Source organism: Manduca sexta, chromosome 28, assembly GCF_014839805.1.
Source record: "Manduca sexta isolate Smith_Timp_Sample1 chromosome 28, JHU_Msex_v1.0, whole genome shotgun sequence".
Taxonomy (NCBI): domain Eukaryota; kingdom Metazoa; phylum Arthropoda; class Insecta; order Lepidoptera; family Sphingidae; genus Manduca; species Manduca sexta.
The window spans coordinates 9,400,051-9,521,946 of record NC_051142.1 but is presented as its reverse complement, the minus strand read 5'-3'; the positions used below and the strand labels follow the sequence as shown (position 1 = coordinate 9,521,946).

General features: G+C 36.4%; 10 protein-coding genes across 12 annotated transcripts in view; 5 read left to right on the top strand and 5 right to left on the bottom strand.

Annotated features, from left to right (window-relative positions):
* Nucleotides 1–626: 626 nt before the first annotated feature.
* On the bottom strand, nt 627–23,728 carry LOC115445093 (mediator of RNA polymerase II transcription subunit 14). The gene is made up of 23 exons (XM_037444538.1): nt 23,389–23,728; nt 23,083–23,310; nt 21,890–22,094; nt 20,783–20,915; nt 20,435–20,669; nt 19,862–20,293; nt 19,463–19,622; nt 18,942–19,082; nt 18,439–18,565; nt 18,094–18,236; nt 17,574–17,814; nt 17,095–17,232; nt 16,632–16,836; nt 16,184–16,343; nt 15,923–16,063; nt 15,760–15,853; nt 15,048–15,142; nt 14,617–14,860; nt 14,222–14,445; nt 13,956–14,117; nt 5,821–6,078; nt 5,299–5,429; nt 627–3,259 (listed from the first exon to the last, which is right to left on the bottom strand). The coding sequence occupies exons 1-23, from the start codon at nt 23,523–23,525 to the stop codon at nt 3,139–3,141; spliced, it is 4,155 nt and encodes a 1,384-aa protein (XP_037300435.1). The 5' UTR covers nt 23,526–23,728; the 3' UTR covers nt 627–3,138.
* Nucleotides 23,729–24,992: 1,264 nt separating this feature from the next.
* On the top strand, nt 24,993–36,018 carry LOC115445077 (glutamate--cysteine ligase catalytic subunit). Its single transcript, XM_037444254.1, has 11 exons — nt 24,993–25,654; nt 25,919–26,030; nt 26,652–26,835; nt 27,150–27,322; nt 28,533–28,732; nt 29,812–30,008; nt 30,253–30,424; nt 30,637–30,834; nt 32,070–32,231; nt 32,632–32,813; nt 33,020–36,018. The coding sequence occupies exons 1-11, from the start codon at nt 25,403–25,405 to the stop codon at nt 33,189–33,191; spliced, it is 2,004 nt and encodes a 667-aa protein (XP_037300151.1). The 5' UTR covers nt 24,993–25,402; the 3' UTR covers nt 33,192–36,018.
* A 399-nt stretch (nt 36,019–36,417) lies between these two features.
* LOC115445075 (beta-catenin-like protein 1) lies at nt 36,418–46,715 on the bottom strand. The gene is made up of 13 exons (XM_037444255.1): nt 46,468–46,715; nt 46,179–46,382; nt 45,778–45,924; nt 43,287–43,418; nt 42,577–42,736; nt 42,282–42,373; nt 42,061–42,192; nt 41,783–41,931; nt 41,483–41,658; nt 41,238–41,404; nt 37,056–37,151; nt 36,644–36,740; nt 36,418–36,533 (listed from the first exon to the last, which is right to left on the bottom strand). The coding sequence occupies exons 1-13, from the start codon at nt 46,495–46,497 to the stop codon at nt 36,445–36,447; spliced, it is 1,671 nt and encodes a 556-aa protein (XP_037300152.1). The 5' UTR covers nt 46,498–46,715; the 3' UTR covers nt 36,418–36,444.
* Nucleotides 38,379–40,524, top strand: LOC115454648 (protein ZBED8). Its single transcript, XM_037444256.1, has 2 exons — nt 38,379–39,604; nt 39,832–40,524. Exons 1-2 carry the CDS (start codon nt 39,074–39,076, stop codon nt 40,426–40,428), a joined length of 1,128 nt encoding a protein of 375 aa, XP_037300153.1. The 5' UTR covers nt 38,379–39,073; the 3' UTR covers nt 40,429–40,524.
* A 4,918-nt stretch (nt 46,716–51,633) lies between the features above and the next one.
* On the top strand, nt 51,634–54,529 carry LOC115445136 (peroxisomal (S)-2-hydroxy-acid oxidase GLO3). The gene is made up of 9 exons (XM_030171267.2): nt 51,634–51,823; nt 51,898–52,049; nt 52,129–52,249; nt 52,962–53,096; nt 53,183–53,311; nt 53,403–53,535; nt 53,616–53,735; nt 53,851–53,962; nt 54,397–54,529. The coding sequence occupies exons 1-9, from the start codon at nt 51,690–51,692 to the stop codon at nt 54,462–54,464; spliced, it is 1,104 nt and encodes a 367-aa protein (XP_030027127.1). The 5' UTR covers nt 51,634–51,689; the 3' UTR covers nt 54,465–54,529.
* A 5-nt stretch (nt 54,530–54,534) lies between these two features.
* Nucleotides 54,535–59,405, bottom strand: LOC115445137. The gene is made up of 8 exons (XM_037444836.1): nt 58,726–59,405; nt 57,787–58,029; nt 57,437–57,532; nt 57,199–57,320; nt 56,937–57,078; nt 56,803–56,854; nt 54,989–56,082; nt 54,535–54,621 (listed from the first exon to the last, which is right to left on the bottom strand). Exons 1-8 carry the CDS (start codon nt 58,882–58,884, stop codon nt 54,535–54,537), a joined length of 1,995 nt encoding a protein of 664 aa, XP_037300733.1. The 5' UTR covers nt 58,885–59,405.
* Nucleotides 59,406–62,180: 2,775 nt separating this feature from the next.
* On the bottom strand, nt 62,181–94,741 carry LOC115445126 (probable ubiquitin carboxyl-terminal hydrolase FAF-X). The gene is made up of 50 exons (XM_037444317.1): nt 94,616–94,741; nt 91,932–92,004; nt 91,287–91,416; nt 90,950–91,169; nt 90,273–90,422; nt 89,840–90,038; nt 89,536–89,694; nt 89,197–89,350; nt 86,644–86,795; nt 86,053–86,310; nt 85,592–85,690; nt 84,913–85,055; nt 84,621–84,841; nt 84,409–84,539; nt 84,135–84,331; nt 83,952–84,054; nt 83,510–83,678; nt 83,017–83,263; nt 82,781–82,931; nt 82,556–82,675; nt 82,187–82,318; nt 81,718–81,816; nt 80,914–81,062; nt 80,654–80,767; nt 80,468–80,576; nt 80,236–80,389; nt 79,992–80,122; nt 79,137–79,364; nt 78,898–79,059; nt 78,463–78,700; nt 77,960–78,127; nt 77,540–77,613; nt 77,352–77,464; nt 77,066–77,239; nt 76,176–76,317; nt 75,777–75,930; nt 75,362–75,509; nt 75,036–75,156; nt 74,700–74,836; nt 74,464–74,623; nt 72,609–72,718; nt 72,457–72,540; nt 72,277–72,377; nt 71,838–72,031; nt 70,509–70,604; nt 70,096–70,280; nt 69,447–69,678; nt 66,785–66,988; nt 66,496–66,614; nt 62,181–65,982 (listed from the first exon to the last, which is right to left on the bottom strand). Exons 2-50 carry the CDS (start codon nt 91,971–91,973, stop codon nt 65,712–65,714), a joined length of 7,548 nt encoding a protein of 2,515 aa, XP_037300214.1. The 5' UTR covers nt 91,974–92,004; nt 94,616–94,741; the 3' UTR covers nt 62,181–65,711.
* A 1,144-nt stretch (nt 94,742–95,885) lies between these two features.
* Nucleotides 95,886–104,367, top strand: LOC115445095 (F-box-like/WD repeat-containing protein TBL1X). Of its 2 annotated transcripts, none has more exons than XM_037444545.1 (8): nt 95,886–96,107; nt 98,421–98,570; nt 98,812–98,966; nt 99,858–100,060; nt 101,577–101,697; nt 102,206–102,358; nt 103,100–103,291; nt 103,378–104,367. In XM_037444545.1, exons 1-8 carry the CDS (start codon nt 96,050–96,052, stop codon nt 103,876–103,878), a joined length of 1,533 nt encoding a protein of 510 aa, XP_037300442.1. In that variant the 5' UTR covers nt 95,886–96,049; the 3' UTR covers nt 103,879–104,367. The 2 variants fall into 2 exon arrangements, with proteins under 2 accessions (XP_037300442.1, XP_037300443.1); XM_037444546.1 differs by having other exon boundaries at nt 95,887–96,107; nt 98,812–98,957.
* Nucleotides 104,368–107,554: 3,187 nt separating this feature from the next.
* Nucleotides 107,555–110,011, bottom strand: LOC115445131 (tRNA-uridine aminocarboxypropyltransferase 1). The gene is made up of 2 exons (XM_030171246.2): nt 109,460–110,011; nt 107,555–109,387 (listed from the first exon to the last, which is right to left on the bottom strand). The coding sequence occupies exons 1-2, from the start codon at nt 109,652–109,654 to the stop codon at nt 108,659–108,661; spliced, it is 924 nt and encodes a 307-aa protein (XP_030027106.2). The 5' UTR covers nt 109,655–110,011; the 3' UTR covers nt 107,555–108,658.
* A 6,317-nt stretch (nt 110,012–116,328) lies between these two features.
* The window catches only part of LOC115445108 (gamma-tubulin complex component 3), an 11,290-nt gene continuing 5,722 nt past the window's right edge, over nt 116,329–121,896 (top strand). Inside the window, exons 1-9 of one of the 2 annotated variants that reach the window (XM_030171207.2) lie at nt 116,329–116,690; nt 116,941–117,107; nt 117,878–117,991; nt 118,065–118,206; nt 119,014–119,196; nt 119,292–119,374; nt 119,454–119,571; nt 120,009–120,140; nt 120,327–120,417. In XM_030171207.2, coding sequence (XP_030027067.2) covers nt 116,618–116,690; nt 116,941–117,107; nt 117,878–117,991; nt 118,065–118,206; nt 119,014–119,196; nt 119,292–119,374; nt 119,454–119,571; nt 120,009–120,140; nt 120,327–120,417 — 1,103 coding nt within the window. In that variant the 5' untranslated portion in view covers nt 116,329–116,617. Of the gene's footprint in view, nt 116,691–116,718; nt 116,835–116,940; nt 117,108–117,877; nt 117,992–118,064; nt 118,207–119,013; nt 119,197–119,291; nt 119,375–119,453; nt 119,572–120,008; nt 120,141–120,326; nt 120,418–121,896 lie in introns of those variants that run through there. The other variant, XM_030171208.2, reaches the window with a different exon arrangement.

Sequence of the window (121,896 nt, the reverse complement as noted above, 5' to 3'; positions counted from 1 at the left end):
GCGATAGGCTCGCCCCCTGTCACATCATGGGACGGAACATACTTGGCGAAAAGTGGGTGCCCTAGTTGCGCCTCTGCATACCCCTTCGGGGATAAATGCGTGATGTTATGTATGTATGTATGTGTAAGTAAATTTTTCGAAATTCGTATTTGCCTCGTGAAACACTGTAACTGAGAGTGCTACATTCGAATGTACCTATATTATTCATTTACTATTTATGCTTTCGTCAATTTAACTAAAGATAATGCCATCCACGATGACGCGCCCGCCTATACTTTCTTTGATCGTCCCGCTAATTGACAAAATGTGCTGGTATGGCGTTCAAAACCAGCTCAAAAGAGCCAAACTCGTAAAATAAAATCTATCTATGCCAGCCACTTCGATAAACACAATAGACGCAGTTATGCAATCTCGAGCCGTGCAAACAAAAAATATGAATACTTTTGGTTTGCACGGCTATCAACTTGGATTTGGCATAATGAACAAACGAGCTGCACAAAACCCTAGTGATTAAAATATACTCTTTGGCTGCACTGATGCATCCCACCCGCCCCGTCTCAATGGAGACTAAGACCCATTTAAAAAAATATGAAAATAATAATTTGTGAAGGTGAAAAGAAATTCAGTTTTATAAAATATTTTTTATTATAGGTAATTACACATTTTTTACAGTTTTTTGAATGACATCAAGGGTCCTAATACCCATCAGGCTATATTGTTAACAAACATTTATTTATTAAGTTAATCTATTCTTGCATAAAAAATTATCTCAGTAAGAAAACTACCTAAAAATGGAGATGCATTAAAGCCAAATGGAAATTTCCAGCCCACAGATGGAAGAGCAAAAGTGCAGACGAAAAGTAGAGGATCAAGAATACACAATGCTTGATATTTTTGCCTGTGGTATGACAAGGTGGCAAAATTTAAAGCCGCATTCAAATTAACCGCCGCCACTCGGTTTCTTGCAACAAGAATGAATGGGTGTTTTTAATCTCTAATTGCGATTATTCATTTATTCTGTATAAGTTACTCGATTATTCAGTGGGCGAACTGTTTAAAAATATTAGGGTACTATATCGATAGTTATTTATAATACAAAAATAATCATAAATACTACATTGATGATGAATGATAATCCGCACCTAACCAGTATTGGGAAATTGGATTATTTACAAATAGTCGACACACCATATTAAACGATTGTTATCCAATATTTTTTGTTGGACCCAAAGTACATCATTTTTATAAAAAGAATATAATATACATATACTATAAACATTAAATTTACATTATGTTTGCTACACGATCATTACTTTATGTCCTTCTTGAGCTCTTTTACAATTAATGACACAAATTTATACTATTGCCGTTTTAACTATATATGTTTGGATTTGAATATACAAGGTGAGGCAACAAGTTGCTAAATATAAAAATACTACGTAAATCATTATTCAAAACCATTGCTTGAAAATTGTGCCGGAAGATACGTTTATCTTCCTGGAATTGACGTGTGAATGCTAACTACCTTTACAAATCGTTCCTTAACGTTTAAATCAACTGACCGAAACCTATTCAGACGATTTTAAAAAAGACTAGGGTTGTTATGCCATAATATAGCTTTTGGTAGAGATATCAAAATTATTGTTTTCTATCTTACTAGTAAACTACAAATTCTTTTTACGTAATTATAGCGTTTCCATGTAGGTTGCCTGTAAGATCGTGTAACGTGTCGTCTATTTTTATATTTTTACGCTTAACAACATCATAGATGCGAGCAATGTTTTCAAAATAACCAATAGTATGCGTTTAATGCGTTTTATACAAAACAAATGCCGTTAACTTTTTAGAGACAAATCATATTCTACAATAGAAATAAAACAAATATACAAATGTTTTCAAGATAAATTTGTTTAATTGTTACTTCCGACATTTCCAAGACTGCAGCCTTCATGGTCACGATGCAGGCTGAGGTGTTGGTAGTCCGAAAAATGTATGTTACAATATCTACCTTCATTTTTTAAAGATACGATTTTGTTAAATTATTTTTATTATATAATTAAATGTTATGATATTTTCGGACGACTTACACCTCTGCCCACCCCGTGACTGTGAAGGCTGCAGTCTTCGAAACGTCGGGAGCAACAATTAAACAAGTTTTATTTTAATGTCAAGCATTCGCATAAACATTTAAAATCACCAGCTCTTGGCCGCGGCTCCGCCCGCGTGATAAAGTTTTGCTGGGACAAAGTTTTGCGTTACAAAATTCATGCAATATATTTTTCCGGGATATAATGTAGCCTATGTTCTCCCCACGGTCTCAAACTATCTCCATAGTCCATACCCAATTTCATCTAAATCCGTTGGGTAGTTTATGAGTTTATCGCGTTCAGACCGGCAAAGAGATGTCGCGGTGGACTTTATTTTCTTATTTTTTTTAGAACTTTTTAAGAGGAACGGTTTCGTCATACATATTTGTTGCGTAACTTTGAGCAATAAACTTTCCCCGTCTTTGGAATATTTTTCATTACTACTCCGCTCCTATTTGTCCTAGCATGATAATATACAGCCTATGCCCTTCCTCAATAAGAGAGCTATCAAACATTAAAAGATTTTTCAGTTCGAATCAGTAGTTCTTGAGATTAGCGCGTTCAAAAAAAACAAATTATTCTGCTTTATATAACAGTATCGATTATAAATGGTATAATTCAATTTTCTTCAGTTAACACTTTACACTGTAGAATCTAAAATTCAAGCTGTTCGATGTATCGATTACGGAGATCCATACGTAACACTTAGTATCAAGCGTACAGCCTTGATAAACTTTCTAGCCAACCACCCTCGATTGGAACGTTATTCCATATTTACGATGCAAATTACACCGTATACAATAAAAAATAAAGTAGATATCGAATTAATACTTCGATAGTTCTCGACAATGCGCATCTGATTAGTGAGATCGGACTTGAAGTATCGTATGTCGATGTCCATACTATAGATACCAACTCAATTCGAAGAGTAATCGCGTTCCTAATTCGTTAATATAACTGATTATAATAATGAAAGTCCAGGACATAATCAGCACAAGAGTTGGTCGCCGCGGTATTAGACGAGCGCGTGGTGCTTGGAGAGGTACGGTGGCTATGGCGGCGGCGGCGCGGCGGCCGGCGGCGCCTCCTGCGGCAGCGTGAAGTTCGTCAGCAGGTCTCGCACCGCCGGCCACAGCGTGCACTCCGAGTGCGACTGGTTGAACTCGTTGAAACTGCAACACAAACAACTAGTTGAAGCCAAACCAACGTCTAATGATATTCTCATTTCGTTGATGTCTTTTAATTATAAGCTTAGTTATGCAGTGATATTTAATTACCTATGTAATACCTATGTATTACTACTATTAGTATGCTGCCCGTAGAGCGTTATGTGAAGTTACATACGCACTGATACATAAAATGTAACTTGATAATTAAAACTAGAAAATACGAGCTGAAAGTTAGTATATTTTGTACTAAATTAAATACTGTATTTTTATTTGATAGAGCATCGACGCTATAGTCAATAGATTTGATTTCCCGCTTGATCTCACTTTAGGTAACTGATAGATTTAATTTCAAGAGATACATTGGACTTTAGGTTCACATTAGGGCATGCAATTATCGGAGTATTCCGACAATTGATTAAAAAAATTATCGTTTTTATTTTCCGATAAAAACCGATAATTATCGGTTTTAAAATAAAATAAAGGACTTGATTCTTTTTGGCTTTACTATAGCCAAACATGTAATTTATGTTATATACTGCTCAAAGCAATCGGAAGAATAATACTTTAAAGTAGAATTTAACTTTTTTTTAAGGTTTTAATTATATCTGAGTGACCAATAAACAATGTAGAATAATTAAAAAAGAAAAGGAGGATGGCGTTTTTTATTAGTAGTTCCCAATAAAGAAGACAACAGAGTATGAACACTTTTTTATTTTTTATTTTTCTATTCTGGCACGGCAAAGTGACTGCACTGCAAATGATACTAAGCGCGATGCCGTCCAGATAAAGTATGAAATGGCTATCTCATACGATTTTACACAATCATGTTGGCTTACTAAAATGCTTCTTCACGCTACGGCAGAAGGACTCAGAATTATAGGAAGAATGGAACACGTGCCCACCCAAACTATTGCAAAGTCTGATTTTGCGGCAAAGAAAAGTTTTGGGGAACCTATGCGTTCGGGTCGTGATGTATCAAGCTGTAGCTCCGCATGCCAGTACGCGTGTTTCTGCAGGGGAAGTTCTAAAGGAGAGGATTTTCAAATTGAACAATTGGTCAGATGATTCGCCATGATATAGTTGGTAGAACGCGCTCATGAAGCGACATCTCTTCGCAACTGTAGCGACTCCTAGTTGCTCGTCACGTCTGTATCATTCATTATGCAGATGGTCTACCGCTGCAATCCATCTAAGGCATCGAGCGAGTATTGGACGTAAACGTCCCTAAGATGCGAGCAGTATTCGATAACCGCGAATTCACGATACAGTTGATCGAGCGTGAAAGATTGATGCACTTGGATTCAGATCACATCAGATATTCACACCGAGGATACGCAGGCCATTCCGCAATGAGAGTGAAATACCCTGAAGATTGGGGAAGAAGAAAACGGGAATCTTTTTCACGTGATCGCACACACCTGCGTTTTCTTGGCATTGAACTCAAGTAGGTCCTTGGAACTCCATATAGAAATGAGACCCACGTCTGGGGGACTCCAATGACAAGATCGTCGCGCTTCGTTACAACGAACCAATTCCCTAATTGTTTTGAGCAGTATATAGTATACTGAAAAAATTATAATAATAATATAACACTTTTATTAAATCAACGATTGTATTTCAAATAAAATCACCCTTTTGACTATTGACTATATTGACTGTGTAAAGTAATTCTACATTACGATTAACAACCTACATTGAAGTTGAGTATTAAGTACAGACGAATAATCACCATCATACAAGTGTATAAAAACTGCGTTTTCGAGTGTATTCATTTCTCATAATTCATAGTTATATTTACTGGCCAAGCTATTCGGCGCAATATTCAAAATTGGCATTACAGGTTTTTTTTCCGATATTTATCGTTCCTCTTAAATGGCCCGATAACCGATAAATTATCGATTATCGATTATCGGATTGCATGCCCTAGTTCACATCTATAGACATAGGTTATTGTTAATAGTGATTTTAGTGTTTGCTCCCATCTATCACCCTCGGTATGCGGTAGTCATGTCTTATACCACAGACTATGTAACGTCACTCACCGTTTGAGATGTAGACTGACGGCAATGAGATGCGGCTGTGCGTTCTGCTTGTCTGCAAGCTGCGTCACATTCAGCTGCATGTCGTACACTAGCGGGAGTACTAGCTGCGTGTCCACGCGCGTCAGGCAGACCTATTACACAATACGTTATATTATTTCAAGGACTTGTAAATTCCTGCGTTGGTTTATATATACTGGACATTTATAAAAGTAGGTGTATAAGGCAAATGTTTAAACCAGATAATTGTTTGATTAAATCATCAGTGCATATGCAAGATTTGCACAAGTCCATAAACAATATTCATAAAAAGAAGTACATAATAACTGAACAGAAAAAAACTTACTTCAGGTAATATGTATGATAATAAATTTTGTATGAGTAAGAATATAACATTTATTACAATGAATAAGGATTTTGTTGGGTAATTGGATTGGATAAATAAATTATAAACGTCTAAGAACGTCTGAACTAATAAATGTAAATAGAAATGCTTCGTATTAATTGGCCACATGGCAGACTCACGAAGAAAAGAATTTTGTGTTTGGCGAGCAGCACGGCGGGCTGTCCGGCGGGCACGATGGGCGGCGCGGCGGGCGGGATGCGCAGCGCCCACTGCAGCTGCCACAGCGCCGGCGCGGACGGCGCCAGGTCCGCGCGCATCAGCGCCACCAGCGACGGCAGCGCCGCCACCGGCGCGCCCCACCACCGGCCCCAGCCCTGCAGCGCCGTCGCGCGGTACGGCGCGATCGCCACGCGCTGCTCGAAGAACTTCTCCATCACCTGCACCACATCGAATTCATTAATGTAGGAATAATTATTGTGGTGCAGACTCCCCAAAGAGATAGATGCAGATCATTCTCTAACATATTTAAATACACGCATCGGCAAGTCGCCATATCAGAGTACTAGCTTTTGCCCGCGGCTCCGCCCGCGTTATTAAGTTTTTCAGGCAAAAGTTTTCCTTTATGAAAGCCACGCTATATATTTTCCCGGGAGCCTATGTTCTTCCCAGGGTCTCAAACTGTCTCCATACCAAATTTCATCTTAATACGTTGAGTAGTTTTTGAGTTTAACACTGAGGCAGACCGATGCAGCAGGGGGGACTTTGTATTATAATATATTTTTGTAGAATTTTTTAAGAAGAACAATCCCGTCGTACATCATTGTTGCATAACTTTGACCGTTTACGCAGCACACGCAACGGAAGCTCTCAAAACTTATAAATTTTCCTCGTTTTTGCAACATATTTCATTACTGCTCAGCTCCTATTTGTCATAGCGTGATTATATATATATAGCCTATAGCACTCCAGGAACAAAGGGCTATCCTACACAAAAATATTTTTTCAGTTCGAAGCGATAGTTCCTTAGATTAGCCATTACTGCTCCACTCCTATTGGTCATATAGTGATGATATGTAGCCTATAGCACTCCACGAACAAAGGGCTATCCAACACAAAAAGAATTTTTCACTTCAAACCGGTAGTTCCTGATATTAGCCATTACTGCTCCGCTCCTATTGGTCATAGCGTGATGATATATAGCCTATAGCACTTCACAAACAAAGGGTTATTCAACACAAAATGAATTTTTCAGTTCGAACCGGTAGTTCTTAAGACTAGCGCGTTCAAACCAGGGATGTTATGGAGCTCCGTAACCGTAACCGAAACTATCGGATATCCGAAATAAAAATATATCCGTAACCGTAACCGTATCCGTTACAAAAGATTCGGATAAGTTACGGATAATATGTTACGACAGGTTTTGTTTCACCGCTTGCGCGCCACGTGAATTTTGCTTAGTTTGTTTGTTATTTTTAATCAAAACATAAACTTATTCATAAATAGTATTTTTTTTATTTATGAGTACATAGGCACATCATTTAATAAAGTGAAGAATGTAAAAGTGTTGTGATACGTACTAGATTGATTCATAAGGTCGAAATACGTCTAAAGTCGAGGTTAATTTGACATTTTTTTAACAAGTTAATGGAAATTTTGCAAAATTTAAACAGTGTGATAAAAACTTTTTACGGAAAGGAAGTGGCACTACTTCACTGAATCTTGATCTCAAATCAAAACACAGTGGTTTTCAGAACACCCATGTCCCTAAATTTGTTCCTCGATAATTATTAATCGACTATGAGGACAAACGATAGTTAGTAATCGACGCTCTACTGTATTACAAACCATTTTAAAATTTTATTTTACTTTAATCTAATATCCGTAACCGGAACTATCCGAAACTTACGGATAATCCGAAATAATTACATATCCGTAACCGTATCCTAAACCGATATAATTTAATTCCTATATCCATATCGTATCCAGATCCGAAATTTCATATCCATAGCATCCCTGGTTCAAACGAACAAATAAACAAACTCTTCAGCTTTATATAATAGTATATATAGATTACTATGAGCCAGTGGCGGTTCTTCCATAGAAGCCCAAAAACCTGGCTTGCCCTAAAATTATTTGCACAAAACGGAATATGGAACAATAATCATAATTTTACAGTTAGTACAGTAAAGATATTAATTCCCGCGCTAAGTGTCGGTGCTCCGAGCCGATTCGCCTCGAGCGCACCTACACACACACACACTAATACACCCTAACACATACCACATCTAAACCGTATCAGTATGCACGCATTTCATTTTTAATACAAAACACGCGCACAAAACATATATTCCATCACTCTCTCTCGCGTGGGCTTCTATCAGGCTTTTTGCCTCAGTATTTTTTCTCTTTCACATTAATAGATTGAATACGGATAAAATCCTACCACACACGTATAACTATAGTAAGTTTCTATAGCAATCAGTACTAGGAATAAAGCCATGCTTTATAAACAGTGTTGCCAAGTCTTTGCACTTCTACTAATATTAAACATTTATTCTAAATAATATTCCTTATTTGGATGAATAATCTTTTATTTTTCATGTCTATTTAATGATTTTAGAATAAACATAATTCTATTTACATAATAATAATTATTTTTATGTATTATATGTATTTTAATTAAACTTTTCGTATAATTTTAGTCAAAATTTTGAGCATAATTTGCGATTAGTAACTGGCAGCACTAGTTGTATGTTTTGATTGAGCCGGCGATACATTTTTTAAAGTTTTTGTGTTTATTACGTGTTTTTAATTGTTTAACGCCCGAATACTGAAACGCTACTCAACCAACCAACTTGTCTGAGGCCTACTTAAATTTAACAGGCTACTTAATTTAAATGGCATTCTCAAACGTACATTAAAAGATTTTACGGAAAACTCAGTTGAGGAGCAGTTAATTTGCTATAGATTATAAAAAGTTTGTTTTCGTTTACATAATTTTAATAAAGTGATATTTATGTGTCGTTTCACGCAGCATAATTTATGAAACATAAAAAAAAAAACAAATAACGTAATACGCAGTTTAATGAAAAATGATTTTTAATTATTAAATTCTCAACATTGATGTAGTAAATACATTCCAACTTATTTATACTTGCCATTTGGCAGCATGATCAGTATTGACTTGACATTAGTCACTTTAGAAAAAAAAACTTCTGTATCTGTCAAATTTTCGTCAACAATTAAATCGTAGTGATTATATTCTCTTTGTTAACAATATTCATAATTCTTATTTCGTGTCTTACCATAGAAGTTTCTATAAATTATCAACGGCTTCAAATAACAAAACCCAATAAAGGGGTAGACATTATACGTAAATAGAAAAACAAGAACTGCTGGATATAGTGAAAAAGTAAGTATTGGATTTATTTGGAAGACCATCGACTTAATTAAGAAAAAAGGGCATTCCTCGATGCGGGCTGCTTCCGACATTCAATCTGGAAATTTTTGCGGGAGGCCTTTGTTCTGCAATGGATATCATGTGGCTGATAATGTTTTTTTTTTTTTTGTTAAATAAGTAATTTTTAAAAATATATTTGTTTTATTGGCAGCTCCCGCGAGGAACAGAGGCAGTGAGCTGTGGGCGAGTAGCCGGCTGTGAAGTGAGAGGCCGTGGGTTCTCTTGTGTGATATATATAATCAATCAACCAATCAATAATTTATTCAAGAAATAGACTTCTGCAGGCATCTATATATATGTACTATGTGTAGCAAAATGTCTGTAATGAAATTTTATATGTCTGATATATAAGAATTACAATTAAAAAATATAATAATTACAATAAAGTTTCTTCTTGCTTCTCTAATAATTATTTCTTCATTCAGACATGTTCAGACTTTCAATAAAATTAATTTCCCTTAAAATTGTTACATACACACATAATAAAGCTAATCATCCTAGAAGGGGTAGGCAGAGGCACAACTAGTTCCATGATATGAGTACAATATGATGTACCATATTGTACTCATATCTATATATATGTACTATGTGTAGCAAAATGTCTGTAATGTAATGTTTATATCTCTGATATATAAGAATTACAATTAAAAAATATAATAATTACAATAAAGTTTCTTCTTGCTTCTCTAATAATTATTTCCTCATTCAGACATGTTCAGACTTTCAATAAAATTTATTTCCCTTAAAACTGTTACATACACACATAATAAAGCTAATCATCCTAGAAGGGGTAGGCAGAGGCACAACTAGTTCCATGATATAAGCACAGGCATAACTAGTGCCATGATATGAGTATTGAGTACACCATGATGTACCGTAGGTTCCTACACATGAAAAATATCCCAGATGACCCTTTGATAGGTGCCTTTGGCAAAGAAATGAAGGGCAATAAATATCTGGTATTTCTTTTTATGACCGGCTAGGCTGGATCAATATCCAGTTTAAATCAATATGATGAATGAACATTGCTGAAATGACAATTCCTGAATTAAAAAGCATAATTTAGGACAATTCCTCAATTAATGAACATAAATACTCTTCGAAAGTGTCTAATTTCTTTCGATTTCTTCGATTGACACTATATTCTTCTTCAGACAGTGATGATAGTGAAGAAAAAGACATTTTATTAAATCAAAGAGAATATAATAACTACTAACACAACAATAAATATTTTAGCGTAAAGATTTGAGAGTAGTCGCAAGCACTCTCAAATTAATCTCAATAAACAGCCATATAAGGCGGCCTTAAATAGCTGTCAAACTTTAAGCAGGGTTTGTGAATACCGTTTGAATCAATAAGCGGACCTTAAACCTTCGGCGCCTTAAATTTAAGGTTAGAAAATAAGTGACGTTTCAGTATACCAATTTCAAAGATAACGAATGCTTAAATCCGTGAGGCCATCTTAAATATTTAAGTAGCGTTTGAGTATTCGGGCGTAAAACATTTAAATATAAAGAAGATGAGTGAAATGATACCTTGTAATAGTTTCAAGTGTGTGAAAGTTTGATAGCCGAGAAGAAAGTAAATTTGTTAGGTTATGATGAAAAACAACATTCAACAAGCTGGTGAGAGGCGCGAAATGTGCTCCTGAGTTGAAGAACCTTATAAGGTATTTAGTCTAGTATACAAAACTAATTGGCGTGATGGATACTTGCATACGAACAAACATTACCTAAGTTGTATCATTGGCTTTGCACATTTTTCTCGAACGAGACAAGTGTTTGGGATACTTCTGGTTAAGGATAATGATTTAATCCGCGCTGTATGTAATAGATATTCCAATTTACAAAAACATATAAACGTAATAATTTCGGTAAACAGCAAAATGTAACTTTATTATTTCAGCAATTAAGTAGGTACAGTAGGTAGATATGTGAAGAATTTCAAAACAAAACATTGCGCGTCGACACTCGACAGTCGTTGTATTGTTATTTTTTCTGAGATTGGTTGATAATTGATATAGGTAATTTAACTTGTTTTAGAGATCATGACGGGCCAAATTTTAACACTAGTTTTATTTGAAACGTAGACGAATTTTTTTTGTACTGCTTTGGCTTGCCCATACCCGACATGGTAGGCACGCCACTGCCATGAGCCTCTTGTCGGTGCGTACTAGCCAGTAAAGGATTACCTGTTCTGTCCTCAATGGCATTTTATGAACGTGATTTTCGTAAATATTGAATGCGGATTACGGTTCGCAAAGATTTTATCAATCTCTTATTTTTTGTGTTATATGTTGAGTAAAATATTTTTTTTTTGTGCTCAATAACTTGGTTATTAATTTGTTAAAGGTATATATTTTATCTTGTATAACAAGCAGCACATTTTTTTGAAATCAAGAAGCATCTCTCCCTACAACTTTGATTGAGGCGATACCTCAAGGTCCATTTTCATACATTTTGTTTCGGCTTTAATCTGGGTAACTAAACAAGTATTGGCAAGTAAAGAATTTAAATTCACGTCTAGTTAGTGATTAGTTTCGTCATATTAAATTTTAAAGGCCGAAATATCCATGATTATTAATTATTTTTACGTTTTTCTTTCAACTGCGAGAACTAATCACTAACTAGACGTGAATTTAAATTCTTTACTTGCCAATACTTGTTTAGTTACCCAGATTAAAGCCGAAACAAAATGTATGAAAATGGACCTTGAGGTATCGCCTTAAGGATAGATAACCTTAGGTCCAGAAATACGAATGAAATATTTCAACAGTATTGAATATCACGTCGAACACTAGATAAAACTAGTTCCAATTAATGCTAAGAAAACGAATTAAGTCAAAATAAAACAACTTCAACGTGACCATGAAGGCTGCAAAGTCTTCGAAACGTCGGGAAAAAAATAAAATATAAAAAACCCGCGATAGAATCCGAAAAGTAGTTTAATTTCAACAACTTCTAAGAATTTTTTTTTTTCATAAAAAGAAGTAGTTCATCGAAATAAAATAATTAATAATAACATAAAACTACATCATAATATGTGATAAAAAAAGGCTGTTTTAAACACCAAAGCACATGGGGCAACTATAATCTATTGTAGATGCCTCTATCCCATTTGTAACGCTTGATATATTCTTTGCTTATTTTCATGTGCTTGAGGAAAGTGCTTTTTATTTTATTTTCTGGTTAGATATTCAACGACGAGTCTATAAATAATAGTTAAATTGTTTTTCATAATATTATTAGTTTTTAAATCACAGCTCGATTTCATAATATGTGCCCCAATTAGCCTATTTTACTCCAAAATATATCACCTCAAGTTTAAAAATTACTCTTAATCACTTACTACATGTGCAAACATGTAGTTATTATAATATCATGTACATGACGTTAAATCTATACTTCTATACTATTATATAAAGCTGAAGAGTTTGTTTGTTTGTTTGAACGCGCTAATCTCAGGAACTACCGATCCAAACTGAAAAATTATTTTTGCGTTGGATAGCCCTTTGTTCGTGGAGTGCTATAGGCTATATATCATCACGCTATACCCAATAGGAGCAGAGCAGTAATGGCCAATCTCAGGAACTACCGATCCAAACTGAAAAATTCTTTTTGCGTTGGATAGCCCTTTGTTCGTGGAGTGCTATAGGCTATATATCATCACGCTATACCCAATAGGAGCGGAGCAGTAATGGCTAATCTCAGGATTTAGCGGTCCAAACTGAAAAATTATTTTTGCGTTGGATAGCCCTTTGTTCGTGGAGTGCTATAGGCTATATATCATCACGCTATACCCAATAGGAGCGGAGCAGTAATGGCTAATCTCAGGATTTAGCGGTCCAAACTGAAAAATTCTTTTTGTGCTGGATAGCCCTTTATTCGTGGAGTGCTATAGGCGATATATCATCACGCTATATCCAATAGGAGCGGAGCAGTAATGGCTAATCTCAGGAACTACCGGTCCAAACTGAAAATTTTTTTTTGCGTTGGATAGCCCTTTGTTCGTGGAGTGCTATAGGCTATATATCATCACGCTATACCCAATAGGAGCGGAGCAGTAATGGCTAATCTCAGGAACTACCGATTCGAACTGAAAAATATTTTTTGTGTTGAATAGTCCTTTGTAGAATGCTCAAAGTTATATATCATCACGCTATGGCCAATAGGAGCGGAGCAGTAATGGCTAATCTCAGAAACTACCGATTTGAACTGAAAAAATTGTTTTGTGTTGGATAGCCCTTTATTTGTGGAGCGCTATAGGCTATATATCATCACGCTATGACCAATACGAGCGGAGCAGTAATGAAACATATTGCAAAAACGGGGAAAAATTATTCGTTTTCAGAGATTCCGTTGCGTGCGCTGCGTAAACGGTTAAAGTTATGCAACAATGATGTATGACGGGATTGTTCCTCTTAAAAAGTTCTAAAAAATATATTATAAAACAAAGTCCCCCGCTGCATCTGTCTGCCTGAACGTGTTAAACTCAAAAACTACCCAACGTATTAAGATGAAATTTGGTATGGAGACAGTTTGAGACCCTGGGAAGAACATAGGCTCCCGGGAAACTACTACTTTTATAACGGAAAACTTTAGCCTGAAAAACTTTATAACGCGGGCGGAGCCGCGGGCAAAAGCTAGTGAGTTAATATAATTGAACAACTTATCATATATATCAATTCAACCTCGCTGTATATTCGTACGCCCGTACCATCTACTAAAAGTGTGTTTATGACATCGCTTTTAGTGTGCTCATCATTTAAAAAAAATTGTGAAAGTCAAAGTTTGAGTATAAATTGTTATGCAATGTAGTTAAAATAGTATTCTAGAAATTATAAAAGGTAAGTACTTGTAAGTCGTCAGCGGACCAGGACTCCTTGTGGTCGGGTAGCGGCGTGAGCTGCAAGTGCAGGGACTGCATGTGTTGCGGGTGCAGCGCCACGCGAGCCGCCAGCCCCGCGCTCTCGCATCGGAATGTCAAGCTCGTTGCCTCCACCGACACCAACGTCAACTAGGCACCACACCATCACATGTAAATTTATGGCATCGACAACACATCGAATGCGCGTTTCGCATATTTTATCATATTTGCTAATGGTAGTGGTGTGTACTCACGAACTCCTCCTGGTGCACGAAGCGCTGCAGCGTGCGCTTCATGTAGACGCAGGCGAGGAAGCGCTGCAGCGGCGCGAGAGGCGGGCCGGGCGGCGCGCCGGGCGGCGGCTCGCTGGGCGTGCACAGCGCCTCCAGCTTGCTCACCGGCAGCGGCGCCGCGCTCGCGCCCGCCCACGCGCGCCCCGCCCCGCGCGCGCCCGCCGTCGTCGAACTCGACATCGGACCTGAACAGATCACATATACCAACCACCTCAACAATCTTTATTATTGAACTTTCGAGTTCGGTTGTACCTGAACAGGAATGCAGGAGTCTGCCACCTTATATCGTGTACTATGCACCAAAACATACTATGACATTCAGAACCCACAAGACGTGTGAAGTACACAATATATACCTTTGTGATCGAGATGATGTCGAGGCGAGGGGTGGTGTCCGGGCGACGGCCTCGGTAATGATGGCGAGGCGGGCCACGCCGTAAACGGTGACGTAGGCGGCGGGTGCGGCGAGGCCGCGGGCGGGGCGTGCGGCGAGGGCGCCAGCGGGGACGCGGGCGAGGCGGACACGCCCGCGCCGCCCGCCGCGCCGCCGCCGCCCGTGCCGCTCGGCGGGGACGTCAGGTTGAACGACCCACCGCCCATCTGCAAATTCCATTACAAAATATTAATATATCAATAATATGTTACACTCTGGCTCGCGTCGTAACCAAAGAAAAAACGCAAGTTCTAAAAAATCGGCGAGGAATTCTAAAAATAGTTGGAAAATCCATCTTAATACTTAATTTGTTCTCCGCTTTCTTTTCGTTTATTATTCTTTAGTGTAATTTACCTGATGTGCGGGTGATGCGGGATGGGGGGTGACAGGCGCAGAGTGTGGCGTGTGTGGCTGCGGCGGCGTCAGCGGAGCCGGGAAACGGAGACCTCCTGATATGTAATAGAATATGAATCTTAACTTTATACTTCGGAATATAGGAATATAAACCAAGTCTTGAACGTCATATTTAAAAAAAAAAAGTTTCGTACTATTCCTAATACACTTATCTTCTTTTTCTTGTAAAATCGTTGTCAGCTGTTGCAGTTTTATATTAAACTAGCTTTTGGTCGCGGTTCGCCCGCGTGAAAGAGTTTTCCGGGATAAAAATCTCGCTATATATTTTTCAAAGATAGGAACTGCTCTATGTCCCCGAGTCTCAGCGTACGCCACGGAAGCTCTCCAAAGGAATACATTTCCCTGGTTTTTTGTAACATTTTTCATTGATGCTCCACTTCTATTGGTCATTGCATGATGTTATATAGCCAATAGCCTTCCTCGATAAATTAGCTATCCAACACTAAAATATTTTTATAAACTCGAACCAGTAAGTTGTAATTAAATGGTTTATTCTTGTGATTTTAATTCTCGTTTTGCTGTGTTTGTTTTTTTTATTTGTATTTTTGTAGAAATAAAGGCGTTTTGTTTTTTTTAAGGACAATCGGCATTGTCATTGTCTATCAAGAACCCTAGCACTAACAATATTATATATTATGTATGTACAATTTACCTGGGGGCATTGGAGACATAGGAGACGGAGGATTGTCGTCTTCTGCCAACAACCGCGCACTCATATTGTCTTCTACATATCGTGATAAAAACGTCTGTAAAATAACATTATCATTGCGGAAAATTCTAAGTCACGGAATAACGGAATATGCAAAAATATTTACCTTCAAGCCCTGGGCGGGTGCGAATTCATCGACAACTGGACTCCGGTCGAATTTTGAGTATGAACCATCGCGGATAGTGACCACGCCGCCGCCGCGAATGCCTACTTCTATGCAATACGCGCCGGCGTATATAATGCGGATCTGTTGCAGAGTTTAGTTTTTTATAAAGGTGCAGGATTAAATTAAAACATCATCGTGGAAATTTATAAGAAGAGCATACAAGTCGGTATTCTGATCCACACTTGACGAACGTGTGGTTACCTTTCTCCAAGAATGCGCTATGAGCGTGAAGGTGGGCGTGGGCATCTGCGTGCGCACGTGGTGCAGGCCCAGCTGCGGCAGCGCCGGCAGCCGCGACAGCGCCAGCAGCGGCGCGTACGTCTCGCGCACCACCACGCCCAGCGACATCAGATCCTTGTGCCTGCCCACACATACACATTACAAAATTTAATATCACTCGTTTCTACTTCAGCTAAGCGTACACACATGCCATTTATGTTTGAAAACAGTCATCTTAAACCATGATAATACATTAAGGCAACTAAGCCGCAGATGCACATTTTACATAAAAATTACCTGTCCCAGGAATGTTTAAAGAAAGCATTTTCTTTGATTTTGCTTTAAAAGAAAAAAAATATAATGTTTATTATTCTCGATGGATCATAATATGATACGGAGAATGTTTTTTTTTTTTCAGTAAAATACGTACGTGTTGAGGTAGTGGTCGAGGTGGTGGTGCAACAAATGATGAGCGTTGGCGGCGGGTTGGTGTGCCGGCGTGGCTACCGTGTAGCGCTGTGCCTGCGCCGACCACGTGACCACGCACGTGGCGCGCTGCGCCGGACCCGTGCCCACCACCAGTGCGCGGTACGTATATGAACGCACGCACACGCCCTGCCACACGTTCTCACGCTCTAAAACATTAATGCACACATTATTATTAGTGGTACAAAATAAACTCACGTACATAGTAGTTCTCGTATAATAAGAAGTATTTTCAGTAAAGATCTGCGAATCACACAAACACGAGATAACTGATGCTAAAATGGCCCTATGATTCTGTTTTATGACGGTTTTCTTACATACTATACTAAAATAAATATGACATAAACTGATAGTTTATAATAAAACGATCTTGATACACTTTACTATGTGTTACATAATGTCCGTACCCTGGGCGGGGCGCTGCATGAAGTCGTGTATGAGCGCGTGCAGATGCACGATAGCGGCCCAGTCCGCGAGGAACGCCTCGGCCGTGCGCGCCGCCTCCGTGCCCAGCTCGTACTGCAGGTACACGCACCGGCGCTCCCCTGCTCGTCAAAAACCATGTCATAAATTCAATTTATGGTTGTATAGAGCGGATTCCATTGGAGGAGATTTATTCTACTCACCTATAGTTTAAGATTAAAAGTGTGTTAAGTATTTTTATTCTGCTGAAATTATGACACCCTTTTAAATATGGAGCTTAGAAATGTCAAGGTATTAAAAAATAATAAATCCTTATATTTACTAGGGAATTGTGAGGCGGACCAATATTCGATTTTGCCAGATGACGATGTTGATATGTAAGATTTTAAGTTAGCTGAAAAACCCCGTGATTCAAAATACACTACAAAAGTTCGTTTAGTAAACAAATAGCTGGCATAGACACCTTGTTCTTTGGGGTTGGGTGTGCGGACGGGAGAGCCGTGGAAGACGATCTCAGCGGTCCAGACGCGCGCCTGGTTCTTGGTGGTGAGGCGAATGGTGGCGGCGAGCAAGCGATGGCGCAGCGCGGCGGCGGCGGCGGCGCCTGCGCCCTCCGGCACCGGCAGCGATACGATGCGCATCGCCAGCGCCGACCCGCTCCACTCCGGCTGCACGCCGCCGTGGGTCACGCCACGAGACGCCAGCTGCATATCGACACATATTTTTGACTATCCTATTAATTATGATCCAGCTGGAGGGTATAATTGTTTTAGTTATCTATTTAAACATTAATATTTGAAATATTTTTACTAATAGATAGAATATCCGTGAGTATATAACCGAATCCGAGTAAATAACTTATGTAGGCCTTGTGCGAGGCCGAAACTAATGTAATAATCTGATGTTTTTATTTTAAATATCAGCTAATAGAATAACTTTACTTATTTTTATAGACAAGAAATTAGAGAAGTGGATATTTTTACTTCTTGTGCGAGATTGACGAAGGGAACACGTTCATCAGCGGCGGCCACTACGTGCGCCAGCTCGGGCAGGAAATATGCAGGCTGGCGCACGCGCACAGCCCGAATGTTTGCAGGCGACAACTTGCGCTTGCCTGCCTGCATGCCTGGATGAAAAAAGTACCATTAATTTATTATAATGCAACTATGATTAAAGGTTTCATTCATTTCCATTAAGTTCTTAAATAATTCCAAGGTGCTGAGCATAGTCTCACTTAAGCCATTGAAGTTTTTTTATTTTAGTTTTTTCATAGTTTTATAACACGGTAGAGGATAAAAAAAATAGAATTAGAAGTAAGTGAGGTGAACCTGGCGTGTCGAGCGGTGTGAATGGTCCGTGAGTGAGCGTGAAGGTGTCCAGCTCCACGAGCGAGTGCAGCTTGAGGAAGGCGCGCGCCACGCCCGCCGCGCCCGCCGCGCCCGCGCTCGCGCCCGTCTACGCACGAAACACTACAACTTATCATCTTACCCTAAATACAACATCGACATCCATCGACAGACGTACAATCATACATTAATTACCCTGTCATCTGTAAATACAGTTTTTAATACGATAGACGGTGGTCAAACGCCTTGTATTTCTAGCTGCGTCACAGTAGGTTTTTCGATTAATTATTGGGGTCGGCTAGAGGCCGATCCATAGATAAACGTGGGCTTATGATAGCTACTACGGATCTGCAACGCATTTTTTCACTTTCACCATTATACATAGACAATAAATATTATGCGCTAAAAAGCGAATTTTACATCGCATACGTGACTTTACATACAATATGGTATCTGCGTCAAGTTCAATAAGTTGAAGTGGTTACCTCGTCCTCGCACTCGTCGGGCGTGCAGCGGCGCGCGCCGGCGAGGTGGAACGACAGCGCGACTGAGCAGGCGCTGCCGCTGTTGGTGCTGTTGCTGGTGGTCGCCGTGCTCCCCGCCGCCACCTCTTTCATCTCCACTATCTGCAATAACAGTTGGGCGTAACAGCAGCTTACTATTACTGATAGACGTAAACAATAAAGACAACTGCGTACATGATACAATACATATTTCTAATTAACCTGAGCCAAATCGATTTTGAAAATGAACCAATCAATTACCCGTAAGTAATAATAGTTTTCAGACAAACGCAATAAATTCGAATCGTTAGTTAATTTCGCTCGTTAATCGCTGTAAGCGCTCTTCGTCAGATACATTGCATAAAATTATAACATTTTTTTGTGTCTAATCTGCCGCTATTTCGAGATTACTTCATAAATATTATTATAAATTCAAAATTAAAGCGATATATGAAGTAATTATAAATTATAAATAATAATTCTAATCGATTATAAATTATTACCAATATATGATCAGTATGTCGATGTAAGGTGACATAGAGTCGGTCGGGTGAGAGCTTGTTGAGGGGGTGGTCGGGCCCGTGTAGGAACGGCAGATGCTCGCACACACTCGCCGGCAGGTGCTGCAGCGTCTTTTCGCATCGCCGTGCCACTAGCCAGAACCTGGTCCACATTACATTACATTAAGAAATAAAAAAATGTGAAAGCATAAAACAAAGGACAAGTGTAAGTCGTGGATTTAAGCCCTAAGAAATACTTCATACGGAAGATGCGACGTACCTTGTTGCGGTGAATTAAACGAAAATGATATAAATTCTCCTATATAATATTCTTAACCATGTAGCACATATTGCCGCAGCGAAAAAATAGATGCAGTAGGTTAAGTGTTAAATGAAGACTACCTGAGGTGCGTGAGCAGCGTGCGTATCTGCGACACGTCAGTGGCGGCGAGCGCGTTGGCGAGGTCGGGCATGCGCGGCGTGTTGGGGTACGCGGGCACGCGCGCGCGCAGCCGGCCGCCGTGCGCGCCCACCGACACCAGCAGCTGCTCGGCGCGCAGGCACGGACTCACCACCGAGCACGCCAGCACGCACGGCCACCCGCCCACGCTGCACTCCACGCCCAGCTCGCTCAGCACGACGCGCAGGTCGGCGAGCCGCTGGCGCGAGCGCACGTGCACCGTGTGCGCTAGCAGCCGCTCCATGGAGGGCGCGTGCGGCGTCAGCGCGGCCGCCACGCGCTCGCCGCCCGTCAGCGCCGGCACGTGCCACACGCACAGCGACTCGCCCTCCGCGCCCACGATCAGACGGTACCCGAGCTCGCAGCCCAGTTCCCTTACATTGTAAATATATTTTCTCACCAATTACATATTGTTAATGTTTTAAATTAAAATTATTACTTTATTGATCAATTCTTAAATTTATCAGAATATTAATTTGACTTATATAATTTCTTATGAAGATATATGTACTTACTTCCAATATGAAACTTGCAACTTTTGTCCAGGTATGTACTTGTCGACCTGCAAATGACGCGAGAGACGATCTCGGCACAGTCTCAGAGTTTGCGTGTACAACAGCTCTAACGACAGAGAGCGACAAAAGAATCGAAGTGCTGCCAACGCACCGCTGAGCCCGGCTGCTGCTAGTCGAGCTTGTGCCACACCACGTAACCATGCCAATTGCGAACTATACACCAGCGGTTTACCTTCTGTAATTTTTTATGAATATTATAATAAAAATTAAAAATATTATGTTATATCTAAAGAATTCTATGCAATAAAAATTTATATAATTTTTTGACAATAATTTAAATATATTTACCTCCGGTTTCACTATCTTGTATAAGGATAGCAATATCCAACAGTCGCCATGGGAGATTAGGTGCATCTCCCATAACAGTCAAAGATACACTGAATTCTTGGCCAACTGTAAAAGTAGCACGCCCATTTTCCACCTAAATGCAAAGTGCATTCTTTATTATTTGTAACATGGCATAAAAATATGATTACTAGAGATAGGATTATATTCATTTGCATTGCAAAAGCATATAATGCCAAAATACATGGGGTGATGATATTATATATTATTATTTCTTTTCCTTAGAACCAAAGAAGCGAAATATTATATAATGTTGTCAACTGACTAAATTAATTAATGTGACTTAACTAAAGAAACTAAATAACTTTTTTATTAACCTTAATAACTAACTTCTTAAACTATTCTAATGTACACCTAATTAATTGTGAGTCGGCGCCAAACAAGCATATTAATGACGTTAAAGCGTGTTGCGCGGCGGCGATGCAGCGTGACGGTTTAAGGCGATACCTCAAGGTCCATTTTCATACATTTTGTTTCGGCTTTAATCTGGGTAACTAAACAAGTATTGGCAAGTAAAGAATTTAAATTCACGTCTAGTTAGTGATTAGTTCTCGCAGTTGAAAGAAAAATGTAAAAATAATTAATAATCATGGATATTTCGGCCTTTAAAATTTCGTCATATTAAATTTTAAAGGCCGAAATATCCATGATTATTAATTATTTTTACATTTTTCTTTCAACTGCGAGAACTAATCACTAACTAGACGTGAATTTAAATTCTTTACTTACCAATACTTGTTTAGTTACCCAGATTAAAGCCGAAACAAAATGTATGAAAATGGACCTTGAGGTATCGCCTTAAGAAATTATTTAAGGTAATATTAAAAAAAAATATATATTTTTTGCTTTTCAGTTTTTTCGTTAGTTAAATTTTTTGTTAAGAAATAGATGTTTTATATTTTCTCTTCTCTCAGAGTTAGAATTTTTGATCAAAATTTTAAAATAATGTGCCTTGTTTTTTAAAGATTAACATAAATTTAAAACTAAGTTAACTAGTTCATTTGAATACATAATATGTAAGACTCGTTAAAGAATTATAATATTCAATACCTTTAAATTCCTCACATCGCTAGGCAGTGAAGCAGTGGTTAATCTTTGACGAACTATGTGTGCAAGGGCACGCAGTGTAGAGCGGCGCTCAGTTGGCGTCAATGATGGCGGCGGCACCAAACGCTCTCGGATCACAGCCGGCAAGCGACTGTACGTGCCCAGGGTCAGCACCTCTACAGCTGCAGCCATGTGGAATGTGGGCAGCCTAACAATAAATAACCTTCTGTGAGAAAATTTGCTAGCAAAACCTAAATTGCAGTGGTAAAGATAGATATATTTCTACAAAACAACCACTATTTTATATTATACTGCATTTAATTTGGTGTTAGCAAAATATAAGTCTACAAATAAATTATATTTGACTTACAACAAGGGTATAAGAGTTATGTATCAACTATTTAAAAGGAACATTTGTACATATTATATTTTTTTTAAACTACATGTACTAAGTGGTTTAAGTGTGTACATTCATATTAATAAAATATATACGGGTTTAGGTTATATAACATTATGCTTGCAGCTCCACCTGCATGAAAACGGCTTTTCCAGGATAAAATTCCCGCTTAAATTTTTTCCAAGATTAAAAAGGAATGCTACTTTACTATATTATAATAGGAACATTACTCTTGATATGCATACAGAGTAATCTAGATTCCTCTTAAAGAAAAAATAATAATTTCACATATTTTTTTTTAATCCCATTAAGTGAGGATCAGACTGCCCTGACCACCTATACCACATAGGGGGTTGAATTGTGTATTCAGAATGATATTGCTTTGATCTATTGGGTTTAAATCCTAGATGAACAATGTGAAATTGGGGTTTTTAGCTCAATATCAGTCCCAGAGTCTGGAATTTGCGTCCAATATGGAGATAAGCTTACCTCATTTTATATCATGACACTAAATGCACATGACGAAAAGTGGATGCAATGGTTGCACTTCTGTCAACCCCTTTAGGGATAAAAGATGCATGTAATCCATTTAAATTATTTAGTATCCTTCAGATCTTGGTTATTACTATATTTTCTGGGTGTTTGGTTTGAGTAACATTTTTTAATTTTTCAGAAGAATAAAGGGTATATAAAAAGAGTCTGTTATAAAAAAAAACAATTCATCAACTGCTTTATGAGGGTTGCAGATACATACAGCAGATTTTTTATACATATAAAGGTATATCAGAGTTATACAAACCGAGCATGCACAAGGGTTTCTCTTGCTACTCTTGCTAATACATCAGCAGTTTCTACAAAGAGCAATGCTTGTTTGTCCAAGAAAGCCATGATGTGTGCCGAGCGATCCACTTTTGTTGCGCTGCTAGCCCACTTTACAAGAGCCAGCAAGCGTACGAACAGTTGTCGGGTACGTGCACTAAACTTATAGATCTCAATCTTGCGTTCCATGTCCGTTTTTCGAGGCAACCTAAAAACCATTATTGTCAATAGAATTCACTGATGTAAAATAATGGAATGTATTTACTTAAATACTTGTTCCACTTACAGTTCCGCCAACACGGTAAGTTCATCATAGGTTCTTTGAACGATGAAGTCTATTAACATTGCGAGAGAAATGGAACCACCACGGGCTCCACCACCCTCAGCACCTTGGGTGCATCCTTCTATAGCCACAGGCACCATGGCGAAAATCACGAGGAGTGCTCAGATTATTTATTATTAGTCTTTCAGCTTAAAGTTACATTTTCTCCTTCCCAATTTATTAAAATATATACACAATGATACACAATAAACAATAAAATGTATTCTTTTTTTTTTTTTTTTTGGTTTGATTTACTCCTTAAGGAGAAGGCAAAGGCTCTTAGCCATACAGCCTAGTAAAATGTATTCTTCAAAACAAATTCAGATATGAATGAAGTGAAGACTGAAGAATGAATGCAAAGAGATGAGTGAATGCTACGAGAATTATAACAGAGTGAATGAAATTGAAAAGGAACAAGCATAGCATAATAACACCTGGGCCCTTATTCTGTATGATAGTGTAAACGCGTAACGCGGCCGTGTCATGTTATCTTCGAGAAATGTGCGTGGAATGGTATTCTGTAAGCCAAATTTCTATAGTCCTAAACATGAGGCGTTGTGTTAAGTGCTTGTTACGCACTGTCAAAATAACGTGCGGGATAGAGAATAAGGCCCCAGTTTGTACCGTTTTTAACTATTGTCAAATTACGGTAGACCTCTCCATCTATCAAAAATAGAGACCTCTAGTGATATTATTTTGCTGTTGAAATCCTGCACGTAGCATAACAATCTCTTGATGAGTACTTTAGTTTAGTAAATTTAAACTCCGAAATAAGAGCGTTACATGACAACTAGACAAAGAAAATTATAGATGTTTATTGGCAGCGACACTGTAATCAAATCTTTTAGATCCTTTATTTACAATGTACCTCTATCACTAAGAATAAATGTAATAGTGATAGTAACATAGTGGTTTATTAGACACGGTTTACACAAAATGTATTTTTTTTTGCATGCTATTATGCAGTAATAACAGTTCATAAACAAACGATCAATAACATAATAGTTTTAATGTGTTTAGCTAACACAGTATCTATTACACAGTACTTGTTATTACACAGTAAGTATTTATGTAATTATTTTGGTTAAACCTTTTATCTGGTGTCAACATATAATTACACTTACGTGCAATCATAAGACATAATACAATCCTCTCTACACCACCCCAAGGTTGACTGGGAGAGAATGCCCATGGCATTAAGTCCGCCTGTATACCATGTGTACAAAGTGTTAATAAATAAATAAATAAATAAATAATAGTGGATTTATTTTAATCCTTTAGATGGAAAATATTTCGTCAATATTATGTTATATAAATTGCCCTGTTAGGCAAATTATATTAATTCCTGTATAGTCTTAAGATTACTTCAAAGTGATTGTAAGATAACTCATATCCATATTATATTGAGATGGTGGTTTTCTGAAAATTTAGTTCTTATTGAGTGAATTTAGCTTTACTAAGGTGGTCGAGCCTTCTTTAAAAGTTCAGTCGGAAAGTGATACATTTTTCAATCTGTTATTTTATAATCTGAATTCAGAATGCTATTCCGGATGTATAAGTGTAGAAGTAGCTTGTCTTTAATGAATGAAAATATTGAATGGAGTGGTCGATCGCTAGAGTATAAGTATTTTGGGAAATTTTGTAAAACTCTGTGTAAAACTGACAGAGTCTCTGGTTAGAGTGTTTTTTAGCTTTACAGGTATTTTATTTCTTTTAGATAATTTATGTATTTTAATTTGTTATCCTGTTGTCAAATTATCACATGCGGTGGTGCTTTTAATATCAGTGTTGAAGCGTGATTAAAATTATCATTATAAACTTTCAATTAGATTTCATTGAAAAAAAAATTGCGGCGACTTAAATCCTGTAGTGAAACAGATATGGATTTTTTAATTTCTCATATAAATAATTGAATCATTTTGATCAAAAACTTTGAAACTCTTAAAAGCAAATGTAGACTTGTAACTTCATGCATTAAATGAACATTTTATTAAAAGTGAGAAGTGTGTACTTGAGCGTTGGAACTGTAAAAAATTTGTGTGGAACACGTTTTGACTTGCGACGATCACCGGTAGCTAGAATGGGTTTATTAACAGAGGGAAGTCCACTCTCATGGGAGGAGACGAAGGCGTTGGCGGAGCATGTTCGACAGCACGGCGTCGAGCAGTTTATCAACTTGTACAGCAAACTGCAAGAAAGAACAGGGGACGTGCTCAAGTGGGGCGACGAGGTATGTTTTCCTAGATTATGCTACTTGTTACGGCCCTATAATGTTTGGCCAATAGTTGTCACTTCTTCATGGCTTCCAACATTGAATAATGTTGTGAAATACCTATTCATGCATTGTCGTTAACACATCTTGTAATGATTTACTATTGTTTGTATTTGTGTTCATGCTGTGAAGGTTGGATTATTGTTTGATTATACTTGGCATGTCAATAATTACATATGATTCTTGAGGGACAAAATCTGTAAATATTTTTTTATATTTCAGGTAGAATATATAATAGTAAAATTTGATGATGAAAATCAGAAAGCCACAGTGAGTCTCAGGGCTGACGAACTCTTGCCCAAACTACAAGAAAAAGAACTAGCTGATCCACAAAGTGAGTTATTAATATTTTCTACTATTTGTAGAAAGAAATTAATTTAACTTAAAAAAATATTTTCAACTGCCTCAGTGACTTGTTATATTATGGTCCAACTGTAATGCCTTGAGTGCAATTCTTAGATTGGGCAAAGTGATACTAACACACACATCACATCACACCTTTTATCCCAAGGGATAATAGGATGATAAAATTGTAAATCAATTTATGCATCATATGAGATTCCACAAATACTAATAGATTTTGTATAGAGTTATAATAATAGATAGTAAATCAGCAAGTGGATATCACTCAACCTTGGCAGCTTGTGATGACTACTCATTGTGCTCACTCAATGGGTATTAATGACTTGCACTTTTTCCATGTTTTGTAGATTAAATTCAATTTCCTCATCATAGACATATCTAATTATTTATAAGGATAAACTTCAAAATATGCTTAAAATCTAATAAAAAATTAACTGAATACAGAATTGTACAGGTACAAATTTGAAACACACAAACACTTCAATTTACCTCTTTAACAAAATGATATATTTTTATAGGATAATGATAGATTAAATGCTAGTGGAGTTCTGTGTGCATTAGATCTATGTACCTGGCAATTATTCTATTGCAGATGTGAAATCATTATGGCGCCCCGAGTATGGTGCCTACATGGTGGAAGGTACACCTGGCAAGCCATATGGTGGGCTTCTGGCACATTTCAATATTGTAGAAGCGAATATGCAGTACCGCCGGGCTGAGGCTAGCGCTCTTCTCAAGGATGGCGAAGTTATCATGAGCTTAACAAACTTTCCTAGGTAATTATTCTTTGAATTAACTTTGTGATAATGAGTTGCTGTTCTAATTAACGAAAATAAATATGTCCATGTACAATTCATATAAATAATTGCTTTGTTGTAATATAAAAATACAACAAAAAAATATCAACTGTAAATATAGCTTTACCAGAGGGCAAAGCTATATTTACAGTTGATATTTTTTTGTTGTATTTTTATATTGTAATACAGTAAGCGAAAATGTGATTAATCATGCTTCCTTGCAAAATATTAACATTGATGTATTTCTTTATTTGAGCAATTTATTTTGATGTTACTGTAAATTATATTTTTAGATTAGGGTGCCCGAACTTCACAAACCCGCCGTTTACACCAACACCAAAAGATGGAGTAACAAAATCGCTTTATTTTCCTGATGAAGGCATATTTCCGGGACATCCTAGGTTTAAAACATTGACTGCAAATATACGGCAGAGACGAGGAGAAAAAGTTGCTATCAATCTACCAAGTATGTGACTATCTTGTATTCTATGATATAATATTTTACAAATTATTAATTCAGTATTTATCTATAACAAATAACAATTGGTAGCATCATACCTCTTAAATATAACTGAAATATATATGTCTCTAAGCAGAATAGAGTGAGTGGTTCGGGATTTCGAAAATACGCAAGATATGCTGGTTAAGGTAAAACTATATGTGGGCGCATAAATTCTCACAATATAATCAGTCATGCACGAAGCAAACAATGAGACGTAAAATGAAAATTTTGTTGAGTCAGATAGATTCAATAAAGGACACACAATAACGTAAAATGTAAAAATATCATGGTTAACCTAGTAGTAGTTTCTCGAAGTGCACAAATAATTTATCGATCGAAACACATCGTATATCTTGTACTTATACAATATTCTGGTTCTATACTGTTTTTAATTTGATTTATATCAAAGAGCACTAGCTGTGCTTTAGGTCTCTCAGATTGCCTCAGTGGCGTATTGCGTGCGCGGTATGTCTTGCGCTCTGAGATTTCGGGTTCTCGCAGTGTCAGCCCGGAGTCTAGAATTTGTAGCCGACATGGCAGAATTTGTATCCTAATCACATCATGGGACGGAATACACACAGCGAAATAAACACTTCTGGGATAAAAGGCATGCGTATATACATATATACGCATGCCTTTTATCCCCGGCACTGGCTAAAACAGACATACATATGTCTGTTTTAGCCAGTGTCCTTACTTCGCATTATGGGACTTGATATGGTAAGTGATAAGTCCCATGGTGAGCGTAGTGATACTACATAGGATACTTTGTAATTCCAAATTTTGTATGGTGTTACTATTGTCTATAGGTGGTTTATCTCTTACAATCAAGCGAACAGCATGTTCGTCTTAGCATTCAATTTCAATAAAAATAACAATAATATGTAAGCAGTCAGTAAACATGCACGCATGTAGATCCCGATAAAGAACTCGCCCATAAACACGATTTATTTATTTATTTATTTATTTACACGATGATGTATACGTATTTAGTAAATATGAATGTACTAAAGAAACAGTGGATGTGTTCCGGTACTGAAGAAAAAAAAACAGATTTATAACTTAGTCCCTAAATATTCCCCCCTTAAAATGCTAAAAATGTGTCATGCGGTAAATATCTGCTTAAAAAGCCTCCAATAAATCGCTATAAATACATAAGTGTATATTTTATCAGTATTCCGCGACAAAAACACGAAGATCCCCGTCGACGAGGCGCACGCGCTGGAGCCAGGTGCAGCGCTGCCCGACTGCGTGTACATGGACGCGATGGGCTTCGGCATGGGTTGCTGCTGCCTGCAGCTCACCTTCCAGGCGTGCTGCATCACCGAGGCGCGGACGCTCTACGACCAACTTGCACCACTCTGCCCTATTATGGTGATTCTAATTAGCTTTTACACAAAGCTATGCCCTGCTATAAGTCTTGGCTTAGTGGAGAGCGTATTTTTTTATTCCATACAAAAAATATTCCCGGTGTTATTTCTTTTATGTTCCTTTACAGAGTAGTCTGAATTTGTGGTTCAATGTTCTTGTAATGTTTTCTCGTCCCTGATAAACTACTTCGGTAAATGAGCCTGGTGTGTTTGTAAATTTTTATACACCTTTAAGCGCTAGAATGATAGGCTTGCGAGTTACTCGTTTCGGTGGACTCATTCGCTTAATATTCTAATCAAAATGTAACGTCATGACACATAGATAATGCTCTTTTGCTCGCGTGGCATGACTCGGCTGATATTTGCGTTACAATTTAGCTTTGATATTATACACGGTGCGGCTAAATCTTATTGTATATGAGGATATAAAATAGGCACTCTTGCACTTACGGTAAATATGAGAATACAATACCTCATAATTCATCAGGTTTTACCGCGTTGCATTATTGTGATATTTATGACATTACACATATAAAATACCCAATTTATATTTTTTTTTTGCATGAGAGTAAAGTATTTATACCAGGAATATTTTAATAATTCACAATAATTCCCCTTGCTATTCACTGCACAATGCTTACAGGAAAAATGCTAAAAATGGGTAAACTTTATTACCTATGCATCTTAACGATTTGCAGAATTCATGCTCAATATTTTTGCACGATAGTAACACTAGCAGTGTGTTAACGTAATAATAACAAATACTACGATATTTGAAAGTGGCGTACCTAAGGCGCAGACATTTGTTTACACCATGAATGGGCCGACTCCACCGGTTGGTATGGTGATCACTTTATATTTCTTCCCTATTCTGTATTAATCCTTCCCGTAGATTTGGAAAATATATATCTTGATTTTATGGGACGATTTTGATAAATATATAAATGTATGCAAACTATTCTACATATTGGGTAATCAAGTAGATACAATTAAAATAAGTTTTGTGTAATAAAGGTCTATTAAACAGCAACGATAATATTTCGTTTAATAGATAGATGTGTTCACGTATTTATCATCCGACAGCTAGCGTTGTCGGCGGCGTCGCCGATCTACCGCGGGTTCCTGACTGACGTGGACTGTCGCTGGAACGTGATCTCCGCGTCAGTGGACTGCCGCACGCGCGAGGAGCGCGGCCTCGAGCCTCTCCGCAACAACAAGTTCCGCATACACAAGTCGCGCTATGACTCCATCGACTCTTATCTCTCGCCTCAACATGAAAAGTGAGTGACTCAATGTGACTAGCTTTTTCAAGTGGGTATATAACATGATAGCCACTAATTAATTTGTTGTATGGGTGTTTATGTTTCCGTTTAATAATATTGGGACTGACGATCGAAGAGGCTATATCGGACTCCGACATTTCCTTAATTCCTTTGATTAGATTACAAGAACTATGTAGTCTTTTACTCACTCTATGGTAAGACATAAGAGCGATAATATGGTTTTGTATATTTTTCGTGGCAGATACAACGACATTCCAATAGTGCACGACGAGAACATCTACCGGCGGCTGCGCGAGGGCGGCATCGACCACCCGCTGGCCATGCACGTCGCGCATCTCTTCATCAGGGATACCGTTTCGCTCTTCTCAGAGAGGGTTCATCAGGATGACGAAAACGACACTGATCATTTTGAAGTAAATATTTTTAACGGATTTTTTTGTTTTTCATATTATTTCTATAACATGGAAAACAAAACGGACAGCTTCGGAAATGAACAGGCGTTAACACAATGGATTAACTATTTCCAAAGAATCATTTGCATTTGTCAGAGGCTGCTCAAACGTATCACAACTTGTTCAATCTCAATACTGGTGTCCCGTAGTGAGATAATCACAAATGTGTGCAGAACATCCAATCGACGAACTGGCAGACCATGCGGTTCAAGCCGCCGCCACCGAACTCGTCGATCGGGTGGCGCGTCGAGTTCCGCCCATGCGAGGCGCAGCTCACCGACTTCGAGAACGCTGCGTACGTGTGCTTCGTGGTGCTGCTCACCAGGGTCATACTCTCTTACCATCTCAACTTCGTCATGCCTATCAGCAAGGTGAGTGCGCGTGCGTTGAATATCACTCATCCTTAAGTTGATTATGCTTTTATATCTCTACTAGCTTTTGCCCGCGGCTCCGCCCGCGTTATAAAGTTTTTCAGGCTAAAGTTTTCCGTTATAAAAGTAGTAGTTTCCCGGGAGCCTATGTTCTTCCCAGGGTCTCAAACTGTTCCATACCAAATTTCATCTTAATGCGTTGGGTAGTTTTTGAGTTTAACACGTTCAGGCAGACAGATGCAGCGGGGGACTTTGTTTTATCTAAAAATAGGGGTTGGTGATAGAAGGGTATAAATTTAGGGTTGAATGTATTTTTTTAATGCGACATAATAAAAAAAATAAAATAAAAATTTGTATAGAATTATAAAAAAAAATGTTAAGGGTGGACAACCCTTAACACTTAGGGGTATGAAAAATAGATGTTAGCCGATTCTCAGACCTACTGAATATGCATGCAAAATTTGGTTAAAATCGGTAAAGCCGTTTCGGAGGAGTACGGAGACAAACATTGTGACACGAGAATTTTATATATTAGATATATTGTCCTGTCAGATGCCCCAGGCTATTTTTCAGTGTATACTCACAAAATAAAGGTGCAGTCTGGAGCTAAGACTTGACACACACCTCCATTGGTTGACTTACGTCACATTTTTTATTGATAATATCATATTCGTGTGGTATTTTATTTATCATCGTGTTTATTACAAGATATAGCATTTTTAAATCCTAAAATTGATGTAATTTATGAAACAAATTACGTGCAAATACAAATACGAGCGCTTATTGATCAACCGACAACGGGGTGGATAGGTCGAAAAGATGGAGGGTCACTTAACTCATCACTATCATTATTCACATTTACACAGATATTACACTTGAATATATGAGATAATAACGACACGGAGGTCAACTCTTTCACGCGACGATGAACTAATTAGTTTTCAGATAATACTGCGATACGAGACGCAGGTCCCATGTCAGGCCAACCTCCACACGCACTATGATGAAGCGAATATTGATGCAGTAGACATGTATAGTATTAAATATTTATAATAACTGTATTCGGGCGTTTTACTCGTAGTGTTGTCGCGATATACTTTAAGTAGTAGTGTGTAATTAAGAGTAATTCTAGGAATTAAGCTCTCTTGCAATGAAACGCAATCAGATGTTAGCATGTATTGTTTTCGTATGATTTGTTCAAGCACTTAGCGTGTTATTGCATGATGTTTGTAAAGGTGGATGAGAACATGCAGCGTGCGCAGAAGAGGGGCGCGGTGTTGAGCGAGAAGTTCTGGTGGCGCCGCGACGTCGGCGCGCCCAGCGACGTGGCGCGCCTCGCCACCGAGCCCGCCGACCAGTACGCCGAGATGACGGTCGACGAGATCGTTAACGGAAAGGTAAGCTTGTTTTACACGAGTACACCATCGGCCCTGGGCACTACGGGCGTTTGCACACTAGGTAGTATTGCACAGTGGTGGTTGTGGAGAACAACTTCTTGCCGGTGGTACCCTCAGCCGTATCGAATGCGCCGAGGAAGGTCACCACCGAGTTTAAGTTGATATTGTCGTGCATTGCAATATAATATATAATAGTGTTAGTTCCAAACATTAATATTGACCACATTGTAGGAACACTTAGATTTCAAACTATGCGTTTACTTGTCTATCAAAATACAAATTTTATTGGTTCTCCTAGGTGAAAGAACTTTCAATAAAGTTAAAATGGAATAATAAATATTGACGAGTTAATTAGCAAGAGTATTACTAACGCGGTCCTGATTCGTGATGTGGACGGCAGGACGGAGTATTCCCCGGGCTGATCCCGCTGATCGAGTCGTACCTGTCGGGCATGGACGTGGACGCGGACACGCACTGCTCGGTGCAGCAGTACCTCAAGCTCATCCAGCGGCGCGCCTCCGGCGAGATCTCCACCATGGCCACCTGGATGCGGAACTTCGTCACCACCCATTCGCAATACAAGTAACTAGCGTTCATTCCAACTTCCAACTATCATTATTTATCATTGCCTTTTCTTTTTATACAAAGAGAACAGTTTCAACTGAATTCATGAATTTCATTATTTGATATTTTCAATAATAGATTGCAATTGTTTTTAATATTTAAGTACGTAGGCCGATTTTAATAACATAATATCATTTTGTAACTCCCGTAATGGTTGTTTCTAGGCAAGATTCGGTGGTGAGTGAGAAGATAAACTACGATCTGCTGAAGACAGCATGCGGCATCCAGTCGGGGTCGATCCCGGCGCCTACGCTGCTCGGCGGTAGCACCGTCTCCAAGACCAACGAAGACATTCCCAAAGCATTTAGTAAAATGATGGGCAAGGACTGCCCCTAACGAGCGAGTCGCTCAACAGTCTAGTGCCTTCTTTGCCGCGGGTGCACTCCTATGCCTAGTGTATTAGTTACTATTATATAGTTGCCTTATATTATTTTAGTGACGTTAATTTCTCCCAAATAAACAAAGATGCTCTGTTATAATCATAGAACTATTCTATACAACGACAAATTTATTAAAGCCTAGCTTTTGCACGTGGCTTCGACCCGTGAAAGTTTTTCAGGGATAAAAGTCCCGCTGTATATTTCCCCGGGATAAAAGTAGCCTATGTCCTTCTCATGGTCTCAAACTATCTCCACACCAATCGTTCCTTATTCTAAATAGCCCAGTGGTTCAGCCTTGAAAGCGTTACCCACAGAAAGAATATAATACTTTCTCGTTTATAAGTATGGATGGACTATAGAAAAACATTCCTCGAATGACAACCATTTCAATCTTAAATTAAAACCACTGTGGGTGAAAATGTGTTTTTTTTTCACACATTTAGTTCATGCACAGTTAGGCTAACGTAGGAAGGTAATACTTTATGGAGTTTAATGAATTTAGAAGATATTATCGAGTGGATTCTGTTGCTTCGGATTGTACATGCAGACATGTTGCACTCGTGGCCGCGGATACGTTGTTTCGTGAGACAGGTTATTGAGATTGTTAATAATACCTTTTAGAAGAGTTGTCCATAGAAAATGTTGTTATTACGAGGCACTCACACGACCGTTTGATTTGAATAAACTCGATCCAATTTTTTGGAATTACAAGTTCGCCGGAATCTCAGTTCAGCGTCCACGTAATATCGAAACATATAACTGCGGTTCTCATTCCTGATTCATATTTATGCTAGTTTTCAAATTAGTCTAAACTTTGCACAATCCGATTCCAATGGAATAGTCCATATTATGAAGTTAGCTGTGAAACAATAAGAAACAATGAGACAGATGAGTTATTTCTTTTTTATCAAAGTTTTATGATTGTCCAATCATATAGCAAAATTATCAAAATGAATAATAAATAATTTACAACCGTTTAAAATCGTTACTGGAAACTGTCAAAAACTAAATAGAAATGTGAGTAGACAGATATGACATCACCAGTCGTAAATAGTCGTAATGATGCGCGCATAAGAAAGAGATAGAGGGATAGATATCCGTACTAGGCGCCTTGTTTTGTTCTTTGCAATATTGAAACAAGAAATTATACATAATTTTTAAACCAATGTTCATGCTGTATCCGCAATTTTTTTCCTTTTATAGTTTTATAAACGGTCAGGTATAAATAATGTACAAGATCAAACGTAATCCTCCACCTTTTTATTAACAAACTATTGAGGTCGGTTGCACTGAAATAGAAGCGCCCGCGTCTGACACCTCAAATTGCGTTGTGCGCAGCGAAACGTACCTACGATGTTTCGAGGCGTCGTTAAGTTTGAATCGGATTGTATTATATTTAACCTTTAAAATATGTAACTAATTTCAGACATATCTTGCTATTCAATTTGCTTTTGAATTCATTGAGTTCCTCGTTGTTGACCTACACAAAATAAATATATGATTATAATTGCGCTTTCATGTTGTATCAGTCCTAAATATTCAACTTCGTTGATTCCTTTTGTCTTATTAGCATGCACCTTAAATTGATGCATTTGATTCACAGTTATCATTTATATACCTACGTTAGTTGATCTAAAGGAGTTGAGCAAACTTTATAAAGCATCAGTTGGCTACTAGCATTTAAAACAGTATTAATTTTGTTGTATATTATACAATCCGTCGGATACTCAGCTGTGTCGTAAAAAATTGCAGTGTTTTGAATGGTTGATTGCATGAAATACTGTTTCAACTTATAGTTAAGAATATTACCCGTTTGTTTGCGTTATGTTATAATTTATGTCTAAAATACCACTTTGGCTTCAAATATTACTTGTACCTTATTTAAACGCGCTAATGTATCATTATAAAAATAAATTGTTATGCTAGATTTAGACTAGCAAGTGCATGTAGCAATATGCTGCGCAAGAGTTGCAGATTTCAGCTTGCCGTGATTGATTACACGGTATTATTTTTTTATGCAAATCGACTTCTGCTAGTTTATTTGGTAATCTAAACTTTGTTTTATTTAACTTAACAAAAAAAAAACAAGTATTACAATAGATTGTTTGGTGTTTTAATGAGGTTTTGTTACTACCAACCATAGGAACGTAGCTCAAAAATAATAATAATGCAAGGATGTAAGTGAAAAGTGGGGTTTACTGGACTTGTCGGTAAGAAATGTGATATCTTGCTACACTTCATCTCAGTTCACTTTAGACCTCCAGTTCGTGTAACACGGGGATAAAGTTTGGGAACACTGCTGTCTTGATAAGCACGTACGGAGCAAGACAATGTAAGAACAGGGTGGTTGTGACTAGCTCGATTAAATTTGGTTGCACTTACATTATTTTATAATTAGTTTAATTGAATACTAAGTTATATATTTGAATGGATTCGAAAAAAACTGTGCCGTGGGTGCTACTGGTAATTACGTAAATCACATTAAATTACAAATGTTAACTATTTTATTAATAATTATAGTTAAGCACTACATAGGACTTGCCCTGTTATCATTTATTCGCATATATGTACCTTAATGTAGTTTCTTTAGAAACCAGTGATTAAGATCATAGTCGAAATAAAATGAAGCACAAAATTAAAATATTTTTACAAATTACGAGGAGAATTTATGTGCAATATCTATTTAGACCCTGCATTACTTTTACACAATTTGTTGTATATGTTATACCTATTTTGTTCACTGTTAGTGATTTTATTATTATAATAAATATTGATAATATTAATATGTTGTGTTAATTTTATTAAAACGGGACGACAAACTTTGTTGTTAGTGATGTTGGCTATCTAATCCTGCGAGGTGGCTGGTGCTTTAAAATAAACCTGTATAAGAATAATTATGCAAGTTTAAATTAAACCAAAATATATTGTCTATTTGATTGTATCTAGGCACGCATTTAACATTTCAGCCGTCATAATATTTGAATCGGATGTAGATATCTTATCCTACTACAGTATATTATAAATCTTAAATCATGCTTGAACCGCTGAACGATATGGATCGATGTTTTGCACCAAGTCGCGTATCATAATACAATTTTATCACAAAAAAAAATTTTGCTCAGGGGAAATAGTTTCACGGGTGGATTTCCATGTTACAGATGGGTGGTAATAAAAGTAGCTGGTTATGTTCACATTTTTTTATATTAATTCTAAAATTTATCTACAAGTTGCAATATATGTTGTTGTTCTTGTTGACGCCATTCCTCGCTTCCCGCGTCGCCCAAATTACCTGCATATTCTGCAAATAAAATATGTAAGTAACTAAACGACGTAGTTCTGTATTATACCTTATAGGATAGAACACCACAATAACGATGTTTTAAAGCATCAGCACATTGCGTGTATTACCTCTCATGACATGTCGGATGATCTTGAGCGAGCCTCCGCGCAGAGACAGCACGCGCTGCACGCGCTGCTTCACCGCGGCCGGACCCGCCGTGCACACCTACACACAGACACGACTTTTCTTATGGAACATCATTTACTGCATTTACATTAAGTAACAGAAAAATACGTGTAACGTGGGTCTTAGATCCAGGCCTAATCCTAGGGTAGTGAGATTTGTACATTACACAGGTGACAAACATTTTAAACAAATGACTTTTGTATGAGAAACCGCATCATCAAGATGTAAAGGATGTTATGGTATTATTTGGATGACTATTTCAAAAATTTTAACACAGTTTAGTAAGATGGGTAAAATATGTTATGGGAGTTTATTTAGAGGATATATTTTTTATTTGAATACATTTACACGTACCTCAAGGATAATCCTGTCAATGAGCTGTAATGTGAACAAGCCGCCCGAGAGCCGCTTTAAGTATTGCGCGTCGTCATCCAATTCTTCGGTATCTTGCTATAAAGCGCAAATATTACAGGTAAAATTATTATATTGTGTATAAATGCTCCAAGGGCAGTACGTAATTGTTAGGATATACAGCCTGCATAATAAACGATCTCAATCTCAATTATCAATACGATTCCGAGAATGAACCAATCGAAATGAATTCCTCCCAGCTGAATTTCGGCCACAGCGGCTAATCTCAACACTGAGATCGGTCAGATATGCAGAAGATATTATAGCGTACAAGTGTGTGCACAATACACAGATGCACTTTCTGTTCCTTCACTCTCATTATCCGTTGAGGCGACAATCTGATATATCATAGAGCTCAGACAAGGGACCAATGGCTTTACGTGTTTACCAATCAAAATAAGTCACTTCTAAGCATGTCAAAAACAAACTTAGCTCTGATTGGTTCATATTAAGGAAGATAGAAAAAAATATTGAGTTTGTTTATTGAAATGGCGGTAAGTAGGAACTGAAGCAGCTTCAGCGCTCTATGAAATTAAATCGAATCTGAGAATAACTCAAAAAGCGTGTAGCTCGTATTAGTCACGTATAAAATTTCAAAGTTTTATTTACGCTTACTATGTTTAGCTGTCGTGTCCCTTACTAGGCGAGTGACTTATGTAGATACTCAGTCGTTCATGCATGAACAAATTACCAAAAACTTTTGCTAATACTAAGCTCTCTTATTGTAGTTCAAGAAATTCCAACATATTGTGCCAAATTAACAGTCACTGCGATTTCAATAACCCACACAAAGTACGGGCCGATGATATAGCGCTCCCATAGTGCGGCCAAAACGGTAACTTTAGGAAATTCCAGTTTCTCATGCTTAATCATTTGAGTACTTGAAACTTCGGACTTCACTGAAGTATAATTGATAGCTTTTTTGTTGTTTTCGTCATATTTAAGTCGCAAAATCATTATTGTAATACTCGCGTATTCAGCACGCGCGCTACGCTCCTGCGAAACGCTCCATAGCGGCAAATTTTCCAAGAACTGAAGTTTCGTACGATGCCTCCCTCTAGACCAGTGGTTCCTAACCTGGGGGTAATTACCCCCGCAGGGGTAAAACGGAGATTCTAAGGGGGTAACACGGGATGGCACGAAATAGTATTAAAATAGCAATAAACAAAATAATAGTACGGTAAACGGTAGCACGGCGCTCTCATGCGCGCGGCTGATGGCGACGGCGGCGGGTGAGCTGCGGTGTGGGAGGGTGAAGCATGACTAGCGGCGGGCCGGACAGGCGGCGATGTTCATTTTGTTTACCTAAGCTTAGGAAGAACACGCATTTTATTTGTTCCGCCGCGCATTGCAGAAATCGTATTTTTGAATTGTTTAAATTCAAAGGTAAGCAGTGTTTGTTAATATCGTCACGTTAATATTGTCACGAGTGATTTGTTTACGTAGGTATGTATTAGTTGATTTTTGTTTTAGGTACCTACAGGTGTTTTTGACATGGCTTCTACTTCATCTGGCAAAAAGCGCACTTATAAAGAAGCATTTCTACAATGGGGTTTCACAAGCATCGTAGACAAAAATATAGAAAAGCCTCAGTGTGTTTTATGTAATAAAGTGCTTAATCCAGAAAGCATGAAACCGAGCAAATTAAAAGAACATTTTGCTAAAGTTCACAAGGAGTTCGCAGATAAAAATATAGATTTTTTTAAGAAAAAGGAGAGGATTCTGAAGTCTTCCCGCATGGATTCTACAGGCAATATACAGAAAGCAAATGAATCATGCCTTCAAGCTTCATACAAAATTGCTTATCGCATCGCACGTAATAAAAACCACACACTATAGGAGAGGACCTCATCAAACCTTGCTTGTTAGATGCAGTAGCACTTGTTATTGGTGAGCAACATGTAGCTAAGATTAAACAAATCTCACTCTCAAACACTACTATTCAAAGTCGCATATGTGAAATGAGTGCCGATATTCTAGCAACCGTTATTTCTGAAATAAAGGATAGTCCTATGTTTGCGCTGCAGTTGGACGAGTCCACAGATGTTGCTTCGTGTTCACAATTATTGGTGTTTACACGATACATTAAAGATGATGATGTAAAGGAGGAATATTTGTTCTGCAAGTCTTTGCCTACTACTACTCGCGGCGAAGACGTATTTCAAACGCTAAAAGAGTTTATAGAGGAAAATGGCCTAGACTGGTTAAAGCTGATTGGTACTTGTACAGACGGGGCGCCTTCCATGATGGGCATCCGTTCTGGTTTTCAGGCACTCGTGAAGCAAGTTGCTCCTCAAGTTTTCGGCTATCATTGCTTGATACACCGTTACGCTTTGGCTGTGAAAACGCTTCCACCAGATTTGCTAAACACGTTGAGTGACATAGTAAAAATTGTTAATCATATTCGAGGCAGCGCCACTAACTCAAGATTATTCAAAGTTTTGTGCGATGAAGTTGGTGCTACATTTAATGCTCTTTTGTACCATACAGAGGTACGTTGGTTATCAAGAGGCAAAGTTCTAAGTAGGGTTTACGAATTACGAGAAGAAATTGGATTGTTTTTTGAAAACCAGAGAACACAAAAAGAAAAAGAATATTATGCAAAAATTAAAGACCAAACATTTATTCTAAAATGGCGTACCTTGCTGATTTTTTCACTGAAATTAATAGTCTCAATATTTCACTGCAAGGAAATGAAACGAATATTTTGACGTTGCAGGATAAAATCGCAAGTTTTTTGCGCAAATTGGAACTTTACCAACGCAGAGTTCAAGCTGGTGATGTGTCAATGTTTACACAGCTAAGTGAGCAATTAGCAAATAATAATACATACAATAAATATAAACAAGAGAAAATCACGTTTGAAAATTCCGTGGTTCAACATTTAACTGCCGTGATAGACTCACTGCAGCAATATTTTCCGAACATGGACAGTCGTGAGTCCTACTCCTGGATTTTAAGACCATTTTCTACTTGCGTCGATATTTTCAAGGACGAAGATGTGTCAGCGAAAGTAGAGTTTCTCGGGCTGCGTGAGAATAACTCATTGAAAGTTGATTTTCAAAATGATAAACTAAGCACATTTTGGCGAAAAGCAGCTGCAGAATATCCCATTATAGCTGACAGAGCTTTAAAAATGTTGATTCCATTTGCTACAACTTACAGATGTGAAACTGGTTTCTCAACTCTTGTTACATTAAAAACAAAAGCCAGAAACCGTCTGAATGTTGAGCATGACATGAGATGCGCGTTGAGTGAAACCGAACCTAATATTGTCAAACTTGCGAATGCAAAGCAATTTCAACCTTCACACTAGTTAACTCCAAGATTTACATATTACTTTACTTGACTAGTTACCTAAACGTGCAATTTCTTAGAATTTAGTTAGATAATAAACATATTTTCGTTCGAATTTGTGTGGTTTTAATTATTTTAAATTGGCTAGGGGTAAACTCAATTCCCATACTTGTTCACAGGGGTAGTGACATTGAAAAGGTTAGGAACCACTGCTCTAGACTTTCACGCGCGTGGATTTTGTGCAACCGACAAAACAAATGTGAAATTATTTATGGGATACCTAGTAGTCTAAATGAAAGTTTTGTGAAAATAGAAATGCATACATACATACATAGTATTACACTTCTATCCCATAGGGATAGCCAGAGATTATGGATTGCCACTTTGCACGATTCTGGTATAGCTCTCGCGCCTACTCCACCTTAATTAATCTTTTCATGCATTTCCGCCGGTCCCTAATACTTTTTACCTGGCTTTTACTGAAAATGTCAGATATCTAACATTCGAAGGTTCAGTGCAGTCGGCCCCTACCGGCTCTTTCAACCACAATCGCCTTATAAACCCTCTGTGTCAGTCTCTTATCATCCATCCTCTCCATATGCCCAAACCACCCTTCTCAATTATGAGAAATGAGAGCGTTAAGAAGTGTGTGGGGTGACTATAAGTGATACAGTGCGGAATACTACGGTCATGGATATGTGTAGGGTGACAGAGGATGTAGTTACAAATAGAAATGCACAAATTTGTAAACTTATTTCATGCTGTAACTGGCGACGTCGAGAGTTTAAGGTAACATATTGTGAAAAAGGAGGCAGAAAAGTAAACTACCTCCATTTCTTTCTCGGTGCGATCGACTTTGTCCATGTACTTAAAATGTAGCTCTAAGAGTCTGTCGACTTTTTCAAGGTCATTCTCTGTGAACTTCGCCAACAACCTCTGCCTTTGGCTTCCTTGACAATTCCGCAACATTGATGCTATTATTGACACTACATGTTCTGAAAAAGAAAAACGGGATTATTAAATATTTGTCGGTATTAGCATTTAGAGCATTAGCGAATCTATAATGGTCGTACCTTCATGTTGGTCCACTGTTAATAATCTTTTTCGTTTCGGCGTTTTCATGAATAGCGGGAAAACAGTGCGCAAACCCAGTATGTCCACAAACTTATTACAATTGTCCCGCCCGTCGGGCCCCACGAGCGCATGGTCGAGAACTTTCAACGAACCATTGCGAGACATTTTCTTTTCCCTGTAACGTTGTCATCAATATAATTTTGAAACACTTACATTTCGAATATTTTATTCTTATTATTTAACGGAAATCAAAGAAGGAGGAGGAGGTTACACAGTGAGGCGTAATTTATTTTAGAGACCTGAGCATAAGATTCATGAGCTGCAACCCCTCGCCGCGCAGGAACCGGTCGCGGTTCGTGGGCTCCATGAGCGCGCAACATAACGAATCGAACATATTCTCCATTGCTTCTTGTTCTTCAGCGCCACTTGGATCGTGACGTTTGTAAAACTAAAACACGTCCAAACAGTATGAATGATTAAAATATTTACTTCTAAATAATATGTCAGTAATAAGAAAGAATAACTTGTGGTATTAATTCATAATTTTAAAGTAATGTTTGTAATAAACAAGACATACTGCAAGTTGCTGCAGCAATACATCTATGCCATCTAGTTCTCCCAATAACTTTCTATTTTCTGGTGTGTTTTGCAGCAGTATTGATAGAATCTCTGTTGCATAAAGTTTATTTCCATCAAAAGGCACTTTCATCTAAAACAATGTAATATGTATCTTAGTAAGAAATAAATTGTTATTATAGAAAATATTGTATTTTTTTTATTAGGAGTTTTTTTAATTACTTTCAGTCTTTTTAGGATCCATTGCATAAAACCTTGTTTGGCCACTTCTGGACACAGCTCAGGCCGAAACTCTGTGATATTTTCTATTATACCTGAAAGCAAATGAAGTTTTTTTAATATACAGAAAAATAGATGCATTTAAATGTTTAATATTTTGCTATAAAGTATATATATTTTACAATTATAAAATATCTAACTTTATAAAGACAGTACACATACAATTCCAATAAAGAATATAAGACTTGTTAGTACAATTATGTTATTATGTATAACAATAATGTTCAATATACCTTACCCAGTGTATTGTGCACAGCATCTCTTTCATCTGGCACTTGTTCGTCCAAGCGAGACAAATTGTGCAGAAGAAGAGCTGGTGCTTCAGCCTCAGCTAAAGCATTTATTAATTCCTCCGCACCCTCTTCACTTTCGTGTAGGATGTCTACATCTGTGAGTTCCTGGAAAAATAAATAATATAATTTTCGAGAACTTATTTCATCAATGAAAATTATTCCATTGATATTTATGAATAGACATATACAAAATAATACAAAATGAGATAGACACATAACTGATAGAGGCATGTCAAAGTGATCTATCTCCCGGCACCTGATGATAACCAGATTAGGGTCCAGATAGTGTCGCCTGATGAGAGATGATTATCACTCGCCAGTCGACACAATTATGCCACCCTGTTTGAAACCCCATTTACATAGGCAGATAGCAAAACGCAACACGCTTACCTGGGCTTCAACGGCAGGTTTTACACTTTTTGTCTGGTGTCTATCCAGACAGATGCAAATATCCTACCACCACCAGATAAAATTACATTCCTCTTAATTACATGAGGATTGTACATTATTCTTCGCAATTACGTAGATCTTATCTCTACTACAGCTTTCAGTGGATAAATGCATTGAAGCATCATTACATTAAGCAGGTGTTGACTGTTTACCAAACAATAATTAATGTATAATTTTAAAAGTTAATTAAATGATAGAATAATACCTGCAATAGTTGTACTACTTTAGTTGATATGTCTGTGTTATCGTGTGAAAGCAGCTCCAGCAGAGAATTGACACACTTTAATTCCACAAGCAGTGGATACTGATCAGGTACGGTTGCTACAGCACTCAAATCCTGTGTAAAAGGTATATGTATATGTTTGGATCAATAAATATACATTATTTTTAACATAGTAATGTATATTTCCGATGAGACGGCAAATCCGATATTACAGGAGAAAGATCAGGCGGAGGACCAACAGCTTTACGTGCTTTCCGTGGCACAGGGGAATAATGATTGATGATGATACTGAGTAATTTTTAAGGAAGAAAAACCCAGTTTCTTTTGTTTTGGTCTGACCTGGGATTCGAACCTAGGACCTCAGCCCGGTAGTTGTACTCATACCGTGTACAATTACAACTACGACACCGGGGCAGTCAATCTCTTTATCTATACTTATAGTATAAAGGGGAAAAGTTTTGTAGGTTTGTACGGGATCTCTAGAACTACTTACTGAGCTGATTTTGAAAATTCTCCCACTAATATATACAGTACTTTTTATCATGGAAAAATATTTATTCTTCACATATTATATATGTTTACAATTATAATTTGACTGCGTATATGGAGTGGATGACAGCCTAGTTGGGAAAGGAATGGATTGCCAAGATGAATGTCAAAAGCCAGTACACACACCTCTTGATTTTCATAGTTACGACTTGTATATTGTTTATATTGTCACACTCGTGAATGTGTGCTGCTTGCGTGGACTGTTCTGCCCATTTTGCTTACTACATATATCTAAGTACTGGGGGTATATATTGAGGAACTTCAGGTTTAATTATTTCATGATTCCTAAGAAGGTTGTGGCACTCATATGGAAATTATATATTTATTTATTACCATTTTGCAAGTACATAAATGAAGTGCTCTAACAACACTAAAAAAAATGTATTTTAGCTCCATATCATGCACTCAAATTCAATTTTATATTATTTCGAAAAGAACCACATCAGAGTTTCTTGCCCGATCTTCTCTGGTAAAAACTACTTTCTCCATACTTGTTTATTATTTATTCATTAATTCTCCAGCAAACAGTTATAGAAAATTGATAAGTGTATCCTGATAATCTCCAACTGTTTTTTTTTAAATTGGGACATATCTGTCCGGTCTGTTCTTAAAATATTGTCATTTGGAGCTGACACTACATCCTCAGGTAAATTGCTAATAATTACTTACTACTTGCTAATATTTACGGATTTTATCACAGTTATAATAATTATTATTTTCTCCTGTTTCCAAGACTTTGCAGCCTTTATGGACATGTGGCGGACACAAATAGGAGAAATAAGAGAAAATAATAATATAAATAAACATAATAAATTCCGTAACTATGTAGTTTTATTTCAATGTCTAACATTCACATAAATATTTAGGTCAGTGGTCAAAGTGTGTAACAAGTTAGGGGCTGTTCAAGTATTACGTAACACAATTTAGGGGGAGTGGGGTCTTGTAAACATTACGATGCGTTACAGGGGCGCGAGGGGGTCTCGTTCAAAGCGTTATGTAACATTGTTTTTTTTTGGTTTAAAACAATAACAAAGGTATTTTAGCGACTTTACGGTATTTTGCGTAAAATAATTGTGATTACAAAAAAAAATGTCACTCTAAGTTATTAACTTTTGGATGGCGTACAGAAAAACTTTACGGCGCGTTACATCGGGGGTAGGGGGTCCAAAAGTCTTCAAAAATTATGTTACATAATACTTGAACAGCCCCTAACTTGTTACACACTTTGACCACTCTATTACTTAGAAAATGTTGGTAAGGGTTGTTTTAAGGTGGTGATCCCTATAATGGATATCTGTATTGTAAAATATATATTATACAATAATATAACATACACTCTGCTTTTTGGTGTTTGTCACCGTGTGCTCTTCCTATTTAAATCAATGCCTAGATCTGTTTGTGCCTTGAGTAGCAGAAGTTGGGATTATCATAAATTGTATGGTAATCTTATTATTAATAATTTTAATCATTAAAATTAGTTGTCATTTTGATTGTGATTTGAATGATTTTTATTGTTATTGAGCTGTCTTTGTAAAACACTGAGGATGAGTGAAACAGTTATGTTGGTTTCACGGTATTATAACCCAATATAGACACTCAGAACTATAGAATCATCCGAGGGTGCATTAAGCGAGTCTCTTACCCATGTGCACCCAATACCAACATACCAACTATAACCATCCTTGTTTACTTGATACTCTAGATCTTTTGTACTAAGATAGCTGCATGATGCCGAACTGTAGCTTTTTTCTATATGTGGTTAAAGAGCCCCTGGACTCTTAAGAATGACTTTGGTGTCTACTACATGGGAGTACTACCTGTATTGTCATCCACCTCATAGAATAATAGTAACCCTAGTGATGACAGTAGTGACTCCGGTTCATCTGATGTCTATTGTTAGACTACTTGTACTTATGTGACTTACCTGTAGGGCATCATGTAGGTCAATCTCACTATCCATAAATTTTTCTGGTTGGTCAGGAAATTTGATTCTCATTTCTCTGTTTTTAAGAGCTTTTTTCTCAAAATTGAGTACTAGCTTTTTTATTCCTGTATCATCTAGGATCTCACCCTGAAAAAAAATATTTTTTAGTAAGTAATTGAAAAACTATGGTTATCAAGAATTGATTATGGCAAACAGAACCTTTGTCATTGTTGCTTTAATTGTACATAAATATGTTGATTAATACATTAATGATAAAAAATATCTGTTAAAGAAGTTTGTAACATAGGAAGAATGTAAGTGATGTATCAATTTCTTATTGCATTTACTTGTTTTATGTAACAAAACGATGCATAAATAAAGTTAGTATAAGGATTTATAACCTCTGTTGCTTCGGTCTCTACAAATCTTAATATATCTTCTCTTTCCTTGTCACTTATTGCGGGTTCCTTAGGCAATGTCTTCGAGTACTGTTGGATTGTCCGATCGTACTTTGGTTTAGCAGTTCGACGAATTTTTGTACTTCTAGATTTTTCTTCATCTGAATCGCTTTCATCTTCATTTGGTCGTTTAGGTGTAGGAGTCGGCTATGAAAACAAAAATACGTAACTATAACAATTCGTCCAACGATCATTTACGATAGTTTTCTTACTCCAAGCTAATGATTGTTACCTTAAATGAAAGTAGTTCTCCTACATCCATTGTTATAAATAAAAATTAATAAGTGTTTGACTTACAAAATGATATCTATTCTTAGTAAAAATATTAAACAAACAAAAACCCCAGAAGCTACACTTTTGATAGGTTAGATCAGAGGTTTTTTTTTTTCTCTCTCTCTGTGTACAGATGTTAGGTATTATTTCATATTTTAAACAGAGACAATTTTTTGAAATTGACGCTGACGTCTCTTGTCAATGTTTTCATTTTAAATCATATTCCGGCGCCAAATATAGTAAAAATATTTTAACACTTGTTTGAGGGTCGTTTTCACGTTTCGTTAAAATTTTCGGTGTTTATGAAAATTCCATAATTTATTTTTATTTATTTCTTATTTTGAATTCATAGAATAAGATCCATAACTAGAAAATTTATTTGTTAAAGGCACCTTCTTTCCCCTAAAAATTTTTTAAGCGACAAAAAGTAATGAATTCGTGGAAGGCAATGAAAACTGTCTGGAGAAGAATGAACTATGCAAGGAGCGAAATTATATTTGATAGAAAACTAACTTAGCGCCACAGGCAGAGGGGAGCAAATCACTGGGAAAAGAACCCTATATGCTAATCCAGTACATACTTTACCAGAGGACCAAATTTCATTCAAATTCGTACAGCGGTTTCTGCGTTTACTTTGTGCAAACATTCAAACATTTTCACAAACTTTTGCATTTATAATACTAGTAAGATTTTAATGCAATTATGAGGGAATGAATGTGATACACTAAATATGCATGACTTCGAAACTTACAGCATTCGATTATCATTGTTATACTCAAATGACTATTAGTAAAGTCCTATAGTTTTATGTTTGGTAAATATTTAGAACATGAGCATAGACAGAACATATAGCGCCTTCTACGAAAGGTCTACGTAATAATCCCAAGTCCCTTAAATCGTATAATACTAGGTCCTTACATATGAAATTGGTGTTTTGTATGTAAGAAATACAAAGTCGATTTTTTTTTGTAACCTATAATAAATTAATCATAGTATATACCATTGTTATCTATGCAATTTTGCCATCTCATAGGCAGTATAATGATCCCTTTACTAAAAGAAACATGGGTGCGAGAATTAATAAACTCGCTGAAGACGATTTGTACTTAGACATATCAGAGTCGGATTTTTTTTTTTGTAAAAAGTTATCCAAATTACGGAAAAGTATTAATCTGTTGCAACACCGTCCGGGTAGTACGGTGGAAGTCGCAGACATTTCAATTGCAGCTTCTCTGGTTTAGTTGCCATCTGTTGTGCAATGTGGTCTAGCGTTGTCTTAAAGCAGCACTGGCCTAGAGCGATTGACCAGCCCCGCTTGTTTAGCAGTTAGTTCTTCCATCATGATTTGCAGTTGCTGACAATAGATGTCTGCCATTAACGTTTGGCCAGATTTTAGAAAGCCGTAGTTAACGACACCGGCACTAGTCCACCAGATACACACAAGTAATTTTTTTGATTTTATTTTCGCTTGGTGCAGGATTTTGGCTGGTTCCCCAGGATTCAGTCATTGTAACGAACCCTAACGATTATTGTAGAAAATCCACTTTACATTGTGATGTAAAGTGGATTTTAGAAGTAGAAGTAGGTAAGGATTCGATTTAAAATCTCTTCATTATAGTGTCGGTTGAGCAATGTAACGCAGTATTCGGCGCGTGTTTGCTGTTTTGATTCACTCATTTCATAAAGTATCCACCTATCAAGCTTTTTTACTTTTGCGATTTACGTTAAATGGATTAAAACGGTTTTATCACTCACATAAAAGCCTGCAGCTTACTCTGAAGTGGTTTGCTATGAATCCGCTTCCAAAATAGCTTTTTATTCCTCACTATCTACCTTGGTCTTTAGCCGTTCACAGGGCTTATTCTAGGGGTCGAAATTTCCAGAACGTAAACGTTAGAACTAAAAACGTAGCGTGTTTTCTTTTGTTACACAAGGGCCATACACATCGTTAATCCTTCGAGCTGTTTCTGCAGCATTGTTGCCACGGTGGAACTCATACTCGTAAATATAGCGACCTCTTTAACAGTAATCGTTATATTTCAGTCAATTTACATAAAACCGTTATGTACTATTAACCTAAACCTTCCTGAAGAATTGCACTATCTTTTAGTAAAAACCGTTCAAAAATCCGTTATGTAGATTTTGAGAAAATCAATCAAATACAGACAGACAGCTTTGGGAACTTTGTTTTATAATATGTAAATATGTATATAATACCGGATATAAATTAAACGAGTATTAAAATGCTACGAAATACACAAATAGAAATAACTATAATAAGATAATATCCCTTTTGTTTACATAAAATATTGAAATTTCATTTAGATTTGATAATTAGTCATACCTTTCCTAACGCGACCATTATCATCCAGGTCGTTTTTACGTGAAATGGATAGTAATGAATTGGAGAGAAATGAGTATTTGGCATATATTTATAAATTATTCCAATTAGGTTTATCCCAAAGATCTATGAAAATTTTATAATACAGTGCCATTAGCCATAGTAGCGTTAAATATAAGATAACTTAGAAAGCTTAAGGTGGTAGCTCAAGGTCCATTTTCATACATTTTGTTTCGGCTTTAATCTGGGTAACTAAACAAGTATTGGCAAGTAAAGAATTTAAATTCACGTCTAGTTAGTGATTAGTTCTCGCAGTTGAAAGAAAAATGTAAAAATAATTAATAATCATGGATATTTCTGCCTTTAAAATTTCGTCATCACATTTTTCTTTCAACTGCGAGAACTAATCACTAACTAGACGTGAATTTAAATTCTTTACTTGCCAATACTTGTTTAGTTACCCAGATTAAAGCCGAAACAAAATGTATGAAAATGGACCTTGAGGTATCGCCTTAATGTTTAATTTTTATTAGGCACAGTTTATAGGTAATTTTAAATTATTTTTTGGTTTTTAGTGGTTTTTGAAGGTGGTATAGTTTAATAAGGCTTATTAGTGAAAAAACATCAAATTATTACAAAAAACTAACATTGAGCTAAACAAACAAAAAAAGTTCATGTAAGTAAAAAAAGACAAGCATAAATAAGAAAATAATTAAAAAGAATATTCCTCTACTCCTTCAACTTTTAAATAATCTATTGGACCTCCTCAGGTAAGGCAAGGGAAGGTTATCAATTCTCGCTTGTGGAGTAAGGCTCCATACTCTGGAAAGGTGTGAAAAAAGATTTTCCATGTTAAAATTTTGGGGAAAATGACTGAAAGCCCTTTCCCTGAGGAAATCCCACGCATTCTCAATGGAATTGAGAGCGGTACACTGAGCAGGCCACTATAATACGGTGATATTGTACTTGCAGAACACATTCATCACTAGCCTTGTTTGCATGCACACATACATTATGCATGAACATGAAATTTTGGCTGACTCGTTCGATGAGGGATGGCCATAGTGCGTACACAATCTCGTCATGGTATTGCTCCGCATTTAAATTGCCTTGTTGGATACAAAGCAATTTAAGGAGATTTGTTCTTCCACTTAGGCATATTATCGTTCCGCCTTGGTAAACATGAGCTCTCTGAGGATTCTGGAGTCGACTCTGGCGTCCAGGAAATCGCCAAACACGCACTCTTCTTAAATCGGGATAAAATGAAACGAGACTTATCCGGAAACAAAACACAAGCCCACTTAATGTCAGTCCATCGCCAATGCGTGTTACCTCACGATAAAAGACGCCCTCCTCGGTATCCAGGTCGCAGGGCTGGAAATCTTAGCGGTCTGCGAGCGTGAAGATTGACTTCATGTAAACTTCTTCTGGCAGTTTGGTCACTGATAACCAATTGCTGTTGTGACTGGAGTCTTCCCACCAACGGGCGAGCTGTAATCTGGGGCAGCCTCCTCGATTCGTTTTGCAGAAAACGGTGTTGATTCTGGGTTGATACCCTGTATCTTCCTGGGCGTCGTTCGGTCAAAATGGTTTCAGTTCCCATTTTCACGAAACTTTCATTTGATAAAAACAACAATTAGCATAACTGACATTGAGGCTGAAATGATGTAATCATTTAAAAATTACTGCAACTGTGTCGTTATGTGTTTAAATTATAATTTCTGTATCATGGTTTATTTAACTTCCGATTTGTTATTTATAACTTACTAGCGAATACACGCGAATTGGCTTATACGCAAACAGTAACAGAAATGATAACATGACTTTTTTAAATCTTATTGGCATTTAACTAAATGTAAAGCAGAGAAATTAAAAAGCGTTGAGAAACTGGATAGAGAGCTGCATTTATAATATTTCAATTGTATCTACAGTCCGCGCGGGAGCTCCAAGGAATCCGGGCTCGATGAATAGGCCGACTGGACGCCGCATTCTACCGTCCCACAAATCCCACAAAGTCTGTAGGAGTTTTGGCCTAACGCTAGAATATACTTTAATATTCACATTTTATTTTCGCGCCTTTTAATTTTGAAAACTAGCCACAACGTGGGCCGTAGCTGGGGGGACCTTAATAATCAACTAAATTATACACAACTACTCAATCAAAATATATGGAGCAGCGGGTTTTTTATTTCACAATTTGGAAGTTGGTCCCATAGTAAGAGTTTTTCTTATTGATGGGTGGAATAACCTCCTTTCGAGATTTAAGGGAATTTTGTTACAATCTGTATATTACCCTAACAATTACGCAAGTATTTACATGACTCATTCATATTCACAAGTCAAGAAAGCCAAAAATCGATAGACCAGATCAGATCTGGTAACATTTTTACTTTCGCCCTAGCTGTAACCACAGTTGCCCTACCTTAAATTCAAGTTTAGCTACAGCCCTGGCCGAAACCCGCTGTTAATTCGTTAATAGCAACATTTAATTTTGTAATTTCACCGCCTTTGAATCAGTCTACAATGTACACTAGTCTTTCTGTGGAATATACAATATGCTACTTTTAATGTACCTGCCTACACATAAGAAGCAGTTTTCGATATGCTTTAAATTAACTTTTCGTATTGTTCAGCGCAGATAGCTTTTTATAATTTTTGAGTAATATACAAACAACATTGCCTTAATCCATAAAAATACGTATATAATAATGTGACCTGTGCCCTGATACAAAACAATATTGATAAAATTTACCACTTGGCCTTATCATAAGTATATTTATACATGTAAGTGTGAAGTGCGGATTCAGTGTGTTCTGCGACTCGCCGTAATTAACGTGAAAATGGAGAAATATATTAGTGTGAAGGAACTTGAAGAAACCGCTCTCACTTTGCTACCTATAGGTGCTCGAGACTATTACAAAAGTGGCGCTACTGACGAACAAACATTAGCAGAGAATAAAAAGGCTTTTCAAAGGTGATCAATTTAACATTATTAGTAAAGTTCTTATTTATAAGGTAGTAATAATAATGCTTTTATTTTTTATGCAGATTGCGCATTCGTCCAAAATGTTTAGTCGGAGTGAACAATTGTTGTCTTCGGACACGAGTGTTAGGAAATGAAGTGTCGATGCCAATCGGGATTTCTCCCACAGCAATGCAACGGATGGCACATCCAGAAGGCGAAATAGCTAATGCAAGAGGTATTAAACATTAGAAAAGCCCCTTATTACACTTAATTAATTACCTGCCACTTATACATAAAGAAAATTTATTTTGTAGCTGCAGCAGCTGAAAATACCATCTTCACCCTAAGCACTATCGCTACTAGTTCTATAGAAGAAATAGCTGAAGCTGTACCACAGGGAATCAAATGGTTTCAACTTTATATTTATAAAAATAAGTTAGTAAATAATAGATGATAATAATAGCATTAGTATATACTAATAAGCAAAAGCTGGTGAGATATCTCCACAGCTTTTGCGCCGATTATAAACCGAATGTCAAATTAGCGTCAACGATGTTAGTTATTTTGTAGTTAGCTTCCACGCCGAGATAAAATATTATGTGCTAAGACGTTCTGGAGGCGAAAAGCCTTTAATAACCGATAAAAAGCGTTATTAATAAATATGAATAATTAATATTATACAATATCATCGAACTAATTGTATAGTATTTTCGTGAGAGAGCAAAAATATTCAGTTAAAAAAAGAAAAAATATAAAATCCGACTACCGACAGAAACTAACGGATAACCTTGGATCCCGGACCCTTCTGGCCGTCATTGGTCATCTTACACACACTAGGCTCCCGATTACCTAGCTGCGTCACTGACCAGAGTCCAACAACTGCACTATTACTAACTATGCCGCTCATGCCGTTATATTAGGTACTAACGATTATAGTTATCTGTGTGTAATGATATTAACTATAAAAATTGTTGCTCTCGTACGCAGCGGCATGCGATTATGTTGTACCCGGAATAACACGATACTTGTTAGGTGCTTTTAGTTACTCTATGTCCATAGTCGTTTAATTCAATAACGCCTGATGCGAAGAGAATTATAATATATATATGTATATTGAAAGCCTGTTGGATTTACTTGTCATTTACAGAGAAGTCACAAAAAATTTGGTGTTACGAGCAGAAAAAGCAGGATTTAAGGCAATAGCACTTACTGTTGACACACCTCTTTTTGGTCTTCGCCGGGCAGATATTCGCAACAAATTTACCTTACCACAGCATTTAAGGTAGTTGTATATAAACTGACTAAGCATAATGTTGTTTTAAAATTAACGAATGTTTATTCATTCATGACATGACTTCATGGTTTCAGATTAGCGAATTTTGACGGTCATCTTTCTACTAAGATTCGCGGTGCAAATGATGGCAGTGGCCTCAATGAGTATGTTCATAATTTATTTGATAAATCACTAACGTGGGATGAAGTCAAATGGTTAAAAAGGTAAATTATTAAAATTTTCCTATACCCATAAACAAAGTACCTATACATGATTGCGATAGTTATAATTTTAATGGGTGCATTTTATTTACAGTATAACAAAATTGCCGATTATTGCCAAAGGAGTACTTCGTGGGGACGATGCTGTAAAGGCTGTTGAAGCTGGATGTTCTGCGATACTGGTGTCAAATCACGGGGCAAGACAATTGGACGGAGTTCCCGCCACGGTACGCGTTTATTGTTTTAGTTTTATTTCATAATAAAATTCTGATGATTACATTCTCATTCAGATACTATTTTATTTTAGATTGAAGCCCTGCCTGAAATTGTGGAAGCTGTGAAAAAGTACAATGTTGAAGTATACTTAGATGGTGGCGTCTCTACTGGCACGGACGTATATAAGGCCTTAGCACTCGGAGCCAAAATGGTATAACTGAATTATATCACAAAAAATGTGATAGTTTCATTTAATAATATTTACTTATATATCATTATTATTTTATTAGTTGTGTAATATTAATTAGTGTTTGTATTCTATTTAGGTATTCGTAGGTAGGCCTGCTTTATGGGGATTGACAATAGGCGGGCAAGCGGGTGTGCAGCGGATGCTGAACATTCTTCGTACTGAGTTAGAATATGCATTACAAATTGCAGGTTCGTTAATTTCTTCAGCCTTTTAATATAGAAAACATTAATTATAGTGTTTTTAGTAGGAAAATGTTTGAATATAATTTAAACTTCTTCTTCTTCTATGTTATAGATTTGTGTTATTCAGGAGTAAATAAGATTATGTCATTGTGTGTTGGATTTACCACCGTTTTTGATAAATGATCCCAACGACTCTTTTTGAATCGGTCACGTGAATAGCCAAAATTAAATAGGTTTTTTGACATGTTCACAAATGTAATAATTTATTTCGAATCCATAAAATGTTACAAATTACATAACTTGATTGGTTTTTTCTAGAGATTGATTGGATCGAAGATTAAGATTTGCTTGATAATCATAATTTTTCATTGTAATTCTACTGAAACTAAAGAGTTTCTCTGTCTAATAATGTTATTTGTAAAATCTTTTAATTTTTAAAGGTACTCCAACTATAGCTGACATTACAAGAGACATGGTGAGACATGAATCTGCATATAGTAAACTGTAAGAATTTTTTTCTGACTTAAAATGTAAATATGAACATTTTTAAATAAAAATAATTTGAATATGAGATTTATTTATTTCATTATTAATTTACGATACAAGTTATATAACATGGTCGGGGTCATATAAGCTTCATGTGGCCACATAATATTTGAAATTTTCTGAAAAAAAAAAGATCAATTATGTACTTTTCAAGAAGATAAATGCATAAGTTATTATGTCCCTTAGTAAAGGCAATTTACATTATACTTTGTATCGAACACGATCAAATAGCAAATTTATTATGGACAATAACGTCTTGAGCTTATGTAGCGTAGTCCTATCATAATATTATGTAACACACCTACTTGAGTACTTACATCTATTGTTGATTTATTATAATAATCTTCCTAGAAATTTATGATATAACCACGAGTACTTCGTTGAAACTACTCGACTTGTATTGCTCACTAAACATATCAGATACTTAGGTAGATTTAATTTTATGAAAGAAACGATTTCCTCGAAAATATGAAGTTACGTACCTACCTTAAAGTCACATCCATGCATGTTGATGCCTACTTTGAGTTTTCTAACAGTGTCTTTTAAAACTGTATCGTTTATCATTTTAAGTTTCAAGGCTTCCGTGCTATTACATGATCTGCACGAGTCTGGTTCAACGTGTAAGTTTTCTTCCACATTCGGAGGAGCAATTCTGGCATCTGATACAGCGTCTCTCTTACGCATGTATTCGGTAAAACTATAGGAACATGTGGCCAAATCATTATCTTTTACCTTAGAATTTGAATTTTTTATAGTATGATCAACATTTTTTGGTTTAAATATATTCGTTACGGAATTTATTACGGCAGTACATGAATTATTGATAGCGTTGAATATCCTCGCTTTAATTGATCTTTGTTGTAAGGATATATCTATTCCTTTTTTTCTGGCCACTGTGGAGTTATAACTCTTCATGAATTTTCTTTTTTTAACATTATTAATTTTCTTACTGCCCTGAATCTTTTCCAATTTGCTTTTTATTTGTTTTGGGGTAGACACAAAAGTCGGCTTAAATTTTTTTAAATCTACAAGACTGCTATTATTTTCACATTCTTTATAAAATTTACTAATATCTAATTGACTGGCTGTTTGTGTCGTGACAATAGGCGTATTTGTGAAGCTAATCTCAACATATTCATCATTCTGTGTCTTTGCACAATTTTCACTAACTTTATAGCTTTTTTTTGTAATTTCGTGTCTGTCACTTAGCATGTATTTATTGCTATCTCGGAAATGGTTTTTTAAAAAAGAAAACGATAATTCGTCGCTTGGTCTGGTTCGTTGAGCACGGACAGATTTTTTTACTGTTTCATCATTGATGAAACCGTAATGCTGCGGTCTCTCGTCGAATTGTTTCATGTCCATGTTCCAGCGCGTACTTGGGCGTTGATGTTTATTTTTCATAAAAATATTATTAAACATATTTTCCTCTTTTGCATGCCACTGAACAACTTCATTTATATTTTTAAACAGCATTGAGTCATTAACATCATCAACTATTTGAAAATTAGGACTTGTTACGGTTTTACTCATTGCATTATGTTTAGTTTGTTTATTTCCAGTGGTTTCAATGTCGTATTCTAGGAAAGTTAATAATAAGAAATCAAGGCTGTCGCCTCTAGATTCATTAAAAGTACATACTTTTGTATGTACTTGTGTTAAATTATTGAGGGCAAGTACCTACCCACAAAAAATGTCATTCGACCCTCCCCCCTCCTCCCTGGATCAAAATCGGAGATTTTTCTACTCCCTGAATTAAAAGTTGGCTACGTGCTTGTAAATTAATAATAACTGCCACTAATATTATTTATAACAGGCATGTGTGAAGTAGGAATTAATTGGAGAATTATTAGTTTACTAAATTAATTAGGTTTTTATTTTTCTAAAGTAAATTCCGTTACTTTAGAAAAATACGTTACGTTCCGTTACGTTAGGGGATAGCCTAGTGTAGCGGCGATAGCCTAGTTGGTTGTGGAACGGTCTGCCGAGACAAATATCCGCAGGTTCAAACCCCAAGGGCACACACCTCTGATTTTTCAAAACAATTATGTGTGTATTCTTTGTGAATTATCGCTTACTTTAGCGGTGAAGGGAAACATCGTGAGGAAACCTGCATACCTGAGAAGTTCTCTATAGGAATTTCGAGGGTGTGTGAAGTCTACCAACCCGCACTAGGCCAGCGTGGTGGACTAAGGCCTAATTCCTCTCAGTAGTGGAGGAGGCCCGTGCTCAGCAGTGGGCAAGTATATAATACAGGGCTGATATTATTATTATTATTATTAAATTCCGTTACTACTTACCTTTAAGTTTAATATTAGCATTATATAAGATTATGGTCGCCCAGTCTCCTGTCTGCGGACCAATAAAATTGGTGCTATTATCTTGTTATTAATAATGATTACTGTTGTGACTTATAATTTGTAAACTTGCTTACCGGTGTATAAGGTCCGCATGAACGCAGTAAGTCGTGCACGTGCTGTAAAATACTCATATCCTGTGCAACCATGGTAGCTTCAATAGAAGTCTCAACAACTGAATTCAACAGATGCAAACTGCTTTCGTATTGAAGTAATTCTCTAGAAAAACAAGTATTTAATCTATGTATGTATTATGGGCGGAATACTGTTTCATATATAGGAAAAGTACTAAGTTTGCAGATGCTTAAGAAAATAACAATGATAGTAATGAATACAAACCTTTTAAATAAAGACATTCCATCACATTCTAAGAACAACTGTGTATTCCGTATATTTTTATAAATCAAGCTTTCCAACACTGGAAATGTCTCCATATTCCTTAGATTACATAGTTTGACGCACTAAACAAAAATATGTAGGTATAGAGATGCATACTACAAACACTGATTAGTGAAAGAAATGGCGAAAATAGTAAAGTTTCGTTAACTTTAATTTTAGTTTAGGTAATGTTACGTACCTTAGGAATGAGATAAGTACAGAAATTTTGATTTTGTTTGGAGTCATTACAAGTCTCAACGAGGCATCGACAAAGTGCCCTCCACGTGTCTTGGTACTGAAAAACCAAAATAAATTAAATCTACAAAACCATAGTTTTCATCGACCATCAGCGTAGGTACCTAGTTAAGAGATAAATACGTTGGTCCCTGTAACCACATTAAGTAATTGTGATTGTATTCTAAAGTACATACATCCAAAGAATGAACTCATTTTAAAATAATTGTTGCAATACAAAAGCGGAATATAGCGGATAAACGCAGGATCCGAAAAGGGTATATGTAGGTAGGTATATCAGTATGTCGCACTTACCACCATGCCATTAATGAACATTTCTGCCATGCTTGCCAAGCATCCACTGACTCGGATCTGAGTTTGTGCATGCACGTATAAATTGTTTCTTCTCCAAGTATAGTTCTCAATAAAGTCGCCTTGGAGTAATATAGTCAAGAAGTTTATAACTACTGAAGTTTTATGAGGTAGATTTTTTGAAATAACACGGTCTATAGCACCGTATAAGGGGTTACATGTGACAAAGATATTAATGTATGTATCCTGCAAAAGAAATAAGTTCCCACATTTATTATTCATGTACCACCTGTAGGCAATATATCCCGCTCCTTGGACTGGAAGCGTTTTGAGAATTTTCCCACGGTATCCCCTGACTATTGTAAAGGGCGACTAATAGGAGCCATCGGGGGCACGTGGGCGGACGGTAGGTCTCTAAACTCCCCATAATTGGTAACGGGCCACATCAGGTGGCAACGTGCAGGAGCAGTTGTCCACAAACGACAACGCCTAGGAAGTAGTATATCTCCTGCGTACTTGGCGGATCTCCTTTGAGATTGATTGCCGTGGCCGTAATTAAGTTAGGAAGGAATCAAATAACGCTTGTGATTCGAAGGTTGGGTCATGCAGTTGCCCGATGTTTCCCATCTCTCGGGTCGGCTCAATGCTGAGTCGTAAGGCCGGTTAATCCAGCGACGATATAACCATTATTAATATTATCGCTGGTTGACCCAAACCCAAACATAACCGTCCAGGTGTATTTTCTGACAGAACGGCAGTGGTAGACTGCACTTTCTCCACGAAAGCATAAGGTACGTATGCAAAGTGTTGGAAACCTATTGCTATTTGAAAAATTCAAATAAGTATTATAAATCAGATAACAACTTTAGTGTACGCATTTTATAAGCCTTTAACAAAATAGGTCAATTTACTAAATTGTAGGTAACGAAAGCTAAGACTTACCTTATTTATCAAATAATAAGAAAGAATAGAAAATAATTTTATTTGTAGTTCTATGTCGTATAATGTGTTTATAAAATCTAATAACATTTGTAAGTTTTCCGTATTAGAACATTGAATGCTAGATGCCAGTTTCTGAAATAAAATTGTTAGATATTCCATTATCCAATTTGTTATTTCGTCAGTACGTAGGTAGGTACGAAACCCATATTGAAGTAGATATTTATTTAAGCTCTTACTCCATTTAAATCCCAATCAAGCTAAAAATTCTTCCAAGAAAGTAAGTGAAACGAAACGCTAATATTTTCCATACATGCTAGAATTTTTATTACATTATAATTACATAATATTATAATATTCAAAATTTCTTTGGTCTATTATTATAGCAAAGTATAAAATATTACCTTTAATAGAAAACGTTTTTGGCCTCGGTCGCAAGCTTTTAAAGTTTGTAACATATCTTTAATTTCCTGACGCAGCATCATTCTTATATTATTGACTAATATTTACAAACTAAAATGTCGGCAATGAACTTAAAATTTTCCCGCCTCTTTATCTCCATCGGGACTACAGTGGTTAGAGACAGAGAGAATCTTTTTGTTTTTTTTTTATTTATTTATTACGTCTCTGGAAACAAGTCCATTGAGCCCGTCTTCCATAAAATACAATTTCTTAGAATTATTCATGTTACAAGTTTTCTAATTTCAAACTAAAAATTACAATTCTTCAATCGTAGATCGCACATACTGGAACATTGGTCGATAAAATATCTTCTTCTTCAATAATTCTGGTACTGATTTAGGAAAATTGGATTCTGTTTCCATTAATTTATTAATTAAGATATTTCTTTGTTTATTAAACTTGGGGCAGGATAAAATAAGATGGTTGAGATCTGCGATGGGACTTGAGCAATGTGGACAACATTCTTGATGAACTATTTTCATTTTAAATAAGTGGGATGGAGTTCGGCAATGACCAAATCGCATTCTGTTTATAGTGGTAATGAATTTCCTCTCCGTATAGGGTTTCATGTTAGTATACCAGGGGCGGGAGGGCAGATTACTCTGTATAGTAGTATACCATCTTCCTTTTTTTTGAGAAGTTATTCCCCATACCTGTTGCCACATTTTTCTTGAATTTTCTTCAAATATAGGAAGATAGTCCGTAAATAGCACTCGAAAGCTGCCCGTGTGATCTTCGTCCCACATAGATTTAGAAGCGTCGTCCGCTTTTTCATTTCCAAAAATACCGGTATGGGAGGGCACCCACTTAAACTCTACCACTTTGCCTTTACTACTTATACAGTGTAATATTTCGTTGATGAAAAATAAAATATAATTTGTTTTGTACAGTAAGGTTACAGAGAGAATCATCTTATAGGGGTTACAAGTTTAAAAAAAGTTTAGCGCTTGAGGTCTAGCGTCAAGTAGCAAATCTACAAGTCCAAAATCTACCACAATGACTCTTGCAATATATGTCAATGGAGTAGGATATTCAATTAATTATTATTTATGACGATCTATAACCTTTCATTTAAGTTGTCGATACCTTCAAAAGGTGAACATACGCTGTTATACTTACTGAATACTTTAGTAAAAAAGATACTGTAGGCATCGATATATTGTATGTATTGTGTAATGTTATCTTAATAAAATATAGAATATCTAACTAATATTATAAATGCGAAAGTTTGTAAGGATGGATGTATGTTTGTTCTTCTTTCACGAAAAAACTATTGAACGGACTTGGATGAAATTTTACAAAAACATTGATTATAATACATGAGAATAACATATAGCCTACAATTTATAATAATTTGTGTAATTTGGTCATAATATAACGATACATATTAAGTAAATCGGAAAAACAATATCCCGGAAAACTCCTTCACGGGGGCAAAGCCGCGAGCAAACGCTGGTATTTACTTATATAATTTTCTTTGACTTACTCTATTGCCGACGCCACACACAGACAAATATTTGAACAAAGACTTTGCCACACATTTGAACACAGCTACAGACACTGATCAAATTGATTTTTTTATGGCTTTTACTTTTAGGTTTCCATATAAGAAATCGGTTCTCCTTCAAGCTCAACTCGATAACTTTGAACGCTTTGATGTGTGGTCGAAAAACCGATACCGAATGGAAAATACGCAAACATTTTAAGAAACTTTGCACAAATACGCAAATACCCGTGCCACACATGAGTTCAAGGGTCGTTCTCACGTATCGTTCAAATTACCTTTCCGATGTTATAACTTTTATTTTACATTAAAACCGATGGAGGGATATATTCCTACCTAATGAAGGCTTAATGTCACCGAATTACATGGAGCTATGTCTCTATATAAAAAAGTTATTAAAGAAAAACATGTCCAAATCTCATTTTTCTCCGCTTACAAAACATCTCACCAAGAATTTAAAAAAATATTACTATAATTTATCACGATAAATTACCAGAAAAAAGTTTATTTATTGTTTACAAACTAGCTCTCAAAGTATATATATTTGACACAGTTTACTTAAAACAATGATTGCAACTTCGCGATAATCGATATTAAAGTTTTCTCAAACGAAACAGTGCATTCCTATCCGCACTGTCGGATTTCAATATATCTCAAATTCGAACCCGTAGAAGGACTAGCTTAATCCATGCGGCTTGCAAAGGGGCATTCGTCGCCAAAACTCCGGCGGTTAAGCGGTATGTCGTTCCGAAAAAAAATTAGTTACAATTTTGTGCAGTCAAGAAGACTTTGTCAACGTTTAGCTGTCATTGCCATCCATTGATTTTGAAGGTTTGCAATTTTTTTTAAGGTGGTAGCTCAAGGTCCATTTTCATACATTTTGTTTCGGCTTTAATCTGGGTAACTAAACAAGTATTGGCAAGTAAAGAATTTAAATTCACGTCTAGTTAGTGATTAGTTCTCGCAGTTGAAAGAAAAACGTAAAAATAATTAATAATCATGAATATTTCGGCCTTTAAAATTTAATATGACGAAATTTTAAAGGCAGAAATATCCATGATTATTAATTATTTTTACATTTTTCTTTCAACTGCGAGAACTAATCACTAACTAGACGTGAATTTAAATTCTTTACTTGCCAATACTTGTTTAGTTACCCAGATTAAAGCCGAAACAAAATGTATGAAAATGGACCTTGAGCTACCACCACCTTAATGATCACCCACTCAAGAGTTCTGAGGTAACATTAAAAATATAATGTCGAATTGAGGACCTCCTCCTTTTTCCAAGTCACCTAAACAAAGAATTTTTCGCTTGTTCCCTAGACTTTTTGAGTAGTGTAGCTAATATCTGTTTACTTTACAAATCAATGTTATAACTAATCTCAAATTGCTTATCTAACATTAATTATAATTAGTAAAATAACACTGTCCAACTTATAAGGCCACAGTATAAGGGTACTAGTTTATAATATTACAAATAAAAGACAACATTAAATTTTTCGAATTTATTTCCTGATTTTAATATTATAATATCTGTATGAATGCTATTCTGTCAGCATTCTTGTATAATAATGTCAAATGCTATTTCGTAATATTTTTGTCATAGAAATGTTATATAAAACACAAATGATCTTATATAATAAACCGCTTCAATTATACATAATCCACTGTTTGGGACAATATTTGCACGCGTCACGTAGAATGATGTACAATACAATGTTGCGATGTTCCAATGAGATTTATAATGCCTCACACACTGGAGTATAAGTTAACAGTTTTAATAAAACGTAGGTATTGCGACTTAATTTACAAGAGATATCTGAAGGTTTCTTCGTTTCCATAATTTATTATTTTAATAAGTTTAATAATAGCGTTAAGAGTCTCGTATAAAAATGATAACATTTCAGATGACCTTAAAAACTTAACTCGGCCAACATACGCAGGGCTCATGGAAATTTTGCATTTAAAACTCTTGCTCATTTATTTATGTTAAAATGGTACTTTTAGAATTCCACCATTTCCTCCTATCTAACCTAACATCAATCACATTATAATTCCGCTCAACACAACGTCGTTAACTTTGCATTTTATAAAAGATACAAAACATTTCAATTATTAAGCTATTTTAAGAAGAACCATCAAACTTTACCCTATCTATAATTCCATCTTTGGTAATAACATTAACAACAATCAGCATTTAATCGACTGTTCTCTAATTATTCACATTCCTATTATGTATTCTATCAAACGTTATTTGTGATTTTAGTAAAAAATGTGTGTGATAAGCAATGTTAAAATGTTTAAAGCAATATAAAAATTACGTTTAAAACGCATTCACCTCCATTATTGTGGAAATATATTTTTTAAAATGAATTTAATCTACTTAAATGAAATTGCCATCGGGTGAATGCCAATGCGTATCTGAATCATTAAAAAAAACTCTTTATTAGACCAACATTACAGACTATCAGGTGCAAGCATTGAGCAAATAAAATTAAAGTAAGGCACGTGGTCAACGCGACCAAAATGGTAAGAACAATCTTATCAATGACGATAGTGCTAAGAGAAATTAAATACTCACAGAATATCACGGTGGTTTAGGGTTAAATACTAGAACGCGAAGTAATGAAAACGATAATAAGTTACTATGATAATTACTCTAACATCTGTATAGTGTTCACTATACGGGCGCTTTAGCAATGTTTCGTTAATGTCGTGTGCATCGCCTGATAGCCTGCTACATACAACACTTTACCGCTACTAAAAAAGAACCATATTTATACAATGACCAAGTATAAAAATAAATAACACATTATATTACAAAGCAGAACATTGACGTAGTGGCAACATTTTCCTGTTAGACTAGTCGTTAATACCTATATCTACATTTTCCATCGAATTATTCACTAATTTTAATATAATAATACTTCTAGCAAAAAAAAAAATCAAACACTACTTTGTCAGTTAGGCCAAAACTGTGTACTGTTGGCCTTAAAATTTATACTATATACACACGTGTTTCTTCTTATTTAAGAATTGTGAACGTTGCAGTTGTTTAATACCTGAATTCCGTCCGATTCATAAGCTTACGAGATACAGGGCTTACTACTTCTTTAAATTAAAAGAATTTAATCATTTCGTTAATTGCCTGCCATGCATAAAGGCGCACATATTTTTGAATATTGGGCTTGCTATAATAATAATCATGCAACTTCGATATAATTCAATCTTGAATGGTAGTTTTGCATAAAACAATTTGTTGGTGCATGACTCTTCAAACCTACTGTTAAATCAGATAAAGCATTATTAAATTCAATTCTTCTAATAACCCCATTTATCGTTAAGACACAACAAAAAAATTTAGACTAACTTGTAAAAGCTAGCACCTAGCATGTATGTAATGTAATAATGCTGCACAATTTTCACTTTTAAAGCCCTTTTTGGAACATAAAATTAACGACATAACGTCATAAAATGCGTGAATATTTCAAATGCATTATCGGAAATTCTATTTAATCCTTATTATTATTTAGCTTTACGACATTCGTACATCATTTTATTATATCATCTTTGTATATTATAAGCTCCCAATTAGTCATCAAAGAACTGAAACAATTAGTGTTTTACTGCCCTTTATGTATTATGGAACTTCAGGCGACCCGTATGTCACCTGTATATTAACCACTTTACTATTAAAAGTAGTGCTTGCTTAGTGTGTGCATTATGAGAACCATAAGACTTATTAGGTAATGTATTAAGGGTAACATTATTACACCACATTTATTAGTAAAGTAGTTTCTGGATACAATTGTCTGTTCCTAGACATTCAAAACGCACTTTTAACGTGATAAACGTCTTACTGTAGAGCTTTCTTTACATTACATAATAGTCTAGCAGGTATTTTTCTATTTTAAAATATAATTACGTTGGAATAAATTATCAAAACTAAATCTACAATTCCATATTTATACACAAGCGTATTATAGTCCAGCTTTCCAAACATTGAATAAATATTATAGTAATTGCTATAAGCATAATAAACGGCAAACATATTCAACCTAAACGTTATAAGAACAAAAAATCACGCTATTGAACGTTTAACAATTATTCCATCGACAATTATCAATAAGGTTTAAATTCTTTCAAAGTAAAAAAGAAACTTACTTAAAAAAATCTAGGCGATTACTCACAAACCGACACTTGGGTACTTTCCTGTGTTCGCTTTTGTACATTATTTTATATGTAACAGAAAATAATACAAAAATGAAATTCCTCTGTGAAATCAGCGTCAAAACTGGATAAGAATAAGACAGTTATTCATATTGCAAATAGTGTTGTGAACAAAAGTGGGTGCGTAGTATCTCGCTATGCCATTCTAAGTATACAGCATTATAATCGGTAGCGCTCGGTGGCACAATTCACCAATTTAACTCTTTTCTGTTATTTGACAGCTACTTCTTCCACCAAATTTCAATGCTTTATACCTAATTATAATTATTCCTTCAACTTATTTATAATAAGTATATTTTGAAAATTCTTTCTCCACTATATATTGGATGTCATACATTTTCGATAGAATATAAATTAAGACATATTAGGCAAGTACCCAATTCGAATAAAGCGTGTCCTATTTTAAAATCTACCAAGATTATATTTATACATAGTTATTCAGTATTTTCTTTTACTTTCAGTCATTAATTATACAAAACGTAACTTTTATCATAAGCCAATTAAATGACTACGTACACAACTTTGTCCTTAAAAAGACATGTCGTCAAATGCGCCAACCGTAGACGCCTCGACAAAAACAAAGGACGAAAACGACGCGACTAAACTTCAAAGAGAAAATAAACACCAATTCACTTTTAAAGCGGAAGGAACATCAAGCGACATAAACAATGAAAATATCAGCCGGTCACCTGGCGACGTGTCCCACGGCTCGACCACGGCGCCAGCCAGCGGCGCAAATATCGGTAGCATCACAGAACAAAACTACGGCTAAGCGCAGAGCGGACGCCGACTCACAGGCCGGCCAGCGGGTCGCGTGGTGCTGGCGACGAGTGCGGCGCGGGCGCGGCCGCGGGCGACGCGGGCGGCGCGGGCACCGGCCCGGGCGCACTCGACCCGCCGGGCGCGGGCGACGGCGTCACGGGCCCGCGCCGCACCTCCTCGTCCGGCGGATCTTCGTCCTCGCCGCTGTCCTCACCTGCCTCGCCAGATCCAGAACCCTCGGCAGTTTCCCGCGCATCCTCTTCTTCTTCATCCTCTTCCTCGGGACACAACTGGTATGCTCTGAGAATAAAAATCAACACAAACATGTTTAATCATTTACATATTTATTTATTTTTGTGATACGGAACCAACTAGACGCTTCATAATTACATTTGACTTATATATATTTGACTTATTACGGACGCCTAGAACATTATTAGTTTAATATTTTCTGGTTTTATAAGGCCCCTTTCCCGATTTCATCGATGCTAGGCCCGTTTCGTTTTACTGCGATTTGGTATGCATTTCCAAGCAGCACTTTTTATAGACTGACACACACACGAACGCACGCACGCAAACACACACGCATCGATATTGTTGATAACACAAATAGTTCCATACGATTTTGTACTAACATGTGCGTAAGTCAATAAGTCAATAAAAAAAAGTCAAACTTATAAGGTATCAAATCAGTGTCTAACTACATTGACACTGTGCTGCTATTGGATCGACAAATCAAGAAATTGTCCGTTTCAAATTGATTACTCTCAATTATTTATTTATAATACGTAATGTAAAACTAAATATCTTTACTTTTCGAGTGTCTTTCTTGCAGAGTTGCTTCGTTCGAGGAAATATCCGCTAGAAGTTTCGTTTGATGTTCCGGGTGGAGACCAGGTTCCGTAGGACCCGTAGCTCCCGGGTCCGTACTTCTGAAAGCAATACGCGTTAAGAATCCCTTTCCATTTACACGAAAATATTTTTTTCTTTTAATTAAAGAACCATTTCAATATTAAATATTATAAGACGGTACAAAGGTAAAGTTTTTATCTATCGATGGACAATGTTTTACTTATGTGGTTGATTGTCACGGAGTACTCACGCGGTCGAGTTCATCCTGCAGCCAGGCGAGCAGCTGGCGCCAGCGGCGGCGCGCGTCGGTCTGCGCGTGCACGGCGCGCACGGCGGCGGGCGCGCGGCACATCACGCCCACCACCAGCTTCACGCACGCGTACGCGCGCTTCTGATAGTGCCCGCGCGCGCGAGCCGCCGTCTCCAGCAGACCCGGCCGCTCCTCCGACACACCCTGCATAATCGTATTTCATTGTCACTACTATGACAAATGTTATCGAAATCTTATAAAAGTATAAGTTTTCCAACATTTAAAATCGCGATATCTCGCGAACGGTGATTCGTACGAAAAAAAAATATTAGAACAATTGTTATAGTAAATGGTATGATCTACAACTTTTGTCTGACCAATTTTTCGATAATACTTCCCTATTTCAGAGAAAAATGAAAAGAAACCGGAATTTTTTACCGTTGACCTTGAATAAAATTGCACAGATAGGAGCGATGGGGACTTTCGACAATTTATTGACAATGACGTATTTAACCTCTATACCAATTTTCACCTCTATGCGATTTTTTCCTAACTCACAGGTTTTTTTTTGTCTATTTTGACTGAATTATTATCCGACAGCTTGCTGTTTGTTCAGCTTTGTTTATCCGACAGCCAACTAGATTAAAGTTATATCTTAATACTAGCTTTTGCCCGCGGCTCAGCCCGCGTTATAAAGTTTTTCAGGCTAAAGTTTTTCGTTATAAAAGTAGTAGTTTCCCGGGAGCCTATGTTCTTCCCAGGGTCTTAAACTGTCTCCATACAAAATTTCATCTTAATACATTGGGTAGTTTTTGAGTTTAACACGTTCAGGCAGACAGATGCAGCGGGGGACTTTGTTTTATAATATATTTTTTAGAATTTTTTAAGAGGAACAATCCCGTCATACATCATTGTTGCATAACTTTAACCGTTTACGCAGCGCACGCAACGGAAGCTCTGAAAACTAATAATTTTTCCCCGTTTTTGCAACATGTTTCATTACTGCTCCGCTCCTATTGGTCATAGCGTGATGATATATAGCCTATAGCACTCAAGGAACAAAGAGCAATCCAACACAAAAAGATTTTTTCAGTTCAAGCCATTACTGCTCCGCTCCTATTAGTCATAGCGTGATGATATATAGCCTATAGCGCTCCACAAATAAAGGGCTATCCAACACATAACAAATTTTTCATTTGAAACCGGTAGTTCCTGAGATTAGCCATTACTGCTTCGCTCCTATTGGTCATGGCGTGATGATATATAACTTTGAGCACTCCACAAACAAAGGACTATTCAACACATAAAGAATTTTTCAGTTCGAATCGGTAGTTCCCGAGATTAGCTATTACTGCTCCGCTCCTATTGGGTATAGCGTGATGATATATAGCCTATAGCACTCCACGAACAAAGGGCTATCCAACGCAAAAACAAACAAACAAACTCTTCAGCTTTATATAATAGTATAGAAGTATAGATTAGCCAATCACAACGGCCCTATGTCTATGCATTGCGAAGGCTGCCATGCCGTAAGCACTGAGAAACCGGCTTGTCATCACAGCAATGCTCCGTCCTTAGATAAATAATGTTTATGAATAAGTGGGTTATAGTATAAAATACATATTGAACCCAACTTAAAAATTATAATTCTCATCCTATTTAATTTTAAAGAATTCTCTGCTAAATCTGTGAAGTTCAAGATCAAATATCAATACTATAGAACCAGAAAAGTTGACATATAGAACCTAACAAAAAAATCATCAAAATACTATTTGATTTATTTATTTATTTCTCTCTTACAAATATTACAAGTATATTAAATTTATGTTCGGCTGGTACTTAAAATAGGAAGACCTGAGCTATAAGTACCAGCAACCTTCCAATGACTCAGTTTAATTTACATGTATAAAACAAAGTTTTAACAATTCGCGACTTAATCTAATATAAAATGTTGCAATTATACGTCTCTATTTATAACAAAATAAAGGATTCGACAATGGTAAGCCTTATAAAAAGCCAAAACTAGACAACCATTATGAAGAATAATTATAATTAGTAAATAGTACATGTTTTGCAGCAAGACTGTAGATGTCTGTATGTGCTTGCTAGTAAGTGTGTGTGTGTGTGTGCGCGTGTGTGTGTTTGAGTACGTGTGTGTTAGTGTGAGATTTATGTTTCAGTTTAAATATTGGGTGCAGAAGATTCTCCGTATCTTCATAGGATAATTTTAAGAGCCATTCAGCTACTATCGTTTTACATTCAAATTTATTTTTATTGGCTATATCTAGTACCTTATTAATTTTGTTGTAAACAAAGCGTCCAAGAAAACAAAAGAATCTCTGACTAAAGCAAGTCTTACGAATCATAGCAAGAGGAAGTTTATGTTAAGGAGTTCTCCTCTGCGTCTTTACAGTTCAAAGCCCTATATAAATTGAATTAAAATGGGACCATTCCGAAACTATACGAAATCGAATTCAAAAATAATAATTTAAATAGGGGAAAAAAGTTATCGTTGAACAAAGATAAAAAAAAATACGATTAATTAATAAAAACGTACCTCGTTTGGAGTCGATCAAAGAATTGTCAGTTCATGATTGGATTGGACGACCCGCAAAACTTAACCGGCAACGCCATAAACAATAGTAGGCATGCATGCAGTTACCTTGATAACGTTGTGTATGCGATGCTGCTGCCAACTGTCCTCCATGAGCAGCAGCGCGGTGAGCGCGTCGGCGTGGCGGCGCAGCTCGTGGCAGTACGCATACGCCATCTGCCACAATAGCTCCGCAAGCGCCACGCGCGACCAACCCGCGTGCTCCCAACACAAGAACTGCAGCAATCTGATACCCTCCTCACATCCACAACATTCTTCTGTTAGCTTCTTCATATATGTCCTGTGAAACAGTAATACAAAACTATATTGTACTTCACACATAACATTATGCTTAACCTCCACAGTAAAATATTATGAAGTCTTGGAGATATTTTAATTATCCCAACTGGGTTGATGTGGTAGACCTATTCAGGTTTACCAGCGACCTATTTAAGTACAAATATCTCTAGCTTTCTACAGAGATATCCCTTTTCAGGTTGTCAGCAAAACAGCAAAACAACATACAATATTCTAGAGTAATGGACATTGGGATATGAACCCATAGAATTACATCAGGAGCGTATTTTTCCCTTACAGACCAGGCAAAGTCGTAATTGTGTTAGGATTTTCACTTTTATTTGAATTATTCAAAGTATGCTTTAATGACTTGTCCTGCTTGAATAAAACACGCTTAAAAATTATCTAATGCGATACTAACACAGTCCTATTGTAGAGTATGTCAGCTGCGGCCGGTGAAAGCTGAGGACGTGGCGCCAGCGCCGACGAGGAGCTCGACGGCGGCGGGTCGGCGAACGGGTTGGGCAGTGGCGACACGCCTTCCGCTGCCACCGCAGACTGGCAGCGTGAGCTCACGTCGCAACAACGTACCAAAACACACACCACCTACACGACACCCCAATCACACGAAACAGTAATTATAATCATAGTATATAAATTATATTAGCACAAAACTAATTTGAACACAATGTTGACGAACACCTGTAGCTAAATGTGAGCGAGCAAAAGCATCCAAGTAATATCTCGAGCACATCTTACATGCATTTCTTATGCATGGGTAAGTTGCGAACCTGCGTGATTAACATGCATATTAATATAGTAAAAACTACACACCTGATGAATTTTGGCAGATTCCGGGTACTGATATTTACCAAGAGCTGATGATGAGTCATCCATACAGACTGAGAGAACAATGTCCAAGATTTTTAACTGAAACGAGTTAGATATACGAATGTAAGGTATATATTTTGATTCAATAGTTAAAGAATGATGGTGTTTCAGTAGGCGCCTAAGAAACGGAAATAATATAAGCTTAAATTGCAAATATTTTTTACGATTTTAGTTTTACCTGTATAAGCCAGAAAGTGTTGTTTAAAATTAAAAGTAAAACAAATGTATTTCTGATTTCATTATTAATTGAATTTGTAGTGATATAATATAGTGTTACCATCTGAGTAATCTGCCAAATGGTAAAATGCGGTAGATATCACACTATATTTTTGTTACAAATGAATCTTTTGTATGGGAATATAGAAAAGTGTTGCTTTTTTACTTTTGCAGGCAATTTAAAAAAAAAATAATCTCCGTAAGAACTATCCTCGTACTTCAGAGAATACTATAAAAAAAGAATTAGCGAAATCGGTTCAATTGCTCTCGAGATTTGCGCTTAGCAAGGCATTCAGCGATTCAATTTTATATTATAGATAAATAAACATTTTATAAAGTATCAAATAAATACAGTCTCAATATCTGCTATCATAATTCATTGTAGATACATAACCTCTAACTATTAAAGTCTGAAATAATTTGTTTTGTGGCTACCATTTTTTTTTATTGCTTTGAATGACGGGAAGTTTCCTGTTCACCTGATGGTAAGTGATATGACCGCCCACAGACAGTATAAACATCATCCAACGCCTTGAATTATAAAATATTGTTAGGTGCGCCAATGGACTCGCCATCCGAAAACATGAGATATTGTGATTACGTTCATTAATTACACTGGCTAAAATGTTTTTCAAATCGAAACAACAGTGACTACACACTATTTGCTTGGTGGCAGAAATAGGAAATGCGGTGATACCTACTCAGGCGGATTCTCGCATATGAGAGATCATCCATCAATAAATAAAAAAAAACTTTCTGATTGGGGTAAGGATACGTATATTCATTCTATTGTTTTAATTTTTTTCATTTCAAGATATATCAAATTGATATCAGGTAAAATGTTGTATGGGAACTTGTTCTTTGAGTTATGGCAGTAGATGTAGGTCCGTTTACGCCTGTGGTATCACCAACCTACATGTAAGCAAGCCTTTTTGTATGTTTCACCAACCCCAACCGGATTAACATACTGGATTAATGGCTCAAACTGTTTCAAAAGGATATTTCTAAGATTTGTAGCATATCATGAGGTGACTGTTAAAATACTTAGAAACATACTCGTAGCAACTGCAGTTTTTCGTTGAGTCCGAGTATAGCGTATGTGTGGAAGAGGTTGAAGAGCAGCGGCAGATGTCGCAGCGCGTGCGGGTCGGCGTGCGGCGGCGGCGCCAGCGCACGCGCACTGCACAGCAGCTGGTCCGACAGCGAGCCCGCCTCCTCGCGCGAGCACCACGACCCGTAGCCGCTGCTCACTGACGCACGTACACACATACACACTATGTCATTCACATTTACAATATTTACAGTCATACTCTAATATCAAAATATTTGATCCTTGGAAGTTGAGCAGTTCAGAAATATCAAAACGTATAATTTATTTATAAAGTTTTTTTTTGACAACTGATACATACAAATTAAATAATTTTCAATAAGTTTATCATACATGAAAAGGTAATTACTTAGAAATTATAAGTATAGTGATACGAATTCTTTGTACCTGGCGGGTCTTGAATGGAAAAGTGGGCCAAAAAGACGATGATCTTCATAAACACTACTCGCACCTCTCCAGTAGGACACGACAGGAAATAGTCACAAAACCTAAAAAAGGGTTAATGTCTTTTATTTGATTACTTTGACTTATCGGCATTTGAAACAACAAATTTTAAATATATTATACCTGTGTGGGTGTTTAAAAAGATCCGTTGCGAACCACGCCCTGACCGCCTGGGAACACCTCAGATGTTGACACAAGATGTCATGCCTAGGAAACACTTAATATGTTACTGGGTATAATTACAAATAAAATAAAAAAAATGCTATTATTATTACCAGTCGGCGGCGGGGCCTCGTAATGTTTTCTTCGTTCTAAATCCTACTTGGAATAAAAACTTTGTTGCCAACTGTACCGCTAACATCGACATCTCTTCGTGTTCTGGACTCTGCAGGTGTAATTGTTAATTAAACATAAGGTATAAAATTCAACTTTTTAGCAGTGGCGAAGGGTAATATTTTTCAAAAAATAGCCCGAAGTAACAAATTTTTGGCAAATTAATATATCACATGGTATTCACGGTATAGGTCAATTTAACATAAAAGAAAAAACTACAGGCAGATTAGTCTTAAGTCTAACATTATTAAAACACCTATTATGCGTAGGTAATGCGACCTCAAACATTCAGAGAATCACAAGAATAATACGTACCCACTTGGTATCGTCATTCCACCGTAAAATCAATAAATATCATAATCTATCTATCTATACTTATAATAAATCTGTAGAGAGGTCAATTCTGTACATGAAATATATTTCCAAAATAATTATCAGGGGGTGATTAGGGATCGATACTGATGCCAAAAATGCAATTAGTAAATTTTTTGTCTGTCTGTCTGTCTTTCTGTCTGTCTGTCTGTCTGTCTGTCTGTCTGTCTTTCTGTCTGTCTGTCTGTCTGTCTGTCTGTCTGTCTGTCTGTCTGTCTGTCTGTCTGTCTGTCTGTCTGTCTGTATAACCGTTATAGAAACAAAAACTACTCGACGGATTTTAACGAAACTTGGTACAATTATTTGTCATACTCCTGTGCTGGTTATAGTATACTTTTCATCACGCTACAATTAATAGGAGCAGAGCAGTGAAGGGAAATGTTGGGAAATCGGGAGAAGTTACTCCATTTTTTAAGCTTCCGTCGCGTGTGCAACCTTAATGGTTAAAGCTACGCAGAAATCATGTATGACGGAAATATTCTCCTTAAAATTATGTAAAAATATCCCACGACAGCATATGTCTATCTTTTATGGTTGACTCACAATAACACGTGTAACTCCCGATAGCTTAGCAGTTCGAAGCTTTCTCATTATATTTGTCTACTCTTACGTTTATAACACTCTCAGTCATCCCTAATTATAAAAGTAAACATTATTAAATATTCCATAAAAAAGAATCATAGAAATCGGTATAGAAACACCAAAGTTATACATGAAATACGCTAATAATAAGCCATCACGCGTGAATACTGAATCATGCTATAAGCTTCCTTCGATTTCACCAGGATCCCATCATCAGACCCTGACCGGACAATCGGACCACCTGCATACCACCATACATTAAAAAAACATCCCGACAAATTGAGCACCTCCTCCATTTTTGAAGTCCGAAATCCACGCGGGCGAAGCTGCGAGCGGAAGCTAGTACATAATAATTTCCTTCTTACGCAAACATTTTGTATTATGTCTTATGTTTTGAATTTACAAAATAATCACATATTTCGAACATAGGTACTTTAAACGGTCCAATGAAAATTAATAATGCACACTATACAAAAACATGAATTATACATTCTAAATAATTAAAACAAATCACTGCAATGAAGCTGAAAATTCTGAGGTTACCCTGAAATATTCATATACGCACGCACACATGTATTGGTACGTCACTTCCAAAAGCTTAGACAGAGACCCCGCGCTACATGTGAAAGGGACAATATCGCGAGGGAAATCGAATACTTCAAATCAATTATTTTTTTAATTTAATAAGTATTACATTATTAGTTTGAATCTACTTTTATTAGTCTAGTCACATTATTGTTTTTTTATTATTTTTAATTAATTTGCTAAAGGGAACCCGGCAGGTATCGGGCTTATATAGACGCCTCGCCACTACTTTCTAGTTAACAACATGCGTCTACGCACCCAAACGGCACTCTGTGAACCGTGCACCAGTTGTAGCCGCATGCAACATAGTTTCTTCATAAAATTGAAATGTTCCAGACTAAACTGGTCCTGATTGTGAGAAAAAGCTATGTTGCTTCGTCGCACTGACAACCATATCGGTCTGGGAATTACGCTCTCCCTGAAACACACAGTGCCATCATGGGAGCAAAATTATTAATGGGTAAAAAGCTTCAAGTTCATTCCTAAACACTTACTTGAGTGACAGGTTTTTGATATAATGCTCAAGTCCTGTCGTCTCTATTGTATCTTTTCTTGTATAAAACAGCATGTAGGCGTTCCACCACCGCTTCTGTCGTTTGTAAGATACCCTTTTTAACATGGGATCAAAGACCTAAAACATACAAGTCAAATTACTAAAAAAGCGCATGAAATAATATGAGTTTGCAACGAAAAAATAACTTTACTAATGGATTTTATCTACATGAAAAACGAACAAAAGTAACTGAAAAATGGGGTTGACGATTTTAAACACATTCTAGAAACAAACACCGATAGCTCTCATGCAAGTAAGTGATAACGGAATGTCTGACCTCGCCCATGTACTCGCCGCCGAAACACTGCGCCTTCATCTCCTCGTCGTCGTGCATGCCACACTCCGACACGTCGCCGTCGTCCAACTTCACCCACCGACCTGTCTCGCTGCCGTTATCCCTTTCAATAACCAAACAATTATGATGTATATAGATAACTTCAGCTAAACATTAGAAGAAATAATGTGAGGATTAGATCCACTTTTTAGGGCAGCTCAGAAATCGGGCCTAAACTTCATATTTCGTCACGTGTATTTAGTATTCACCTACCGCCGCAACTCAGCAAAACAATGATAGGATATTTTGGGCTTACAATGGTGCAATACCTGAGCAGTACATAGGAGTAGTAGTGTCCGCCGGACGCCTGTCCCGAGTGCACGACGATGCCGCTGAGCTGGTAGTGCGTCTCGGGCGCGGCGTCGTCTGCGCCCTCCCACAGCGTCGAGTCGCCCTCCGCACGCGCCAGGCCCCACGCTGTCACACAACACATACACAATGCAATTTAAACTCTGCAAACTCTATTTATGTTGGAAAGTAGACATTTTCTGATTAAAAGTGGATGTAGATTCAATAAAGGGCCAAACAAGAACAATATATTTTCTCCAAATAAGATTGAATAACATCGCCGTTATATTCTCGGAGACAGGAGTTTATTTATGTGGGAACATCATAATCCTAGTGCGCACTATAGTATCTTTTTGACATACCTCGCTAGTCGGAATAACAAATAATATAACTCACCAGTATACGGTTCGACATCCAACTCTCTCGGAAACTCGAAGTAGTCGTTAAATTTTATTGCACACACTTTTTCAAAGTCATATTCAAATCTCTTCAACTGTATAACAAGCACGGGAGGTAGTTTGTTCAGACACAATCGCTTCACTGTTACTACCTACAAAATAATATAAGCTTTTAATAAATGTAATACAGGTGGATTCCAATAACAGTGATGTCCTGTTTTCCGCGCGTAAATTCGTATTCGGTCGTTTACGTATGCTACAATGAAAGGCAAAGTGATGCGTAGATAAGATAAAGGTTTCTTTTTAAATATTGTTATAATAAAACTTCATTTATTTATATACATCAACTAAATGACTGACATAAGGCAACAATATCCTATGATGTAAACCGACGAACCTTTTTGTTGCATTTATCACAGTGGTAAGCGTCGGCTCCTTCAAGCAGTTCGCCGCGTACGTAGGCTTCAAGCGACTCTTGCAATCGCGACATGTTCCTTATGTCCAACGACACCACGCTAAACGGCTCTTCTTTGCAGTACCTGTAAGTTATAACAAATTCTAAGGACTACTGAAAGTCCATTTTACATTATATCCAGGATTATCATTTGTACGTCGTAACGGCGCCAGTCTTACGATACTTTAAGAATGGTTGCATATTTTTATATATACAAATTGTTGATTTGCATCCCCGCCATAGTTACGGAGGTTGGTATACTGAATACTCCACTTGTAGAACACAACCAAAAAATTAGAAGTAAGTTGCATGTAGCCTTATATTATATAGCCTTTATTCTTTCTTGATACATATGCTATCCAAAACTAAAACAATTTTTAAATTCGAACCAGTAGTTCTTGAGATAAGCGCGTTCAAACAAACATTTCAGAATTATACACCTTGATTTTGTAGTCATTTTAGAACCAAAATGTGGTAAATTAGAACAATTTGTAGGACCAAAAAAAAATAGTGAATTAATTGTACTGTTGAAAATAAAATTAAAAAAAAATAATATCACACTCGTTCGAGTTTGATAATGACAGTAACGTCGCGACATATTGGCGATTAATTCATAGTTATGATTGGTACCGATCATAGTGATCGCAGTAGTGCGTGAGATTTAGTTGCATTACCACGAGTTCACGGCCCGTGTCGGCGACGCTACGTCCGGCGCCCGCACCTCGGTCCAATAATGTCTTGAAGTTTCGGTAATTTCAAAACTAATAATTTACTAATCTATTATCATAATTTATTGTCTTCATTTTTTACCCTCAAATAAATACTATGTTTACCTGTGAGGGCAGCCTTTACAGATCTTTTGATCGGAATAAGTTCCCCCCATAGTTTTGGCCATAAGTTGTTCTTGACCAAGTGATTTGAGAGCTTCGTCTAGGGATTCAACCAAAGACATGAAAAATTCCACAGCGTCTTGTTGTTCTCGCAAGTTTACAGGCTCCCCTTGCAGTCTGAAATATTAAATTGCAAACTTTAGCCCAATGCCCCTTTTTTATTCATAATCATAATAACCATTGACAAAACATTATAAATATGTATTTATTTCCATTGAATATAACTCACCTAAAATAAGCCCACAGTCCTCTAGGTATGTAATACTGCAGTTTACTATAATGTAAATGTGCAAATATAGCCTGAACTTGTTTCAGAATTATTATATTGTAATCTGCATTGTTCTGAAATTACGACATTAATATTCTTAAAAAATTACACATGAGCAAAAAAACAATATTTTATATTGAATAACAAACCTCAATATTATTTTCCATTATGGAGTGATGGTGACTTTCACCTGAAAAGTCTTCATTAGGATCGGTTACAGCTCCTTCAATAAAAACATTGAACAACGTTTAGAATATATCATGTAGCACAGCGGATGCCCGCGGGCAGCGCGACGATGTGAGGCCGCTTAGATTTATTTTATCTAGCGAGTTTTATTTGTTAAAGTCTACTAAAGTAGTCCGGCTTTATATTTTTATGATTAAATAATAGCCCATGTCCTTTCCCGAGTCTCAGACTATCTCCATACGAATTTTCACTGAAATTCCGTAGCGATTAGATAGCTTTTTAGTTTATCGCATTCAGACTAACAAATAGACTGAAAGACGTAGCAAGGGACTTTTTACGATATGTAAGGATGTGTATATTAACATGTAACACACTAGTTATACCTTGCACGGTGAGCAGCGCGTCCCTCACGGCGCGCACACAGTAGAGCTGCTGCAGCACGGAGTTCATGTAGCAGGTGGCGCCCGCGTTCTTCAGCCCCACAAGCCCCGCTGGCGGACGTGGACCCACGCATGGCATGTACTCCCACTCCGACAGCGGCATGCATTTCTCTAAACGCCAAATAAATAGCAAAATCAAAGAAAAGAACTACTACTACTGAAGATTCTAAAATAATCTTTTTATTTCAGCAGAAAAAACCGCGTTTGATCAGATAGTAATTGGTTATAAGAACAAACATTATGTAACTATTTGACGGTATCAAGTCTACATGCGTGATTATTAACTCCAAGATAAATAAATCGCGACGATACAATGTTTCCGTAGTTTTCTATTAGATAATTATACCAGCCGAGGCAATCTCTTCTATGATGTAGAAAAGAAGGCTACACAAAAGTAGATTCTACCGTTTACAAAAACTCATAACATCAGTACATGAAGTAAGTACCGCTGTAGAACATGTTCTCGAGCAGGTCAGCCAGCGCGGCCATGTTGGGCACGCAGCCGTGCACCAGCGCCAGCAGCAGGTCGGTGGCGGCGGCCGCGGCGCCCGGCGAGCGGCACAGAGGCGGCGCCGGCTCGCCCGCGCCCTCGCCGCCTCCAGCCCCGCCGCCGCCGTCGCCGCTGGCCGTCGCGCCACAGTGCCACGCCCACGAGTACGGCCACAGAAACTCGGTCGTGATTTCCTACAGTATGAGTACAAAATATTATAACATGATAAGTTGTACAAAGCAAAATACTTTTTATCAATAGGTAATATCCGTTTATCCAACCATACTCACAAAACGTTTAAACATACGTAAGGCCATGCTATGTTACATTATGTTAAGATTTGGTTACATTGACACAAACAGAGAGATGTACAAGTACAAAAAGTACTAACTTTTATTAATCCGGAATCCTTGTGATCAGGATGCGCACCATACTGGTATTTGACTTGCGCCGGGACATGAGTAAATAACTCTTTAGTGAGGTTCAGATGTCCCTCGAGCAGAATGTCGTCGACCGAGTCAGGATGCGTGCGAACACTCCGCAGCCACACCACCTGCACGCATTCAACACTTTCGGTAATAATAAAGATAACATAGAGGCTACAAAAACTGATATAAACGCGTGGCATACTTCTAGCGCCAGGTCGTCGAGCGTCCGCTCGGTGGGACCGGCGAGCGACACGAGACGGCACAGCAACTGCAGAAACTGCTGCGCGTGCCTCGCGTGCCGCTGCAGCCGCGCGCCGCCCGCGCCCCCCGCCGCGCCCGCGCTGCCCAGCGCCGCCAGCGCAGCGCGCGCGCCCCCACCGCCGCCCCACGCACACATCGCCAGCAGCTGCTCCGCGCACGACACTCGCACCTGACATATTATGACGTTAAATTGTACAAGTCTGGCATCATCAAAACAATGGCTACAGACTACTTTATGGCGAGTCACTTGTCGTACATTTGATATAACAGTGTGCACCCAAAATTGAACGCTGTACTTAATACTTATTCATATTTTGTATACCTGCCAAATTAAAATGATGCACGCGAAATTTCATAAATATGAATGTGACACGTTAGTTTTCGTCAAACAACGAATCGGGTGGGACGACGACGCGAGGCTGGCGTTCGACTCTATGTGATTCTTCTATATTAATTATATATACAAGTTTAATATAAGCGTTCACAGGTCGCGTTTCCGTCCCAACCAGTCTTCTATTTGACCAAATTAAAAAATATATAGAACCATAGCTTTTTATTTTCACTAGCATACTCATGTTAGATGATATAAAAGTAAATAAAAAACTAGTTATATTTGAATTTATTTTATTAGAAACCTTCGTGTTTACTTTTCATTTATGTCTTTTGTGTAATATATGGCGGTAGGTAATTGTCACGTAAACATTTCAAGTGATTATCCGAAATATAAAATTTAAACAAATATTTCCCATAAACTACAAAATTAATTGGTTAACTAAACTTTGATCAAAAAACTTACTTGTGGATTAGGGCAGTCAATCATTAAGTACAGCGCCGTGTCCTGCCACCAAGGTTCTTGCAGCAACATTTCGAGGCGCCCGCCGCCGAGTGCCATGCATATTGTTACCACTTCCATTGATTCTCTAACCACTGTAATACATTGCGTCGATACTCGTAACCAATTTTCATTATTAGCTATTGCTACCATCAGAATATCAACACTACCACAATATAATAAAAAACATAAATTTGAAAATACTTACAGGTGACATCATCTGGGTGCACTATCCCACTGATCTCAGAAGGCTGCGCGACTGAATAAGCTAATGCGTATAACGATCGCACCGTGGCCATTGTAGGAACTCGCCACCATACAAGTGATGATATTGAATCACTGTCTTCTCCGCTAATTACAACCTATAAAAACGAAGAATGTATACATTGACATATTGTTACTTTCAAAGAACGTTAGGAAGGTACGAAAAATATTCTCACCTGTTCACCTAGTGAGTTTGCCAATTTCTCAGATATTGCTTTAATAATCAACTCACAATTTTGGCTAGGTACAGTCTGTAATGCTTCCCTCAATATAGTAATGTCCGTCCTGCGAAAAAAAGGAATGTCCGAATCACATATATATTTTTTTAAATTTTCTTGTATTATAAGCCGGTTCATAGTTACCTGAACTCTTTGTCTACAGCAATATCAGATCCATCCGGTGCGAGTATTTCAAAGAGATATCCCAGGGTATAGAGTACTAATTTTGATAACCTCACTAGTGCTAAAAAGCCGACTCTGAAAATTAAAAAGTAATACATTGTTTAAACAAAACTTTACTTGTGTATAAGAATATTAAGCTATAATCTGGGATTTTATATTATGATGATTTTGATTTTATTATTTTTCGCCGTACACTTGATTTTAAGAGAACAACAATTTACCTGCGCGTATGCGGTGCAGCACCTTGCAAAAAATCTTTACTTGACAAACATTGTACCAGGAGAGGTGCTTTCTTTGCGCAGGCCAGTTGGAAGCTGCGGCACCTGTCTAGCCGCGTGTCTGACGAAGGCATCACCATGCTGTATAAAACCTGAACATTAAACGCACATTACGAACTTCGCCCCCTTAGGCCAGTACCAGCACCAGCATAATATTATGTGAAGCATAAGTTGTTGGGTTTCCTTCCAAAAATTTTAGACATTTAAGTGAGTAACTAATCGTGACTAATGTAGTCTTTGGATTCAAAGCCTTAAACATAAAAACATAACAATCGCACATCACGCGTTTAATCTCGTAGGGGTAGGCAGAGGTGCAACCAGTGCACCCATTCTCACCACTGAGCAGAAAGACCCAATGACAGTTTGCCAGACCCATGATTTGAACATGGAAACTCATAGCCATCGTCATACCGTGTAAGCAATAAAACTGCTACCGAGACAACCCTAAATATGAAAGGTAAATAAATACATTTATAGGTCCAAGCATGCCTATCAGTTTAGTATTATTAATAAACTTCTATAAAACTAGCTAGTTCTAAAAATTTTCGAAGCCCCAATTACAAGCAGAAACAAAAATGATATAACTGCAAAGTGAAAGGCATAGGCCACATCTATGAGTGTACCAGCCGCGAAGGCTACGGCGCAGGCGCGGAATGACATATGTCAAGCGCATTGGTCATACACAATATTTAGTATATTAAATTTTATTTCTAAAACATTGTAACATTTCAAATAACCAGTACACACCTCAATATTGTAAGCGACGGTTGGTGGCGCCGGACCATACAACATATCCCTCAGTTTCGTATCGTCTCTACTAAGTAACGCCTCTGTTAATTTCTCCACCTAAGAGTAATTATTAAATATTATGTTAACATGTTGCTATGATATATGATGCTACTTGAGTTTAAAAGAAAGTATCAATTCAAAACTATAATGTACATACAAGTTATATATTTTTACTAGCTTTTGCTCGCGGCTTCGACGGCGTGAAGGAGTCTTCGGGGTAAAAGTCCCGCTATATATTTTCCCTGGAAAGTAGCCTAAAACCTTCCCAGGGTCTTAAATTATATCCATACCAAAATTTCATAAAAATCCGTTCGGTGGTAATACGCATAAATTACGATTGTATTGGAGAATTTTTAATGGATTTTTTTTTTCTTTACTTAACAAATAGACTGGAAAGTAATTGCAAAAAAAATGCATTGGCACGTACCGTGTGCTTGTGCGCCGGACAGATCTGTGAGAGTAGATGCGCGGCTTCCGTCAGAGGTCCGTGTCCTTTTGTGATGCCAATGTGTTCCAATTCCAATATGAATGGTATGTACCATGAACCTTGCGCAAACAGCTACGTTTCGTGTAAAGAAAAACATTAACAAAATAAACTGTTATGCACTTATATTAAAAATATAAATGATTCCCCATTGTTTCGTTATTGTTTTACTATTCTGACGACAATATGCGAACAGCCTAAAACAGGTGTGGCGAACCTCCACTAGTTATTTTAAATTTTGTGAATTATTTACTATCAAGCTTTTATATAATTTTATATCTTTAAACTTGTCTTACTATGGCGATTACTTACCACGCCAGGTAAAGCGTGTTCAGGAGTAGGAGAAAAAGGCGGCGATGAAGTACTAGAGTCGCTGCTCGACTCGTTGGAAGAACCGCAGCCGCCGCTACCGCACACTTGCCCGTCGTACACCTTTGTAAAATATATTGAATGTTAATTATCTTACATTTAACAATACCAAACTAAACAGGAAATTTAAAACAAATATAAATTGTTTTTAACAAAATATAAGCTAACCTTAGCAACAATAATAGTCTTATCCCGGAGAGGTATTTGGGAAAGGATTTTTCTGTCGTGACTAGAATCCAACAACTCTCCATTTATATAAAGTTCTAATTTGTTTACATAAAGTTCTAATTTTATGTTACTCTCTGAAGCACCTTTTAACCTGAAAATAAAATATCCAGTATAAATGTTTACATATTGTTATTGCATACATTTACACAGTGTTGTACAATGTTTTACAAAATTACCTCCTTTGTATTGTAGTGCGCAAAGAGTGTAAGGTTTCATTCGAATGCGAAAACATTTCAATATCTTCAACTTGTCTTTGGCCTGTCTGAAAACTAAATCTTACAATAATTGTACACTGCCTGCCTCGGCCCGATCTGTAAATCGGTAATATTTGCCGCTCTGCTGAGAATCTCCTATCACATTCATTAATATATTCCTGTATGGCACGGATAACCCTGCACATTCTCGTGCAGGCTTCACTGGTGTCTGAAAAGGACATTAAATGTTACATAATTATATTTTGTCTAATCAATTATGTCACATGTAGCAATTCTTACTTCTCACATAGGTGCATTGTTAAAAACATGTTTATTAAGTTTCATAAGCACAATATTGAAAACAATATGCGTTCAACCTCGTGTCGAGTGAACGATCGTAATGTGTTGGTGTGCGTTGGTGTGTGTTGGTGTGTGTTGGTGTGTGTTGGTGTGTGTTGGTGAGTGTTGGTGTCACCTTCGAGCTGGTCCATGTCGCGCTGCATGCGCTGCGTGCGCGCGCAGCAGTGCGTGAGGAACGCCTCGTGGTGCAGCGCCGCCGACAGCGCCGGGCCCACGCACGTGCACACCTCGCGCAGCAGCTCGATGCCGCGCGCGGAGATCTCGTCCGAGCACTCCGTGATCACCTGCGCCCACACACACCACACTGTACGCTGCCCACACACTACCACCGCAATAACATCGCTCAAATGAAAGGGTTATTCTCCTAAAACCTTACCTAATCCGACGATACAACTTCTGAGTTCAATAGCCTGTTACATGGTAATTGTCTACCTACCCGACCGTAAATGTTGATAGCCATAAATAAGATAAACATAAGTTAATTAACTTGTTATTGTATTTGATCGTTTATTGACAAAAATATAATAAAATAAAACAACATAACGTCAGATACTTACCCTCCATAAATAATCTAATCCTATGAGATCAGCATCGTTAAGTAGAAAGCTTCGCCGCTTAATTTTAAGTTTTCCTTCTTTAGAATTAACAGCCTTAAAAAACCTGCAACGTAGATAAGATTAAGTCCATATTTCAGCGACGGTAAAATGATCGTCAATACTGTGAAACGCTCGAATGATTACCTCTCAAAACACTTTATTCCCGCATGCGTTAACAAGTTGGGTGACAATGTCATAATGTTTCGACGAAAAAAATGCAGATTAATGTTGGGATCCAAATCAGGCTCTTCTCCCATCAGTTTACTGAACCAACGAAAGCAAGCCTCGCGGTCACCCAACTGAGCGGGTCGCTCCGCGAGGCACACCCAAATTTGTTTTGCCTAAAATTAGATGTCGCAATATACATGTGCAATTATTTTCATTTTTTAAAATTTTATTTAAAAAAACCTATAATTACTTGTTCAGCACACAGCCACAACTGGCCATCCTTCAAGAGGAATCTAAGAAAACCAAGTCTTTCATGTACTTGTGCTGCATGCAAGTATCTCCCATCAGACAGCCAGGTGTCCCAAGCAATTTCACCTTCCTCTGGAAAAGTCAATTAATTATAATATTATGATAAAGATAACATAAAGTCACTATAGAGGAAAGTGTATGCGAATAGCTCACCGGCCAGTTTAGTTCGCACGCCGTCCATGTAGTTGGTGAGCGAGTCAGTGACGAGTATGACGAGCGAGTGTTGCGTCTGCAGCCGGTCAATGAGTTCCTGCCTGGTGACGTGAGGGCGGACGCCTGTGCCCCCGCCTGCTTCATACAAACAACATATTTCTTTCATCACCTTTAGCGCCGGCAGTACCCATTTCTCATTGGTTTTTAGTTCTTCTACACATCTAGGGAAACAATAAAATTGTAAGTATTTGTAAATTAGCTACAGAGTATTGAAGTTGAATAACGCCCTTACTTGTCAAGCCAGTATGTTTTCTGTGCATCTCGGTCCTGGCTGCAGCTGTAGTCTAAAATTTTGATGAGGTTGGCGAGCGCGACATCCATTATCTCAGTACAAACTTCGTCTGAATGGGCCAAGTTCCAAAACAACACCAATACCTATACACCAAAATTATAAAATAAATGACTGACCCAAAAGACCGGCTGCCAGACCTCAAGACACTGTGAGCTCATTCTGCGTAGATCGGACCGTCAACAGATAAAAATTTTAAAAAGTTGTATATTTGAAAAATGTAGGTAGATATTGTAACTTTGACTTTGCGGATGAACAACACCTCAGTCCCCCCCCGTGACCATGAAGGCTGCAAAGTCTTCGAAACGTCGGGAGAAAATAATAATATAAAAAACCGCGATAAAATCCGTTTAAATAGTTTTTAGTTTTTATTTCAATGTCTAACATTCGCGTAAACATAAGAAATCATTATAAATGACTGTATTTAGCAAAACCAACAAATTGCTAAATAATAACAATAACAACACTCAGTCGTCGCATACATAGTACGGATCCCAAGGTAACAGGGTCCCAGAACAAATTTCTGGAGACCTAACATTCATCTCGGTACGGGAATCTCAACGCACTGCGTCACTGAGCCTGTACGAAATGAAATTAAATGATGGTAATAATTCAACTTCACCTTATTCGCCATCACTCCATCTTTGTCATCTTCTGCAAGTCTTCTAATTACTTCAAGTAATTTGTCACTTTGTTTTTTACTAGATGTGGCCCAACTTGCCTACAAAAAAGAAATATTTTCATACATCTATTCTAATAAAGAGGTAAAAATTTTAATTTTGTTTATTTGTAGGGGGATTATCTCTGAAACTATTGAGCAGATATTGAAAATTATTTATACTAATAGGAAGCTACACTCCGGAGTACTATAGGCAACTTTCTATCCAGGGAAAATATAAAACAGGACTTTTATCACGGAGAAACTTTCACGCGCTAGCAAAAAGCTAGCTTTCAAATAAACTGAATTAAGTTAAGCATTATCATATTTATATTATTTTTCGGTATCTGCAGCACTCTTAAAGCCTTTGACATAAATATTATACAAAAACCTTTTCATGATACCTGCTACACTGTAATAATCACCTTGAAACAATCGAACAGATGATCGAGTTGGTCAGGCGTGAAGTCCCATGCGAGTTTGGCCAACAGGTCGTGGAGGTTCTTCACGATCGCCTCGTGCTTGCCGTGCTGCGCCTTCCAGATGGCGTCTAGATCATCCCGTGTCAGAGAGTTCTCTTTTATCATAAACCTGAGCATTTTCTCTAACCTATCCACGTATTGAGGCTGATGAAGAGAGTCGCGTAACACTATGTCCACCACTTTGTTCTCTCGGATCCAGTTCTGAAATAAAGATGAAAAATGTCAATATGCCTCGGTGACGTAGTTGTATTGCGTGTTCAGCACAACACCCCTTTGAGGTCGTAGGTTCAAATCATAATACGAGCAAAGTAATCTTTAGTTTTTTAACTTAGTATCTGAAATGTGTGCTTAATATGTCAATAGGTTCGCCACCTATCACATGATGGGACGAAACGATGTCCTAGTTACACCTCTGCTTACCTCTTCGGGGATAAAGGCGTGATATGTTGGGTTTAGTTTTCTATATATCAATATAAATAAACATTTGCACATCGGATATGGGGTTATAAAGCTTCTTAAAGTAGGTAGTGTTACCGTAATGACTGCGGGCGTGAGCCATTCCGGTTTCGGTTGCTGTGAGAACGTGCTGATGAGCTGATTGATCTCGTTCAGCGCCGACATTTTACCATTAAATGATGACATTTGTAACAATCGCAATATCATTTTCAAACGGAACATTTCCAGTGCTGAAAAATAAATTCACTCTAAAAAACAATATAACGACAATAATAGACTACACAGCAAAATTATAAATACATTCACTCTTTTCTAACCTACACAATATACAAACATTTTTCTTTCACGCTGTAACCTAAAACATTAAATGTATCATACCATCTCACAATTAAAATATATCTTATATATTATAGTCAAACTCGTATCACACAACTCGAACACATTTACATAAAAAAAACAAATATTATCATGCAAGAAAGCACGTGTAAAATACCACTTCAATAATAGTGCCTCGTAGAGTTGGTATAAATCGGTTACATACAATGTAGCGGCACAGGGGAGGAATTAAACTGCGCCCCTTAGCAGCTACAGGGTGTGCAACCGACTTACTGATCCGCTGCCAAACGAGACTTCTTCCAGAACTATTAGTGGTGGACGTCACAGTAGCGATGCTTGCTTCCAATGCCAAAGGGATGCTGAGCATGAAGTGTTAGGATTCAGGAACAACAATACAACGAAAAACTAACAAAATTCTTAACATGATTTGTGTACATTAAAATACTTGAATATACTACAGTCATCACTAACGATTTGTGACTTTCTCTTAATAACAATGACTACTACATAAGAAAGCTTTCCTTTATGCCATGCTACATGAGGGTGCATGCCAATTGTTGGTTGATACTTATAACTATCCTTGAATGAAATGGACCTTCACAATATATAGCACGCTACAGTAGAGAAGTGAACCTCCTGAGACACACCTTACTCTATTTATGGCAATAATTATCAACCTTTCATATAACAAGGTAATAATTCCAAATACCAAAGAAAACTATGAAATACTCCAACCATCGATCATACAACCAAATAGACGCTTAATGTCGAATTCTGGCAACTACATATTACTGGTGGTCCACCCGGTTAAGTACCACCGCAAAGTCTATTTCTGCCGCCAAGCAGCAGTGTGTAGTCACTGTTGTGTTCAAGTTTCAAGAAAATTTTATCCAGTGTAACAGTACTTACACTGTCCAGTAGGACATAATAAAACTAAACATCTCATGTTTTAGGATGGCGAGCGCAATGGAATACCAAACAATACTTTGTAATACAAGGTGTTGGATGATGTTTCTACTGTTTATGGTGGTCGTATCGTTTATCATCAGGCGTACGGTGGGCTCGTCTCGTTATTCCAAGCAATAAAAAAAAATATGCGGTAGTTGGGATCTGAATTACATTTAGACCTGCGATCAGTACGTTTAACGTAGCTATACAAACACTGTTTTTATTGGGTGCACTTACTCATATAACGCAAAGAATCTAAGCGATAAAGAGTGAAAAATGTACGTCAAAAAGAAAGAGATGCAAATATGTGAAGACAGCAATGGACATCTATGCTAAAATTGCTTACACAAATATTGGCCGGTATAAGGTGAATTCCAATAATTATGAAATACATATTATATGACTATTTCAAATTATTAACATAACTATAAAATCTAATTCCATTTTTCTGAAATAAACTAAGTCTGCTTGTTTTTACCCCAGAATTGTTTTGTGCAATAAGTTATCACAATATACTTTATTAATTCGCCAACTTGAAAGTAGTTTGAACTTGAAACTGCTTAAAAGATAATAAAGCTACTTTAAATCTATTAGTCATTTTTTTTTTGAGCAATTCGATTGCATTTTATGTGAAGTTTATTAAGCTGTATAATGCCGATGGCTCCAACACATACATACAAGACTAAAGTAAATATATAATAGCCATCAGATGTATACTTCTAGCCACTTTATACACGTATTGTGAATTTTTTTATTAATCATTTCCATTCCCCATTAAAACAAATTATAAAAAAAAATACTGCAAATTTTACTTCTTACTAAATGATAATAATGTTGCAAAATATAATACGTAAATCGGTATATGAAATACGCGGCCATCAGTAAGTAGCAAAATAAGCATGAATCAGTAGAGCTGGTGGATATTAAACACATTCCTGTACACTCTACACTCTACAGGTCCAATAGTATTTCTAAAACAATATGTATTTTTAAGCCTGTGCAGATATTTATTGTAAATCATAAATTTCTAAACAAGTAGATATAATATCAGGTACTCAAATAAGTCTTGGGAATTTATCAGTTCTATTAAAGTAACTTGTAAGATATTGTGTAAGAAACAAATGTGGTAGATAATATTATTAAGTAGAAAATGAAAGCTTTCGCTAATTAGCTATAAAGTTAGATATTTTATTAAACAAAAATACATATGTATAATTTATTCAAATACAAGACTAGATACCGAAATATATACTTATACATTATTTTAGTCACAATCGCTTAACAAATATATTAGTTTCAATTTACAAGTGTTGATATAAAATAAAATAAAAAAAAATTAATACTCACATTTGAGTAGGTTGTGATGGTGAGGTGTCTTAATTGAGACATATTTACATGCTCGAATTAAACATGATACTGTGTCAGTCTTATTTTCACTACCACGCGCCTCTCTCTTTAGCTCTTCATCGGTAAGGCTTTCTAATAATGTCGGTATACATTCCTAAAAATAAAAATACCCTAAGCTAAGAACTGCTTTTGCGATGCTGGGTTTAGACTAGAAGTTTTTTGCAGAAATCTATTGCGCAAGAAATTCCGGATGAGTTTATTTCTATACACAAAATTACAAAGTCTTTATATTACAAATAGAATAGACTCAACAATATGTTGAACAAGATGTGTACTCACCAACACGGGCAGTAAATACGTGGTGACCGTGTGCGTAGTGAGCAGGTCGTGGCACAGACTGAGCGGCCGCAGCAGCTGCCACACCGCCGCCACGCGACTCTCGCCGCTCGTCGACTGCTCCAGCGACGACGGCTGCTCCGTGCGCGACGACGTACTCATCTACAACACATCACAAGCAAACGGCATCGTCAGACGTCGCCGCCGCGGAAGGTTAAACCTCAAAACATATTCGACTGTTCTTGATATATTTAAAAAATGCTAAATATTTGGATAATATTTTGTTGTTTACATAGTGCAAATTTACCTCACTGTTGTCAGCTATCAGTGGTGTGTCCTCAGTACTGTCAACTTTGTCACAAGTGTTCTCCTCACTCTCCTTCTCCGTCAACTCGATTGATAGTTTTTCCTCGGAGTTTATAGATGCTGTTAAATCGGGTTTTTGAAAACCCATGATTGCTTCAAAACGCTCTCTCAATTTGACAAAGCCACCTGCTTGACCAAAACTAAAAAAAAAAAACGACTATTGGAAATATCGGAAATATCAGATTTCGTAACCTTTGTTCGATGCAGTCTGCATCATGACACTTCAGCCACCAACCAACTTCGCGATTTTCAACTACTCAAACCTCAATCTTACGATATATTATGTATCTACCGCACAAGACTGTTCATTCCCTTCATGCAAAAAAAATACATTATATCTGTAATGATTTAAAAAATACATCAAAACTACTTACACATTGATGAGATGTACCAGCCATCCCCTAGGAGTGCGATGGTCCTGAGACCTAGCAAACACCTCAACTTCCTGTGTACTCCCCTGTCCTGCAGAGTTACACGACACAGACAAACCTTCGGACGTGCGAGACACGTTAAATGTGTGGAATCTAAAATCAAACGAAATATATTTCAATTTAATACACATACATATACGCCGCCACAAATTAAGCCTGCAAAATTGTGATAAGCAAAATAACGACTAAGGAAATCCCGTGCGCATAAGCTCTTTTTGGGAAACAGGTGTATGTGAGCAACCTCCCACTTTGAAACCCTTTTGCTGTCACAGAAAACAACACTTAACAACCAACATAATAGTGCCTATAATGTTGCTTGAAAATTAATATAAAGTGTACTTTATTAGATGCATGGTATCAGCAATTTTAGTGGTTGATTCATTATAAAAAATGATGTCACAATATCCACATAATAAATTTGAATCAAAAAATATAAAGACAACTTATTGCAAAAATGTAACATCTCTATTTATTATAAATATCCAGATAGCATAATAACTACATGAAATACGGTTAGCCCACTGTTTTGCTGGGGTAAACACCTTAAATTAACATTTAATTATTGTTGAAATATGCAATTCTTTTTTTTAATAATATATGAGTATATTTTTATAACTTACTTATTATTTGGGTTGAACACCATAGACAATAAATGCAAGAATCTTGGATCGTCCAATTTCATTGCACTAAGTTTGACAAGTTTCTCGCAGTTGGAGCGTACACACTGCTGTATGTTGTTCTTCCATGAGGACACTGCGTCGTCAGTCAGGATCTTCGTAAACGACACAGACAGTGCGTCATTGTAAAACCGCTGACATGCCATGTGGTTTACATCTTCACCTGTAATGTATGAATCATGAAAATAATGTCTTAATCTATTTCCATATACAGCTTTCCATACATACACCACTGTTTGAAAATTAACTTTATTAAAAAATGTATAAAAAGTTCTTATACCTTTAGCAGCGAGTTCTGTGGCAGCTGTGAGCAACGCCTCCAACTCTTGTTCCGGTAACACTGGCACAACCCAACGTGGATGGGATATCTTCTCCTCTAAAGCTTTTAACTTTGCCTCGGGGAATGCCATCTAATAAGTAATCAGCAATAATTATTGAAACCATATTACTACAATAAGTCTATATATCTAACATTTAATTATTGTTATAATAAATATGCAATAAAATTTATAGGATTAAGGAACTCATTATATACATATAATGCTCTAAGCTCATTTAGTAGTAATCCATTGCATGTAAGTTATATTATTGTTGATGACAGTTTTACTATATATTCGTAACAAAAAGTAAAATGCTAAGAGAGTATAATAAAATAAATTTTGTGCCCCCTATGGTAATTAGGACAGCCTCAATCAAATCTTGGGACAGACTACACTGAGACATGCTGGTACATTAGTTGCGCCTCAGCCTAACCATTCGGGGAAAAAGGGGTGAGACTGCGCGCGCGCGTCTGTTCATTTGTGTTTGCGTGTGCGTGTGTGCGATCGTGTATCTGTGAGTGCCTTTATGTGTGCGCTCGTGTGTGTGTATGTGTTTGTGCGTGCGTGTGGGTTTGCGTGTGTCTGTAGATAAAACAAATACAAACCTCCCCAGGCATCTGACCTTGTTCTTTCATTGATATAGTCATTATTTAAACATAGGCTTACTCATTGCACCCTCTGAAAGAATAAAATGAATATATTGATCATTATTTCAAAAGAATATCCATTTTTATACTTGGTACAATGATGAACCACAAGGATTTCATCTTATTAAAAACAATGTCTTCCTTTTCTGTCACTCATACAATTTCATTTGTTGCATGTGACCAAATTACAATAATTAACATGACTAAAGAACCATTCAAATCCTTTTTCATGATTCCATTACAAAAAGTAAACTAATTACTAGCTTTTGGTTATCACTCTGTCCAGACATACATCGGTAGCTGGCATCAAAAGTGCTTAGGACTTATATGGCTTCCTAGTAGTTAAAGAATTATTAGAATGAAAATAGTTCCAGAAATTAGCATATTCAAACATAACATATTTACAATACCTTCAGCTTAATATTTTAACAGTATGTATACATTGCAACTTATGTAGATTATCCATGTGTACAATAAGATTTAAATCTGAAAGATACACATTTTCAATTATGCTTAGTGCTTCCCTATATTGCACAGCTCATTTTGTATGAATAACATTGCAATAAAATAAAACATGATTTCTATATAGTTGGTTTGTCTATACATAAATATAAATTATATGAGGTTTTTCTGCTATTATAAGCCTCTAATCTGTAATTTAGGCCTAATATGGCAATAGGCTTGCAATTACATTGGGAAGCAATACTGTTTTTATCTCTTCAGAAATAAAATTGCATTATAATATTACAAGAATATTGTAGTGGTTATGAACCACTGTACTATAGTTTGTAATTATGTGAAAATAAATGGATGTTTCGAAAATTTTGTAAATAATATAAGAAACTAGATAAATTTCTATAGTAAACCTTAAGAGACAGACCAATTCTATCGCTAGGGAATAAGGAAGGAAACATATGTACAATAATGTATTATTTAAAACTAAAATTTTGTGAAGACAATAACATGAAATGGAAATGTCTTATAATTACCAAAAGAAGTTTAGGAATAATTTCAAAAAATCAAGGCTGATTCAACCTCGATGGAACTCATCTTTTGCATCTATAGTAATAAGGGAAATTTTGAACCTTTGCTTTGCAAACATAAATATATCTTTTTCTTAGGTATCTTTACTTAGTATGTAAGACAGGTTTTTCAGGTCTGGTATGTGTAACACTAAACAGCGAAATGGACTTGATGTTAATAGTAAGCTGACAAAAATTAAATACTGCCCATAGCTGAGCATGAGCCTCCTCTACTACTGCGAGAATTTAGCCTTAATCCACCACACTGGCCCAGTAGAAGTTGGCAGACTTTACACACCTTTAAAAGTCTGAAGGAGAATTTCCAAGTATCACCAATGATAAATTGATAAATAATACACACTTATCTTCAAACAGACAGAGGTGTGTGCCTCACGTTTGATTCTATGGTTATTATGGACTGTGTATAGTACCATTCATAATGTGTTTATAATAAATTATTTTGATAAATGTTAAAACATTTATCAAAATTTACTTGTGCTAAGCAAATAATTGTTGTTTACAAATATTTTGTGATTTTTCTACATTTAAAAAGCTAAAGGAGGGACAATAATATAATTAAAGTCCAGGGAACATGATGAAAATATGGTTTGGAAAACCCTAGTGTAAACAGTAACTATAAAACAAGCAAGGTTGTATATGATGTCATGTGCATTAATTCAACAGTTTAAAGTTTTAGATGGACTTTTCTGAATTAAGGCTGAATAGCCTAAATATCACTGTATTTCTTAGTGGATGAGTGACTGTTGTGCTAAAAAGGGTTAATCATTGTATGGGTTTTAAGGTGAACCAAACAAATAGCCCTAATTTCTGTATTATCGCACATTTTTAATTATATAGAAAGATGTATTGTACATGATATAGTGTACACTGCAGTTAGTCAGTTGACCTGTCATTAACACATTTAAATTCACAATGCAACATAACATGTAAAATATTGCTTGTATTACATAAAAATCTTACAAAACTATTAATTTTGTTCATCTGAGCTTATAGACAGTGTAAGAAAGTAAATATAGATGTGCACAAATCCACAACTGAAAAATTATTATATACAATCTAAAAAACTATTAGTTTATATATTATGTACAAAAAAACCTTAATTGAAGTACGAAGGTAAACAAGCGCATTTACGGCGTAACGAATATTTGAATAAAATTATTAAGTGAGACACATTCCGCAGACACAATATATATCCTACTTTTAATATCAAAATCTACACCACAATCATGGTTACAACAGGAAATTACACACACGGTGTCACATAGGATTTACTCTTAAATGTAGACGAAATGCTCAAAATTTGTATCTTATCGGCAAAAAATCGATCCATTTTTTCGTCAAGATTACGGAGCCATGATACTTTTAGTAAGCGACCTTGTTGTTGCTAAATATAAATATGACGATGAATGAATATTTTCGTATTTATTTATCAAAGTAACAATTCTACCCACAGGAAATGTAGAAATTATTATTCATATGATCAGCCGGCGCGACAAAATGGCGTCATTATCCTAAACAAGACAAAGCAAAAAAACTAATATTATCAGCAGCAGGGACACAAGACCTTCACAAATAACTCCAATATGTAAATAATTTTACCTTTACTTTCAACATGTAATAAAACCACAGAAAACTCCCCAAAATAAATCACAATATTTTAAATCACTAACACTTTTTTGACGTAACGAAAGAACGAAAAAGTTTTTTTTTATTTGTTAACATTATATCGAGGCAAAGGAATACGCTGTGCAGCATCATTCTCATGAAAACAATGGGAACTTTTTATTTTATCATAATTAGAATAATTACAAAATATATACAAAGGATTATTCACAAATATGTACTTGTTGCAGGTAAGTGCAGCTAAAATTATGGAAGATTTCATAAATCCGTTTTTCACGTTTGAATTATTCAAATTTTGAAAAACAGATGCTTGTCATAAACCTTTCTTTCAAAAGAAATAAAAAAGTATCCTGAGAAAGTATAAAGTAATAAACTGAGATTTTTATTTTTATGATAGGTAATTTTTTTTTGTCGCGAATAAAAGTAATGCGGTTCTTTGATAACATAATATGTATGACTATGTTTGAATAGTAACACATAAAAAGAAGGTATTTCCCGTAAGAGATAAATGAAAAGGGATGCCAACTTGAAATTGTTGTAAATCGATTAAAAAAATCGGGACAATTTTTAGTACATTGTCAGAAATCGTAGAAAAATCTTTTATTTCCATATTTCGGTAAGACAGACGCCATATTGATAGAACATGTAAAATAGTTACCGGAATTTTTTTTTTTAAATAAAGACGTATATGTATATACAATGTATCTCTGTAAATACATTATCATGCTTTCATACTTTATAATGTTCATATTACTGCTTGGCCTACAAGCTAGTTAATTACCACGAAATATGATTTATTTTTTACTCAATATTATTATCTCGTTTACATCTGTGAAAACTATCCGCAACTGTCAGCGCCATCAATTTTGGATTCGACTTCCGATTTCGGAAGGTACCGCAAACCGAGTTATACAGTTTAATATTGTGTTGTTACTATAGAAAAGTTTGTCAAAATAAAACAGACAGTTTGACATCTTTCTTTTCTTATATAAAATACACGGTTGAGTTTCATCTGGAGGTTAGACTTTTCCATACACTAGATTGTTCTTCGTGCTTCTAACCTCCATATGGACTTATAGTACAGATTTAATACGCTATTTTTGTGTTCAAAAAATGAATTTGTTTATTGTACCAAAAAAACGATACAAGTGGATTTTATTTATGGGGAATATGCAAATTTAGTTCTCAAATTTGAGGTAATTAATTATTTTGCATTGGCAACCTTGTTTTAGCCAGAGATTGATTTTTTTATATTTATTACAATTCTCTTTGGATTGATTGATGCATTGAATAGCGTTGGTTTTATTTGTATTTTTCTCTATTGATTAAGAATTTCTGAGCTATTGTTTGTGATATTGAGGTTGTTTAGATTCTCGTTATTCTGATGGTTCTATCTTTCTACATCCAAAAATGAGTTTTACAAGTGACGAAGTAAATTTTCTGGTTTACCGCTACTTGCAAGAATCAGGTAAGCTTTGAATAATGATACTGACACTGTACACAAATTAACGTGGGTTAATGTTTGTGTTTAAACATTGCATGTACGTACGTTTTGTATATCAAATAATTATATTTTAATTCGCAATATTGCATGAAACTACGAAATGCATTAAGTACAAAATAATACGACTAAATGAGTATTTTTTTCATTCCCTGTTATATTCCTCTTTTTAAGGTTCAATATTATGTGCAGAGACTATTCCTTTTATGGTAGGCAAATAAATTCAGTTTTGGTGCTACACGTTATCTGTGTTATGATGTAAATTTCATCACAAATTCAATCAATAATTTGATTGTTAACTAACCTATTCTGAGGCAAACCAGGAACAAATACTACAATGTGTATGTTGATCGTATATAATATATACTAGGTTCCTTGAAGAGATTTTGGTTTATTATAAAAAAAAACAATATGTAAATGTTTTGAGCATGATGCTAGCAAATTAGACCTACTATTAAACAAAGTTGAATAGTTTCTAGGTTTCTTTTATTTTAATGCAATTTTTGACCAAGTTTTATCCAAAAGTCTAAAATTAAAAACATTATTATATGTAAGTCGGGGAAAAGTTCTTTTTGCATATAGTTTGTGTAAACTTGATATAAAATTTTCATTGTCTATTTGTATCTGGCTGGTTTGATGTTATTTAAAAGGTTACATTTAAAAAAAGAAACAAATTAGTAAAAATTGTTTTCAGCTATTTTTCATTTATTTTTCCTTAAAGAAATCTGATACAATATAAAATTTTATTATAAAAAGGAAAAAAATGCAGTGCAAACTATAAAACAAATTGTGTTGTTTTTGGACCTAATGCCATGTTAGTAAGAGTAGAACAAAGTTGGTTTATGGTTTTCAATCAATATCTTTTGATGGCAAATATTCACCTTGCTCTGGACACCCTGTTATGGATATAGTGGATGCTATTTTTTTTTAAAGTGAAACAAAGTCGACACATCAGTAGTTCAGATATAGCTGAAGAACTGAGAATTGACAACAAAACAGTTTTGACCCAATTGAAAAAAGCTTGGTACATAAAAAAGCTTGATATTTGGGTGCCACACAAGCTCACTGAAAGAGACTGAATAAACTGTGCACTCATTTGTGATTTTTTATTGGGACATAATAAAATCAAATTGTTTTTGGAGACATTGATAACTAGTGATGAAAAATAAATCACATACAACAAGAATGTATGAAAAAGGTTGTGATCAATGTTCTGTCAGGCTTCACAGACTGTGGCAAAGTCTAGGTTAACTTGCAATAAGGTGATGTGTGTATGGTGGGTTTGAAAGGGCATTGTTCATCATGAGCTTTTACCATCAGGCAGATCCACTGGTCCGGATCTCTACTGCCAACAACTAGTGAGAATAAAGCAAGAAGTTGAGATAAAGCAGCTGGAATTGATCAATAGAAAGGTTGTGGTTCATCATCACAATAACATTAGAACACACACAAATTTTGCCACCCACCAAAAATTAAGAGATTTTGGCTGGGAGGTGTTAATGCATCCACCATATAGCCCTGACCTTGCACCTTCAGATTTCCACTTGTTTGATCTCTTCAGAATTATTGAAGCTGTGTCAGGTTAACATCAAGAGAGGATTACCAAAAGAACTTATTGCAGAAGGTCATCAAACAAAATGGCACATATATGTATTCTGTAATTAAAAATAGATAGCATTTAAAAAATTCAATAAAAATTCCATAATTTCCCATAGGAACAAAACACCAAGATATAAATTAGCTTATATGTTAATCCAAAACATGATCTATCTGTGTGAATTTACTTCTATCAAATATTTACAATATTAATATTGCATTATAATAATGGTTAGTAAGATAACAGAAGAAGATTCAGATTTTGTAGATTCTGTAACAAGTAAAATAATAACTATAATATTGATTGTCTATGTTTAAAAATGTCTAAAGTAAAATTAGAAATGTAATAAAATATATTATGATGTTGCAGATATAATATATATTATTTAATCTGTATTCATAATATGCCTGACAGGCAAATAACATATTTTGATTAGATAATCTCTAAAATGCATACCTAATTTAACTGTTTGTAGTATCTGAATGTTTGGCCACTTGTATTAGTACCAAAAAATTTAAAAAGAAACAAAACAAATATATTGTTGCCTTGCATTTGTCTAATGCTATTTCCTAAAATTTATTGTAGAAAGCTTACTAATATGTTTGAAATACTATAGAAAATTTAGAAACAGGATAATATGATATGTATAAGAAGCTAATTATGTAATTTTATTTTCATTCTAGGCTTTCATCATTCTGCATATGCATTTGGTATTGAGTCTCACATCTCACAAAGCAACATCAATGGGGCATTAGTACCCCCAGCTGCGTTACTGAACATTATACAGAAGGGTCTCCAGTATACAGAAGCTGAAATAACTTTTGGAGATAATGGTATGTAATTACTAATCAGTAATAAGTAACAATTGTGATATATTTTAAACGCACACAGTAAGCACTAAACATACTGTGTTAAATGTGCATGGTACTTTATAATTAAATATTGCCTTGGTAGCATAGTTGTACCACCTCCTAGGACTGAACACATATGGCAAAAAGTGGGTCCCTTAGTTGCATCTATACGTAAAGGCAAAATGCGTTTTTGTTTTTATAAGTAAATATTTTACATCCTCAGGGACAGGAACACGACTGACTGAGAGTTTAAGCTTAATAGATGCGGTGACTCCAGATATAGTTGCGGCTCGACAGAATGCTCATAATGCACAGAAGCAAGCCACCAAGACAGAAGCAGGATCTGGAAGTGAACAAAATGGGGTTGATGTGTGTGATGTACAATTAAAATTATTAATTTTAGATTTTATTATTATTTTCATTGACTACACACTATTATTCATCAGTTTATAATACAATTATAAAGTAACTGCTAACAAGCAATGTGTGTACTTTATTATAAAATATGTATTAATGTTTATAGGTTGGTGCCTACCATTATGTGTGCAATTAACTAATCACAGCATTTAGTTTATTTATTTATTTATTTACAAATCATAGCACTTACACTATGTGGGTTATTACAACTGAGTTAGGATGCGCACTAACTTTAGAACTTGTATTGCGTATCCTTTACAAACCAGTAACAATATGTAATTAAATTTGTCAGACTCTAGTTCGAAGTCTCAAAGTTACAAAAAAAGAAAACAAAACAATAAAAATAATAATAACTACAGAATTCTCGATAAAGAATGAACTACTAACGTAAAACAGCACGAATTTGCTATTTTCTGTCAACATCTAGAAAAATATAATATGACTTAACTCTTACTTTAAATTAATTACTTAACCAAAACTGTTGAGATCAATTCGAATGTAGAAAAAATAGAAAAAATAGAAAGAATAGAGACAGGGTTAGACATTAAGAACCATTGTGTATGTGTAAGAGTGTGCGTGTGCGTGCGCGTGCGACTGCGCCTGCGCCTGCGCCTGCGTGCGTGCGTGCGTGCGTGCGTGCGTGCGTGCGTGCGTGTGTATGTATGTGTGTGTGTGTGTGTGTGTGTGTGTGTGTGTGTGTGCGTGTGCGTGTGTGTGTGTGTGTGTGTGTGTGTGTATTAGTCACCCAAACTAATTAATCATTCTTCGGTATCTTGGTATGAAAGTGTCAGAAGCCACTTAGTTAAATATAATAAATAATATAAGTATTCATAAACATAATATGTCTTGTAGGGCACTACATGCAGTGCAACTGCTCCCGCAACAGGAGAAGCTACGACACCAAGCGCACCAGACACAATGGATGTGGACCAATCTATTGAAATACCTGCGAGCAAAGCCACCGTCCTCAGAGGACACGAGTCTGAAGTATTTATATGTGCTTGGAACCCTAGCACAGATCTATTGGCCAGTGGTTCAGGAGACAGCACAGCCAGGTGACTTTAAAAAATTATATATTATTAATATGTCTTTCACTACTCTGCTATTAAATTTAAATACACATCGGTCAATAAGTCCCGAGCCTAATATATAAATTGCGCTGTTACGGATAAATACTACCGATTTTCAAAAATTACTGACCTCTATGTAACACATGTCAAAATTTCATAAACTTTTAACAATTTGTAAAAAAGTTAGTGATTTTAGTGATGCTACTTTGAGTATGTCTAAAACAATGGAAGAAAAAGAATTTCAAGTGTTGTTTAAACATCGTTTTTCAATGAATAAAAATACCATTGAAACAAAAGTTTGGCTCGATAAATGTTATGAGAACTCTGCTCCATCAAAAGCAACAGTTAAACGTTGGTTTGCTGAATTTAAACGTGGGCATACAGACACCAATGATGTTGAACACTCAGGACGTCCAAATGAGGTTGTGATTCCAAATAACATAAAAAAAGTACACAAAATCGTTTTGGAAGATCGTAAAGTGATGTTACAGGAGATAGCCGACGTTCTAAAGATATCAAAAGGCAATGCATTTGTCATTTTGCAAGAACATTTGCCCATGAGAAAGCTCTGTTCAAAGTGAGTACTGCGTTTGCTCGCCGTTGACCAAAAGCATCAACGTGTTGAAGCCTCAGAGTGCTGTTTGGAGCTTTTAAGGCGAAATAAAACGGATTTCTTCTTGCAATATGTGATAACAGACGAAACCTGGATCCACCACTACATTCCAAAGTCAAAACGGCAGTCAATTGAATGGACGGCAATCGATGAAAGGCGTCCAAAGTGACCAGAAACACAGATGTCAGCTGGCAAGGTTATGGCTTCCGTGTTTTGGCATGCGCAAGTTATAATATTCATTGATTATCTTCACAAGGGAGAGAGGATCAATAGCGAATATTATATGGCATAACTGTTGCGTCTGAAGCATAAAATCGCGAAAAAACGGTCTCAAATGCAAAAGTCAAAAGTGCTTTTCCATCAAGACAATGTCGGGTCACACAGCGGTCGCCATAATGGCAAAACTGCATGATGATTTTGAGTTGAGGTCTCACCCACCATATTCTCTAGTTTTGGCTCCCAGCTTCTATTACCTGTTTGCTAAACTGAAAAAAAAAATGCTTTCCGGAAAAAAAATTGGCCCAAATGGAGAAGTGATCGCAGAAACTGAAGCGTATTTCGAAGGGTTAGACAAATCGTTTTATAGGAAGGGTATAAAGATTTTAAAGTTGGGCTGGATTGATTGTATCACTTTGGAAGGAGACTATCTTGATGAATAAAAACGAATTATGTCAAAAAAAAAAATTTTCTCACCTAGGCTCGGGACTTATTAGCCAATGTTAATAAATAATTATTGACTTATTGATCGCTCCGGAAATTCACCAGTGCTGCGGCGACAAATATATGTGTGATATTTATTTCATAGATTTTAGAGAAAGAAAAGCAAATTCAGGTACAGCTTTTAATCACTTGTTTAAAAATTACTTATAAAGTTACTTGATATTACAGAATATGGGACATGTCAGACAACCCAGCAACCACGCCCAATCAGTTAGTGTTGAGACACTGTATCCAGAAAGGTGGAGCAGAAGTACCCAGCAACAAGGATGTTACATCTTTGGATTGGAATGTATGTGACACTACTTTTTAATCAATTTATGTAATTATGTTTCAATGATTTATTTTATTGGTATTCTATAACAAGTCTTATTTAATACCTAAATTATCTATCCTTACTCAAAATTCAATATAATGCAGGTAAAGTCCCATAAAAATTCGATTTTTTATTTAAAAAAATATTTTATTGAAAGTAACATAACTAATTTCTTATAAAGTCAGCTACTTTAAAATGAAAAACCTATCAAAATTGGTGCAGTCGATTTGAAACCTTACCCGAGCCCATGGACAGAGTGAAAACACTTATAATAGACAATTCCACTTTAATTATGAATATTAATTTTATCCTTACATATTTTATAATAACAAAGTCGCTCGCCGTGTCTGTCTGTCTGAATGCGATAAACTCAAAAAAGTACTGGACGGATCTTGATGAAATTTAGTATGGTAATAGTTTGAGACCCTAAAAAGGACACAGGCTACAGCTACTAATAATCAGGAAACTGTTCGTTGGTTTTCAGTGTGACGGCAATCTTCTAGCAACAGGATCGTACGATGGTTACGCTCGCATTTGGACTACTGACGGCACTCTAGCCTCAACATTAGGTCAACATAAAGGGCCAATATTTGCATTAAAATGGAATAAAAGAGGAAATTATATTTTGAGTGCAGGGGTGAGTGTATTTTTATGTGTCATACGATTGTTAGCCCGACAAGGGTCGGCTGAGCGCTTTTGGCACTCGTCGTAACCCTTCAAAAGTAAGTGACCTGTAGGCAAACCACTAACGGGTTGCGAAGCTCTGCATAGGACGACCACTGGGCGAGGATGAGACATCAACGATTATGGGTTGAACGAACTAAACAATTTATCCATTATCGTATTCGTAAGCACGCAGGCTGGGAACTATTAGAAGGGTCAGAGGGACGGGGAATGCGGCGAGGGCGGAACTTCGATCTTGTGAAGTGTGATTGAAGAACTCGTTTTTACGGATAATGCACAGAGTCATCTCGCTCTCTGGATCAGTCAGAAGAGAATACGGCTATCCTCATTTAGCGCGGTCGAATGCAGTATAGATCGAAATTTGACTTGCGCATTCGGATGATTGTCCGCCCGATTTACGTCTGCTAGCCATTTACATAAAGTGTCTGATGGTCAGCATATTGGTATCTACGTGGAGGTTGCGGTTGCGTACGTACCACGGGGTACCAAGTGCGCGTTTTAGAAATTTGTTTTGTAAGATCTGCAAACGCTGAAGATTCTGGTTTCATATTCTGAATTTAGAATCTGAAAAACGGATATAAGAGCCCAGGCTTTGATTCTCTGAACTTCAGGACAAATAAAATGATTGTCTATAGGAGTATACCTATTTATTACTTATTATAACAATAGATTACAATACACTATATTGTTATAGGTGGATAAAACAACAATCATATGGGATGCATCAACGGGACAGTGCACGCAACAGTTCTCATTCCACTTGGCACCAGCTCTGGACGTTGACTGGCAAACTAACACATCTTTTGCATCATGCTCTACAGATCAATGTATTCATGTTTGCAAATTAAATGCTGACAAACCTATCAAAAGTTTTCAGGGACACACTGTAAGTAAACTACAACATATTTATAGCTATGTATGTAATCAAACTCTGACAGTCGAGTTATATATTTTGATGTTTCATCATTACAGAATGAAGTTAATGCAATCAAGTGGGACCCCCAAGGGCAGTTACTTGCATCTTGTTCAGATGATATGACACTCAAGATATGGTCAATGAAGCAGGACACTTGTGTTCATGACTTGCAAGCCCATTCAAAAGAAATTTATACTATCAAATGGTCTCCCACGGGCCCAGGAACACAGAATCCCAATATGAATTTAATTTTGGCAAGTGCTTCTTTTGACTCAACTGTTCGCTTATGGGATGTAGAAAGGGGTGTTTGTATTCATACATTGACCAAACATACAGAACCTGTATACAGTGTAGCCTTTTCTCCTGATGGAAAGTTTCTGGCTAGTGGTTCATTTGATAAATGTGTTCACATTTGGTCAACGCAAACTGGTTCCTTAGTCCACTCCTACAAAGGAACGGGCGGTATATTTGAGGTCTGTTGGAATTCGCGGGGAACCAAAGTTGGAGCGAGCGCCAGTGACGGCAGTGTGTTTGTTTTAGATTTACGTAAACTATAACATCCAATTTATTCACTGTGTCAGTGAATAAAAACAGTTATGTGAACCATATAGCCTTGCTAGAATTGCATGTGGCATGAATATGGTTATCTTGTAAATTTCTGTGTGATGTCATTCTTTGACTATATTAGAATACAGATAATTATTACACATGTACAGTAGTTTGGGAATAATTACATCCAATGGACATATTTAATTCTTCATCTTAGGATAGCTATAGAGCGTAAGTACAGATTTTAAATTAAATCCTTTGCTTGTGAATGAAATAGACATTATGACAAAATCTTCTTACCATACCTTACCTTTATAAATTTGGAACACTGTAAATTCCACCAATGGCAAGTGCGATTATCGAAAGAACTTATTAATTAAAATAAGAAATTAAAGACCCATATCTAGCAGAAAGACGCAATCGTATTTAAGTACATCACTACAATGTTAAAGTCTTTATACAAATACTTTTTAATTACCAAAAAAATTAAATGATATCTAGAGAATTATAAATATGCAGTCAATATTTTTTAATATGTAAATGACAAAGTTATGAAGTTATTTTTTTTATAAAGCCTGCATGCAATTATGGACATAACACATAGTGAGTAACATATACTACGTATAACACGTCTGTTTAACGCTCATCAATGCGTACTTAACGTGCGTAAAAGCCGATTATTAGTCTTACTAGTAACATTGAAGAATTTGAACAAAAATTACCTTTTTGTGCTGGGGTAATTTTATGACATTGTATTTTCGTTCTTGTTCCAATATGCATGCAGTAACATCAACAGATAACGCTATTTGTTATTTTTGGTAATTAAAAACTAGTGGTGCATAAGCAGTATGTCACATTAATAATTTTATGAATGGTCTAAATTATAGTGTATGCTTGAATGAAAACCAAACTTGGCTAGGTACATCATTATAATAGGAATTGGTTTTTGCATACCAGACCTGAGCCATATACTAAAGGAAGTTTCCCACGGCGACTTTTGCAGTGATACTGTCATGCATTACGCAAATGCTCTTTGAGGTACCAACTCGTATATAGTATTGGTAAATACTATCGCGCGTTAGTGGTATTTGCAACACCTGTTAGAATCTATACAAATGCGAGGACATCACTATTGTATCGATACAAACGGGCGAAAGCTACAATTAGGACAACATAATCAGTGTTGTCTCGAGTCTGTCTTGCAACTCAATAACAACTGCAGCGCGACAGCATCGTGGTTGTAGCTATATAGAATCGTGAACGTAGGTGAAGGTGTAGGCTCTGCCAACAACTGTATCGCGGCCGTTTTGCGATTACACTATTGTAAAAAGTCGCCATGGTCGACATCCTTAAGCGAATTCTACTGTATATTGTGATAATTAAATTAAATAAAAAATTGGACCTGCGGAATAAAAAGAAGGTAGTAACTAACTTTAACAATAGTATTCTATCAGTTGGTAGTAAGTATAGGTAACGTAAATCTATTCTCTATTTTGCTTAAAATGCATAAAACGACATTATGTAAATATGTCATTGTTCATATTATTCTGTGTTATTTCTCCTCGATATATTTATGTAGTAAAAGCAATAGAAAGATTGTATCATTTATAAAATAAGTGGAACATATTGACACTTAAATATTATTTATGTAGTACATAAAGTGTAATAATATATAAGGCATTAAATTTTAGCATAATTTCTTTGTAATTTACTTGTTTTATTTGAACGCAATTTTGATTTTCAACCTTATTGATCATTTATATTTTTTACTAGACGTTGACGTGTGAAAGTTTTCCCGATATAAACGTCCTTCTGTGTACTATTCGGGTTTTAAAAAATAACTAACATCCTTCCTTACGGTTTCAGCTTACTCCACACCAAATCTCATCCAAATAGGCTGTGGTTTAACCGTTAAAGCATAGCAGAATTAATTTACCATTTCTAATATATGGAATTAGGATGGGCGATCTCATATAGGCTCAAAAAAAATTACATTCTGCCTTTCAAAATGTTGGAATTAAATTTCTGACATAAGTATCCATACAACAATTAATTGAAGCCCACTTTGAAAACACATCACGCATTTATCCCCGAAGGGGTATGGTATGCGCCATATCAGGCACAAATTCCATACTCCGGGCTGATAATGAGTAGAAAAACCCAGATATCACTGCCCAAACCAGGAATCGAACCCAGGACCTCAGAGCGCTGTCGTACCGCGCATGCAGTACAACTACGTCACCGAGGCAGTCCCACTTTGAGGACAAATTAAATGATTTTCTTAAAATGATCAAATGTAAGTGGTCACCACAGACAATGCCCGGAGCAAAAGCAAACCGCCCTTGCTCTTAGAAGGTCCGACCGTTGTGTCTGTGTGATGTGCCAGCTAAAAGTCTAGCTCGCCCAACTCTTCCAGAAGCGCAGGATCTTCCTGGTTCCCTTGTTGCCTATCATAAAGAGCCATATTCAAACTTGTTTGTAAAAGGCAAAGCCATAGCGTCGGGAACGCATAGGACTAAGGAAATAGGACTGAAAATAAATGGTTTCAGATAAAATTAATGGACCTTTGAGACTGATTATTTTAATACTAGAGCACTCACTCACTAACACTAGAGGTAATTTTAAGGGTAAACTGTTCTCATTTAGGCTGGTTGATTCTCCTGCGTGCCCATGCTCTACACCTGGTTACGAGGTTGAACAATCTGCTCATCACGTACTTTGGGAGTGTGGTCTCTGGCATGAAGAGCGCAACATCATGTTAAACAGTATGCAAATAACATCTGGGGTTGTATACTACATGGACCTTGTTGAAACTAGACGGAATTTCCGTGCTTTCCGGCGTTTTTGCCATGCCTATTGTAATCAAATCTAACAGCTCATGTGATAGGACCCTTTCATTTAATTTTATCCGTGGTGCTTTATAACTAGCTTATCTAGTTGTAAACGTCCCTATCCTTGAGGTTAAATCGCCTCCTTACATCATGATTTTGTCACCCGCATTGCTCTGGAGGGAAGTGGACAATTAATATTTCCAACTCCTCCCTATTTTTCTATTTGATTAATTTCGTTGCGGGATAATGACATATTAGTTTTCCCTGAGACTCGCCGAGCTTCACTGCTCGGTGTCACAAAATGCGTGCCACTGCTGATCCTGGCTTACAGGAGTTGTAGTGGTGGGTGTGAGGGCGGGAAAGTCTCTAGAGCACTCACTCGTGGAAACTCGAATTGTCTAAGCAAAGAGACAACCAATGTGCAATCACGCTCAATTGCTCAAAGCTTTTCGTCAACTCTGATCACTCAAAATTGAAGCAGCGTACCATTGTAAGAAGTTCTAAGTGAAAGCTATTGTACTTCGGAAGCCCAGCCCAGAGATGCGAGTAGTAATCCATGACTGCGCCCAAAAAACATAAATAATGTAAACTGCAGTCTGTGTTGGTTATTAGTTTACACAAAATGCAGTCTTCATAGAAGGTAGTTTATGGCGGCACAAAGTATGCCAGGTCCACTAGTCTAATAATATATCATTGTCTATTAGTGAAATAATTTTCAGGTAAGTAGTTTTTAAATTTATCCATTACACACAAACAAGAAAAATCTAATTTCTATAATTATAGGAATGTTAAATTAGATTTTAAATAAACAAAACAAAGTAAATCTACATTTACAATTGGAAACACTGTAGAATAATAAAAATCAAATCAATGTTATATTTTTTTATCTTAATTTAGCCACTTGCTCATGAATTGAAAACAGTTATATTAATATATGCGTCAGGTCGACATGGCAATCATGGTATGAGATTAGGTGAGGGGGGAGGAGACACCTGCATACCCGCACATCGTCTGGGCCATCTTAGTCTTGGCACTGCACCAGTCCGCATCGACCGCATTTATCAATTGCGATCTCGATTATCGTTTTATTATTGGAAAATTGCGACATTGAACGTAAATCTCAGAGGAAAAACAAAAAAATTAATTACCCTGTCAATCAGACATCGAATAGGGCTGCGTTTTATACCACTTTATCGAAGAACATTATCCAGAATAAAATCCGAATCAATATTAGCAGGACCCGATAAGCAATTTAAATCGTCCTTAACGGAAGAAGACAACTCAAAAAAATTGTGTAGACAATTGTACAGTGATTCGTAACACTATAACATAATTATATAGCTTTCAAACGTATCAATATTTAAAGAAAATTAGAAAATTCCAACAATGCAATAGAAATATTTAATAGTTGGAATGTGGGTGGACAAGATTTATCAAAAAGTGTTGCCAACACAGACCTATTGATATGAATTATAAAATTAACAATATAATTAAAGGACATAGACATGGCATTATAAGACTACCTTCATACATGTAAGATTAAAATCCTATTGAACTAGCCTGGGGCGACATTAAACGCTTCGCAAGGGAACAAAACATAAATAGCTATTTGTGTTTGACAAAACTAAAAGATGTAACAATGCATGCAATGTTGTCAGAAAATCATGTTCAGAAATTGGAGAATGCTTACTAAGAAAAGAATAGTTATAGGAATGGAAAATGCAATGGAAGTTTTTCTCATAGAAATTGGAGAAACTAGTGACATTGTTCACTAAGCGTTTATAGCAATGATTGTTTGAGTACATGTGATGGATAAAATACTATTTAAAAAAGAATGTTAAATTAATTTTACCCGTATTTTGTTGTGTTGCAAAAAAAAAGGATATAATCTACCTGGTACATGATGCCAAATCACTAGAAAATTACCATGTCAACCTGTGACCTACTATACAATATCTTATAACATTGGTCTTTTATATGCCAACAAATCCTCATGTTTGTACAATAAATGTAATTTTTCATACATGAATTTAAAGAAATAAAGTAAATTGTCATATTGACCTTCATAAGGTTCACAACTAGAATTACAATTTTGTTCTGTATGTATTGGATAATTGGTGGCTAGAGGAGCTTGGTAGTGTTCACTCCTTCCCCAAGCACATAAATGTAATTCTAACAGAAGTTGGTGTAAAGCTTCAACAGTGGAAAGATACCATCTTGGACTGCCTTTCTGATGTCTCCAAAATTGTGAAGCTCTATTCTGTAGCACTATTTTGGGTATTTTCTGTAGCCTTTCGTCAGCATAAATTCCTCGACTTTGATTCCATGTGCTATCTATAAGGACTATACGGTCTACAGGTAGTTTGGTTACATGATATATCTCATGACTCTCACTCTTATTTAGGATCTGTGTCATCAATGTCCCAACATTATAACCAGAAGGAAGTTCTCTTATCATCATCTCAGTATATGTTGGAATATCTAGCTTTCCTGTAAATAACTCACTTACAGTTCTGGCTTCTGCACCTGGGTACAAAAGAACAGTCTTTCCATCTAAATTATATTCAGGTATATTTGGATATGTATACACATTCACATCATAGGGAGCTATAACTGCAGCATGTGCAGCTGTGCTTTTTCCATCTATTTCTCTTCTATGCTTTATTATGTCAATCTTTACTGGTAACTGAAATTTAAAAATTAATTTTATATATAAATGTATGGTAAGTACATATAAAAAGAAATATTCAAGACTTACATTGACAATAGGAATCCTGCCTTCAAGTTGAGATACAGCCACAAAACAAGTATAACAAAAATACATGCGAGATTTCCCGCATCGCTGACAGGGACTACGAGCTGTCAGGTTTTCCAAAAGATTTGGTTCCGATATCAGCATGCCTTCGAAAGGTTTGTCGTCCCGATTTCTCGCTTCTGGACTTTTCGGATTCATTTTTTAAGATATATACAAGATTTTTATATTCGTTAACCGCTATATAATAGTGTAGCTATGTTTCATGACTTTCAACTAGGAAATCGCATCCGTAATTCGTATTCGGTACCAGCAAAGAAAATATAACCACTACGTGGGTAAATTTCTACAGTATTAAAGAGAATCTAATTAGATATGGAAATCTGCAAATGCAAATAAACCTGATTTAAATTACATATAGATACTATGGAAAAGTTAAAGGGGAAATATGTTATTGCAAAATGCAAAATGTTGCATTCAGATGAAATCAAAGACAATCAAAGAGAATATAATCACTACGTTTTAAGAGACAGGACTTTACAAAGAAATAAAATCGAATTTACATGGCGTATCAATACCAATATCACGGAAAAATACGTCAGCAACGTCAAATAACAATACTACCAACTGAACAAAATACATAGTAGTGAGCACTTTTTATCGATATCGATAAATTCTACTGGGTGGGAATCGACGCTAATGCTACTTTGATAAAATTCATATAATGTATTTTCGAGTCCACATTATCAATCCAACTCACGCTATATAGTGAACATTTTAGCACAAGGCTGGACTAAAATGAGGACTCAAAATAAAATAAAAAGCTTTCACATGTTGAATAATAACTGTATTTTAAAATAAAATCCTTTATTCACCATGTAGGCGAATATAGTTGCATTTATGATAGGTCGAGTTACAATGAGAATATTTAATTATAAAGTCGGTTATATAACTAAAGACATTTTAAATCTAAATATATATAACTTAAAGGTGACTGACTGACATAGTGATCTATCAACTCACAGCCCAAACCACTGGACGGATCGGATTAATATTTGGCATGCATAAAGCTACTATGACGTAGGCATTCCCTAAGAAAGGATTTTGATAAATTCCACCTCTAAAGGCATAAAATAGGGGATGAAAGTTAGTATAAATCTTCTTAGATTTTCGACTGATTGAACTGAAATTAAAAATTGGAGCTACTATGATGAATACGTCCGCTTAAATAGGATTCTGATAAATCAACCCTCATGGGGATAAAATTAGTTTGAACCTATCAGTACCGGGAAAATATATAGCAAGACTTTTATCATACAGTTGAGTTTTATCCCGGAAAACTCCTTCACGCGGGCGAAGCCGGCGCAAAAGCTAGTTGGACATAAAATAAATGAAAGACAATAAGTAAATAAAGAAACCGGCTCGGGCTGCACGCGTCGCGATCCTCACCGGTGAGGACCATAAGGACCCTAACCTACCAGCCTTTCACTAGCTACCAAAGCGATAAATACCCAAAGAAGAAAGGCAGAAAGGTACTTCGGGCTTTTTATTTTCATCAATTGTCCATTGAATCTTTTGTATTTTTTTCCAAGTCATCAAACAACATACTAAGTTTGATTAGTTATATAAGTTATACACGCACATTACTGTTAAAGTGGGAAGAAAATACAATTAAGAGAATTTAACAAAATCTTAACAATTAACAGAAAAAAAAACAATAATATTAGAAGAACACCCATAAAAATAATAAAACAGTGTACAGCGTGCATATGCCTACATTTACAAAGATTTTTTGTTGTTTTATTTTTTCATATTTTTGTCATAGTCATGTTGCTTGTTTTATTGTCATGTCATATTACTTTGCGATGCCCTGTTGTTGTGCTTTTTTAAAAATGTCCGCAGTTAATTCTTCGGCTTTTGCCAATGAAAGATTTATGCGATGACATTCATTCCGTATTAAAAGATGAGCAAGGCGAACGAGCAATATATGAAGTAGACGGTCCTTGTGGTCTTCACATATCCATAACAAATTGTCACATTTAGTCAACATCATCGTAACGGCTTGCTGCAAAATATGTCTTTCATGAAGGATCGGCTTGACTTGAATGTCAAAGCATAATGTAAGTGTGTCAACTAACTTGCACAAATTTGTTGTGGGATATGTAAGACTTTTTTTGTCTTGCCACCATTCACGGAGTTTTATAAAACTGTACATTGGGTTATCACACAGTTTTGTGTCTTCTACTTTAAAGCTTCGCTCACAACCTTCACAATGCCATCGTATTTTTTTAAGCACCACTAAAGCCAAAAAGCCTGCGACGTACACAGTTGGTTGCTTTTCGAACATTTCAAACAAACTGTTTTCAATTTCAAAAAAGTCCGTGCCAATTTCATTAAATTCCGAATCGCCAACACCAATATTTTCAGGTAGATGTAAAACTGGCGCTTCAGCATCTTCCATAAATTGAGCCGTTGGCGTCAAAACCTCCTTTCCAGAGCGGCTTTTAAGGTGGACGTCTTCGGTATTGTCAATTTTTTTAAAGAAATCTTCAAAATCTATAAAGGCTTCGTTATCATCATCTTCACAATTTGTTCCTCTTCCCATTGGTGTACTCAGTTTTGTCAATATGTTAGATTTTAATGCAGCGGTGAAATGATGACATGTTGGGTTGCGATTCGTTGGACAATGTTGTCGTATCATTCCAAAAAGAATTTTCCAGACTATCTTGATTCAGCTGACACAGATTTAAGTACTTAAACCCTTTCGGTTCAAGATATTTTCAAATATCCTCCAACGATGACAACGAAGTTATGAATCCCTGGACGCATCTTACATTTTTCAGTCTTAAAAAGCTGTCCGACTTTTGGAAATACATTGAGTTCATAATTTTTTTATAATGTCTCCATAATTCAACGTGGTTAGTTTTCTTAGAAACGTTTTCTCTCAGATGCCTGATTCTGTCTTTCTCAGACGAAGGACCATTGGTGCAATCGAAAAGTCGATTGAGGTCATCTATGATATGTGCAGTCTCTAAAATTTCTCGACCTTTCTCATCATCGCCATACTTTTCAGCCATAAGTTTCAAAATAGCAGCAACTGTGTTACTAAGCACTTGAGCAGCTAATTTAACTTTCATTTTAGATCTGAATGTAGGGTTCACGTGAAGAGCTGTTAATTTTTTAAAATGTAAGACACTTTTATTTTTTTCTGCCGCGTCTAACAGGTGAGACCATTTTCCTTTTTTCCCATCTATTATAATTTCTCCTGCACTATAAAAATTATTTCGGACAGATTTTAATAGATGAGGAATATCAAACATAAATATTTTCTCATTACCTAATAGAAAATAATTAAATGTAGTTGGGATGCCACACCACACCTTCAGTAAATTTAAACTGCCAATATTTGTGGGCCCTTGATCACAAACTGTGGTGACCACAGTATAACCAATATCGGTAACAGCCTTAATAACATCTTTAATAAGAATGGCGAGGCTTTGTGACGATATAGTTCCCTTAACAAAGTAATATGCTATTGGTTGTTTCATCTTTTTGTAGAGACCTTGAAGCATGATTACCAGAGCATGGTCGGCTATATCTGAGGATCTGTATGGGTTTTCACCTAAATCGACAAATCCTTCCACTTTGTCCGTTCTAGAATTATAGATAAGGCGTTTCTTTAAAGCTATTTCATCAAAAGCAGAACACACATCTTGTCTTTCTCATTAAATTTTGCGGCTTTCGTTCTTAAATGATCCATCACAGTTTGTCCAATTCCTGGCTCCAATTCTATGCTTTGAAGAAGAGTTTGTAGTGTTCTTATGCTTGGTAACGCTATTAGATGTTGTAAATGTCTATATGTTCGAGGTGACTTTTTATAAATAGCAATAGCTATAGATTTTTCTAGCGAGGTCCACCGTTTTCCTCCGGGTTTTCTGTCATTATTACGTAAATATGCCTTTTTAAGCGTTCGAAGTACTAATGACTTGATGTGCGGCATTACATTTCCTTCTCGCAAAAGCTTAATTTTACGTTTGCACGTATCTATTTTTTTATGAGTCTTCTTTTTCGAGGTGTAACTTCCAAACCTGTAAATTAATTCAATATTTCAAATTCACGAAAAAATACATCATATATTTAAAGAAAGGAAACACACATCCTTATTTCCCCTACTTATCCCATTTGTCCCCTAAGCTTTGGGTATTAAAGAACTTGTTAACAGGTGAACCTGCCCACATCTCTAACTCAGGGATATTGAGTCTCACTGGAACATATGGTATTCACACTTGGCTTCAAACGAGCGATCTTTCGATTTATTTTATTTATTCTTTCTAATTTCACTAATCTCTACTTTATAAAACTTCTACTATATAATCTAAAAAAACTATCTATAAACTCTACTTCTACTATATAATCATTGTATATTTACTTAGTCCCGACATCTTCATTCTTTTAGGTGAAAGAGTTTCCTTATTTTTGATACAATAGTTATGATCAACTAACTGCGGCTGTGCCGTAATAATAGATAAGTCTGTAAATATGAATAAAATTGTTTATGTGATTTTAAGACTGAAAACGACTATGTTTGGTTATCACATAAAAGTAAGTAAATCATACTTGAATTACCAGGTACCGCAATTGCTTCAACATGGGATGGTGACACTTCTTTGTCGCACTTATCTTGAAAGATGTTAGCATTTGTGCAATCATTGTTTCTAAAAACATGGTACGGAAATTCAAGCAACATTTCATCAGGAAGTGGATCAGCTTTTAAATTTTTCGATGGTATGGCTGACTTTCTAAGGCGATTGGTATTTTTATTAAAATCTTTGTTATTAAAGTGAGAACCACACACATATTTCAAAGTATGCAGTTTTTCTATGGGAACATATATTAAATCTTCTTTTCCCACAGCCTGAACCCACTTTCGGCATATGGAAATATTTTTTAATTGTAAATAAATTGCTTATTAAATTATATTTAAGCCGAAAATCATAAACAGTGACCAGGCACGTTTATTGCTCAACGCATTTTAAGTGTACACACACACACACACACGCACACGCACACGCACACACACACACACACACACACACACACACACACACACACACACACACACACACACACACACACACACACACACACACACACACACACACACACACACACACACACACACACACACACACACACACACACACACACACACACACACACACACACACACACACACACACACACACACACACACACACACACACACACACACACACACACACACACACACACACACACACACACACACACACACACACACACACACACACACACACACACACACACACACACACACACACACACACACACACACACACACACACACACACACACACACACACACACACACACAGACACACACACACACACACACACACACACACACACACACACGCACACACACACACACACACACACACACACACACACACACACACACACACACACACACACACACACACACACACACACACACACACACACACACACACACACACACACACACACACACACACACCTACACATACACGACTTTAGTATTTTTTGTCCTGATGTTCAGTCATCATCTTACTAATATTATAAAGCGTGTGCATGCAATTGTATGTTTATTATTCCTACCAGCAAAAAAATCTAAAATGATTGCGATTAAACTTGGTGTGTAGATAGTTGGAATTACTACTTTTTATCACTATGTTCCCACAGAATCTGGACCTAAATGGGTGAAACTACGGAGGGCAAATTGATTCATAAATTTAAGCAGGTATCGATATCGATAATAACATACATCACTAGTAACACAATGGTAATTAGAAAATGAGAATTTTCATTATTTCTAAGCTACTTTATTTGCGCGATGACTAAACACATGTAATTAATGCTTACCTGACCTCATCCAATGGAAATTTAGCCATGAACATTCTGCTTTTGTGATTTATTCGACTGGCTCGATTTCCACAAATTTCACACGTAACAAACGTTTTTTTGGTGGCAAGTCTTTAAAACGTATTCACTTACACCAACAAAAACACTTTTTGGTATATTTATACTTGTTTGAATAACAAATAATACAAACATAAATCAATAAAACACAAATGTATTCCAAAACGTCAGGAAGTAAACAAACACTAATAATGGCGGATGAGGAATAGAAAGAGGAATCGTACTGAGAGAGAAAGATAGCAGTATCCGCCATTAAATGCCATGTCAATTTCATACAAAATATTTTTTGTTCCTTGTTGCGCTAGGCCGGATGAAATAAAAGCACAGTAGTGTTGCATATCGATAGTCAAGGTAAAAGCAATAGTATCGATTGTCTATAGATAATATTGCCACGTGTCAATACTGTCGATACTATCGATAATATCGATAACTCTCTTTGTGCAATACTATTGATAACAGCGATAATATCGATACTATTGATAGTAATGCATTCAATAGTATCGATGGTATTGATAGTATTGTAAAAAACCATTCGTTTTAATGAAAACCTATCGATAGGGTCGATGGTTTTATAGTATCGATAGCCAGTAATGTTTCGATAGTATTGCTATATCGATATTTTTTGGTAAAAACGAATAGTTTTTGTAATACTATCGATACTATTGACACTATTATATGTATTATAGTCGATAATATCCATATCATCACTGTTATCACTCACTTATATTATCGATTTAGGTTTTTCAACAAAATTGGAAGTACGTCACTATATTTAAATACATAAGAACAGCTAATAATATTTATGCTTTCCCCCCCTTGCCAGAGAGAGAGAAAAAAAAATATATTTATGCTAAACAAAACAACTTTGCTAGATCAAGACTGATCAAGACATCTTGCTGACAAACGTCAAAAAAATTAAAATTTAATGTTCGTTTCAATGGTAGTTCGGTAGTTCAATTAATGTTTTCTGTTTCTTTCTGTTAATTGTTATATCCTAACAATTTCTAATTGTGTTTGGTTGAAATTATTTATTCACGAACCATAGTGATTTTCAAATTAACTTTCATGTTTTCAAATAAAATACCAATGTTCATTTTCTACAACCTCGTAGTGTAATTTTTTGAATGTTCTTCTGTTGATGTTATATGTTCTTGTTCCTAATAAATGATGGATATGCCATCAAGCAATCTTGCAGCACAGCTTCATAAATTGTGTTCACAGTTGTCAGCTGACCCAGGTATAATTCCATTTTTAAAACAATTCTGTCAAGCTAATTTTACTATAAATATTCACTTATGTTTTTTTGGCAATTTTGAGAATTCAAGTCCGAATTTATAAATAACAATGGATATTAAATCTTTCTTATCAAGTTTTTATAAAGGTTTTTTTTTGTATTAAATTTTTGCATTGATTGATTTATCCTTGAAAATTGTAGTTGTGTGTAGAATAGGACTCAATGAAACGCAACATAATTTACCTATTTTTAGATGGTGCATATGAACTGGCAGTATCATATTTATCATCAACTGGAGAGAAAACCCGTACAGGACAGGATGAGAGAATGCTCTGTCAAAAGATTCATTCCAGGCTTGCTGCTATTTCAGCAAGAGATGCTGATAAATTTAATGAATGTTACTCTAAGCTAAAGAATTCTGTGAGTTTGCACTCTTAAAAATATTTATATATTTATACACTGTATATACAGATAAATAAATAGGCAGACAATGCCAGAGGCATTCTGTACCAGTTGACCTTAGGTTGGTGAAGAAATAAAAAAGGTGAAATATTGTTATTAAAAGTATGTATATGTTATAATAAATATAATAATAATAATATATTATATAAAATGGAATAATTTAAATATATAGGCATTACACATATAAGAATAAGATAAATAAATAAATACATAATTTATAATAAATCATGGTGGTGATTCTGCCATTTTATCCAGTAGCAGTTGTCTTGCTCTCATTTTAAATGCTAACTGCAAGGTGGACCTTGTGATTTCGATAGGAAGTGAATACCATTGAAGTACAGATTGAACAGCGAAAGAAGAATGGGTGAAGTCACACCTATGATAATACCTGTATAAATACATATATTATTTAAATTCATAATTAAACCATTAATAACATATATTCAATATTGCAACTACATTTAAAACCTGTCATGTAAGCTAACTGATGTAAGTTCAGTCCACAATAATGGGGACTTGTAGTTTATCAATGTAATTAAAAAAAACTTAAAAAGAAATATGTGGGACTAACATATAAGAAAATATAATATAACAATTAAATAACTTTCATGTTATAATTAACTTTTGTAAACATACCTTTAAATTATTTAGATTATAGTGAATTTCAGTGTTCCTTGATATCTCTGATAATCCCTTTTAATGGTTTAACTGTGTTTTTATTATTTTAGTTTATACTGAAGCAGCGTGTTTCAGTGTTGACACTATTGTTAGCTCTGTCAGAGTTATCACATCCTTTGGAACCCACACAGCAGTTGTTTCCTATACCACATCTAGCCACTATTGTAAGTATTAGTTATTATAATCATTATGTGTCCCAAATTGCAATTGAAATTGCATACTGTCATTTTGTTTAAGAAATCAAGTACCGGTTTGTCTGGTGCCACATCAAGTGCAAGCAAAAGTACAATAGGCTCAGTAAGCTGGAACACTAATAAACAAGGGTCTAATCAAAGCCTACAATCAAACAGCAATATGGCGATTGCTTTGCATTCCACTGGTGAGAATTAGTTATCCAATCTTAAGAATAATTTTATGTTACATACATAACTTAATATTTACTAGTCTGCAGCAGATGCAGCAGAAAGTGCAATATATGAATAGTAACAAATTTTATTTTTGACCATTGTGTAGCAACTGTGGTAGATATGGAGGGAAATATGTGTTATTTATTTGAAACAATCAGTCTGTTAAAGCTGTGGCCGCACACTGACTACTCTAATTACGGAATGTTACCCTTAGGAAAACCTGAAATCAATACCAAAACACGCAATGCACTGTGTCTGTGTCAGGTACCGCGCTGACTGCCTCGGTGACGTATTTGAAAATGTATACGCCTACCGCTCTGGGTTACCATTCTGGGTTCGAATCCCGAATAATCATTGGGTAAAATAATTGTGACTGGGTTTTTCCATCTTAAATGATTTAGTCGCAGCTCGGAGTCCGGAAGTTGGCGGTGTGATACCCCCATCCTTCGGAAAGGACGTAAATCCGTTGGTCCTGCCCCTAATCTCTCTCTGATCATGTCGGATTGCTGTCTCACCGGTCCGGTATTGCGCACACGCTTGTGCACTATAATATCTTCTGCCTACTTGCTGATCTCCGTTGAGATTGGTCGTTATGACCTTAGAATTATGTATTATGATTTGATTGTGCGCATTCAAATTCAAGATACACACCAATATAGCAAAAGATTATCACTTGTCAAGCATAAATAGTTGTATGTGTGGTATATTAGAGCTAGACTATAGACATGGTAAAGTATAGAGTTAAAATGGTATATTTGATTAAAACAGTTGTGTTTTAGATCGAACGAACGAGCGCAGTTGTGTACGTGACGCAGTGCTGGCGGCGACGGGCGTGCGTGCGCGTGGCGCGGGCGGCGGCTCGCGGCCCATACAAACGCTCTACTCGCGTATCGCACATCTCGGCTTCCTTCACGACAGATTAAAAGAGTTTATCGACCCTTCTTCCGGACTCATGCCGCATGGTAGCATTAAATTATTAGATATATATTATTGCAAATATTTTGTTTTATTTTGTTTCATTATGGAGAACAAGATGACAGTATGAATGTGTTTGTAGGTTTAATGGGTGAAGGACTGGTAGCGGCAATTAGAGACGAACTCACTGAATATTATCGAAGTGTCGCTTTGTTGCAATCTCAGGTCGGTAAATACATATTTACTAGAAAAGTATATTATTATTTTATATTTACGCAGAAATGTACATATGGATGTTCAACAGTCATGCGACGGCGACGGCGGCGGTGCGACGCTGCGACGCGTATGCGTGTGGGCACAAGAACCACTGCATCGGCTCACGTGGCTGGCGAACATAGCACATACCGCGCACCACAAGAAAGGTTGTCTATATGCATTTTAAATCTAGTTACATTAATATTATGAAATTCGCCTTTTGTATGGGAGGAATACAAAGTAGATTTGTTTTTATAATATAATAAATTAATCAAAGTAGCACTATTGTGATCTATGTACTTTTGCCATCTCATAGGGAGTTCATTGATCCGTTTACTAAAAAACTATGGGGGCTAGAATCAATAAACTCTCTGAAGGAACATAAAATTTTCACATGGTTTTTTTTATTGTCCATTAAGCTAAAATTGCTATCTTAAGATAATGATCGTTTTTCTACGACATAACCAAAGAGCATATTGTTTCTCAAAATGATGAGGCATATCGAGTATAGCAAAACAAAACTTTCAGCCTTAATAATAAGTTGATCTCAAATCACAAAATTGTGAAAAATATACTAGTGACTAGTAAAAATGTTCTGGTGCAGGCGGCGAGCTGGCGTCGTGCGTGCACCGGTTCGTGCGGCACGGCGACGAGCACGTGGCGGCGCTGGCGCGGCGGCTGCTCACCGCGCTCACCTACCCGCTGCTGCTCATGCTCACGCGCTGGCTGCTGCACGGTAACGCCGCAACGCGCATCCCACATCACATTCCACACCAATCTCTCGCTTGTGTAGCGTGTTACTTCTCACTCACTCCAAACTTATATGATTTTTTCACTTATTCAGTTATATTTTAAGCAATTTCAAGCATCTATGACGAGAATGAAGTCGAATTTATAGTTTTTATAAACGTCCCTCCCGCAGGTGAAATAGATGACCCGTTCAATGAGTTCTTTATCGAGAGCAGAAGCGGTGTGCCTATAGATAGAATGTGGCATGATAAGTACAGAGTAAGGTAAGCGTACAGTAAGATCATATACATTTCAGATATTTTTCTGTTCTGTTTATTTGTGGGAAGTCTCGACAACCTCAAAGTGGACTGGCACTTCAAGACTTCGCAGAATTAATTTAGACTCGTAATTTTTCGCGAAATGCATATGCGAAATATTTATAAAAATTACATTTATCTATAATACCTATGATAAATAGCTTTGGCTCCGCTCGCGTGTACGTCTATTCCTGAGATAAAAGTAGCACTTCGCATCTAGGGGTAATGTAGCTTCCTAATAGTGAAATAATTTTCAATATACAAAATTTATGTTAAAAACTCACGCCTTTATATAGAAGATAGAATTAAATCTTAATATTTATGATTTTAATTATACACTGTTCACTGATTGGCTATTTTAAGTAATACAGTAGAACCCGTTTAATACGATCACGCTTAATACGATTTCTCGCATAATACGCCATTTTGCATCAGTCCCTGCAACTTGAGACATGTTTTCATACATTCTTTAACGCATAATACGATTCGTCATCCCGTTTAATACGCCCTAACGCCAACACCTATTACCTCTGCGGCAGCGGCCAGCGGACTGACTGAACTACAGCGACCGAACGTGTGCGGGCGGCGGGTTTGCGGGGGACGGGGGACGCGTGGTCAGTTTGTTGTCATTTGATGGTTTAGGCGGGCTACTACCTACGCTTACGCGCTCGTGCTCTGTATTCTTCGTATTGTGTTGTGTGCACATCATTTGTTTGTTACAAAATGACTACAATTAAGCGAAAGGCCTTGTCAATTCAAGAAAAAATTAAGATATTGAATGCTTTTGATAAAAAATCACAAACTAAAAAACTCCAACCATTGATGATAATGTGGCATCGTACGAAATTCAATCAATTGAAGATCTTATTGAGAATGTGAATAACACACAAGAAGAGGCTGAAAGTGATAATAACCAAGAAGATGAGTCAACTCCGATTTTGTCACACGCCCAGGCATTATCAGCAGTTAATTATTTAAGACGCTATGTAACTTCTTTGAATCAATGCGAAGACGCACTACAAAAGTTAAATTACGTTAAAACTTGTAATTGCTAATGCCTCAAAATCTTTTTGTCAAACTAAAATAAGTGATTATTTTAAATAACGTGATAGATACACGGCATTTTATATAACGTATATAATTTTTAAATGTACAATTAATACCTAATATTAATACATACGTATGTAGTAGGTCCGTTTTTTATTTCCCTATATCCCGCATAATACGCTTTCCCGCTTAAGACGCGTTTTTGGTTGAGTCCCTGTGAAATCGTCTTAAACGGGTTTTACTGTATTAGTTTAGTTTCCAATTTTACTTTGAACTTTAGTATATTCAACAATTAACATTTAACACTATAAGTTACCTACATCAAAAAGTTCAGAAAGCAAAAAGTCCTCTTAAAAATAAAAGTATTACAATACAAAAACATTAACCTTGTTTCGCTTC

Bases quoted from the DNA above. Each gene is read 5' to 3' on its own strand.
- LOC115445093 (XM_037444538.1), bottom strand. From the start codon at position 23,525: ATGGTGCCTGTGGCTATAGAAGGATGCACCCAAGGTGCTGAGGGTGGT. The intron at 16,837-17,094 runs GTACGGACATTA...TTAATGTTTTAG, and splicing joins CATGCAGCGCCCCGCCCAGG to AGCGTGAGAACGTGTGGCAG. The intron at 14,118-14,221 runs GTGAGTACACAC...TGTGGTGCCTAG, and splicing joins TCGTGCACCAGGAGGAGTTC to TTGACGTTGGTGTCGGTGGA.
- LOC115445077 (XM_037444254.1), top strand. From the start codon at position 25,403: ATGAACATTTTATTAAAAGTGAGAAGTGTGTACTTGAGCGTTGGAACT. The intron at 26,836-27,149 runs GTAATTATTCTT...TTATATTTTTAG, and splicing joins AGCTTAACAAACTTTCCTAG to ATTAGGGTGCCCGAACTTCA. The intron at 30,425-30,636 runs GTAAATATTTTT...AAATGTGTGCAG, and splicing joins ACGACACTGATCATTTTGAA to AACATCCAATCGACGAACTG.
- LOC115454648 (XM_037444256.1), top strand. From the start codon at position 39,074: ATGAGTGCCGATATTCTAGCAACCGTTATTTCTGAAATAAAGGATAGT. The intron at 39,605-39,831 runs GTACGTTGGTTA...TTGACGTTGCAG, and splicing joins CTCTTTTGTACCATACAGAG to GATAAAATCGCAAGTTTTTT.
- LOC115445075 (XM_037444255.1), bottom strand. From the start codon at position 46,497: ATGGATGTAGGAGAACTACTTTCATTTAAG. The intron at 46,383-46,467 runs GTAACAATCATT...TTGTTTTCATAG, and splicing joins GAGAACTACTTTCATTTAAG to CCGACTCCTACACCTAAACG. The intron at 42,193-42,281 runs GTAATTAAAAAA...ACATTGTTTTAG, and splicing joins GGATCCTAAAAAGACTGAAA to ATGAAAGTGCCTTTTGATGG.
- LOC115445136 (XM_030171267.2), top strand. From the start codon at position 51,690: ATGGAGAAATATATTAGTGTGAAGGAACTTGAAGAAACCGCTCTCACT. The intron at 53,312-53,402 runs GTAAATTATTAA...TTTTATTTACAG, and splicing joins GAAGTCAAATGGTTAAAAAG to TATAACAAAATTGCCGATTA. The intron at 53,736-53,850 runs GTATAACTGAAT...TATTCTATTTAG, and splicing joins TAGCACTCGGAGCCAAAATG to GTATTCGTAGGTAGGCCTGC.
- LOC115445137 (XM_037444836.1), bottom strand. From the start codon at position 58,884: ATGGAATATCTAACAATTTTATTTCAGAAACTGGCATCTAGCATTCAA. The intron at 57,321-57,436 runs GTACGTAACATT...ATTTTTGTTTAG, and splicing joins GTACTTATCTCATTCCTAAG to TGCGTCAAACTATGTAATCT. The intron at 56,083-56,802 runs GTAAGTAGTAAC...TAACTTTCCTAG, and splicing joins TGCTAATATTAAACTTAAAG to AATACGACATTGAAACCACT.
- LOC115445126 (XM_037444317.1), bottom strand. From the start codon at position 91,973: ATGACTATATCAATGAAAGAACAAGGTCAGATGCCTGGGGAG. The intron at 90,039-90,272 runs GTAAGTAGTTTT...TTTTTTTTTTAG, and splicing joins CTGGTACATCTCATCAATGT to TTTTGGTCAAGCAGGTGGCT. The intron at 82,319-82,555 runs GTAAGTAATCGC...CACGAAACGTAG, and splicing joins AACACGCTTTACCTGGCGTG to CTGTTTGCGCAAGGTTCATG.
- LOC115445095 (XM_037444545.1), top strand. From the start codon at position 96,050: ATGAGTTTTACAAGTGACGAAGTAAATTTTCTGGTTTACCGCTACTTG. The intron at 98,967-99,857 runs GTACAATTAAAA...TATGTCTTGTAG, and splicing joins ATGGGGTTGATGTGTGTGAT to GGCACTACATGCAGTGCAAC. The intron at 101,698-102,205 runs GTATGTGACACT...GTTGGTTTTCAG, and splicing joins TTACATCTTTGGATTGGAAT to TGTGACGGCAATCTTCTAGC.
- LOC115445131 (XM_030171246.2), bottom strand. From the start codon at position 109,654: ATGAATCCGAAAAGTCCAGAAGCGAGAAATCGGGACGACAAACCTTTC. The intron at 109,388-109,459 runs GTAAGTCTTGAA...TTTAAATTTCAG, and splicing joins GCAGGATTCCTATTGTCAAT to TTACCAGTAAAGATTGACAT.